Source organism: Triturus cristatus, chromosome 7 (genome assembly GCF_964204655.1).
Source record: "Triturus cristatus chromosome 7, aTriCri1.1, whole genome shotgun sequence".
Taxonomy (NCBI): Eukaryota; Metazoa; Chordata; class Amphibia; order Caudata; family Salamandridae; genus Triturus; species Triturus cristatus.
Window position 1 is genome coordinate 345,315,234 of NC_140590.1, and position 144,179 is coordinate 345,459,412.

Genomic DNA, 144,179 nt, shown 5'->3' on the forward strand with positions numbered 1-144,179 from the left:
GAGTATGGAGTAGTCAGGGGGGATTAAGATGTCAAGAATTGGGGAGGAAGTATAATTGAGCCAGGTTTCAGTGATAAACATAAGGTCCAGGTTATGCGCAGTGATGAGATCAGAGATATCAGCTGCATGTTTTACAGCTAATCTACAGTTGAGTAGCATCGAGTTGATGTGCAGGTTGGAAGTGACCACTTCTTGAGGAGAGGTGGTTATGTGAAGTAGGTTCTCTTTGTTCACCTGTCTGAGCTTAAGGCTCGGTTCCCTGTCAGGGTCCGCAATGATTGAGGGGATGTTGAAAGTAGAGTTGGGGTGGGAAACCGTCCTTGAGTCCGTGTAGGACACAAGAAGGGCAAGAATGTCTTCTTCAGATAGCTGAGGTAAGGGTCTGTGGGGCCGAGAGTGGTGATTAGGTAAAAGCCTCAAGCTCCAGCTGGAACTAAGATTGGAGCAGAAGGCGGGATGGTCATTGGTTCAGTAGGACTGCTTCTGTGATTTGTAGATATCATTCCTCTGAGTGGGGGGTGAGACCCAACGCTTCTCCATCTTCAACGTGAAATGAAGAATGCTTTGCATCATCTCTTTCACTACCGAGATATCATGCTTGAGGTCAGCAATCTTCTCCTCAAGGCCATGATTGTTCATGCACTTAATTGCAGGAATAGCTCATGCAGGCAGGACAGGTTGAGCTGTGAGAGGGGTAATAGAGGGTTGCGCAAGACCGTTGGCACAGTTGTTACAGAGGGAGATAGAGTCATACTCGAGACAGGAATCAGAGCCTGGAGTGGGAATAGGGAGTATAGGAGACATCAACTAGGTTCCGGGCCTTGCAATTGAAAGATCCAGTGCCTAAGGGAAGAGTATCTGATCCTACCTGACTGTTTGAGTTGGTAGGGTGATCATCACTCTCGTTATTGGAGCGAGTAGTGTGTGACACAGGGGACTGAGAATAGGAGGGAAGGCCAGGTAATGGAGGAACAGTGGTGCGGACAGAAACAAGGTGGGTGGTATTCAGATCAGTTAAACATTTACCTACATGAGGCAGACGTGAGTTTTTCAGGTTCAAGGTATGGGGAGTCGGAATTAGCTCTGTTAACATGGGTAGAGCTGTGGGGTGCATGTTAAGAAAAAGGAGCGCGGGAAATGGGGAGGAGGGGCCGTCAATCACCTCGGGATCATAGCAAGTGAGTGGCACATTCTGACTGCATGTGGGAGTGTTGGAGTTAGTTAGTGTGTTCTTGATCCTCAAGAACGCATAGTTAAATCACTTGAGGTTCAGGTCCGAGGCTTGAATAAGGAAATTACCAAGGGAGACAGTCAGCTCAGCCATAAGGGCCAGGATGGAAGCATAGTTAAACGAAAGCCATGCGGAGTTTTGGTCTGTTTGTAACGCAACATAGAGGTAAGGGCCTTTCTCCACTGCGCTCTTCTGTTGGTGTAGAAGATGAGATCAGTCACTATCGTGCCCTTACTGGAGATATATGTTTCCGATATAAGTGTTTCGGGCCACCCTTTGAGGATATTGTGTTTAAAGGTCTTCTTAGCCTTTATCGATAGGTTGGGGGGTAGATAATCTTAAAAGAGTTCACGCCAGATTGGACAAAGGGGGTTAGAGGCATGATACGTATTTTGTGCCATGATGACTGAGGTGAGTTGTAGGAAGCGATTAAGAGAACCAACAGAACAGAGAGAGGAGAGGTAGCCCCAATTAGGAGGGGGACCTGGTAAAAGGAAGGGTAGCAAACGTCCTCTCGCCCATGCGTATTGAGAGCGCCACTGCAGGGGTGAGATATTAAGCGGGGGAGCGGTAGACTGGGGATGGTGATCACGTTAAGCAATATGGGAGTAAAGCTGAGGAAGTAAAGACCCCAAAAGGGAAGGGGGGGAGAGTAGTGGGTAGTGAAGCATGTCACATACCTAGTTTTCAGTGTGGCATCCTAACTAAACTAAAGGACTTCCAGGTGTTTAATAATGTTTTCCCATAAGGTGAGTATATTGCCCTGACTGAGGACTTCCAGGTGATTTAATAGGCTTTGACCATCAATAGGTGAGTATGTAAGTCTGTAAGTCTTGGCATGGCCAGAGCGGTGAGAAGAGGCAAAACCGGAAGTTATGCCTGCGTAATTCGAGAACTAGGCGGACAAGTCCCAGCTTGCTGGTTCAGAAGGGCACAAAACGTGCAAGTACTTATTTCAGCAATTTCGTTTAAAACCTGCTCGAGTGAACATCAATGCCATTTGAGAGGATCCTGAGGGTACCAAGCTCAGATATTAAAAAGTCTAAGGATCAGGCCATCGTTGAGGCCATTTTGAGAAGTGGCCATTTTGAGTATTGGCTTAAGAATGGGTGAATAACTTTGAGAGGCCCCATTTTGAGGATCATTTTTGAAAGTCATTGTAAGATCAGGCCACACAGTCTAAAGGAGGTCGTAACCTCGTAACTCCAAGTGAGCTGCCATTGTTGCAGGGAAGTTTTAGTTAGAAAAACACTTGCCCTGTCCCAGGAGAAGCCGGGTGAAGGCGTCACTTCTTCGCACCTGGGCAAAAGGCAGCTTAAAGGGAGCAAGGCAGAGCAGGCCTCTTTTTCTTAGAGACAGGCATCAGCTGCAGGCAATTCAGGGCAGAATCTCTGCGGTGGTAGCTGCAACAAAGTAACCGGTCAACGCGTCAATCCCGCCAATCACTGACACGCACACTCTCCCGGCAGATTGCGAGTCAGACAGTTAAATACCTCATGAATCCAGAGCGGAGCGCCCGCGAGCCGGAGCAAAGCACGCTCAACAGGCCGCACACATGAGGGTCGTTACTCCAACCCCAACCCCCAACCCCGAACCTCAAACCCACAATCGTGTTGCAGCACATGCGGTGGAGGCAATAGGCTGGCCAGCAGGCAGAAACCTTAAAAAGCGGATGCGTCCCAAATAGCGATGCGATCGGGAATCAGGGCAGCAGAAAGCACCCAGAGGCAGCAGTGAGGTCATCGGCCGGTGCGAGATACGGCATGCCCTGAGGCCGCAAAGAAGACCGAAGACTGGGGCACCGACATCAGATCCCCGAGGCACAAGTGGAACCCAGCCGAAGGTTGGCCCTATCCACTGTGGCGCCTTCAGAACCATCATTGAGCCAGCCAGACGAGGGACCCAGGCGGAAGCACCTACCACCCTTCGCCAGCATAGTCGTCAATCGATACAGGATTCAGACGGTGTCTCTTCCTCTCTGGGGCCGATATAGGTTGCACCCCATCGAAGACTCCTTTGGGCACGCCAGACTGAGGGCCCTGGCGTAGGCTGGCGAAGCATCCACCGCCTCCATCCAACGCCCCCGTCGATGCTGTCGAGGCTGCACCCAGCCGAAGACAAGCCAATTCCCCACTGGTGCCTTAGCGACCAATTTTGGACCAGCTAGACTGAGGGCCCCGGCGGAGGCAGGCGGAAGCACTCACCTCCCTCATCCAACGCAGCCGTCGATGCTGGAGGCAGAGGAGGTCGCTTCCTCTCTGGGGCGCCCTGTAGCCCCTTCGCTGTTTTGGCCCTCCGTGAGCACAAGTGTGACCGGTCAGCAGAGGCGAGATCCGTCGTGATTGTTGAGGCTGAAGAGGTCGACTCCATGCTGTGGCGTTCTGCATCCATCTCGCAGTTGCAGCCATCCTTGGTCGCCGAGACAGAATGGGCGAGCGTGTCGAGTCTGAGATGAGGAGCCTTCCAAGGGATCCCCACTGCAGGTGAGCGGCTCCAAAGTAGAAATTCGGGCGAGCGCGTCGAGTCTGAGACGACAACCCTTCCAAGGGATCCCCACTGCAGGTGAGCGGCTCCAAAGTAGAAATTCGTAGTTGAGGTGAGCTTTGTGATCCTATTGTCTGTTGATGCAGGGTGGATGGCTGGGTGAGCGGGGGATATTTACCGATTTGGTGATCCCCAACCCAGGAACTCCAAGGCTGAGCTCCTCTCAGGCGGCCATCCTGGGATGATTTATGAAGCAGCACACATAGAAGTTGCAAAACAGCATTTTTTTAAAATGATTGTTTATGTGCAGGAAGGAGGACTTTCCATGTGTTCTGCACAAGGCAGCACACATGGAAACAGCAAAATCGAGGAGAAATAAAGAATTTCTCCTCGTTTCGCCTGTTTAAGACCTGGTTTTCCCTGGTCTCAATTTTGGTGCTGCCTCCTATTTACACAGCCCTTGTAAATAGGAGCCAGCATCCAAATCAATGGGTGTTGCGGTGCAACACAAATTGCCCTCCCCTTTCACGCTAAATACAGCATGAAAGGGTGCCTTATTTACAAGGCAGCGTTAAACCACGTTAAGTGGCTTAACACTGCCTTGTCAAAAAGGCGAGGCCCCTATCCTCATCACAACGTCATTGAAAGGGACGTTGTGGTGGCGATAGGCGCTTGTAAATGTGCCCCTAAGTATATTCTCCCCACCAGAAGAAGAGGTGGGCCATCTGTGGAAGGGTGTAACAGGTGAACCGTGACGCTCTAGCATCTAGCCATTCCTGTACACAGCTTTGTGAATCTTCAGAGTGTTTGTTTACTCCAAACATTCCTTATCCACTTGAACAAAGGAGAGGAGTGGTGAGAAGAAACTGCAACTCCAACATATGACTCAAAAACAGTCTATACCCATCCTTTTCTCAAAATGAGGTTACAGACAAGCTCACCATTGATGTGTGATATGCCCTTTACAATAAACTTTCCTAATAAATGTATATAATTATTACAAATTTCCATTAAAAAAAATGAAAACTTTCCTTTATTAAATCCTTCTCTTAAATATTTTAACATCTTTATGGGATTAGTTACCTCTAATGGCCACAACACACAGGTTGGCCTGATTGTTTCTATGTTTCACCGAGAGAAGTCTCACGATTCGTGGGACAGATCTGCACCTGATATCTACCTCTGTGTTGTACCAACTGGAGCAACAGTGTACTGCTACTTCGATAATTTTACTTCATCACAGTCCACTAATCCCTATTAGTTCCTTAATGTCACCTGAACCAAAGGTAAGCTGAAATGTTCTTCCTAGAGATTTCTTTAATGGTGCAACTTACTAAAATAGCCAGTTTAGCAATCTTCTTATCAGGTCATTTTATAGACCAGAATTACCACTGATGTACCCAGGAGGATCAGCCCTAGAAACCAATTTACTACCCAACTCTTCTTGATGCGGACATCTCTGGCCAGCATCCTACAGCTCTCTTTGGTTAATGTTATAGTACCATCCTCATAGGTGGAACTAAAGAATGTCCTAAATTGAGGATCAGTTTCAAGGTGACGAGTAAGCCCAAAAGCCAAAATGACGCACATTGCTCCACCCACCTATCCTTAGAGGTGACCTGGCATATCTCTTTGCATACGTCAATTCACCATTCCCACATTGAGCTCACTCAAAGTATGAAATAGCTCTTACGCTCTCTGGTCTACAAACATAACTTGAAGTGGTTTGACCGAAATATTCACTGCATTATCATTATCCTCTGGGCCATGTAATGCAGGCCGAAACGTTTTGGCGCCCAACTCACCTAGGCTAGTGTGGGGTATGCATTCAAACATACCCAGCCCAGGTGGCAAATAGAAATAACTAAATCACCCCTCGCGAGCAGGAGACCACAGTGGTCCTCATTATTACGAGTCAGATGGAGTGGTATCCTTAGGGTCTGTGGGAGAGGGCGTCAAACTGCTCTGACTGATTCTGAGTGGGCCAGTGTTCCTGCACCTGAAATGACCATGTGTATGAATACAGGCATGGCTTCACTGGGTGTATTTCAGCACCTGACTAAACTACAAATGAGTGCGCTGACATTTTCTGAAAGCAGGTGGAATGTGTCAGCCATAAAATCCCCATAATCAGGAAATGATTCAGTGTTCTGGGGCGCAAACCATTCTCCGTTATGAGGACTTGAACACCTAAAGCCCAGATAGAGTGGTTACGATATCAGCTAGAATCGTTCCCTGTATATCCCCCAGTTAATTACAGCTAACTCATAATAGGGGACGTCTGTGCTCAGGGGGCGCCTCCTATACCGGTAGCGCTTGCTCATGTTTCATTATACACCCTTTGACCAGAGGGTGATACCCCAGGAGCACGCAACAAACTTACAACTGAGCATATTTTTAGTGTGCGCAGTCCTACTTTGACTCATTTATTTATAAAATTTGACTTCTCTTATCTTTAAAGGGAATATTTCTTTCAGTTGAATAACAAATGCCTGAAGAAGGGGTCTGTGTGACCTGGTTATAAAACAAATATAAACTTAGCCCCTAATGTGGGTATATTTTTTTATTTCTTTGATGTCCTTCTCCAGTAAATAAAACAAAGGAAGATCTGGAGAGCTTGTGTTTTTTTACCGAGTTTTATATAGCGCTAACTTGACCCAAAGGTATCAGAGCGCTTTACACAAGCACAAGTTGTGTTACATGACACGTTCATTGACGTAACGTCCTAGCTTAGAAAATTCCCTAGTGCAACAACCATACCCTGTTTTTTTCGTATTTGGGGGCCCATCTTCTGTGAGGACGAACCAGCGGCTCTTTGATCCCGGAAACCCCTCGGACCACAATCTATTTAAACAGCTTGTGGGATTATGTCTCAGACAGATTAAACCTCTTGTGCTGAAGTTCTGCGAGCTGAGAATGTCTTCACTGTCCAAATTTGGGGAGTGGGTCACAGTGTGTGGCATTAGCTTGTAGTGAAATTCTTTTCTAATATTAGGACCCTCTGCTCCTACTGTTCCAAAAGGAGCTTTAAGCCCACCTGTTGCCTCTATTCCAAGGCTTAGATCAGAGGATGATGTCATATGTGTATGTATGGGTGGCTTGCTTCCCCCATACATGCCACACTCATTGTTTAACTTATTTCCAGGTTCAATTGAGAATTTAGGACTGTCTTCTTGTCCTTATGATTACTAATACTGCCTCTGGTTCATTGCAGCTGTAGAAAAAATGCAGTCAGAGGAATGTTCTCACTTAGACACTGAACCACTTTATGCATTGCATTTTAACAGCCTAAACGGCACTTCATTGGAAGGTGCATTGCTGCAGAAGTGGGTGATTGATCGAGTTAAAGAAGAAGTTAGACATGCTGCATGATTTGCATGTGCAAGGATTCTTCGCTGCCTGCGATTGTACCAGTATTCGCGATGCAACCAACACAGGTGCAAGAGCATCAGCGTCTCGAGCTTCCGGAGCTGTCCTCTTGTACAAAAATCATAGGGCCATGGTAAACTTTAGTTACTTTATAACTATATCGATACATAAATAAACAGATATATAAGTTAATAAATTCATAAATCACCCAGATGGGGGGCATTTAAACCTTAAAGCCTACCTCATCGGCAGAACATGTTATTATGCAGAGCAAGTGATGCGTTCCCCAGGTGCAATGCCCTATGGGTAATTTGACCAAAGGAACCCTCTCCCTCATTTCAATATTTTTTTTTAATCTATTTTGGTGAACGTGAGGTTTTATTTTTAAAATTATGATCTTTTAAAATTACTATATAGCTTTTAGGAGGGAAATCCGTGAATTCTAACGAAATATCTTCGGAGGAGAAAAAGTGCACAATAGAGAGGAAGGCAGAGAGAGAGGGGGGTGGGGGGTCTTCATGGTGCAGTTCATGCAGAAGGCGTAGGTGTGAAACCGGCAACATAGATTTTCACAGAATCAGATTAACACAAACTCATACACACAGGTTTCTAAGGAAGTTGCTTCTTCCTGTCAGTTACTAAGCGACTTTGTTTCGCAAAGATCTGTTGTGCCAAAAAAAAAAAAAAAGCAGTTTATCATAAGGCCAGTCTTGGAGTGGGGCCACATTTTGCTCCCAGCTGTGGATAGTTACAACAGTGTTTGTGACTTACAAACAGTGAAGCCAGTTTTGGAATGTTTGACAGTGCAGAAGCAAACTGACAAGGAGGCTTCACCTCACCCTAGTGTGCTCCTCGACCACAGTAACATTCCCAGTCGCAGCAAGGGGTGGGTGTAATGTGCAGGCCATTGGAATAGAGACCATTCACGGTATGGTCAGATTTCTCATCAAAACACCACAGGGCCCGTCGGTGTTCGGAGCGACTTCTGATTAAAGGAACGGAGTAGAATTGGAGGTTCCAAGATCCGAATTGTAACTGGTGCACATATTTCAAATGAGGGCAGGTGTGATCTAATGGTTAAAATCCAGATATTTGAAGACATGATCCTGGGTCAGAGTTCATATTACTAACATGACCAATTTGTGCAATCGGAGGCAAAATAATTTATGTCCGCGTGCTTCAGACCTCTAAAAATGTGCAGACCCTAGCAACAATTTAGTTTGTCATAGGTCTATCTATGCAAGAAAAATGTGTTCAAACAGCCAGAATAGACAAGCATTGAAAATGCAATAGGTCTCGCCTTTGATTAAGTCAAAGCTGTTTGCTTTGCTAATGGTATTGTATAGCAAAGCAAATGGCTTTAACTTAATGAAAGGCCAGACCTATTGCATTTATAATGCTTGTTTGTCATGTGTTTGGTGTTATTTGTATTTATACATGTATTGTGTTTTTTTGGTGTATTAGTACTTTTTATATATGTATTTGTGTATATTTATGTTATGTTATGTGATGTTATAACAATGTATATAGCGCAACAGCTGCCCCAACAAAGGGGCGTCCCGGCACTCCTGACAAGGACTAAGCCCTCAAGACACCTTCCAACACAGATTAGACTTTGGGGAAGAGATGGGTCTTAAGGGCCTTCCTGAAAGGCAGATAATCCCTTAGACCACGAATAAATGCTGGGAGAGAATTCCACAGTCTGGCTGCCTTATACCTAAAAGATCTACCGCCTGCCCTGGTTTTCTTAACCCGTGGCACCTTCTTATGTCCTGTCATGTGTCAATTGTTTCATTCCTGAAGAAGTTCTTTTGTAAAGAACGAAATGCGTTGGCTGATGTTTGACTGCATGTTTTACGATAAAGAATAAAAGAAACTTAAAGGACTTCCTTATTAGCGTATGGTCTTTTTTCCTGGTGCACCTTCCATTTCCTTAAAACTCGGCTATTCTCCGTCTAACCTCTGTCCCTCAGCCGATCTCTTTTTCTGAAACTAGCGCTGGTGACGCCCCGTTACTGGGGCAGCCATGCGCTTTTACAAATACTCTAGCATAACATAACAATAGATGTTCTCTCTTTAAAGCGCCCAGCTTCTCCTTGAAGCCAGAGAAGCGCTTTATCTAATAGATGAAATCATGTGCTTTGCTGACACTTTGACTGGCCCGTAGAAGGGCCGTGCAGGTTCCCATGCTCCTCCACACACGTGGTTGTCTTCAAGGCTTTAAGTGGGTCTCACCGGGTCTGAGCACCGGCGTTTTTAGGTCTTGCCTGAGCCAGCGCTTTAGCGCTGCTCTGGCGAGAGCTTTAGTAAGCAGGATTTGGAAGTACAGACTAGTGGCTTTTCAGGCCTCCAACTACAGTGCATGTGCGCCGGGTGCGCGCACCATTTGTCAGCCTGCTGATCACTTTCGCGGCCGCTTTGATGTTCTCAGTGAGCTGCGCGGCCATTGAGAACATCAAAGCGGCCGCGAAAGTGCACACCATTTGCCAGCCTGCATGTTGCTTCTCACATCCACCCCCTCACCCTTCCCTGTGTTGCTTCAGCACTCACCGCCCCCCCCGCTTCCATGTTACCCCGTGTGGCTCACATTCTCTTTCATGGCCGTCGCCAGAAACCCAGATTGCAGTCTCTCTCTCTCTCTCCTCTCGCTTTCTCTCTCTCTCTTTCTCTCTGTCTCTCCCGCTCTCTCTTTCTCTCGTGCTCTCTCTCCCCCTCACTCGCTCTCTCTCTCTCTCCCCCTCTCTCTCTCTGTCTCTCGGGGCCCCAGACACTACGGAGGCTATTGTTACGTCGATCCCATCTTTGTTTCAGACTCCATTTCTCTCTCTTGTTCCTTTAGCTTTCCACCGTCTTTTTTTTTTCCGTTCCCTCACTCTTTTACCTTCGCTTTATCACTCTCGTCTCCTTTTCTTTCTTCACTCTTGTTTATTTAACGACTTTCAAAATGCAATGCTCCAAACGTCCAAGATCCCCGCAGCCCCCTTATCTCCCTTTTAAGCTCCACTGGCTCTTGAGTTTATTATCCTAACGATTTCCTCATCCATGGCTGTCGGAGGGAGAGGTGGGGGTACGGGGTTGGACGCTGACTGCAGCCATCCCGCCGGGTCGCAAAGCCTGCCATGTTCAGAAAGGTTGAATGAATGCAGCTGCCACATATCTTGGTTCGATTTGCCTGCCTATTTATCAGTCTATGGCTCTACGTAATTTCCAAAGATGGTTTCACAGCACTTTCAAGTTAGCTCAGTTGGTTGAGTAACTGCTGCGCAGATCCATATGTAACTTGGCGATCAAAGGAATGGCTTGTGCAAAACTACCTTTCCTAATAAGCCAGTTTGCAGCTGCACTTTGTAAATGGTCCAATATTAGAGTTACTGAACGTTTACTCTGTATAGCATGCTCCACAGATAATTAATATAATGATCATTTATCAATCAGTTGATAACTGTAATAGCATTTGAAGAAATGCACATTTTTCAATTTTGAAGTTTGAGTGTGTGAATTAAACATTACTGAGTTCTGTGTAAGAGGTAGAGGTCTTCGGAGTCTTAATCACTCCCATTCTTCACTTCACACCTCTTTCCTTTACGGTTTCTCTATTAGAACACTTTATGCCCCTTTTCTCTCCCCATCTTTCTAAAAACCCTCCGCCTGCATATCTCACACAGCAATTTCTTTCCACTGACTCTCTCCTGCACACACTTCCAGGCATCTCCTTCACTTCACCATTGCCCTGCACACACCCACTAACCTGTAAGCAATCCCTTTCACCTTTTCTTTTACTTTCGCAAAATGCAGGACTCTAAAAGCAGTTCACACTGTACAACGGCATTTATTCATAGTGTCTACAGACAGCAACACGCATTTGCAGTGCAATAGGTCTCGCAATTACACGAGTTTAAGCTATTGGCATTGTAAATGACAATGCCTTTTATTTATGTTTTTGTTTGTAAAACATAAATAAAAGGCATTGTCATTTACAATGCCAAATAGCTCAAACTCTCGTAAATGCAAGACCTATTGCATTGTAAATGCTTGTTTTTAAAGGGGCCTCGAAACGGGTCTCTATCGGGCTCTCTTTTGTGCCCTGGCACAAGCGGTTCGTTTTTTTCCGGACTGCAGTGACAGAGGCACATCGATATGCGCTACTCACAAAGCTCACTTCTCACAAGTGGAGAAGTTATGGCATGACATCATGCCAGGTGAGCGTTGTAGGGAAGGGAAATCCTTTATAGAGATTCTTTTTCTCTCTGGATTTCCCCTTCTCTTTTTAAAACACAGGAGCAACAACATTGTCTTGGTGTCACCAGGGCTTTAAGTTGAAGCTTTTTCAATATTATATACAAGCCATAGTTGCTGCTTATTTATCTTATGCAACTAACAACCATTGACAAAGCCAATGGTCCTGACTTGTTGTATCATACCTGGATGCAATGACAGAAACAGCAAAATAAAAGTAGGTGGCACACTATGCTAAGCACAGATTTTTCACTTAAGTGTTTTTAAGCCACGCCCTTACTTACATTGGCCACGCCCCTTAAGATCCCCCAGTTTTTTCATCCCACTTAAAGCCCTGCTTGTCTTCATGGCGCAGCAACAGTGCACGGTGCTCCTGGATGATGATATGTAGGGAAGTGGGAGCAGGGGTCACAGCAATTCTTGAACCCCCCCAGTCGATAAACTGGCAGCAGGCCAGAGTCCCTCTATTACTCGAAATCCGAGGTGGGTGAGCCTACAGAATTACAGGGAGAGCCGAGCCAACGGTCTGGCTCGTATCTGGAGGGAGGCAGACAGTTATGGGCTTGAGCTGAATCACAGCCAGGGTTCAGGCTCGAGTCTGGCTAGAGCTAAGTGGCTCACACTCAAAAAGAGGACCTCCAGGGGGCGGGGGAAGAGACCAGAGCCCCTGAGGGAATTCAACCTCTAGAAGCAGCGTAGAGAGACACTTTCCCCCCACCCCCCACACCCAGAAGGAGGACCGGACCCTCAGTCACGGAGAGAGACCTAAGACCCTCTGTAACACAGGGACAGAGGTAGGAGGCCAGAGCTCCTTTCTGGCAGGGAACAAAATGGGTGCTGTGCTTATGATGGGAGCATTACAACATACGCAATGGTTATTGTTCGCAGGGGGGTCATTATTTTGTGTTAATCACTTTTGCACAGAAATGCCCAGGGTTGTGTAGTAATGCGATTCTGGGGCATGTGGAATGGTCGAGGGACACGGATGTGTGTGTGGGGGGAGAGAGGGAGACAATGGAGGAACCCAGTCCCAGAGGCACAGATGCGGACCGTCCTTTGAACCCTCCAAGGATTGTGCATCACCTCTTACCCCTCTATCGGGCAAGTGGGGTCCATGCCAATGTGGACAGTGGCAGAAGTGTGGCTGGCAGCGCTGTGTAACTGGCCACTATTAAAGCGCCGAGAGGCACGCAGCCGGAAGCACAGAGTTTGGGCCTCCCTCCATTCTACTCTGCTCAGGTGGTGGCGAGGGCGAGTCGGTGTGAATGTGAGGTACTTTCCAAGCCTGTGCACACAGCATGGGTTGGTTACACGCCCCCAGCAGCGCCGCCCCCTCCAGTGCCCGGTCTGATGCCCCCAAAGCACTCTCTCTTCCCCCTATTGAAAGACAGACTCGTAATGCGAGTGCAGTGGGTGCGCTGGAAAGTGATCTGTAAATCGTGCTTCGAGTAGAGTAAACAGAGAGGGCCAGACCTGGCCCAGTGTTCTAGCCTGGCTCTAAGAGCCTGAACAAGAGCCGAGCCCATCCAAGCCATCAACATATTCGGAATGTAAAAAGTGCAATAAATGCGTGTGAAACACAGGATAACGGCTTTAAAAACAAGTTCCACGCCGCGCGTTTTTGTAGGTAACTCCGGCAAGCTGCATGCGCGAAGCGGCAGCTTAGTTGCCATGACAATAGAAAGCTTGGCACAAGATGGCGTCAGACTGTCCACTGTCCTTACGTACGTGTGCATGTTGTTAGGTTTGGATGAATGGCGAGAGCAGACATTTTTGTCCATCCGTACGCATGCATGTAAAGCTTTGGGAGAATCGAGCGCAAAAGGCACTCGCATAGCGAGTGCAGCGCATGCGCTGCTATCGCCAGGCGAGACCTGATATATTTAAACTGCCCGGCTTTCACCCCATGTCAATTTCACATTACTCAACTTTTAGGCATATTTACAAGGCTCCTGCGCCACCGAAGCGTCACTTTTTTTGACAATCTGGTGGCGCACAATGCTGAGCCATATTTGCTAGGCCACTCAAAGCCATTCTGCGTGACATTTCATGGCCTTGTAAATATGGCCCCCTTTCACGCATTACTCTGTGTGAAAGGGGCGTTCCATTGGTGCTGCTGTGGGTGTTCCCACGCAACACCCATGGATTCTGACACATTCACGGATTTACAAGGTTTTGTAAACCTGGAAATGTGTCACATTTTAAGGCCTCCCCAGGGGAGGCTTTACAGTAGCACAACGAGGAGAAATACTTTTATTTCTCCTTGTTTTTTGCTCTTTCTATGAAGGTGTCCCTTCTTGCACAAAAACAATCATCCCTGCAACGTAGGCGCCCATGCACCATGGTGCAGGACATTCAGATGATGTTGAATAGGGTGGAATGTCGCTGGATTTTGAAATGTGATAGCATTAACAAAGGTCTTAACACACTGGAGGAATGTAACTCTGTGACTCTACATTAATGTTGAGGAATGTGATTCTGTGGCTCTGCATTAATGTTCCTTCTATTCTAATCTCTTGACCATAATGTTATATATCACTAATGTATATCACCTTGTAATTATATGTATTATGCTTATGACATATGAAACATCTTTATTATCAGTGCAATTGGCTCCTTAGGTGGTGGCAATCCCCTAGATGTCATTGATGGGCCTAACACAACACCAGAAAAACTAATTTTCCATCTGATACGTTCCTTCACTATGCATGTTCTACCCTCTTAGCAAACTTGTCATGCAGGGTTTTTATTAATCCACACTTCATATAATTGTTGGCGATGTTCCCTGGAGATACACGCTGCATATTGTGTATTAGAGGCTTGGATCCCCATGTTATGGCACCCGCTTCAGTTGTGTGGTTTTGAATGCAGGGAACATGCTGAGGCACAAAGGTGAACCAACTCTCCTACATGCTTACACATGCAGAGTATTTCTACCCTGTCTATGGAGGGCCGTGCTATTGCACATGCTGCATCGTTCGCGTCCCCATCGATTGCTTTGGGAGACGCGTGCGAAAGAAGTTGACTGAATCACCAGGTAACTTATTTCACCACTTCTGTGGCCCACAATTCTTTCAGTTTTGAAGTCGGTATTTGAATTGATTTCACCTTTCCTACTTAAATAGTATTATGCTGGAGGGTGATTGAGACTCGGAGGAGCTTTCCAAAAAATTGTTAGAATCCCCATGCGCCAAGTTAACCTGATTCATTCTTTACTTGGAGAGCACCATCTTATTTATGTACAGTCTTTTTATTTATGTACAGTCCCTTCCTTTTTATTTATGTGCAGTCCTGGTCCCCAAGCTTAGTTTTTGGTCTGCATATTAAATAATTTCTCTGTTGTAGGGACCACGGATAATTGCCCAAGTCGGAGTTCATTTCTTGATTGACTCTAGTTTTCAATTCAATTCAATAATAACTTTATTTCGGCCAGTTTGACCATAGAAGCACATACAAAATGGTATACAGTTTGTTTACTTTAAAATCAAAATCAAAAACCAAGTACATGGAGTTTTGAATTTAAGTAAGAAATAACCAGGTATAGCCTAGAAGAATATAAAATATGGTACAATCTGTGGTAGCAGCTAAATGGGTGGGAATTCTATTAATGTGAACCGCTGTAACAATCAGAGATAGGAAGCAGTATTTGGCAGTTTTAAAGTGCATGTGCAAAATATGCGAACAGTTTTCCAGACAGAATTTAACAGATCAAAACTTTATCTCTCCAGTGAAAACGTTCAATTCTCAGAAACATCAATCCAGTATATCAATAAATCCATATTATAAATAAATAACAACATTAGAATGGTTCTAAATTAGGCAATTAATTCCTTTAAAATACCTTCAATTGACATCTGGTGTACAGGAGTTTTAGTCATCATTTTTTTAAAAATTGATTTTAAAAATACTCTGCGAATACACCGCATGGAAAATAAAAAGCCTGCTACTGAATATACTATGGGGAGGCTAGTATCATTTTTCAAAATCCTGAAGGCCTCAGAACATTGCCTGGTTCCTAGGTTTCTACAGATCTGGACTAGCCACCGTTTTCTCACTTTAAGGTATCCGGGACAGCAAAAGAACACATGGTAATCTGATTCTGAGGGACAGTCGCATGCCGGACACCCCAGGGTTTGCAAGCCCACCCATTTGTTTGTAAAGGAGAGGAGTGGCAGCACCCCATATCTAAACTGAAGATAAAGCTTCCTAGCAGCTGCCGGCTTAATGTCGTTCAGTGCCGGCTCTAGGCTATACCGATCCTTAATTTCTAAAAAAGCTGCAGTTAGCTTGCCTACTAAGGGATTACTCTGGAGTTGAGCCAAAGTATGCTCCCAATAACAGACCATTAGCTCTTTCCTGGACACCATAACACATGCCTCTTCTGCGTTATCCCAAAGATTACGCTGGCTGTGAAAGGAGATTGCCCACCCTGAGATCGTTTGGATCTGGGAAGGCAACAGGTTTAGCTAGAAGGTGAGGGGGCAATCTGCAATTTGTTCTGATATGCTGTATTACAGTCTACCTTTATGTTTGTCATTATGAGACATCAAATGAAGCGATTTACCACAATGCACTGTGTTATCATCATCCTTTTTGTCATTCTGAGATGTTGGTGACCAGTGCTCTGAGAATGTGAGTGGGACCTTCAGGATCTAGTATTGAGGCGTTAGCTAAGCTTTCTGGTACAGTCTATCTGTGCCATCCATTTGCCAGCAAGTTTTCAAAAGTCTTTTCATACATTATGTTATGCAAAGCACACAATGCATGCACACAGCCCACGCCATAACTCAGATCACCCACCGTGTTTACTTCTTGCTTCTTTACTTACTTTCAGTGTCCGTTGGAAATGGGTCTTTTGTGAATGGCGGGTGAACATAGTTATGGGGTGTGTTATGTGCACCTCATATCATAACGTCTCAATTTCAATAAGTAGTACTGTGGTTTTTTCATTCAGTATCCATGTTTTGAAACAATAGACTTTTTTATGATACACTTAATTCCCAACCTTCGCTGCGCACAACCTTCATGCGCCTAAATCCCAAATTGGCAATACAGGACCATATTACATATGCTACTCATACTTTATTTATTCATTGATTTGGAGCATTTGAGTACCACCTGTTTAGTATTCATTGTTTGCCTCAAACTGCAAATATTTATGTTACTGTTTTGAGAAATGTTATTGTTGCTAATAATCTGGTAAACATTTTTATGTATTTCAAATTAATTTTATGCAACAACATGTATTGCTTAAGTCAAATTTTAAATGCAGAGCTCATTCTAAGGAAATTAAAAAACATACATTCTTAAATGTGCTTTTCTGTTATAATACATTGACAATGCAGACCGGGTTTAAAAAGACACGTAAAGTAAGAGATATAGTGCACTGTGGGACAGTGTATCTTTTTACGTTTACAATGCTTATTTCACACACTGGGGGGGGCGTTCATTGGTAGATTCTTGCTTCAAGCATGAGCTTGTCAGGTGTTTCTGACTCAAATGTGCAAAAATAATGATATTTGTTTTATGCAACTAATTCACACCATAACTCACATTGCCTGATATATTTTGCTCTTGGTTGTCAGTCTGTTGTTACCTGAGTCGTTTTGAATTGGGTGTTTTGTGTTCTATGTTTCGCCAATCGTTTTCAACCTCTGTATGGAACCACACTGCATACTTCTGTTTGATGGAAGCATTCATTGGGATCCACCAGTACCCTGAATACATGCAGCTTTAACTGAACGACTCGATTCACTCCATCGCTTGATCAAATGAAAGGATGCCTCTCTACTATTGCTGGAAGCCAAAGGCCCATTTGAAGCTGGACTTATCGAACAAGGAGTTTATCCTCCTTGCCAATGACAACAAGCAAGCCAATGTGCATTTATGACTTTCATCTTTGAACGTCTATAAATGCATCACCTTTAAGATCTATTCCCTTACCTACAGGACAATCAGTTTTCACATGCCAACCTAACTGAAGACCAAATCAAAATCTCAGGTGACCAGTGCAACACATGTACCAGCCTTGATATTGTCAGGCTAAAGAACAAGAATGGTAAGAAAAAGAAGACCAGAAGACAGGCTTTCTCCTGCATTACATCAAGGAACTGGAACAGCACCACAATAACAAGTGACGGGCACCATCGCCGCTGCACTTCAGGAAGGATTTAAAGACACACCTCTTCAAAGTACCCTTAGGGCCTCATTATGATGGCGGTGGGACCGAAACCAACATGGTGTTGGTGTCAGTCCAACTGACATCTCTGTCTGCAGTCCGCCCTCCACACTACGATGCGGCGGGTGGAGGCATCAGGCAGAGGGATAATCTGCTGGTGTTCCGAAGGGCTCCTTGAGCCCCTCGGTGCATTGGAAATGCATATAATCCCTTAATTACGATGGAGCCAGCCTCGGCTCCGCCGTCTGGATTATGATGTCATTTACCACCAGCCTTTCCATGTTGGCCTTTCTGACATGGAATGGGTGGTGGAAAATGACTTTGGGGGCCCTAAGTCGGGCCCCCTTCCTCCCTGGCCCTGCGCTATGGGGCCTTGGGGGCACCTATCGTGCCCCCCTAAACATCCCTGCACCGTGTGGTAGGCACATCATGGTTTCCAAACATCCATTTTACTATGGCTGCTGGCCTTTTCTTCCCACCGCACAAGCTGCCATAGTACAATGAATGTTTCCGACTGCCCTATAGGCGGTCACATCCTAATTCTGCGGTCAGAACCACCGACCTAAGGTTGGGCAGTTCCAGACCGCTACGGTGTTGCCCGACATCGTAATTTGGCCCTTAGGCTGCAAGTAGTAGAAACTCCTACCCTCCTTACACTGGCCATCATTTAAAGCCACTTTGCTCCTTGTACCCCGATGAATGTTTGTATGCCATACTTCTCAGATACAAAAACAACAGTTGATGGAAAGAATGCAAAACAATGTCATACATTCAGCCCGAACTGCCAAGCCAGGTCTTCCCTGGACTGGAAACAAGTATCCTAGGACCTGAAAAGGGCTTGAACTCTAAGAAACAATTGGTTAAACGCCCGAGTCTTGGTGGCTCAATAGCGTCATCTCCTCCCACTACAGATAGTGGTGCTTCAGCTTTTTGGCAGACAAGAGGTAACAGAAGAAGGATGTAGCCAGTACTCAGACCGGCCCAGGGAATGAAGAGTCTGCTTTATATGATCCAACCATGGTAGACTTGAAACTCTATGTTCTCTTTCCAATATGTCCTTCAGACCCTTTCTGTATTGTGACAGCTCAGGGGTAGACTCTGTGGATAATCTATCCTATCCAGGCTGTACAAAATGTTGACATTACAACAACCCATTAAGGGGGGAAGGAGGGAGTGGGGGTAGATGGCCAGTCTGAGTCGCAAAAGCAGGTCTTCATCAGGACAGGGTGAATGAGTAGGGGGGCATCCTAAAAACAAACATCATGGAGCGAGGGAGCTGGAGAATCAATCTTAGAAGCAACAAAGGCCTGACGGTTCCTCATCTAAGGGGGATTAATCTATCCCTTGGATAATAAAGAAAAAAGTCAGCCTCGGAATAAAAATTAAATAAATGTCCACGCTAACAGACAGAACTGATTTGTATAAATTTAAGGCGATGGGACCAGGAAGAAAGTACATTAGTGATTTAATCAGATCACGCTCTCTGTCTGATACAAAGTATCCCTGTAAACATCCCGGCCGCACGTTCACAGGGATACTTTACTCCAGCTCCCTCACTGGGATAGATAGTCCACAGAGAGGCAATGATGATTTAAACCATTACCTATGTTCAGTGGGAATATACTTTTGCTATGTAACACGTGTTATAGAGAGGCTATGTTATAAGAAATATGGTATACGTTATGGGTCTTTTTCCCTTTTCTTTTTTTGTATAATGTTTCTGAGCACTTTTTCACACCCTTCGGAGCAACCACCATATGTAAATAATGTATTTATACTGGTGACTGTCAATAAAATCCGAAATTCATACATTTAAGTGTATTTCTTTGTGTGTGATGAAAAACTTTGTTGTGTTGTCTTCCCTTTCTTTAGAAGTAACACTTACCATTGTCCTCTAGATAGGTGAGTTGGGTTCATTTAAATTGAATCAGGATACTTTAATTGATTTAGCCTATCCCCCTTTCCGTCCAACTGGACCATTGCTTTTTGTATAGCAATTTACCCAGGTCCTTCAAGTTTGTGGGTTACCCCATTGTTTTGTAATGGCCCCAAAGAATTCAATCTTACTATAATATCGTAAAATGGCCCAGGTAACCCTAGATTTTTAAGGGTACACCAGAGTTGGTTTGTAGGGACCATGTCAAATGTCACCTTCAGGTCAACAATGGCAATATATGGTGTACCTCTGTTTAAATCAACCTCTTTCCACCAAATAAGTCAGAAGCTAAAACCCTGCCAACAGTACTGGTTTTGAATCAAGCGTGGAACTGCAATAGAATCTTATTGTTGTCAATCCAGGTGTGAAGTCAATCCAAGACCAGCTTGCAGCATATTTTTTGACTAGATTTAATAAGGCTTATGGGTCGATAATTAATGGGATTGGATTTGAGACCTTTTTTGAAGATGGGAATGATTTCAGCACCTTTTCAGGTACTCGGAATTCCAGCGTCCACCATTAAAGCGCTCGATACATGGGCAAAATAAGGGGCTCAAATAACTGGTTCTGCAGTAAATAAATCAACTGGGATCCTGAGCAGCTCTGGTGTCTTGCCAGACTTCTGGGATCAAATAGCAGAATACGTTTCTGCTACAGTAAAAAAAAAAACACTGCTTCGTTAGTAGAAAGATATCTGGGAGCCGATCCTAATGTTACAGTGGATTCAGCTCCCAGCCTAGACTGGTCCAAATGGTGTTGGTGGCCATAGGATCACTATATAGAGTTTGGAAGTGTTTGACCAATTCTTGGGGAACGATGTTAGATTCGGGCCTCATTTTTAGGTTGAGGCTAGGCAGAACGCATGCACTGTCTGCAAGACCTGTTGTAATCGCTATACAGAGTGAAATCCCATCTGCTGCTTGCAATTTGTTCACTCCTGCATCGCTTTTATTTCCTCATTGGTTGGAGCTCCTGGTACATCACTTCCCTTTTTAGCTCAGGAGCACCGGCCAACTACAGTTTCCTTATGCTGTAGAGGTTTATGTGCTCCTTTGGGGACTACTTGTATTATTTTAGGCTAATGTTACTGTGTGAGTGCCTATTTGCCCGCTTTAGGGGCTGCCGCGCGCATAACTTCTTTGTACACGGGCCCTGTGCTTCATTTTAGCATGGCACCCACTTCCATGTTTCTTTACATGTACATAAAAGGTACATAGGCGCTGCGCTTTATATTTAGCACACTGTCCGCTTTTATGTTTTTTTATTACCATCGCGCTGTGCATACTTCTTATGTACACAGGCCCCGCGCTTTGTTTTTAGCACGGTGCATGCTTGTTGTATTTTGCATTTACTATTTCCGTAGCCAGAGGCTGCCCTTGCCAAGACACCTCCCCTGACCTCTGACCTGGGCAGTGCAAGAGCAGACGTGGCTGGCATTATAAATTGTGCTGAATTACTTCAGCCTGTAAAGACCACTTATAATATAACCTTTTTCTCTTCCCTAGTGCAGGCTGCTCGAGTCCCGCAAAAAGAGAAGACGGGTGTCAGCTAATGTTCACACGCACTTTTGTGCTGCTCAAGACAAACCGAACACATATGTGCTCAGTTTGCTGTTCACCCGCTGGCGCATTGCGTTCATAGCTCACTAGCTGACTGTGCAAAAGTATCAACCAAGCTCAGTTAAGGAATGCTTCTCAGGTGAATGTCACCACCTCCTGGGTGCGGGGCTTCCCTTTCACAGGAAAGGAAGAAAAACATTGAATGCAGAAACCCCAGAATGCCTACAGTTTCATGCGTGCCCTTTTAGTGTGTGTGTAGGAAACCGGTTCCAGTCTCCAAAGCTGAGGTAGATGATCTTACGGTTTGTGATTTCATTCTGCTGCTCCTTTTTAGATCTCGCCTGATCCAGCGCATGCACTGGTCTGGCGAGACTTATTGAGAGGGCTCCAAAAAGTGCTACAAGGCCAGCCTGGAGCTACAGTGCATGTGCGCAGGCGCGCGCCGCGCTTTACCACGATTACTTTCACTTTAGCGGCCGCACGGCCGCTTAGATGTTTGATTGCAATCCGATCACTTTTACTTTCGCGGCCGCTTTGCATAGCCAATAGGTCTCGCTTTTGGGACCTTAGAAGTATTTAGTTATGCAACTGTTGCATGGCTAAACACATAAGGTCCCAAAGGCGAGACCTATTGGCTATGCCAATGCTTGTTTATCCGTGTTTCCTATGGCAAGAATTGCGGATCTTGCACCAAACTTAAAGCTGCTATGCTTTGTCAGATTACCATGTGGATTTGTTTTACTTGGTTTCTGTTTACTGTATTTTCTGGATGCTGAAGGGTTTAGATCCTGGTTACTATATGAGTAAGTTATATGCCTCCAGTAATCGGGTTTTTATAGAAGGCCAGCGTCCTATCTTCTTTTATTTGCCCATGGTATGCACCTACAGGCACTGAGATGATTCACAAATTGTGCTTTTACTGTGAGGTAATAGTTACAGCTGCACACAGATGCTGACGCACATACGCTTACATACCTACCGACATAAACACTTCGGCATTGACACACATGCTTCTCGTCTCCATATAGGCACATCACACGTATTCGGTGGTGTATTTCATGCGGAAATTGGCAAGTTACGACTACCTCAAATTATGGAAACAGTATTAAAACAGTTGTTTGAGTGTATGACTTACACCACAGTTGTCATCATCTTCCATGTTGCCTCTAACTCCATCCTTGCACTCAAAAGCAAGCACTGTGGGGGTTTCATTATGTAATCTACCACTGCACATGAAACACATACTTCTCTTGTGCATCCACAAACCTAGAATCTATTCACCAGGCATACACACAACACAATTATTCCCTTATGCATCCAACAAAGTGCTGCAGCTGCTTCTGTGGTCCCAGTGGTGATTTATTATTCTAAGTCCTCTGTTGCATTGCAAATGCTTTTTGTTGACTTGGCACCATGCGAGATTATATGCCAAAAGGCTGCCTGGTTCCTAGACTGAGAAGCGGCCAAAACGTAATTCCAAGTGGCTGTATCCCATGATATATGGCCATTGTTTAGGGCAAGTTTATAAGATGCTGTAGCAAACTGGATGTCTTGGGGAGCACCAGTCTTAAGGATGTTAATTAAGTACTTCTTTGTCTCCTTGCATTCCTTATTATCCCATGTAGGATCAATAACTGATGGCACTTACCTTTTTGAGGGAGATTTAAAGAAAAGCCGTAATTTTAGTTCTTTGAACCACTTGGCATGGGCATTCATTATCTTGTGGGGAATAATCTTGGTCCCTTCTAGGGAGGCCAAGATCTGGATGAAGTCCCAATATAATAGGGCGTATGCACCCACATTTTTTGCCACACACTCCCACCTAACCTTCCTTTGATTGTTACTAATGGACTAACTCTTTAAAAAATCCCACCTACCCTTCTTGCGATTGTTATTAATAGGCTACCTCTTTGAAAAATTCCAAAACTATAGTACAATTTTCTTTTAATGCAGCTTTGCATGTTTCCTAAAGTTGGGAAGATGCTCATTTTAGCATAGCAAATCGTTCATTGATGCCATTTTTATAATAAAAAGCAGACACTTTTATCCAAAGCACTATTTTACCCCCAAAACTCAAAATTCAGCTATATTTTGCCTATTTTCTCTATCCTCCCCAAGAGAATTCACAAACCCTGGGTACTTTTAGAATCCCTAGGATGATGGAAAAAAGGCAAAAATGTGGTGTGGATACCTTATGTGAAAAAAAAGTTATGGAGCCCTAAGCGCGAACTTCCCCAAATAGCCAAAAAAGGCTCTGCACAGGAGTAGGTGGGTGAGGGGAGTGGGGGGCAGCAGCTAAGGGGTTAACAGAATTTTTTTTGCTCTATCATCAAAACAATAGTGATGGAAGGAAGTGCTTGCTTCAGTGTTTCTTAATCTTGGTAACAAATTTAAATGTCTGCGTTTCTCTCCGCAAAGCTGTCGTAGACCCTATAGCATGTCAGCGTCTTATCATTTAGTGGACTTGCTCCTTCCACAGCGCAGTACCATCCAGTACCTGCTGCTGTCCCCATATTCTGCTGCTGGCCCAGAGGTTAGGAGTTTGAGGCCCTCCTCCAACTGCAGTCTCCTCTCTGCCCCTCATCCCTGCTGGTCCAGTGGTAGAGCATCACCGCTCTGCTGCTTGACTGCTCTTCTGTCTCTCTTTCTGCTTTTTCTGTCTCTCTTTCTGCGTTTCTTTCTCTCGCTCTTTTTATTTTTGCCTCTGCATTTGGCTTGTTTCCTTTCCTTTTCCTATCATCCTGTTTTTTCTACCTCATCGCTCCTGCGATCCCTGCGGCACCGCCCCCCAGCTGCCCAGCCACACCCCTGCAGCACTACTTAAGGGAGGCTGCTGCACGGTGAAAATGCAGTCCACTATCCTTTAGTGGACTTGCTCCTTCCACAGCGTAGCGAGGCTGCGATCCCCTTCTGCTGCTGCTGCTGACCCGGAGGTCAGGAGTTCGAGGCCTTTCTCCACCCGCAGGCTCCTGCCTGCGCCTCATCCCTGGTGGTCCAGTGGTAGAGCATCACCGCTCTGCTGCTTGACTGCCCTTCTTTCTCTCTTTTTGCTTTTTCTGTCTCTCTTTCTGCATTTCTCCCTCTTTTATTATTTCTGCCTCTGACTTTGGCTTGGTTTGTTTCCTTTTCCTTTTCTCCCTGTTTCTTCTCCCTCGTCGACCCTGCTGTGATCCCCCATAGCCCTGCCCCTCCACTGTCCCTTCCTGCGTTTTCCCACCTCCCAGCTGTCCAGTCCCCCTGCAGCACTACTTAATGGTGGCCGTGCACAGTGGGGCACCACTGGCACACTAAAAACATGCCAAAGGCAAGCCCGGCTGCGCCTAGACGGCACCCAGCGTCAAGGACCCTGCTTCTCAGACATTCCATCACTGATGCCGGCACCCTCCTCTCCCTCAACCCTGGATGCCACGCCCCCTGACATATAGCATCTCTGAAGAAAACCCATGGACCCTTCGCTTGCCGCAAATGCAACCGCACCTTTACCCACATCAACACACCAGATCCTCTCGCCGCCCAGCCGACTAACAGCACACCTATCCGGCTCAACTGCATCCTCCTCAGCTTGTGGTACCTTCACAAAAACTCGATAGAAATCTGGGACCTCCTCAATGCCACCTCTCCTGACATAACTTTCTTCATGGAAACCTGGACTAACCCCTGCTCCAGACCGGACATCGACATCCCTGACGGCTACAAAATCACCAGCAAGAACCGCACCAACCGCCCAGGAGGTGGCATCACCATAGTCCACAAGAGCACACTCGACCTGACCACGCAGTTTAACGACGATCATGGAACACCTCCATTTCCAGATCTGGACCAACACCCCCCTAAATGGCACCCTTGTCTACAGGCCCCCGACACCTGACCGTCCTTCACCGATGCCATTGTAGGCCTCATTGCACCCCAGGCTCTTGCATCCACCGACTATATCCTACTCGGAAACCTCAACTTCCATATGGACAACACCAGTGACCAAATCACCGCCTCCCTTCTGGAGAACCCCCCCAACATCAGACTCAAGTCACCGCACCAACCCACACAGCCGGACACACGCTCAACTTCGTCTTCTCCGCCAGCGGGAACATCAGCTACAGCCACACCATCGAACTCTCCTGGACTGACGACCACTGTGTGCATCTTGCCTTCGCCATGCCCACCATACACCACCACCCTCATTCCCCCGTCACAGCTAGATCAAGGCCACCAAAGAACTTCTCGTCAACTTCCTCAGCACAACTACTCGGCCTATGCCAAAGGACGCCAACACCGCAACACGCAACCTCCACCAATGGATCTTCAGCTGCTCCGACACCCTGGTACCCTTCAAGAAAAGACCAGGCAAGCAACACTGCAAGAAAGCCAGCTGGCCCCCTCTTGCCCTCCACGAGTCCAGACCCACCTGCAGACGACTCGAGAAGAGATGGAAGAACAACAATACCCCGGGTACTCATGCAACCTTCAAATGCACTGTCAAAGCACACCACCTCCTCCTCTAAACCACAAAGAAAACGGCCCTCCAAGACAGAATAGACGCCAACGTACACAACAGCAAAGAACTATTGGCCATAGTCAAGGAGTTCGCCAGGCCTAACAGCAAGACCACAAATGTTCCTCCCTCTCAAGACCTCTGCAACAAACTCGGCACCTTCTTCCACCACAAGATTATGAAGATCTACAATAGCTTCAACACCCCAGACCCGGCCACTAAGCCTGCCACCATTGCACACAACCACACCGCTCCCCAACAGACTGTGCTGTGCCGGACCCCACTCACAACAGAGGACACACTGAAGACCATGAAGAGCATCCACTCTGGAACACCGACGGATCCTTGTCCGTACCACATCTTCCACAAAGCCGCCATCGCCCCCCAGCTTCGCCCTACCATCAATTGCTCCATCAAAACTGCCACCTTCCCCGATGACTGGAAACACGCCGAAATCAACCCCCTGCTGAAGAAGCCGTCCTCAGACCTGACGGACCTCAAGAAATTCAGACCCATCTCCCTCCTCCCCTTCCCAGTCAAGGTCATCGAGAAGGCCATTATTGACCAAATCTCTAAGTGCAAAGAAGTGAACCACGTACTGGACTCCTACCAATCCAGCTTTCAAAGCAACCATAGCACAGAGACTGCACTCCTCACCACCGACGACATTCGCTCACTCCTCGACCCGAGCGAGACCGCAGCCCTCATCCTACTAGACCTTTCTCCTGCCTTCAACACCATCTCCCACCACACCCTAATCACGAGACTCCATGACGCCTGCATCCGCGACAAGGCCCTGAACTGGATCCACTCCTTCCTCACCATCTGGACTCAGCGAATGAGACTACCACTGTTCCTTTCTGAACCTACAGTGATCAGGTTTGGAGTGCCCCAGGGTTCCTCCCTGAGCCCCACCCTCTTCAACGTCTACATGGCACCCCTTGTAGCCATTGTCCGAAGAGACGGACTCAACATTGTTTCCTACACCGACGGCACCCAGCTGATCCTCTCCCTCACCAAATAACCCACAACCGCCAGAACGAACTTCCACAGTAGAATGAAGGCCGTTGCTACCTGGATGAAAGGCAGCTACTGTTGGAAGCTGGGTTTCTGTTGCAGTAACCCCTCCTACTTTTTGCCAGACTACTGATGCACTTTTACTTGATGTGCCCTGAGTCCATTCCAATCAGGTTTCCAGGGCCTGTGTTATTTTCCAAAACTGTACCTTGTACCCCCAATTGGCACCTCTCTGGCTACATGTCAGTCCCTTGTGAAATCAAATGTACCATGGGTACCAAGGGCACTGTGGCCAAGGAAGCCCTCTAAGGGCTGCAGCACTTATTGTGCCACCCTTAGAGGCCCTGTACCTTTACACACACACACTGCCATTGCAGACTGCGTGTTTTGGTGCAGAACAAAGTGAAGAGTTGACATGGCACACATCCCTGTGAGACCATTAATAGAGAGGGGGGGAGGGGGCGGTATTGCAGTAGTTGTCAAGGAAGCTTATACCTTTAGCCTGTGTAAGGAGAATATAGTGGACTGCGAAAGGGCTTCGTTTAAAATCAAGTTAAACCACAATTTTACGGTATCTGGCCTTCTAATCTATAGGCCCCCCGGGACCTCGAGTGGTTTTAGGGAAGACCTACTGAGTAAAGTGGGACAATTTGCCAGTAAGGCGGCGAATTTCACCATTCTAGGGGATCTTAATCTCCACCTTGAGAACGGTGGGAAAGCCGAGACTGTCAGCTTCTTGGCCGATTTAGAGGCCTTCCAGCTGATGCAACACGTTCTCGAGGGTACACACGTGGCTGGCCATTTGTTGGACCCTATTTTTTCTAATCTTAACTCTATAAAAATCTACTCGCCGGTCCCGCAGGTTTGGACGGACCACTTTCTGGTTTCATTCTCTCTGCAGTTGCAGGGCAAAGCTGATGTGATCTGCCCAGCCCAAGTTCTCAAACGCCCCTGGCACAAGTTAGACTTGGATCGCTTCTCTGCCTGGCTATCTGGGCATAGACCTCAACTACCACCAGACGTGGATGCGGCAAATTCTTGTTTCCAAGAATGGCTGACGGCCGGCCTGGATAGCTGCATCCCGGCCAAATGGGGAGGAAAGGGGCGAGGGCCATCTAATCCGTGGTTCAATGATTCACTAACCCTAGCAAAGAAGGGCTGCAAGCAGCTAGAGCGTGCTTGGAGACGCTCTTATGATGCGGCAGCAAAGTTAGAATACCAGGCGGCTGTTAAGCAGTACCACAAGTGCATTCGGAGAGCACGAGCGGAGTTTGTGGCCAATAAAATCTTGGTCAGCTCTAATCCCGCTAAGACTATCTTCTCCCTGCTTAAAGGCATGAAGAGCGCAGGCGTCACTAGGGCTTCTCCCATCGCCTCCAACCATCAGTGCAATGAGCTGGCACAGTACTTTGTCAACAAAGTAGAGCAGATCTATCTGGTTCTACCAAAGGCGTCTTTCTCTTTGTAGGGGGAGGCACCAAGAGGGGGGACACTTTGGGGGGCAATAGCTTGTCATCGTTCCCTCCCTTGACGCCCTTGGAATTTGAGGCCCTGTGTTTAATAATTAAATCTGGCTCCCCGGCCGACCCTGTGACACCCGCTCACTTTCACCAGTTTCACTCACTGATCTCTCCTGTGAGCTTAGACATGGCCAATTTATCCTTGATGTCAGCCTCTGTACCACGGGCGTGGAAACACGCTAAAGTCGTCCCATTGCTAAAAAAGCCCTCTATGGATCCGGTCAAACCTAGCAACTATCGGCCCATTTCCCAGCTGCCTTTTCTGGCTAAGCTGGTGGAATCACATGTGAACTCTATTCTGTCTTAATTAATAGAGCAGAACGCCCTTCTTGATCCATCCCAACATGGTTTCCGGCCTCGGCATAGTACCGAGTCCGCGTTATTGGTAGTGTCGGAAGCCATTAGGGGCAGTTTGGATGTAGGGGACTCCGCGGCCTTGGGCCTTTTGGACTTAAGTGCCTCGTTTGATACCGTGTCCCATAAGATACTTCTCAAACGCCTTCAGGAAATTGGGATCAGGGATTCAGCCTTGGACTGGATCCGGTCTTTTTTAGAGGAGAGGTCCTTCCAGGTTTTAGTACCTCCTTTTTACTCTCAGGAGTTTGCTTTGCATCAGGGGGTGCCGCAGGGCTCAATACTAAGCCCACTTTTGTTCAATCTATATGTTAGACCCCTGGCGGAGGTGGCAAAGAGCAGGGGGCTGTCCCTTGTGTCGTATGCTGATGACACCCAATTGGTGATTGCTTTTTCGAAGAAATGCAATTCCAACCTGGATACGTTTATGGACGATCTCCTGGCCATCTCCGTTTGGATGGCGGCAAACTGCTTACAGTTAAATGCCAGAAAATCAGAGATTCTGTTGTTTGGGAAGGACCGGGAGTTATGGTCTGAGCAGTGCTGGCCAGATCGCCTCAAACCCGCCCCACTCCCTAAGGAGGCTGTGAAGAACCTGTGCGTGTGATTTGATAATGGTTTGACTTTTGATAAACAAACGAAAGCCGTCGCTGGGTTTTGTTTCGGGCTCCTGCTCCTCCTTCTTCCTTCCCAAGGTGCGCCAGACCATTGTCCAAGCGTTCTGTCCAGATTGGACTATGGAAATTCCCTCTACTTGGGCACTAATAAGGCTAGCATCAAGCGACTGCAGAGGGTTCAGAAAGTAGCGGTGCGGATTCTTGTTGCACTACCTAGATCCTGCTCAGTGGCGCACGTGCTCCCCAAACTCCACTGGCTGCCTGTCGAAAAGCGTATTCAGTTCAAGGCGCTGTGCATTTCACATAAAATCTTGACACGCCAGGCACCACCTGGGCTATTCCATTTGCTGGAGCCCTATGTGCCCGGGTGTTCGTTGAGATCTGCTGACCTTGCGCTGGTCCGCACTCCTCAAGTCTGGAGAGCGAGGGCCGGGGGGCGCTCTTTCCGCTGTATTGCGGCAAAACTTTGGAACTCGCTCCTTCGCTCATATTAGAGCTACTACAACCCACTGCCCTAGCAAAGGTCAGCCACCCCTCTAGCTGGGTGCACTATACCAGTGGTGAGGGTACATGTGCATGAGCCCTGTACCCCTGCAGTGTCTAAACCAATTCTTAGACATTGTAATTGCCGTAATGCCATTAAGAGTATATGGTGCTGGGAGTTTGTCATTACAAACTCCACAGCACCATAATGGCTTGACTGAAAACTGGGAAGTTTTGTATCAAACTTCTCAGCACATTAAACCCACACTGTTGCTAGTGTGGGATTTAATGAAAAATGCACTCATAGGGCATTTTAGAGATGCCCCCTGAAAAACGACCAGCCTCTGGTGGGTTGCCTGACTGGTACACACCAGCCTGCCACCACGAGACATGTTTCTGGACCCCTGAGGTGGGAGCCTTCACTCCCTGAGCCCAGAAACAAAGCCTTTCCTGGGCGGAGGTGGTCACACCTCCCCCAGACCAGGAATAGCCATCTGTGGCAGGGAAGCTTCAAAGACCTTGCCGCCTTTGTAACGCGATCCCCAGCCCACTTCCCCACGTGTGGTGAGCACACCAAGGGTGTAGACACCCTAAGGTCAGTAGCCCATTGGCTAAAGTCCTCGAGACCCCTATAACGACCCCTAAAGACTGTATTTAGGGGGCAGCCCTGAACTAAGAAGTCAGATTCCCCCAACCTAAGAAAGAGGACGAAAAAAACGCCTAGTACAGGAGACTGCAGAGAAGAACTGACTTGGCCCCAACCCTACCGGCCTGTCTGCAGTTTCCAGAAATCCTGCGCCAAAGGTCGCCTTGTCCTGCAGTCAGCGACCTCCAGAAACCCTGGGAGGACTGGCTGACTTCAACAAAGACTGATTCTCCTGTGAACAGCAGCTCTGTTAAAAACATACAGCAAAGAAAGATCCGAGCCTGCTGAACACAAAAAAAACTATGACAGGAACCACCACTGCACCCGAGGCGTATGGCCCGAGTCCAAGTGGCCCAGCGAGGTCCCTCAGCGCTCCAGAGTCCGAGTCCACCGTGTGTTGACCCCTTCAGGGCTCCCCCATGTCACATGCAGCCTCTGCATGGAGACTCCCACCACCACGAGTGGCCCGGTAAGGTGAAATACGACCTCAAAAGACACTCCTGCATCCAGCCACCCTGCGCCCTGGAGAAGAGAAGCTGAGGTGCACCTACGTCCCTGAGTCCTCCAACGTACCTGCCCAGCTGTTGGTTTCTCTTGGAAGTCTTCCTGGACCAATCCTGCAGCCAAAATCACAAGCATTGGCATAGCCAATAGGTCTCACTTTTGGGACCTTCTAAGTATTTAGTTATGCAGCACAATATCCTTGGTGCAACAACATCAACTGTTGCATGGCTAAACACTTATAAGATCCCAAAGGCGAGACCTATTGGCTATGCCAAGCCTTGTTGCGACTTGTTATAGTGTTGTGTAGTGTGTACTGTATTTTTTACACTAAGGCTTGACAAAGGATGTTTATGCTGTTTAGTAAAACTCATTTTGCAGTAAGTCGGTGTTGTGTTACTTTTTTGAGTTTAATGTATTACCGACAGCTTTGTGGCCAAAAATGTATCACCTAACAATAGTGTCTAAGAGACTATACATAAAAATAGTTGTCTGACCATTAGGCGTTGTGTAAATAATCAAAGAGACACCCGCTTGAACCAATAACTGTGTGCCATCATTGAACTGAATCCATACAGCTCCGCTGCTCAGCTGTAAAAACATTTTGAAAACTAGTCTTTTTCCACTTCTGCAATCTGTGTTTAAGTAGCAGTGTATTATAATAAAAGGAGTGAAATGGAACCATGCATAATAATGATCATGTTTTTTGGTTCTATGCTTTAGCAGAACATGAATCAGAGCTTCAGGAGGCATATCCAGGAAAATAATTATTTACATTTAGCAAAACAGCATCCAAGTAAAGAGCACTCTCGCCGGAATTAGGTTGTGATTTTGTACCCACAACCAGCCTCGACTTGGAAACACTTATATAAAATAAAGTTTTAAAAAACAAAATCAATCTCACCAATGAACATGAAATTAAACTATGTCCCTTAAGATTTTGAGCATCACAGAGAAGCACCACCTACAAAGTTAAACTCCAAACACTGCCCTCTTTGTTTACATTTAGTGACCAACACATATGCAACACACTAGCAGTGCGGGTTGCACATGTACCGAATGATTCCCTTGCAGAATAATTTGTATAACAAGGAAAACATCTTTCCTTCTCATGCAATCACCCCAGACAGTAGATAAAATATCTTAACCATTCCATGCCCGATTTAGAGGAAGTTCGGACGATATTTAAGAAATGTATACAAATCTTGACCGGCAGACAGCGTGGATCTCACCCTATATGCCTTTTTAATACTCAGAAGAAAAAAAATGACAGAGGCAACTGCGAGCAATAAGGGACCATGGGTAATAAAAGACCCAGTACAGTATACAACAGTTCACTGTAATTAATAGCAGATCGAACATGCAAGGTCTCGAATGCAGCGGTTAACATGCAACTCACACAGACAACCACAGGTTGCTGTACATAGCACTTCAGTTAAGGCAGTAATACAACAAATATTGAGATTCCCTTGCCACACTAGTCGTGCCCATGGAGTGCATACAGAAGCGATGTCCTGCATGAGTAAGCAAAAATGTAATAAGCCTCTTGGGAGACGATTAACCCACAAGGTTCTCCAATGCGGGTAGGTAGACCGGAGCTGTGGGAAAGGAACCTTGCAGAGTTTTCACAGCGATAGAAGACACAAATGAAGCTGACCAGGAGGGAGGGGGAAAAGGGAGGGGTAGTGCAAGCAGAGGAGCCTGATTACAGCAATAAAAACACAGATGGCAGCTGTGCACGTGCACGCGCTCGTGAACGCAAGCTGGAGGCCAGCAAAAGCCTCTGGTGGCACTTTTAAAAGCCACTTACTAAATGTCTCAGGCGAGACCTAAAAAACGGCCAATCCCAGTGCAAACAATAGGGCACTTGAACCCAAAACGCACCCTGCACCCAGTCACCCCTGCGCCACTGTGTGTATAATTTGGGTGCTAACTCAGATCCTCCTTTGCCCTGATCCTAACACCAGAAGCTTTGCTCCCACAACTTTGTGGCCTACTCGTGAGCAGCCACCAACCGAAGGCCCCCTTATCCCTCATTGGATAACATTGGGCCTCAGCATTCTGCGCCCTGCCGCCCTTGTACCACTGAGAGTGTTTCAAGAGTGCATACTTGACCCTGGGGGAACCCTGGTTCTAACCTCCAGAATGCCAACTCCCACAAATAACTACTTATCTGTAAACCGATAACTTTATTTCTACCCATATGATTGCATTGACTGCTTTTCTTGAAAATTGTTCTAAGTGCGGAGTTGGTTTGTATGGAATATTGAAAAACCGCATATATACTAAAAGTGAATTAATTACCTTTTGTCTAGGAGATGTCTCAGTGTGATATCTAGGCATATCACACTGATTAGCAAAGGTAATCTAAAAGTAATGTACAAAGTAATCTGTAAAGTAACTGAAAAGTCATTCCTAAATATTGACTTACCTGTAATTCAACCAACGGCATTTGAACCTGCATTCAACTGTAAAACATTGCATGAGATTTTGCAAAGTATTATTTGACTTACCTGCACCAGGCTTGGCTTGGTTCTAGAAATAAAATAACTTAATAATATTTTTGATACAAACAAATTGGTCTGAGTTCAGTTTTTGAGTGTGTGACATAATTTGCTGCCTGAGTGTGTACAACAAATGCTTAACACTACTGTCTGATAAAGCCTTACTGCTCGCCCACACTACCACAAATAGAGAGTAAGGTGCCATCTACTTTTACCTCTGCCTACCTTTTGGTATAGTATATACAAAGACAGCTTCCTACAGCTACCTCAAGCTCAACTTGGACAAGACTGAAGTACTCATCCAGGGACCCACACCTTCAGCCTGGGATGACTTCCGGTGGTCAGCCGCTCTGGGACGGACAAGGCACACAACCTTGGCATCATACTGGACTCATCGTTCACAATGAACTGCCAAATCAACGCAGTTTCCTCAGCCTGCTTCCACACGCTCCACCTGCTTCGAAAGACATTCAGATGTATCCCCACAGAATCCAGAAAGATGGCCACCCAGTCACTCATCACCAGCAGACTCGACTATGGCAATGCACTCTACCCCGGCATCACACAGAACTCAAGAAACTACAGAACACTCAAAACGGTGCCGCCAGACTTGTCCTAGACACCCCCTACGCAGCCACATCACGCAACACCTCCGACAACTCCACTAGCTCCCAGTCAACAACAGAATCACCTTCAAACTCCTCACTCACACCAACAAAGCAGTGGCGGCTCGCATAGGGCGTGCTGCAGGGTGGTGAGAAGGGACGGAGGAGTGGCAGGGTAAGGGGGTAGTAAACTCGGACATACGACGGAACGGAGGAAAGTAATTATTGCTTTCCTCCGTTCCGTCGTATGTCTGAGTTTACTATCCCCTACCCTGCCCCTCCCCCGCCCCACCACCCTGCAGCACGGCCTATGGGAGCCACCACTGCTACAAAGCTCTGCACGACGAAGGACCAGCACACCTGAAGCATGGCCTTGCATTCCACGTAACCGCCAGACAACACCACTCCGTTCAACTTCCCTAGCCTCCGTCCCCAGGATCCACAAGACCAGAACCGGAGGAAGTTTGTTCTCCTACCTCACCGCCAAGACCTGGAACACCCTGCCCCTCCATCTCAGGCAGGGCCGGACTGGGAACCAAAGCCGGCCTGGCAAAGTGCTCGGCCGGCCCCCCGGGGCTTGGGGGTGCCGCCGAGCTCTTTGCCAGGGCCGGTTTTCGGCCGATTTTGTTACAGGGCCGATTTTGCAGCTATGCTGCAAAAACGGCCCTGTAACAAAAACGGCCCCCAGGGGCCCAAAACTAGCCCCCACCCGTGCGGCGCACCGGGGGATTGCCCGGTGCCCGCTACGGCCAGTCCAGGCCTGATCTCAGGCAATCTGAGTCACTGACCCAATTCAAGAAGGACCTCAAGACCGGGCTCTTCGAATTACCCTTCACCCAGTGCGACCACCCCCCCCCCCTGCTCCTTGAGACCCTCAGGGGTGAATAGCCCTGCTATTCAAGCCCCCGATTGATTGATTGATTGATTGAGCTTTTGCTTTCCGTTCAGAGAAAGAACACACCAGAGACAAAACTTTCCAATTCGATGCTCAGACGGAAAATGCGAAAAGAGATTTGTTATACAAAAAATTATTAATTGTAGTTAAAAATGTGTCGAAAATTGCTAATATAAAGAGGTATGTGTGAATTCAGTGAAAAGGTGTGACAAAGTAGGCCAGCTCTTGTACACAATACGCCTACCGTCAGAGGCGCAACTAGAGCCAAATTTCGGGGGGGCTGAGCAAAAATTTCGGGGGGGGCTGAACTTTAAGCAATAGGCAGAGTGGAGCTGCAGGGGCGCTTAGAAGGGGTGACACAACAGCAAGGCCTCATTAACATGCAAATGGTCTTTTAAAGACCTGTGAAGTGCGCGGGTGCGGCTGCTTTTTTGCCCGGGAAGCTGTCTCATCCCGGGCTGCCACACACGACGGGGGGGGGGCTGAAGCCCTGTGAGTCCAATGGGTGTTGCGCGCCTGCCTACCGTTGTGTTTCATTTATTTGGTTGTTTTACCTTGATTTTTAAAACTATGCATTCTGTTTGAAAATGCAGCGAACAATGTAAGTAACGGAACAACGAATCGAGAAGAACCGCAAGGAGTTGTTTTCTGTTCTTGGCTCAACCACAGCAGATGTGGTGGTTTTTGGCAGATGTTCGCGCAGCAGGCTCCCGCCCTGCGAGCAGAGAGAGTTTTACCATGATCCCTTGCATCGGATGCCTGGCTGCCACGCCCTCACCCTCCGCCCTGCTCTGTCTGCCCCGGGGAGTCTGTCTGAGCTCAGTCATACTCGCAGCTCGCTGCAGGCAAGGAGGGATATCTCTGCGTTTCTTCTGCCTTGAGAAAGACAGGGTAAGTTCAGGCCAGCTATTTTTTTTGCAGAACAACGACGGGCGCGTGCTTTTTAAACCCGGAAGCTGTATTGGCGCCGCGGGTTACAAGTGCTAAATGAAACAATGTGTTCTCTCTCTGCAGCTGGTGGCCAGCGCCCGTTAATAGGTGGTAGAAAAGTCGAGCTTTTGTATATTTTAGAAGAAAGAGATTTCTGGTGTGAGAAGAGGGGCGGGACCCTCAACTGTTAAATTCGGAATACTTTGAGTTGGGCTCATTATTAGGGAAGGCTGCAAAGGTAAGTGAATACTATTTGGACAACTAACATTGCGGTTTTCCTTAAAGAGGAGCGGAGGGGTATAGCCATATGTCGATATTTGCCCGGGGTCTGTGCATTTTGCGCACTCAAAATTGAAAACATTTTTGGGATAAGTTCCAATTTCCATCTGCATCGTACCAGGATTAATGGGTATTTGGAGTGAAAATAGTTGTGGAAATTTGGTCTTGGGAGTTGTGGTGTTATTGTAAGACGATTTGGCGAGAGGTGTGTTGTGTGAGGAGTGTGGCTTTCGCCTCTCCCAGGGAATGTCGGCGAACCCTCTCTCTTTTTCAGCAGCGTCAGAGACCATGGAGAGACTTTCCGTAGTTTTGGGGGCTTATAGACAAGGAAATATGCTGTCGGGCGCGAGGACACTGTGAGGAGCTTGTGGCACATGGACAGTGTAGGATGCTGTGGGCCTCGAGACACTGAAACGTTGAAGGCACATGGACCCAGGGAATGAGGAGCTTTGGGGTGGGGACAGTGTGGGGAGCTGGGAGACCAGGGCAGTGTGGGAGCTTTGGATATGAGGACAGTGTGAGCACACTGACCGTGTAGGATGCTTTGGGACATGCGGATAGGTTGAACTGCTCACCTGTTGTTTTCTGGGGAGGTGTTTCAGTGAGTCCTCTTTTCTTGTAGTCAGTGGGACTCCGGGGCCTTGATCACAAGAAATCCCACTCTTGAGTGCGGCTGTGGAGATTAATAGAAATACGTTCTAAGGAAACCTATTTGTAGGGAGACAGTAGGCAAACATTCACAGAAACAGCATTATTGTATCGGTAAGCAGAGGGGTATGGGTTGGTAGTAGAAGCAATGTATAAGGTGATATTGGCTCCTTTATCTATTTTCCAGATTATATGGGTCACACTGGCTTGCTAATGGCTTCTGATAGCACGGTGTGTGGGTGTGGCATCTGTAGCCATAGGCAGTATCAATTAAAAATATGCAGGGGCGGCTCTTCTGCTAGGGTGGAGGGGCGTCGCCCCACTGAGTGGAAGGAAAAATAAAATGATAACGCAACATTAATAACATTACGGTATTGACCTTTTATTTGTCTCTGTGGAGCCCGAAACCAGGTTAGGGCAGGGTGGGGCTGGGCTGTGTCACAGGGAGAGGGAGGAATGGTGGTTGGTGCACTTAAGTGCGCATGACGGTTTGGCCGGCCGGCCAAACCATCATGCTCACTTAGCATGATCTCCACCCTGCTGTTTTGCAGAACCTGGGTGGAGAACATGCACAGGCTCCCAGTCCCTGTCTGAGTGGTGAACCACGGTGCTCAGATCAATCACGATGCTGCGGTCAGCAGCGTCTTGATTGGCTTAGGGTAGTTTGGGAGCCTTTGTGCTTCCTGTTTCCTGTGTCGGACGGAGGAGAGGTGGCGGCCCTTCAGGTAAGTTAACTTTAATTTTTTTTTTAATCCAGCCCTACTCTCCACCTGCCCTACCACTGCTTTGCAAAACGTCGGCCACTTGGAATATGCAGCCACTAGCAGTGTGATAGAGGGCTTGTGTTGCCGTTAGTCCATGAATAGTGTGATAGCGAGCCATTTAGCCATTGACAATGGGATTTTTGGCATTTATATCCATTGGCAATTAAATATTGGGCCTTTGTAGCCATTAGCAGTGTGGCGTGGCCATTCATAACCATTAGCAATGAGATATATGGGATAAAGTCCTTATAAGGACACTGATAGTCATTGAGGGGATTCTGTAATAAAATAGTTCCTTTATAAGGTAATGGAAGACCGAGGTGACTTGCAGTATCCTTCCAGCGTATGGCGGAGGGCATTCTATTTCTTAAAATACATGGTCATACCATCACCCTACAAACAAATCACTTTTTTTTCTTATAGTTTCATATATCGCGAACTCGATCCGAAGGTATCAGCGCTTTACATGAGCACCAGTTATGTTACAGACGGACATATTCATTTTTGGTAGGCACGGGAGATGAAGTCATTTGCCCAGAATCACAGGATGTTGAGCATCCCTGCCGAGACTCGAACCCAGTTCCCCAACTTCGAGGTCTATCGCCACACCCTCTCGCTTAAATCCTTAGTGCCCTGCTCTTTCGTACAAAAGGATAGTATATTTGTAGAGAAAAAATGTGATCTGCAGTGTGAAACTGAACATCCGGAATATCAGCTAATAATTTATTACAACACGATATTCAGAGTCAGTTTAATGTAAGGCGGATTTAAAAACGCTGTCATTCAGAATATTTTGAAACATGGTGCGAGATTGTATTTTCCTGTAATGACCACTAGCATGGATCAAAATAAACGTCGCTAATAATATCTATTTTTTGCTGATCAGTGTTCATTTTAGAAAAGACAGATCCGAAAATCTATTTTTGTTGTTTACGCTGCAGCTTTAAGATCTACCTTTCACTTTGGTTGCTGGTTCTGGCAGTAGGCATTATGACATCACCGCTCAGCTGCAAAAAGCTAATTAGAGAAGTTTTTTATACAGGGATTCCAGGACCTCATGTATCAAATGGAGAATACGTAGCCATAAGCAGTGTGCTGTACACCATTTGTAGCTATTAGCAGCAATATCTGGGGCAGCCGTAGCTACCAGTTGTGTAGTACGGGGTATATGTAGCCAACAACGTAGCTCTACAAGATAGTTTTGGGCATGTGTAGCTATTAAGGGTGTGGTATGGGGCGTTTGTGAACCGTAGCAGTATGCTATGCATCTTTTGTAGATATCAGCAGAGAGGTAGAGGGCATTTGTAGCTCTTAGCGGTGTGGTGTGCAGCATTTGTCGTCTACAGTAGTGGCTATGCAGTAGATGTAGCTATAAGTGTTTCAAGGGGCATTTGCAGCCTTTACAGTGTGCTATGCAGCATTTGAAGCTACAACCGTGTTTTATGAAGCATTCCCATCATATTGGACTGTCACAGCACATTTGTAGTGATTGGCAGTGTGTGATGCAGCTTGTGTAGCTATTAGTAGTGGGTTATGGAGCATTTGTAACTATTAGGAGGCTGGTCTGCGGCATTTGTAGGTATTAGTAATGTGTGTGGAGAATGTGCAGCCTTAAGAAGTGTTATTTGTGTTATTTGCTTCTCTCAGCAATGCAACAGAAAAATAAAAAGGTTTTATGTGGAATTGTATCCATGACCATAGTCATGCAGAGCACTTGAAGACGTGCAGAATGATACGAGGAATTTTAAGCGATTATCAGCAATGTGCCGGGTCATATTAGGCGCACTCTGTGAGGCACACCACACCCAGATGCTAGGGTCATCCAGTGCCCAGGATCAGAAAGTTGAAGGCCCGCGTCGGATTGGTAAGGCGAGCACTCGGGAAATGGCCGAAGTTCCAGCTGTGGGGCGTTTTTTGGGCAGCCTGGGAGCTGTCTGGATGCCGCCAGCGGCCCATTGGGTGCCTGAGTGGCCATTCTGGAGGCAGATGGACGGAGGTGTCCCTCCCTTTCTCTTGCTGAGCCGGCCCATTAATGTATGCTGATTGAGCGGGGGCCTGAGGCCCGAGCAGACATGGTCTCACTTGCAAGCATGTGTGGTTCAGCAGTGTGAACTAATCCACGCATTTTTTTTTTATCTAAGTGAAATTAAGAAAACATCGGTAAACGTAGGCCACTTTTTTTTAGCGTGCCTGGGACTATTTTTGATCCCAATCCAACCCTGTTGAAGACCTCTTCTTGCTCCCCAGCCCACACACGTATGTGACGGCCAAAGTTGTCTAGAGGGGTTGGCCAGGTAGGGCTCAGCCATCTGGCAGCTCCAGTATTCTGCTAGGAGCGGGAGGGGGATGGCGGAGGCGCCGCGGGAACCGGGGCCTCTCTCAAGCTTTGACTGTGGAAGGCTGTGGCACCCTGGATAACTAGACCATTTGGAAACGGGCAGACCGACACCGGACCCCCCTCGAACTGGTCCTTGGAGGTGGGGCCCACTCGCACTGGTCTGTAGGTGCATACGGGTCCCTTGCCAGGTTGGCGCAGCGGTGATTGCGCTCCTCTCATGCTGGCTCCTTTCAGGTCGGGTGACTCTAAAGCAGGCACTGTGGGGACTGGGCCCGTGTCAGGCAGGCGCTCTGGATGCGCGCCTGCTGGCAGGGAGGAGCCCCAGCTCTCTCAGACTGACTCCGTGGAGACTGACTGGTCCTCTCGTGAGACTGAGCTGAGCTCGTCTGTGAAACCTCTGCGTAGCCCAGCCCAGCCCAGCCTGCCCTGCGCTGCTCTTGCAGTATTCTGCTTAAAGTGAATGGCAGAGTGAGTCAAACGCACATGTAATGCGGGGCATTTATATTTGTTTAAAAAGTCATACAAGGCATTTACTGCCATTTTATGACCAGGTAGGGTCCATAGCAGCCTAATGAGCAGTGATTGCCTTCTGGCGAGAGGCAGAGCTCACAGAAGCACACAATGTTTTGCGGGGTTTTCCAGGTCATCGATCCTAAATCCTGCACGGATTCTAGTAGGGCCATCCCTCTTCTTCTGTGGTCCTGGCTAGCAGCCATTGGCTGCACCTTGTGATTATCGAAAATTGTTGTCACAAAATGCTGAGTGCGGTGCACATTTTGGCTAGCAGTCAGGCTACATCTCTGGTCACTTCAGGGTGAAAGGTGATATGAACAAGGCTCCATTCATTTCTGCCATGGCAGCCTCCGTGAACGAGGCAAATGTCCAAAGGCGCAGCCTTTAGGAAGCAAAGACGCTCTGATTTTAAAATGCTTTTAAATCATTTGTCAAATTAATTTGTTTATGTTCCGTGGCTCCGGCATGCTACGCCGATTAATCTACTCTAAACATAGGCCTGGAACTTTTGCCAGTGACACCTCTTCGTTTGAGTGTGTGTTCGGTACAGTGGCGGCTCCTCCACTAGGGTGGAAGGGTGTCGCCTCACTGCTTTTCCCAGTGCAAATAAAGGAAAAATAAAACAACTCCATGTTATTTTCATTTTATTTGTTTCTGCTGCTGCAGCTTTGATAGTGGGGCGGGGCGGGGCTGCTCTGCTGACAGAGGATCTGGGGTAGGAGTGGTGGGCACCCTGTTAGTGGGTCAGCCAAACAGTCATGCTGCCTTTGCATGTTCTCCACCCAGGCTGCATTACAGCCTGGGTGGAGGACATGCCCAGGCCGCCTGTCCCCATCTGACCGTCGAACCATGGTGCTCAGACCAATCACAACGCTGCAGTGCAGCGTTGTGATTGGCTTAGGGGAGCCTGGGTGTGCTTCCTGTTCTGTCCGGAGCGGAGGGACGACAAAGGGTAGGCGGGGTGAGGAGGTACGTTTAATTTTCCTTACTTCCCCCGCCTCCTTACCCCTGATCCGTGACGGCCACCACTGGTTTGGTACCATTGAGTGCAGGGAGGCCTGCCCCTCCCTCCTATCTGTCTGCAAGAGTGGTTGATGCCATGCTCTTCTTGCATGTGCATTTATAAATAAAACACATGTTCAAGCAGACCCAGAGCATGGTCTAGTCGCATAGGCACATTACACGAAGCATTTAAGATCAAGGGTATGTCTGATAATCTTCATGATCAAGATCCATCTAGCCTCTGCTATAATGATAATAACATGGGATTCGACCTTTGAACTCTAGTGCCATGTTTGATTACACCAGGTCAAAATACCATCTTTTATTATGCCACATTTATTTTTACTGGAATAATAAATATGCAGATGTAGTATAATATGCAATTTATTTCCAATAATTAATGTGGGGCGATGCTGTGACTTCCTAGTGGTGATGGTTCAGTCACCTACCCTTCATCGGCAAGATCATCAAAAAAGCAGTATACACACAACTCTGATATCACAGCAACATCGACCGTCGCCGGGTCTGGTGGCTTAGCGGACTAATCAGTCCACTGGAGGGGCCTGTGTTCGAACTCATGGACACAGGTGCAAATCCCAGTGAGGTCGATAAAATGAGTACCATTGAATTTGGTAACAATAAACATCTGTTATTAAGCGCTTAAATACCCTTCTGGGTGAACGTGTGCTTCACAAATACGCATGTTATGTCTTGATAAAACACAAAACTGAGCAGCTGTGGCAACTGAAAGGACTTTAAAGAAGGCCCCTGTGTATTCCTGAGGGTTAATTCATCCTTAGCTGCTCATCTTCTCTGTACGCTGGTGCTATGTGTACCACCACAAGCGTTTGCAGATGCAGTTCTTCAGTCCAATTCAAAGACAGCACAAGCCATAGTTCAATAAGAACTGGGGTTTAAAGGAACGAAACGTGCCGACTGTTTGCATACGTTTTTTGAATGGTGGATGGGCAATAAAGGCAGATCTTGTGGATATTGCAATCTCTGTTGTTATTGAACTCTGAATTGTGCTCTCTTTGAATTGGACTGATCAGTCCTCTCTTGCATGATCCCCAATCTGGCGTCGGATCACACTGCAGCACGGAGACCGCTATCTTGCAAATCCTAGACAATGCCCTCTTGCCCACACTAATGATCACTGCTTCCTGATATTGGCTGGACTTCTCAGCTGCTTTCAACTCCTTCAATCATCCCTCCGCCATCCTCACTCTAAAGTCTCTTATGGGATTCACAAGCAGCATTCTTTACTGGTTCTCTTCCTACCCATCCAAATGACACCATTTCGTTCATGTGTACCTCTAGTTATAAGAAGAGCCCCATTGTCTGTGGAGTCCCTCAGGGTACCATCTTGTTCCCTGTTACCTTGTACCTCTACATTTAGCAATTTGGACTCTACGTACCAAAACTGCATAAAAATTCACAAATTTACTGATGACACTCAACTCTGCTTCAAAGTTTCTACTGCTCCAGAGATCCAACTCCTCAAACACTGCCTGCACTGTATCCCTACATTTATTTCCACATCTATCTAAAACTCAACAACACCAAAACAGAATTCATACTATTTACCCAGAACAACAAGCAATGGGTATTCCAAACCTTACTGTACAACATGAAACTGGATAGATTAAAATGATTACCCAATGCTGGTGTATTCTGTTTTAACCTGGACAACAACCTCCTCCTGAAAGAGCACACATCACCAAAAATGCTGTCTGGTAGCAACTTTCTCTAGAAAGTAACTTCAGAAGTGCTGTTCGGCCCTCAAGCGCATGCATCCTGCTTGTTGCAATCGGCCTCCAAGACTCTACAATTAAATAAGAGTCGGTGTCCACTCGCACAGCTCTGCTGTCCTTATCATCATCTGTTGACTGTAATTTTGCGTTTGACTTTGTACAAAGTGTAGTTGCCTTTCAGCTATGTTTAAACTATAAAAATACCCCATGCATCCATACATGCACCCCTTTCCGTGACAAAATGATGACTTCACCACCCCTTGACCGGTCTGGCCAATTCATATCTAGCTCTCACATCCCACCATTTTCTTTAACTCTGGTTTTTGTAGATCACTAGCATACCAGCACCAAAAAAATTGAATATGTGGTGGGGGAGGTTAACTTGTAATCAGGGTTTCTTAAAAGATGGTTTCCCCCCACTACAAACATTCCCATTTTGCTATAATTGAGTTGAAGGCCTATTCGCATGTGTTTGCTAAAAACTGACAGGACTGTCCACTGTGTTGCCTGTTTCCAACATCGGTGGATGTGCATATGCTTGCATGCACTTCTCTATGGTAAAATATTTTCAAAAAAACATGTTTTTATACATTGGTATAAAATCAGCTATTAGTCACTACTCACCAATATTTGATGTTTAACTTAGAGAAGATTCCACTAAAGAGATACTTTCAGCACTGGAGCCGGCCCAGAACCTTGCAGGTCTCCTAGTGGCTGCATTTAATGAGGGTCCTTCTCTCCTACGTGAGGACTAATACAAGCTAATGCTGCAAACTCCCACCATCTATGGTGAGGTGGTCAGAAGACTGCATCTAATTCCCCAGGTTAAGCAGTATCTTCCAAACATTCATCTACGCAGCTGCAGTCACTCAGTTGGGACTGAAGCCAGACTGGACATCTGAAAAGAATCAGTTCTTCTTAAGATGATTCTGCGGTTGAAACGTTGCTTTCGCTACCATATTTTGCTCAGAAACACAGGGTAGAATTCAGTCTAAAGTTAGCTGCTTTATTAGCGTTCAAACTAAGCTTCTTCACTAGTGGTTGCACAAAAGCTTGTTTCAAACATCTAAAAAAAATTCTGGTATCGGACAGCATGGACGGATATTCTGCCAAATTTTGTCCAGCTCGAAAAATATGTCAGAGTGAGCCAAGGCTCTCATTTGTGAATACTTGGGATGTTGTCTTAGCTACAGACCTTCATACTTTCACAAGACCTTTTGCTTCTCTTTTGGCTTGAGATATTGAATGGCGATACATGAATATCTTCAACTTTTTCAAACAATAGACCGAACTAACCAAGTTTTGCTAGGCAGTGCTATAGTCCTCTTCTGGATGACAGACTACAGACAATTTCAACAGTCTCAGGTAGTGTTCTGTGCCCGGCATGTCCTGTTCAAAATGGTCTTGGTGAAAGAATCACCTTCGGTACTTTTGACAAAGAATTGCGGTTTACTTTGCCTTAATCATCTTGTTTCTCCATCTATTTGTGCTCATCAAGTGGAACCTATCTAGGAAAACTCAAACCATGACCTGCTTTCTGTTGGATCTATTTTATTTTCTAATTTACTGGTGCCAGTACTTTTATCACTGCCACGGATTCATGAGATGATTGATCTCGGTTCTCTGGAGGGGCTTCCCAGTACCTTATGTTCATTAAAGATTACTGAACTCTAGCCAACTCCAAACTTGGCTCTGTTGTAAACAGCATTAGGCTGTGTTGGAGGATTTGTGAGGTTCTGTTGCTGGCGGCTTTAGGCTGTGTTCAAGGTGGCTTGAGACTGCTGGAGGTGATGTAAGGCTGATGGAAGAAGCATGAAACTGATTAAGGGGACACATGCCTTTGTTGGAGACTGCGTGAGGTTCTTTCGGAGGCTATGCAACATTATGGTGGTAGTGTGATCCTCCGTGTGAGGCACTATTAAAGAGTGTGAGACACTAATACAGAGTGTGAGGATCTGTTTGAGGGGAGTGAGGTTGTATTGGAGGATGTAAGAGGTAGAAGTGGTATCCAGTAGTGTTCTCTTGGTTTCTTGTTAGGTTCATAATTTAAATGCAATCATTTCTAGGTATGCCCTTCAGGGGTGGACCATCACTCTGCCGAGTGAGTGTGGAGAAAATCGTGGTAGACAGAATGGCACGTATCAAGAGCGGTAGATATTGTAAGAGGGACAAACCATAATTAATGAAATAGCAACTTTTTGACTAGAGGACTGATTGTCCATTCAAGACAAAATATGAGATAGCATGTTCATGAAAGCACTGTGACGGTCACTGCTGCCTCAATCCCACTCAGTTCCTCACCGGCCCTTCACCCAATGCCCTTCACTTTGTGAACAATCTCATGACTGGGCAACTTGGGCAGAAGAGAATTTGTGTGCAGTCAGATTTAGAGAAGACAGGGAAGTCTTGTAAGCCCTTTGATTGTGAGGTACACATGTCATACTATATCCTGGAGTGTGCAGAGCATGGGCCATACCTCATCTTGAGGTGTGACATATCTACCCATATCTTACTCTATCCTAGAGTGTGTTGGGGAGGGGGCATACCTCTTCTTAAGGTATATGTGACATATCTATCTATACCATACTGTATTCTGGAGTACTCAGTGCAAAGGCCATTCCCGTTCTTGAGATGTGTGTGACATGTCTATCCATACCATAATGTATCCTGGGGATGTGTGGGACATACATATGCCTGTCATGCTACTATCATGTAGAGTGCCGTGCAAATACGTCTTCATGAGAGGTGTGTGACATATCTATCCATATATGCTATCCTAGAGTGTGCTGTGCAGGAACCAGACATCTCATTGAGATGTGTGTGACACTACTATCAATATCACACTCAGAAGTGTGGTGTGCAGTGGCCATACCTCTTCTTGAGATGTATGTGACATATACATCCTCTTAATAGTCTGTTGTGAATGTGTTGTGCAGGGACTTTCAGAACACCTTTCAGAGGGCAACGGCGCAAGCAGGAGCTACTGTGGTGGTTGAAGCCTTTTACACCTTATGTCCCTGGGCCCGATGCATTATGGATCCTGAGCAACTGATCCCTTCAGCACTTGACTCTAAGAGGTCGCACGCGTTCGGCAGCCCAAGGCTTCTCGGGAGCTCTGGAGGAGGCAGGTGCAAGGTGAACACTTGCTCAAGACTCTAAATATATCCAGCAAATACTCAGATACAGATACTCGCTTTTATGAAAAGATAGTATTTACATATGAACACAAAGTGAAATATACACTGCCCTCCTAAGAGTCGGCACTCTAGCACTGTTCAGGCAGAGCTCTGAGTCCCATTTCCCTATCTAATGCTAGTAGTTGTGCCCCATTTACGATAAACAACATTCAGGTTAGGCCCCAGTACAAGTCCCATTATGACTTTTTAGAAGTTAAGGTTTTCCACTGCTATGAGGAAGAGCAAGTTTCCACTGGTCTCTCAGTCGGGCGATCAGTGTTACCCAGTCCAGCTGGTGTTGTGGTACAGAAGACCCCAGAAGCATTGAGCACTCCAGCTTCATGATGGACTGGAGCGGTTGCTGGTGCTGAATGGTAGTCTGGTTGCTGCAGGCCAGGCGGCTGGTCGTTTGCAGCACTCCTTTTGATGATGAGGTAAGTTCCTCTGATCCCGTTTGTAGGTCGGGTACAGTCACTCAGCGTTCAATACTTAGGAGGTCCAGGCGCACAGGTCAGAACCAGCTGCTTCCTCATGGTGACATGATGCACTCTGTCAGGTTTCCCCCACTCGACCTTGGGCCCTCCAGGTGCTCTCCTCCTCCACCTCATAGAGTCCTTTGGTCTCAGCCGGCAAACTTACACTGGTGCTTAGTCACTTACCCAGCTGGGGATCTGGAAAACTGTAATCCCCAGTCCTGGTCACTCAAGGCAGAACTCCTGCTAAGCTTCTCCATGTCTGAGTACAGCCCAGACTGACTGCCTGACATATGACCATTTAGAAGCTTCCACCCCTCTTTTTATAATCCATTTCAGACACAGATGTGATTTAGCATCTCATGCTTCTACATTTGTGTTGCTTGGGGTGACTCCTTTGAAGTGCCCACTCCTCTGTCCTGACCTTTGCCCAGGAAGCAATCTGTCAGCGCAGGAGTGACTCCAACTATATACCTAACAAAAGGTTATAAAGGCCCCTAGCTTTAATCTCTAGGGTTCCTTTTTCAGCCCCATCTCCTTCCTGAGATGTGCCCAGGCCCCAATGACCAATGATCTTTTTAGAATCGAAGAAACCCTTTTTGAAAGTGCACAAAAGAACATGGCTCTCCCTTCCTCCAGAGTGTATCCCACCCAGCTCTCAGGAATGTACCAATCCAGAAATCTGTCTAGAGGGCTCCTCCACATGCCTTGCTCAAGACCCTGGGCTTCCAATATAGATCCTACAGGCCTCAGGCACAGATACATTATAACATATAGCATTCAGCACACACACGTGTTACACAGCGCTACATGATAACACCATGTAGGCCAAGGGTGAGTTAAGCACACAGCAGCTGAACTGTACATGAGTGGGCCGGTACGCTCCACTCCGACATGTTAAAAGCCCTGTTCACACTACTGATCATCATTACTAAAACACGGCTTGTTGCCACCACCATGATGCTGCTTCTTAACTCTTTGGTAAAGGAAGTAGCCCTTTACCACTTATGAGCGTGGCTCTCTTGGCATGATCTGTGTTCGCCCATGACCACAAATCAGCACTAGGGGTCCTGATATCGTTGCAGCTGAGGGCGGGGGTGCATGTCTGTCACCAAGCGATGGACTTTTCCATCCAAACAGGGGCCATACCTCTTCTTATGATTTGTGTAACATATATTGCTGGTAAGGGAGCCTGTGCTTCCATGACAGGTGACATGCATATTCAGAGAGAGAACTATGAGTGTGAGAAGAGATAAATAAAAGAGGCACAGAGGATTGAGGGTGGTTTGGAGGGAAACCGTACTGCGCTTATGGGAGATTTTGCTGCCATCATAGACTCCGAAAAGATCAGAGACTGATGCAAGGGGGGAATCAGAAGATGAATCAATCACTCATTCATCAAGATAGTCTTGCAAGTCCTGTAGGATAAAGTGCAGCAGAGGGCTAATTGTAGCCATTGTGATTTGAGCAGGAGCACATCTTGAATTTTAAGGGGGAAATGGTTAGAGCGGGAGCTTGCAGATGCCCGACAGGCTGGTGATGTATTCTAGAAGCTGCCCTCTGTGGCATTTCTGATGAGGAAATGTTGGCTTTTGCATGAATCGAGTCTGAGTAACAACAGGGTGCGGCTGTTCGCTTCCTCGGTGCAGAGCAGTCCTGCTGCCACACCCTTCTGCCACAGCACAGCAGCAACAGAGCAGAGGGCCCTCCAGGCCTGGATATTTTCAAGTAAGCAGGAGTGAGGGTGTCCTAGAAGCATGGATCTTGACGACTTTTGTTCCAGTTATTCAAATGCTCACAATAGTTTCTGTAATAACTGGAGTAGTCGAAACTCCCTACACAATGGTGTGCCAATATTTGACCTGTGAGAGTCTGTGGATTAGCTCCAATGACTTGGGGTCCACCATGTGGTCCCAGCGCATCCTGGAGCTATCCTGCTGACCCAAGAGGTGCAGCTGTGAGATTACTGGATACCACGGCCATACAAATAGCAGCAGGTGTTTGAGAGCAAGTTCTGCTGCCCAATCTGTCTCTTTCTCAGATAAACTAAGAGACTTTCTCTGTTGTCGGAGGACAAGCTCGGCACCGGCTCTGCCGCCCATTGTCTCTCTCTGTGACGCATAATCCAAGGGGTGAATATGCGGCCCAGAGTCTGTCTCTCTAAGGGTAGCTCAAGGAATGGCTCTGCTTTTTACGGTCTATCTCTGTAACGGGCAAGTGAAGGGATGTCTCTGTCATTCATGGTCTTGCTATATTTATTTGAGAGTTTTATGTAGTGCTAGCTAGACCCGAAGGTATTGGAGCACTTTACAACAGTAAATGTCCACATCAAAGATAACCAGTCTATACAGAGCATCTGAGGCAGAGCGCTTTACAACAGTAAATGTTCACAACATACATAACAAGTATAACAGAGCAGCTAATTCATATGTAACAGCAAAAAACAGCGCTTATTTATGTGAGAGTTTTATATAGCGCTAGCTAGACCCGAAGGTATTTATTTATTTAATGGGTTGCCCAAGCGTTGGTTCTGCTGTTCATGGTCTGTCGCTGTAAATAGTAGATGGCTGTGCAGTCCATGGTTGATATCTGTAATTAGTAACCCAAACGGTGGACATGTTGTAAGCCAAGGGAGGGCTCTGCTGTCCTAGGTAAATAAAGTCTCAAAGAGTATCTCTCTCTCTGGCCCTCATCAACACCTACCTGGTTCACCGCTGCCCTCAAACACCACAACGTTAACGTCTACACTAATGTTGGCGATACACAAAACACCGTGACTCCAAAAGTGCCAGAATCCGAAAATGGAAGGGAAGTGCGCGATTGCCTCCCAACACTTACAAGTACGTGTGATAAAAAATCGACTAGAATATAATGGAAACGGGGCTGTGCTTTAAAAAAAAAAGGGGGGGGGGCGGGTTTTGGAAAACTTGATTTAAGAGTTGGTTGTGTTTCCCTGCACGATTGTCTAGAACCCCAAAAACGTATTATTTTAAATTCACTATTGGTTGGGTTCTCTAGGGTACCACTTACCTTTTGATAATGGGGTTACCACCCTAACATGGAGGTCAATTGATTTAATTTGTTTAGGTCGAGCCTGGGCAGCGCATGCGCTGCTGCGAGGCATGCAGTAGTGGAGTATGACTTTGAAGCCCCGCCCATATTGTTAATTGGCTTGTGTCATTGTCCTTCTTAAACGCTGGCTTCCGAGTGGTTATTAGGCTTGTTAGTCCCTCCTTGGTACCACCTTTTCTGCATTTGTTACCTCCCATAATGACGACTTTTTACTGGTGTTGTTGCATGGTTTGCTTTATAAGCCGGTGAGCACTATTTTCTTTAATTCTTTACCCCTATTCCACCCATGACCTCGCAGCACCCGCCCGTTTTTGTTTTAATAGTAATACTTCAATTCAAATTACAGCGTGGTCCGCTTTAATTAATGCAGCCGCGCTTATTTATTTAATATACGCGTGATCTGCTTTCACTTTAGTGGCCGTGCTTATTTAATTACCAGCGCGACCGCTTTCACTTTAACGGACGTGCTACAGAAGCTTTCGTTTTTTTTGTTTTGTTTTTTTTTATCATTTTGGATGAAAGCACCATACGCCCTTTGTCTAGACGGAGCAGCGTCTAAAAAAAAAAAGGGAGTAGCCAACATTAAAGTGCTCTCGCATTTGCGAGAGTTTGAGCTCTTGGCATATAAAATAACAATGCCTTCTTTATATGTTTTGCTTTTAAAAACACCACTAAAAGACATTGGGCCATATGTAGGTAAAACGTGGTTTGCGATTCTCTAATTGCAATTTTTAGGGAATCGCAATTAGAGAATTGCAAAACGCAATGTAGGTAGGATTAGCAAATATTTTGCGATTCCCACCTATTCCTTATTTGCTAATCCCAAATTGAGATTCGTTAATAAGGAATACCTTGCCATTCATTCCTATGGGCTAGAAGGCCCATAGGAATGAATAGGAAGACTTTCTCAATTTGCGATTTTCAATTAGAGAATCGCAAATTGAGAATGCAATTTCAAGGTTGCAAGGGTGTCAATAGGACACCCTTTTGCACCCCTGAAATAAACGTGTGCACATGTGGAGCACATACATGCGCTAAGGGCATGTATGTGCGCCACAGGGCACTTGAAAAAAGTGCATTTTTCAAAGAAATCGCAAATTACCACCAACCTGAGGTTGGTGGTAATTTGCGATTCCTTAAGCCAAAAATCGCACAACTTGGGTGCTTCCTACATTGCATTTAAGGAATCGCAATTTGGGATTCCTTAAATGCATTAGCAAAATAAGGAATCGCATATTTTGCGATTCCTTATTTTGCATGTGGGTTTTTGTGTGCTACATAGCACACTGCCCAAATTGCGATCGCAAACGCTGAAATTCGTCGAATTTCAGCATTTGCGATCGCAATTTGGCTTCCTACATATGGCCCCTAGTCATTTACAATGCCAAAAGCTTAAACGCTCGCAAATGCGAGACCTATTGCATTGCAAATGCTTGTTATGGATAGCTTACAGTGCAAAACCTGATACAGCTTATATACTGACTTGCAATTCGGAAGCGGTCCCTATCAAATGGAGAATCGGTTTTTATTCGCAGTCCGATTTGACGAGTCAGCAAAAGTTTACTGACTCCTGAAATAGGATTAGTGCATAGAACAGCCGATTTGGAAATCGCATCGTTAGGTTAGTACATCTTGCCCAAACAATTTCAACTGCACATACTTGTTAAAATGGATTTCGAACCCTATTGAAAACTGGATTGCTAAGAAACGTCACTCGCTGTGTAAGGCTAGTAAATGTCACTGTTCTTTTTTTATTAGGGGGTCATGATAAACCCCTCCTTGCACCTCTCTTCGCCCGAGGGTTGTTCCCTGCAAGTAGCAATGCACGTTCAGTCGACAAAAATAAAATTATGAAAATGTATACAAACATTGTAACCCAGTTATACTCGGTACCGTTTTAGTTTCCTCGGGAAGATGAAAGGCGGAGCCAGCATTGCAGGGACTCGCTAAACTATCTTAGCAACACAGATGTGGCAGCTCTTTCCCCCTTGTCCCAGCTGCGAGGCAGGGGGGCGCATGGGCGTGCATTCTGAACATCCCCTTCACAATGAGTTTGGGTCTCAGCTGTGGGGCGTGACAGAGGCAGGCACTAGGCTAAAGTCTGAAAAGCTGGCACTGCTGATCAGATGGCACGGACCGGATGGCACTGTTGTGTACTGTGAGAAGCTGACGCAGGTGGGCAGTTTTACAAGGCGGCACTCGAGGGTCGATAGAAGACTATAACACTCATGTAAAGTGTCAGGAGCTGGCACTGCCAGGTAATGAGAGGAGCTGGCATCACTTGGGAATACTAGCATCCACCAAGTGCCTAAATATGCATCGTTGTGTTGTGGGCGCTGTACAGGAGATTCAGATTGATGCTCACGGGCATGGGAGCAGAGTGGAGGCTTCCAGGGGCCTCTCGATGGTTACTTACTCCCTGCTTAGGGGAGTGGCTGCATCAATGCCAACCTTTCGGATGTTGTCCTTTTTCCCGTTTCGGCCGCTACTTCTTGGCATGTGATATTTTTGGCATAGGTTGGACATAAGTGCAGACTTGGCAAACGCAACGCAGGGAATGCCGCCCTCGGTGCACTGACAAGCACTGTGGACAGGAGACCCCCTTAACCCTGCTTTATTTATAAACGTGGGCGCCTCGGGTGAGATCATAGGGAGTTACACTTAGACAGGCTGGGGCCTGTTGTGTATTAATAGCATTCCTCTGACACTGAATTATTGGTGTTTACAGCAGACCGCGTGTAATGTGGGGACAGGGTCTGCCCGCGCTGGGCAATGAGTGAGTCAGGCTGATCAAACAGAATATTGGCTGCTCTGCTGCAGACTGGTGTTCCATCTCCAGCGGGGTGATGTATGCCATGCATGTCCAGGCCTTTACTCTGGGCATCCGAGAGCAATACACTGTTCGTCTTAGACCGCTCCCTGTTTGGCAGATGCCACGTCGATGACTACATTCCGTGCTGCTTGACTCCCGCAGAATAGTAGTATCAGCTGAGAGGCCACTATTTCAATGGGCACAATAACAAAGCTGTATTTAACTGCCTTGAGGACACGTCTATTTGGAGGGTTGTGTCTTTTTAAAAAAGTACCCCAGCTCCCTGCATCGGGTGTGGATTAATTTAGGAGCCCAAGGATTATTTCTCACCCTACCCCACTCCTTCTAGACTGCTAACTGCCCAACCTCCCGCTAGAAACTGCCCAACCTCCCGCTAGAAACTGCCCAAACTCCCGCTAGATTGCGATCTGCCCTTCCTTTCACAGCGTGGTGGTGAAGATGTGGTGGCTGGAGTATTTGTCATTCTAAGGAAGGATGAAGGCTGTGCCCTTTGGGTGAGCATGGCATCAATTCTTCCTTGCCTCGTCTGCAGTTGGGGTTGCAGGGCAGTTCATTAACTTGGAAGATGTGGTCTCGTGTCGGGACTACCTGAATCTCCCTTATCGTATCTGATTAAAAAATGAGGTATTTCTGTTATCGGTGAAATCTTGACATTATAACCTGCCCGTTTACTTCGATCCCCTAACGTTTTTGGAGAAATAATTCGGAAATGGCAGATAGATGAGCAGGCACATCTGGTTAAAAAAAAAAAGACTCAGCATCGCTCAGAAAATCCCATTAAAACCTTCCACGCACTGTTGCTGCCAAAAAGGGATGTTTCCACACACCCACTATAAATTCTTCCTCTATGACACAGAGCTCCACAGCTATAATCCCTTGTACTGCAGTATTCTTACCACCCCTCGACATGGCTTCATCTGCATCCCATTTCACAGACCCACGAGAGCAGGAGGCAGAAGCAGAGAACCAATGCCAAGGTACCCGGGCGGATGACATCCATGATCTCCACCCAGTACACTACACAGACAGAGCGCGGTCCAAGTGGAAAGCACCGCCTTAGGGCATGCATGACATGAGCTGACTGGAGCCGGTAGTCCTTCATCGATGGAAAGGTAGTATTGCTTTCCTCCCAGCCATTCATCACATCAGTGTTGCTCAGTGCTCCTGCAGACCGACATCAGGAGAATATTCTGGCCCAAATGCCCTTTGGTTTCCCATGTGTGCAGGGGTCTGACAGAACTCTAGGTTAATTTTTTCATAGACTCTCGACCCCAACGGTCCAGTCCCCAGACTTTTTTTTTTTTTGGCCTTGCTCTAACTCGATGTTCCTGAACACATGGCTTTTAACCAGGGAAGTTCTTGCTGCGTTCCATCATTTGGAGATTTTCCAATATTCACATTGGGGTTGCCTCCAAGCCCGTGCTCCCAGTTCAGTAAACGCCCCCGCTCCCTGGGGGGGTTCTCTGTCCCGCTGCACGGAGGGGTGTCGCGTGGGGAATTCCTCCACGTCGCTCGCGCCGCTCTCCCATTGGCCGCGTCTCTTGACATAAACCATCTCGGAGAGGGCGCGCTGTGCTTACCATATAAGGGAACAGCTATTTTCCCTTTTCTCTGGCTCTGCTCCCATTCCTGCATTTTAGGCCTTCCTGCTGGATCTTGTATAAACGATTGCGCCTGTTTACACGTTCCTCTGAAATCTTGGCTTCCTCTCGGCGGAGAGCCTGGACCCAGGCGGTTTTCGGTGCGGCCTGGGTGTTTCCCTGCCCGTCCTGGTCCTCCAGATAACGTGTTACTCACTTCACACATAAGCCTCCACCTTGGACGACGACGTTGTTTCCGCGGGCGTGCGTGCGTAAAGACCTGTCTGTTTTCTCCCATTGGCCTTATGTGCCCTGAATGTTTCTGTTGAAACCACTGACGCATGCGCAGTTCGTGACATAATAGTAATGGTAATTGCAGCTTTTACCCACCAGCCCTGCTTTACAATGGCTGTAAGCATTTGGGCACATAAAGGCAGTGATGTGCTGCCCAAATGTATTTTAAGTGATTGCAGATGCGGGTCCACTTAAGAACACCGTGCCTGACTTGCAAGCATCGCGCGAACACACGACCAGCACATTACTTATTGTGCGTGCGTTCAGAATGACGAAAACATATTTTTAAAAGTGCAGCTGCGATGCAAAAGGTACAAACGTGGCACCTGCGCAGCTTCCGGCAGATAAACGCAGTCTTTGGGTCGAACTTCCACAGCAATATAACGCTCTCCCGTTATTTTGGTGACAAACTGTGACCGAGCTGTTAGGGACGCTCACAGCTGTTGCTGGGGCGACGAAGGTGCAGCGCGTGGTGAAGAATTGTAGCGCATTCAGCCACCTGCGTGTTTTGGCGCCCATTCCATTCACTGTAACATTTAAGGCATAACACATATGCAAAAGGCTGTTGCTCTGCCCCTGCATCAATGGATAGCGCTCTCCTTCTCCTGCGTTAATTTGATGGGGGGGGGGGGGGGGGGGGGGCGGTCGAGTGGAGAGTGGAGGTGACGAAATAAAAAAAAAAATCACTTACGATGGCTGACTCACATTTTGACAGTTGAACAAAGAACCCCCTTCGCAGGATCACAGTGATGTCATGAGGCAAACGCGCAGACATTAAAACATCCCAAGTGTAACCCGCTCAGTTACCAAAAGAATGTACAGAGCCTTGGAACCGCAAATAGCCTGTCATTCCAGAGACCCTATAGAGACCCAGAACAACTGTGGGCAAATCCGTGCCCTCCGGGTTTGATACATTAGAGCAGAGTGGAGCGTGGCCCCTGGTGTCCTTGGATGACTGCTGTGAACCCTAGTGCGGGTGATGGACCTTTGCCACACTATCCACCACATAGGGGGGCACAAGCTGTCCACAGTGTACCGACAATTTCACAAGGCACCCGGAGTGCGAAGAAACCGCAAATGGCACAAAATGGCAGCAGTGCTTAATTTTGTTAAAAAAGAGTGCAGGTTTCCAAAATTTGTCTTTGAAGCCCACACCTGCGCTGCTGAATGCTGGTTGCTTAATACCAAGGCTATCTGTTATTGATTTCACTCCATGCCTCTTTCTTTCACAACCCAAGACTTCCCATTTCTTGGTTTCACTATCTTTCTCAAACTCGTTTCTTCCTTTTCTTCCTTTCTTGGTCTTGTTCTGGGTCAAAGTCTGATGGTGAAGTCCTGGCCCCCAAAAAGGAGGAGCTGGCTTGGCAGTCCGTACTGGACTGTTCCCCTGAGGAACACGGTCAAGACCGATTTGCATATGGCTGGGTCTGAACTGGGGTGGTGAAGTGAGCTAAAGAACGATGATGGACTCAACCCAGATCTGTGACTGGGGTCTAGCGTCTGAAATGTTTCAGCTCTCTGTCAATCATCTCCTTGTGTTTGCTTTGTTGGCCCAAAAATGAGGGCCTGTGCCCAGCACCTACAACCACAGGCACTGAGGAGCAGATGGTTCATAGACTGAGATAGTGAATGGCAGGGCTCTGGTCTCTATTAGTTGCGGGAGCTGCACTGCTAGTTGCCTGCTGCTCTTAAGCCAAAAGGGAACGTGACTAGGTCATCAGTGCAAGGTAGGCTGGAGTAAATGTATTGCATTATCTGCGTGGAGGGTCCTGACCTCGAGATGATTAAGGGTCCTGATGGCAATGGAATGTGTTCTATATGAACCTTTAACCCGGGGAATACCACTTATGTTTCCCGATACAGCCATAAATGGGGCTTTGGTTTCCAGCTATTTCAGTAAAGTTTGTCATATTGACTTTTGTGGTTTACTATCAATAGAAGAGTGTTGATCAGTGCTTGAGCTTCTCCCCCCCCAAATAACACCTCTCCCCTAAAGTGGAAATGCATGAAACTCCAACTGAGCTGCTCCGTCCTAAACTCAAACTCCATATGTACATGAAACTCCATCTGAGGTTACAACTACCCATGCTTCTGATACACATGTGATTCAGCTGAGGCCAAAACTCTCCATCCTTAGGTTATGTACAAGGCTCCACCTTGGGGTACAACATTCCATGCTCTATCTGAGGCAACTAACCCTCTCTTAGTATCTACATGATGTTCCATCCGAGGCTACAAACCCACCCTCGTTATCTACATGACGTTCCATCTGAGGCTACAAACCCACCTTCGGTATCTACATGACGTTCCATCTGAGGCTACACACCCACCCTCGGTATCTACATGATACTCCATGTATACAACGCTTTTATGAGAAAAAGAATTTCATAAGTGATGAGACGCTATTTTTCTGAGGTGTAATATAGTCCCTCACGCATTGCAGTGCAGGCACTTCATTGGAGGGGGAACGTAACATCAATGAGCCAATGGCATCACATGAGAAAGATTTAATCCACTGGGTGAATTCAAAGGCCGTTCTTTGTATAGCATATTGTAGCAATAGGTCTTGTAGAGGAGACGCTGTCAGGCCTGACCGAATAACCCTTTTGTACTTGGCATTTTTTAGAAAGAGCAGAAAGAAGAGGATAGATTGGTCAAGTCTCTCGGATGCCTTGTGGTGATGGCTCAACTCAAAGGAAGCATCCGCTGCAACTGGAGCCCACAGTAAACCAGTCCTTCGCTTGTGGCGGGTGTCCCTAAGAGACGCAGTCAGGCCTCTGCAGCGCTAAGTGCCAGTGGGGTCTAAATTACAGGTTCAAATTCATTTTAAAATCACTTTTTCCACTGGTGGTAAGGTTGCCTTCTTTCTTCTAGGACCTTTCTAAAGACACATTTCCCTCAACCCTTTGAGAACGGCATCGGATTTTTAGAACTTGCCCTGATTGGAATATGCGTTTGTGTACATACTATTGATGTCGATTGTTGTAGATTATGGATGTACTCCTTTTTATAGTGGTTTATCTTCGCAAAGGTGTTTGAAAATCATTTCAGTTTAGTTAAGGCTGAAACATTTTCACTTCTCCAGGTAAATTGTGATTCTCACACGTTTTTCTTCCATTCCTGGCTCTTTCCCTCGACCACATTTTGCAGTTATTTGAAATGTGGACAGGGAAAAAAAATTCAAGAGCTCATTTTTCTCTCAAATTGTAATCCAGATTCGGCCATGAACCTCAGTTGTGATTGCCTCATAATTTAGAATGAGGCCCTTGGGGTTTGTTTCCAGTACAGTGACGTAGTATATCGAAAACTGCCACCAGAGCTAAATGAGTAAAGAAAAAATCCCAAAACATCATCTCTTGTCCACTAAAAAAATTAGCAGCATGTAATATTTTGGGTTGTATGCAATAAACCCGGCTTTTCAAATGTTGACTACATTAATGTCAAGTTGAAAATGCTGTATCCTGCATTATTACCTATGGCAATTCCAAAAATGTTGAATTTTAAAAGTCGTTTCTTTTACATGCATTCTGTAATTTAAGTAACTATATTCCATAAACCATTAGTTCTCTTTAACACTTCCCATCCCCGAATCCTTAAGATCCCAAACCACCACTTCATGGTACCCATCCCAGATTCCTAAAAAGCCTTATTACCTCTGAACGCTACCATTCACAGTATCCTGCAAGCTCCCTGCTACTCCTTAACACCACCTTCCATCAACTTTAAAACCCACTTACAACCCTTTTGCACACCCATTCCTGAATCCTAAAAATCCTTACTACTCCTTAACGCTACCCTTCCCTGCACCGTAAAAGCCACACATTCTCCCTTAACACTATTCCTCCATGATCCTTAAAAACCCTTTTTACCCATCAACGTTACTCTTCCCTGAACCCTAAGAACTACTTGCTATCTCTCGACGCTCCCCTCCCCTGAACTCTAAAAAACCCTCACCTTGCAAATGGCTGTTCTCCCATGAACCCTAAAAAACCCTTACTACCCCTTAACACTACCGTTCCCTGCAGTCTAAAACCACTTTACTACTCTTTTTATGCTACCGATCTCTGCTTAAGGCTACTCTTCCCTGAACCCTTTAAGCTCTACCAATGTTATGTTGTGTTATTTTATGTTAAAATTACTTATAAAGGAGCAACGTATACCTGGGGGTGTCTTGGCGCTGACCCTAACCCCTACCAACTCCTTGCTACCTCTTGATGCTACCCTTCGCGAACCCTAAAAACCCCTTACTCCCCCCTTAATGCTATACTTCCGTGAACCGCAAAAACCTCTTACTGCCCCTCAACGCTACCCTTCCCTGAATCTAAAAACCTCTTAATAGGGGCCAAGCATGTGACCCCAGCACACACAAGACTCAAGGGGCAGATTGGTAAAATAAGGTAATAGATGGCACCAGGGGTTACCCACATATCCCAATATTGCTTTTCACTAGTACTATTTATGAGTACGAACATGGTGTCTAGTTCAAAGTTCATGTGGGAATCTCAATTAGCATTTAACTGTCTGACCTGAGTGGATATGGTTGGTGTAGAATGATAACTTTTCCAGAGACCTTTTAGGCATGGGCAAATGCCCAGGTTCCCCAACTTCTGTGGGTCCCCAAGGGAAGTGAAAATTCTTTTTTATTACACCTCTGTCTATTCTATCAGCCTACATGTACCTCTGACACCATCGGTCTCTCTTCAGTGTCATCGTAAGTATTTATAGTGTCTTGGGCAAGAAATATTTCAACAGTTTTTTTAATCCTATTAAAGTTTAACATATATTTCAGTATTGCTTGGCATCATTCTGGCTTGAATTAGCAGGAAATGGGTAATACAATTCAAATTTGCTCAGTAGAGGGACTCCTAAAATATGTCCTGCACGGGCCCCCCAAAATACTTAACATGACACTGAACTTTTCCCATATATAACTTGATGCCATCCTGTGGTGTAGTAAGGGTGCCTGGTCTCTGAGGCAAGTCATGAAAATGCCCTGTCTACTAGTTGGGTATGAAAATGGATTACTAATTGAAGTTCTGAGGATACCTAACCCCTGGGGCCTGTGGCCGCTGTACCTACTGCACTACCGTAGCCATATTTGAAGTTTATGAGGGATCTCATGAAGTAGCTGTCAGTTTTTTTTTTACAACAAAGATTGTCAAAGCCAATAGTTAGTGCTAATCATGTTGCTCGAGCACATCAAAGGCAACTGTGGCAGTCAGACAGCTAGTAGCATAAGGTTAGAGATAAATGCTCAACTAGGCCGCGCAAAGAAGTGATTGACAAAATCTCAAGCCAATAGCTGATTGCGGCTGCTGGATGAAAGCCAGTGGTTGAAGGTGGTGGCCCCAAAACTCCCACTTTGTATTTGTAAGGGGATGGTCTGTTTGACAGTTGGACTGTCAAAACCTAGACCTAAAAAGGGCTGAATGGACCAGTAACTCTGTATGAGCCTCAAAGGTTTGCAAAGCTAGTTGGAATACCAAAAAGTTCTAGAACATAAGGCACATTACAAGAGTCCCAGAGTTTTGACCGGAACTCATTTAGATGACTTCTGCCTTAGTTCCGGTAAACTTAAACTCACTACTGTACCTCACATGTGCATCATCTCCCAGTCTCCTTGGTGAGACCCAGCAAGCAGCATCAGGACTCTTTATGTACAGATAAGTGCACATTTCATGGAGAGAAGAGTGGAACTGCAAGTCTTTAGCCCCAAAGAGAGAAAACAAAGGTCTGATAGTCAGGAGTGGGGATAGTGGGGGGGCCTTGGTGTGCAGCACAACCCGCCTTTGCTTCAGATGAGAGGTATGGCGGCTTCGCTTGGTGAGTATCGCCTGTCAGAAAACCCTCAAACTTTTTTTGACGATTGTTTCGGCTTCAGTTTCTCAGGATCTTCCTTATTCAGAATCAACTCCCCACTACATACGATCAGTGAAGATCCTCTAGCGAGTGGTCACCTCGTCTAAGGTGGTGACCCACCTGTGTTTCTTTTTTTTGTGTTTTGAAATGTTGTGTTCTCTACAGGTTCTCCAAACCCGACTCTCCCAGAATGGGCCATCCTAGGAAGGCCTGTCTGGGCCAAATATGTCTGTCGTCTGCCTTTCGAATTCTATTTCAATTTTTCCCAAGTTGTTTACTTATCCCCTAGGGCAGTTTTATTTAACCCCTTTACTTCTCTAATGGCGTGCACATACATATGTATATTCCATAGAGGTGTGTTTGAGATACCCCCGTATGCCACAAATGCTAGAGGCCGAGCCCCAGACATGTTTGTACAAAATTAATGTTTGAAAAAATTAGGAGTAGGGCTTGTGACGAAAAATGAAGAGTGAATATTAAGAATCGTAGAAGAGAGGGTGGAGCGAAAATAAGCGTAAAACAGAAGCCGGGTCAGACTCTTGTCAAGAGTCGGTGGAAAAGTAGGTCCTCGCCTCCTGCCTGCGGTTTAGACAGGGGTGTCCCATCTCTCGCCGATATTGTTCGCATTGGCGCTCGAACCCTTGGCGGCATGGGTCAGAGGAGACCCCATTATTTCGGGCATCAACGGGGGCGAGCAGTGGGAGGAAAGTATATCCTTGTCTGCTGACGATGTTCTTCTGTACGTGACGAGGGGCACAAGGTCTGGCACAGGGCTGCACAAACACACCCCGCGGAACAGCGTTGCTGCATCTGATGACACACTCGTTTGGACTTCAAAAGAGGATGTATTGCGCCACCTTAACAAATAGGCCTTGGTTACTGTAATAAAATATATCTAAACCGTGTGGGTTTTAGACCTCTTAAGTATAAACTCGCAAACTAATAGTGTCTATTATTTGTTTAGGCATTTGCAGGCTTCTATTGCTATTATTAATACTGCTAATTAATTGTTTCGGCTCCTTCTACAACAAGCATTTACAATGCAATGGTCTCGGCATTGGTAAAGTTAGAGCTATTGGCATTGCTCATGACATTATTTTTGTTTATGTTTTTGTTTTTAAAACATTTAAAGAAACGGCATTGTTATGCTGCGCAGCCTTCGCAGCCGAGACCTAAAAAGGGAATTGCCCCTTGTTCCTGTCGCCAAGCTTTGTAGTGCTCATTTTATCAGTCTTGGAAGGGTGAACGGCTGAGCCAGCCTTGCGTGAGTTTGAACCTTTGACCTGCAGAGGTGTGGACAGACAGATCTGTGACAGAGACACTCACCCCGCTGACCTCTCTTGCTAGTTTCCGGCGGGGCCCGCCTGTGCAGCTCTGCCTGCGACAGAGCACTGCTGATGCACTTTCAAGCGGGAAGCTGATGGGGCCTGAGGGAGATCTCTGCATGGTTTGAACATTTCTTTCACACTCGCTCATGATCGATGTGTTTCCAAGGAGGCTGGTGGCATGTGTCCTTCCATGCACCCCCTCCCCCTCGCGCAATAAATCCATCTATGGCAGGGTCCTATAAAAGAGCATCTTCCCATAACCCCCGCAAGCCCCGCCCTATGGAAAGAGTTACTAATGCAAGAAGAGCTTTGCCTTTAAAAGAGCATCCTTTCATGCTCCCTGTCCACCCCTCCCTGTGGAAGCCGAGCGCATTTTCCACAGTCCCCTGCCATTTCCACTAAATTTGGGTTTTCTGCTGAGAACATTGTTTTAAGCCTTATCCAGTATATTCCTAGGTATGTAAGTGAGAGTTTGCTTTTCCACGTGAAAGTCATTCTTCTTATAGAAACTACTCTATGGTGGGACATTAGTACATGTGTCCGTGGAGATAAACGTTGTGTGTTTTCGGATGCCCCTTAGAAGCTTCGATCAGTTCTAGTGTATCCATCTCCAACCAGAAAAAGTAAACCGCAGGCAGGAGGCGAGGACCGATTTTTCCACCGACTCTTGACAAGAGTCTTACCGGGCTTCTGTTTTTCGCTTATTTTTGCTTCACCCTCTCTTGTACGATTCTTAATATTCACTCTTAATTTTTCGTCACAACCCCTACTCCTAATTTTTTCAAACTTTAATGTTTCTTTGCATGAAAAATCGTTATGTTACTCTTCAGCCTTCCCTGTTTACGTCTGGCCTGGAGACAGCTTTAGTTTTGTAGCTGCGTCGTAATAAATAAAAACATTAATAAAAATGCATACATATAAACTACAGAGTGGCTTTGGGTCAGCCATCATCTTCCACTGGTCTGCTCAGCTGCCATTCATATTTTGCTGCCTCCCACCACAGCATATGACATGGGGCAATGGTCAGCCCACCTTAGTCTTTGGCAGTCTTGCACTGTGAGTGACAGCATTTTTTTCATATCACATGTGCACATCTGCCTATATAGGAGTGCACGTTAGTGCAAGGACTTCTGACCAAACATCTTTCTTTGCCCATGTTTATTTTCTCTATTCTTCTTTTGATTAATTGTTTTTGCCTTCCTCGGCGTTTAAAGAATGTCTTTAGGTGGCAGTTATTCAAAGCAAATAGTACATTTTGGTGTGTCACTAAACATATTATTTTCCTGTGATGTCCATTAAATAAAAAAAGTATGTACCTGTTTTAAGTCCACCTGCCTTCTAGGAAACATACTATTCTGTTAAAATTATATCAAGTTTCTTTTCATTTTACATTTTTTATTGCAAACAAGTGGCCATTTTCTTTTCCTTCTTTTTTGTGGCATCTGCTTGCTATAAAAATATAACAGTAAATAACCATAACACTAGTTTGCCATGGTCAGACCTATTGGCTTTGCCAATGCTTCTTTTTAATTGGATGTGCATTGTGGTCCAGAGTTCTAGAGGACCCCTAAACCACAACGTTGCTTCTTGGCTGTGTTTATTAGCTTAGTCTATTCCAGTGTCTCCGTTATACTCCATCATCAATCTCCTGCTCACATTTTCAGACTCACGAGTCACTCCTTGTATTACTTGTGGTTCAAATATGGAGCCATTTTAGGTTCTCAACTCTGAATTATCAATACATCTCGCCTATCATTCTTCTGCAGACGTAGACTCCATAACTGGACCCAAAGCTCTGCCTGTTCTCTCCATCATTCTACACTTCAAAAATATGGCATGCAGAATGTGCCTGTCCAGGTTGCCCGTGTGTATTTGTTTCTACAAGGATTAGGGCTTGCTTTCACCCTTTGCTGATATCCCATGACTAGCCACACACCAGCTTTTGATATCTTTCCTAAACCTTGGCCCTGAACTGCTCCTAAAAGCGACTTCTTGTCTCTACGATTTCCCTACAGGCTTTTTAGGACCCGATTCGGAATCCTGGGTACTTTTGTTAGTTAGGAGGTGGATTTGACTTTATATGTTGGTGATAATGTATGTGTCAGCATAATGGTCTAGCTCTTTTTTCAGTTACACTTGTATGATCTCCATCAAGCAGGACTGCAGTGGAATTCTATCAAGAATACCTGGAAATAACAAAGGTTGGGTCCCTGTGCAGGTGAGCAGCAGTAAACGCTAGCACCTCCAGACAGCTCCTGGGACATCACAAGGCTCTGTGTGATGGAGGGAGTTGGAATTCCCACTCTTGTCCCTGAATCCAGATGGACAACTTGGAGCCAGCACCACTTCTTTATAGTGGACATACATTCTCTAAAAGAGATTGATAGGAGGGCTTTAGGACTGTACAAAGGCATTCCTTTGTTACTCCAACTGAAAGCAAAATGACATCTGTGCTGCATAAGCTGAGAAATGTACACAGTGGGACAGTGATTTTTAGGTCTCGCCTACGCAGTGCGCATGCACTGCGTAGAAGACCTTTAGCTGTCGTGCAGCTCTTTTCCACGCACATACTCGAGCTTGTGGCGGCATACGCCTTGCGGGAGTGCGCAGCAGCGTGCCACAAGCACGAGAATGTGCTTTGAAAAAGAGCAGACCGCTCTCTCCAGCGTGCGTACACCACTCGCGGGTGCACCCCTCCGCCTCTCTCTTCCGCTGCAGCGCGAGGCGCGCGCGCTTGTTCTGCATTTCTTTGCTTGCTAAGAAGCAGTTTCCACCAAAGAATCGACCTTCCTTTCCGAGTTATGTCCTCAAGAAAGTATTCCATATGTTTGTTTGTTGTTTAGTCAGCATCATGTGACGGGCTGAAAACGGTCTGATAAGGCGCAGCTGTAGAAAATGTCAGCAGGCAGCCTTTCGTTGACATCCTGAGGTGACACTTGAAAAGTACTGTTGATTCCGAGAGCGTCGCGCGCTCGGGAGAAGAAAGGAGGTGCATGGAGTGCGAGGGGCGTGTGAAGCAGCTTTTTTGTGATTTTTTTTTTTTTTCTGTAGCTTAATTATTTCTTATCACCCAACCTGGTTCTGTGATCGTGTGTTTCAGGTTGCGATGCAACTGGCCAGTATAAACATAGCTCTCTAGTTTTTTTGTGGTATTACGTGCCTTCTTGCTTTCTCAGTAATGGAAATGTGGGAAAAACCGTTTGTATTGTTGCCTTTTTAAGCTATAAGTTAGGTTGTTAATTCAACATGGTTATCAGTTCAGTGCTTTGGATTTGTTAAAATATCCAGTCGTGGTCTGTATGGTCGAAGACTCGTTCAATGTTATTAACTTCAAAGAGTTCATTCAAACCATTCTCCACAGTGCGGAGTTTCAATATCATCTTTGCTTCAAAATGGAGCAATCTTGTCTCAATGTCCTTTCCTCAAGGTATTATAGGGCAGATACACAAGAAACTAACCCAGCGCTCTGTACCGCTCACTGTTTCAGACACCCCTTTCACACACTTACTTCGTCATGGGAGTGTCATTAGCTTTTTGCCACTCGCCACCCTCCGCTGTGTACAGGTGGCTTCTGTGGACGTCATTATATCTCTGCTCTATTCCGTCTCTCTACGTCACATTGTGTTTCCCGTGACTCCATGGGGTCTAGAGTGCTTATGCTGCTATCTCTTAGCTAACCCCTGCCCCCATCTTGGAATTCTCACGTCGTAGTCTTGACACTGTGAACCATTCTTACTGTACGTGTTCCCACTTAGGTGCCAGTTCCCGTCTGTCGTTCTTTCGGATCTCATTTTGAATTTTAAAAGCAATGTTGTTGCTGCCTATTATATATTAGACTGACCTTCTTTTTCCAGTCATACTATAGTCCCATCCAGTACATTTCAATGTTGCAGAGTCCTGCTCCTAGGATCATCAACCAGCCTTCTTTATATGCTTTTGAGCTGATGCCAGGGTATATCATAATTCAACCCTATTCGGTTACTATTATGTCTGTACACCGACCTTTGTTCTCTTTTCAGGAGTGTAGATTTCACATCTGTCCCTACTTCTGTACCCATTTTTGGTCCTCCACTCTGTTGCTTTTCTAAACAAGCATTGGCATAGCCAATAGGTCTCGCCTTTGGGACCTTGTAAGTGTTTAGCCATGCAACAGTTGATGTTGTTGCACCAAGGATATTGTGCTGCATAACTAAATACTTATAAGGTACCAAAAGCGACACCTATTGGCTATGCCAATGCTTGTTTATGCAGCAGACTGCTGGACTCCTCAGTAGCTCCACCCTTAGCTTTGTATGTGCCATTCCTTGCTGTTTCATTGGCTAATGGCTGTAAGTCCGCCTCCAGTAAAGTGCAGCGCTGTGCCGCCACCCTTTCACCCTGCTTTGGTTTAAAGATGAAAACCGCCTTCCTTAGAAAGAAATCTGTCAATTCTGGACCTTTGTTAAACATTTGGAGTTCATTAACGTAGTGCAGAGTGTGTCACTTGTAGGAGCTGTGCTGATAAACGTTTTCATTCGAGCTAGTCACAGGTTTACTGACTTTTCTTCGTGATCATTGCACATTTTGAAAAGAACCCTAATGGCTATGACAATACTTGTTGGCGTTGTGAAGAAGTGTATGTATTTGCAGGCACCAGCATACACTAGTCTGTTTCCAGCCAACCGTACAAGACTATCTTCACAGAGTATAAATCCCGAATTAATTCAATGTTTTTGTACATTTGAAAAAAATAAATTGTGAAACAAAAAATAAATAACCAACTTGTTGCATTGGGTAGATTCTTGCAGCCATGTTCATGACGTTCATCCTTTGGTGTCATGACCAATGTCATAATGTCAGAACGTTCTAACATTCTAATTTGAGGCGTTATGTTTTACTGGTTTGTTCATTATTCATTTAACTTCCACTGTGCAACACCGTTTCTGTGGTGTTTGCTTGTGGGCCCATTTGTACTTTTACAATAAAAGTATCTCTCTGATCAACTTGCTTCCGCCTTGGATTTTTCTCGACACAATAATTTTGGCGACGACCTGAGGAAACCTATCCACGCTTTGGGCCCACCAAGTTTAATCGCCCTAAGGACTTCATCATTGACATCCAACGTGATCCTGAATTGATGTCAGATGTGTTTGTTGGACATCAATAAAACAATATTGTATGCACAACTGACTTCCAGAGTTAGAGCCCAGGCTCTGTGTAATCACAGCAGCCTTTTTAGGTCTCGGCTTGACGTAGGCAGCGCATGCCCTGCCTCGTCATACGATGCTTCTTGGAATCGATACGATTCCAGAAGCCTCGTCCCAGCTCCGCCTTAACTTTTGATTCGTGCGCATTGTTTTGCGTCACAAAGTATGCCAAAGCCAGTGCAATGATTGCACTGAAGGAGTGTCACTCCCTTATTGTTGCCACCCTGTCTCCTTTTATCTACGCCCTGCGGGATTGGATCTTTTACCCACGGTATTACACTAGTGCCTTTATTTACTGGGGAAGCACTATTTGTTTCCCCTTCCGTCTGTCTCTCTGAGACACAGCTGCTTACCACTGTTGTTCTATACCACAGCCTGGACGGTTATCTCTATTATGTTGATTAAAAAAGTGCTGATGTGAGTTTGTTTTTCGAACTATAGCAGAATGCTCTGTTCTGTTCTTTGGAAGTGGGTGCTGAATCGACATTGCATTTTGTTCCTTAAGACCGCACAGAACGCAAACTGCACTATGTTCTGCCACACCAGCGATGTGACGTCACACTATGTGTAAGCAGTAGCAGTGAAGCGACACACCGCGTTCTCTCGGGCTGAGGTAACTGTGACCTCACACTGCGTGTTGTTAAGTAGCAGTGAAGCGATGCTGAGTCCTCTCTGTGTGAGAGAGCGATGACGTCACACTGCCTGTTAACTAGCAGTGAAGTGCATGTTGTTAATGGTCAAGTGACAGTGCATCTTGTTCTATGGCACAACGATTAAATGACAGTGTAGTTTATTTAAAGAACGTTGAGGTCACCTGTGTTTTTTGCGTTGTAGTGGCTGAAGGAAAGCCCTATTTTTATTTTGTATCGTATAAAGTCGAAATTACGTGTACCTTATTAGTTAAAGTAAGCGCGCCCTACAAATGCAAGCGACGCTGTACATTTATTTTAGATCAGACAATGTTGAAGTCACAGTGCTGTTTGCTCGGGAGCACAGAGTGCTGAGGTGACCCCGTATATTTGCCTCATAGAAGCCGTTTTGTGCGGTAGCAGGAGGCACCGGGGTGACCTTGCATATTTGGGTCATACAAAGTCATTTGTTCGACAGCAGAGAGCGCTGAGGTGACCCTGTATATTTGTTTTGAATCAGATAATGCTAAATTGACAATGCTGGTGCTGAGGCGACCCTATATATTAGCCTCATACAAGACATTTTTCCCGGTAGCAGCTCTTTACTACTCTCAACTCACACTCTACTCTCTTCTACTCACTCTCTTCTACTCACTCTCTTCTACTCACTCTCTTCTACTCACTCTCTTCTACTCACTCTCTTCTACTCACTCTCTTCTACTCACTCTGTACTACTCTCTACTACTCACTCTCTGCTACTCTCTCTCTGCTACTCTCTACTACTCCATACTAACTCTCTACTACTCACTCTCTACTACTCTCTCTTTACAACGCTACTCTACTACTCACTCGCTACTACTCTCTACTACTCACTCTACTCACTCTACTACTCAATCTCTATTACTCCCCACTGCTCACTCTCTGCTACTCACTCTCTGCTACTCACTCTCTGCTACTCACTCTCTGCTACTCTCTACTCACTCTCTACTACCCACTTTATACCACTCTCTGCTACTCTACTCTCTACTACTCTACTCTCTACTATTCTACTCTCTACTACTCACTCTCTACTACTCTCTCTGCTACTCACTCTCTGCTACTCTCTACACACTCTCTACTACTCTCGACTACTCACTCTCTACTACTCACTCTACTACTCACTCTACTACTCACTCTACTTCTCTCTACTACTCACTCTCCTTTACTCTATACTACTCACTCTCTACTACTCACTCTACTACTCACTGTCTGCTGCTCACTCTCTGCTACTCACTCTCTACTACTCTCTACTCTTTACTCACTCTCTAGTACTTTCTACTACTCACTTTCTACTACTTACTCTCTGCTACTCACTCTTTGCTACTTTCCACTCACTCTCTACTACTCTCTACTACTCTCTCTCTGCTACTCACTCTCTGCTACTCACTCTTTGCTACTCACTCTTTATTACTCTATACTCCTCACTCTCTACTACTCACTCACTGCTACTCACTCTCTGCTACTCTCTACTCACTCTCTACTACTCACTTTATACTACTCTCTATGACTCACTCTCTACTACTCTCTACTACTCACTCTACTACAATCTACTACTCACTCTACTACTCACTCTCTGCTACTCACTCTCTGCTACTCACTCTCTGCTACTCTCTACTCACTCTCTGCTACTCTCCACTCACTCTCTGCTACTTACTCTCTACTCAATCTCTGCTACTCTCTATGCACTCTCTACTACTCTCTACTACTCACTCTCTACTACCTACTCTCTCTACTGCTCACTCTCTACTGCTCACTCTCTACTGCTCACTCTTTACTACTCACTCTTTACTACTCACTCTACTACTCACTCTACTACTGTCTACTACTCACTCTCTGCTACTCACTCTGCTACTCACTCTGCTACTCACTCTGCTACTCACTCTGCTACTCACACTGCTACTCACTCTCTATTACTCACTCTGCTACTCACTCTGCTACTCACTCTCTATTACTCACTCTGCTACTCACTCTGCTACTCACTCTCTATTACTCACTCTGCTACTCACTCTCTATTACTCACTCTGCTACTCACTCTCTATTACTCACTCTGCTACTTACTCTCTATTACTCACTCTCTATTACTCTGTTCTACTCACTCTCTACTAATCACTCTGCTACTCACTCTACTACTCTCTACTCTCTACTACTCACTTTATACTACTCTCTATGACTCACTCTCTACTACTCTCTACTACTCACTCTACTACAATCTAGTACTCACTCTAGTACTCACTCTCTGCTACTCACTACTACTCACTCTCTGCTACTCTCCACTCACTCTCTACTACTCACTTTAAACTACTCTCTATGACTCACTCTACTACAATCTACTACTCACTCTACTACTCACTCTCTGCTACTCTCCACTCACTCTCTACTGCTCTCTACTACTCTCTACTACTCACTCTCTACTACTCTCTACTACTCACTCTCTACTACTCTCTACTACTCACTCTCTACTACTCTCTACTACTCTCTACTACTCTCTACTACTCACTCTCTACTCACTCACTACTACTCACTCTCTACTCAATCTCTACTACTCACTCTTTACTTCTCTCCTCTACTACTCACTCTCCATTACTCTCTACTACTCACTCTCTACTACTCACTCTGCTTCTCACGCTCTACTACTCCCGCTCTACTACTCACTCTACTACTCACTGTCTGCTGCTCACTCTCCGCTACTCACTCTCTACTACTCTCTACTCTTTACTCACTCTCTACTACTTTCTACTACTAACTTTCTACTACTCACTCTCTACTCCTCACTCTCTGCTACTCACTCTTTATTTCTCTATACTCCTCACTCTCTACTACTCACTCTCTACTACTCACTCTCTACTACTCACTCTCTGCTACTCTCTGCTACTCTCTGCTACTCTCTGCTACTCACTCACTACTCACTACTACTCACTCTACTACTCACTCTTTACTTCTCTCCTCTACTACTCACTCTACTACTCTCTACAACTCACTCTTCATTACTCTATACTACTCACTCTCTACTACTCACTCTGCTACTCACTCTCTACTACTCACTTTCTGCTACTCACTCTCTACTACCCTCTACTCTCTAATCACTCTCCACTATGTTCTACTACTCACTCTCTACTACTCACTCTCTACTACTCACTCTCTACTTCTCACTCTCTACTACTCTCTCTACTACAATCTACTACTCACTCTCTACTACTCACTCTACTACAATCTACAACTCACTCTCTACTACTCACTGCCTACTACTCTCTACTACTCACTCTCTGCTACTCACTCTTTATTACTCTATACTTCTCACTCTCTGCTTCTCACTCTCTGCTTCTCACTCTCTACTACTCCCTCTCTACTACTCACTCTACTAACCACTCTACTACTCTCTAATACTCACACTGTACTACTCACTACTACTCACTCTCTACTGCTCATTCTGTACTACTCACTCTCTACTCTCTACCTCGCTACCTCTCTACTACTCTCTACCTCTACCTCTCATAAGTACAAATATATGCATGCAAACATATACATATATGCATACATATGCATGTTATGTACATGAAAGTTTGAAAAACACTAATTAAAACGAAGCTAAAAAGCCGCCTAATTACAAACAGGACTGCTTTAACTTAAACGAGGGCGAGACCTATTGCATTTTCAATGCTTGTTAAATGTGGGTTGAATTCGAAAGACAACCCTCTGAAAAGCCAGGGTGCCTTATTCAGTGACGAAAATTGTAGGACATTGGTACCCCTGAACCCACCGTCGAACTCTGAGGTATATATGTTCTGTGGCTGGTAGAGCTATTCGCTCATCTCTACGGTACAGTCATCACTTCACATCTGGCTCCAGAGCTTGCTTTCCTCCCACATCTGGTAGCTGGGATTGTCTTTACAGCTTCCCTCCTTCTTACATGGCCTGCCCCCCTCCTCTTTAACGATTATTTTAGGACCACCTCTGCCTCCCGCTTCCCATTTTCGCCCTCTTAACCGGGGCTGCTTCTAACGGCCTCACCTGGCTCATTAGCCTTTCCTGCTCAAGCTTGGACTGGAAGCAGGTATCACATGTACTAAAAGTGCTATACAAATCTACTTAACGTAACATAACATTACACTTCAAGGCGAGGGAGAGGTAGGGTGTGGTCAGAGATTTCATGAGCTAGAGAGGTGCGTAAGAAGAAATGTGCAAGGTATTCCTTACTGGTATTTCCCCTTTTAAAGTAGATCAGCTGGACTAGGTTTCCAGCACTGCTGAAGAGTACATCACCGGGGTTCACTATTGTCCTGAATTGGAGTATACCATATACATGAATGCAACTGGAGGTTTCACCCCACTTCGACATTCCCATATGGTATTGAGTGGGACTTGAATTATTTCTTTTGCGTATGAATGTGTGGTGGCTGCTTTTTAGGTTTTGCCTGGAGAGCGCTTGCGCTGTGTTTGAGAAATCTATTGTTTTTAATATAAACTTAAAAGGGACTTACATCCTGCCTCCTCTCCTTCCTGGCTTCTCATTGGTTCCTGTGCGTGCCACTAACCTTTCCTCCATTTCTATTTGGCTGTAACATATGTTCCTGTATTTACCAATGCTTGTTCCTCTTCTTCTCTTATCAGTTTCCCTCCGACGAAATACTGTTAACATCAGCTTTGGTGGAACTATATTTTCATAAAGTTTTGCCTTTTACTATTGCAACATATTTATATAACAATTTATCACCCGGTTGATTAAGTGATTTGCATAGAATCACAGGATGTTGAGGCGCTGCCAAGACTCAAACCGGGATTTCCAGCTCTCAAGTCAGCAGCTCTGTCCACTGTGCCACATCCTCTCCATTCCTCTGTTATCTATCAAGGAGCTCTTTCCTCCTCCTGGAAGATGATTGACGAAAACAGCACTTTCATTATTACATAGGCGCAACAGATGCATTACCAATGCTTGGTCTGTTTGCCATGGTGATAACAGGGACAATAAATGTCCTGCTACGTAAGAGGGCTTCTGAGCCATGCAGAAGATGGGGAGAGGCTCCTGTGAAGGCCCTCTGTCTCCCCAAACCCCAAGTAGTTTCAGTTCGATCTATAGGATAGCACCTTAAATTGTGGCAAAAATAGACCAAACTCAAGGTGGCTATTGACAGTAGAACAAAACCAAGGGATGCAGTTCCTCTGGGGGAAGGGGGGGTTTAGAAAAGGGGGGGGGAGAGCGATTAGTCTCTATAGAATGCCCTCACACACCTAGCAAGGTGTCATGCTTCATCATAGGGCTGTGCTCCTCGTCGGGCCGGCGCTGCAATGCCCGACGGGCTCCCGCGAAGGGGCTCTTTTTCGGAGATCTTTTATAGAGACAGCCGTATTGGTGCGTGGGGGTAGGTGCAACAAGTGTAGTGAGTGATGGTGTAGTGAGTTAAAATAGGTATGGTATTGCCAGACAATGAACCATTTTATTCTGATGGTATACCAGCCTAGGTAAAAACAAGTGACCCCAAGGGATTATAATGATCCCTAGGGAAATCAGAAGGTCGACATGTTTCTTGCTCTATGCCCTTACGAGTCGGTGGCAATTCATCAGGACCAAGTGAGAAAGTGCTCCAAAAAATATAATAAACTCTACTACATAATTGGTGATTCAAAAATTATAAGTACATCACCAGACAAAGCCATTGGGTCCCTAAGAGGAGTGGACCCGCTGTTGCGGTACCTAGAAGAAAAAGAGAGGACAACACAGACACATAAAACTTTACAGCGTTTAAAAATTAGGTGCTGGTGGGCTCCTGTAGGGAACCGTGCATTCTATTGTGATAGCCAAATCAATGTGCTCACATAGGAGATCTCAGAAGAGGATCGTGCCTAATACTATAAGGGTTACCACAATACGTGATAATGTGCTCACACCATGAATGCCAATTGCTATAATGTGATTCACAAAGTGCTCAACTGGCAAGGATGGATTACCAAAGCGGAACGTGCCTTAACGTATCAGGGTTATCACAATGCGTGAGGCTATGTACATACCAATTGTGCCAATTGCTATAATGTGTTTCACGACATGCTCAATGGTGGGGGGTCGCGATGAATGTTAGAGCGGGGATTGAATTGTCATCCTCAGCCCTCCGAAACCGTAACTAAACAATAAGGAGGGTGTGTTGAGAGGCCAAGGTGGCGGTATTGGTAAAGACGCTGATCCCACAAGTGCTAGTGCTAAGGGCTACGTGACAGTACTCGTATTAATAGTTGTGGGGCCCGTCAGGGTGAGACTCACCCCCTGGGGGACGGACAATGCCGTACGGGTTCGCCTGGAGGCCAAAAAGCACTCGCCCTGAAAAAGTTAAGGGAGAGGTTAAATACCTGGCAAGTTGTTGTACACACTTCGGAACCCTGGAAAACTCGAGTACTTACAGATTTGGGGCGCAGGCACGGCCGTGATCCTACTGAGGCTCAGGCTCCCGTGACACGCCGCCGTGGGTGTGTCCTAGATAAAGGAAGTGATCGGACGTACAGGGGCAGACGACTAGACCGCAACCTTGGCGGCCATATTGGAGATGTCAAAAAAACTTTATTGTGCGGGAAGTACAAGGAAGGACAAAATGTCCCCTCGCAAGTACAGCTTAAGGCATGCACAATATAGATATTGTAAAGAACGTGCTGGAAAGTGACTCAGCGGGACGCGCACGGTGAAGTGTGGGTATTAAACAATATGGATATGTTAATATTTATTTTTAGCTATATATCCACTGGTAAGACCACTTAATTGGCCCCATCAGGACATATATGTATGTAAAATCGATGTCAGCACTACAAGCCTATGAGTCTTTCCCCAGTGTATCTAAAAACTGTTGTCTGTAAACCTTTGAAGTTGTTGACGGTGACCAAGGATAATCACCTAAGCGTAGGCTGTAGAGATCAGGTTACTAGTTGATACCGGCCGTCTCATATATGAGGTGGATCATGTATTGTTAAGAGTGGCCCATGGTATATCATCGTTAAGGCCGTCAGTATGGCTAGAAATTCTGAAAATCCACTGCTGTTCCTTTCGGAAGAGGGCCTCCTTGCTGATCATTGGAAAGGCCTGTAGGATTGTCCATGTAAGATCGTTGGCAGTGTGATTTTTCTCCAAGAAATGGGTGCACATTTTGGTGCTAATCTTTTTGCATCTAATATTGCTACGGTGCTCGGAGATCCTGATCTTCACTGGACGTGTCGTCATGCCAATGTACATAAGCTCACATGGGCACTGAATTAAGTAAATACAATTGCGAGTGTTGCAATGGTGTGGGATCTTTGTTGCCAGTTTAGGGTTTCTGAAAAGGTTATAGATTTACTTGTTTTTGTGAGGGTGCATGCTGTACATTGTCCGCAAGGGTGATGGCCTGTCACAGGTGGGAGGGCCCACAGTCGTTGGTTGGACGGCGGGGCTAGTTTGGGTCTAGTGCGGATAAGCATGCTTTTCAGATTGTCGGTTCTTTTGAATGCAAAACGGGTCTTGGGGACTTCCCAGCCTCCTACCGATAACAGATTCCAATGTTTTTTTTGATTATTTTCTGGAAGGTGTTTGATTCAGAAGTAAAAGTGCTTACACACGTAATTGGGTCAGATTTTATTTTTTCCGTGGAGGCCAGCAAGACATCTCTGTTGGTATTGCGTGCTCTTTTGTAGGCCGTTTGTGTAATTGTCCCCGGATATTCTCTTCGGGCCAGGTGGCCAGTGAGCTCATGTGCTTGAGATTTGAAGTCCTCCAGTGTGCTGCAGTTGCGTCGGAGTCTGAGATATTGCCCATATGGAAGGTTGTTGCGTAAAGCCTTAGGGTGGAAGCTACTAAAGAGTAGTGGGCTATGGCTGTCAGTAGGTTTTTTGTAGGTTTTGGTGTTCAACCCAAAAGGGTTTTTTTGGATGAGCAGATCCAGAAACGGCAGCTCATGAATTGAGGAGTTGGCTGTGAACCGAAGATAGGGGTTCAGGCTGTTAACCCAAGCTACAAAAATGGGGATGGAATTCAGATCCCCTTTCCAGAAAATGAGAATATCCTCTATATACCGCCGCCAGAGGGTGATGTTCTCCTTATAGATATTGGTCTCAGATAGGATGTAGTTGGCTTCAAAGTGTGCCATGTAGAGGCATGCCAGGCTGGGAGCAAATGTGCTCCCCATCGAAGTGCCCTGGACTTGATGGTACATGTGGTCTTCGAATTGGAAGTAGTTTTTTGTTAGGGCAATCTCTGCACACTCCATGATGAACGAGATTGGTGTGGGCGAGTCCCATATTTGTGCTCGCAGTACTTCTTCCACAACATCCAAGGTGGCCCTCTGAGGAATGTTGGTGTAGAGGGCCTCTACATCCAAGGTAACAAGTGCATCCACACTACTGCCAGTCTCATTGACTTGTTTGATGATATTGAGGACATCCCTTGTGTCGAGTAGGAAAGTTGGAGTCTTTTGTACCAGGGGGCGTAGAAAGTGGTCACAGAACCGCGAGAGGGGTTCCAGAACCGAATTGATACCTGACACAATGGGTCTCCCAGGTGGGGGTAGGACACCTTTGTGAATTTTTGGTAATGTGTAGAAGTACGGTATACGGGGATCATTATTCATTAGGAATTCTGACTCGTTTTTTGATATCCAGCCTTGTGTTAAAGCACTGGTCACTAGTGTTCTTATTGTAATGATCAGTTTTTTGGTTGGATCTTCTTTGATTTGCACGTAATACCGTGTATCACTCAGTTGTCTTAGGCATTCCGTTCTGTAATCCGGGGTGGACATGATCACTATAGCTCCCCCCTTATCTGCCTCTTTGATGGTAATCGTCGTGTCTTTGCTGAGATCAGTTATCGCCAAGTTTTCCAGGCGTGAGATGTTATGGAAGGTTTTTTTCTCTGTCATGGTACTAATGTCCTTGATGACTGCTTTTTCGAAAGCCAGGATTTCCGGTGGCACCATTGCGGACGAGGGTGTGAAGGTGGATGGTTTTCGCAGGCCTGAGTCTGACTGGGAAGAGGGATTTTGGCCTGTGAAGAAATTTCTCAGACGAATTTTCCGAAAAAGGTCGTGTACCTCGCAGTGAGTCCTGAATTCATCGTGTCGTGGTGTGGGCACGAATCCCAGCCCCTTGGTAAGGGCAATATCTCAGACTCCGACGCAACTGCAGCACACTGGAGGACTTCAAATCTCAAGCACATGAGCTCACTGGCCACCTGGCCCGAAGAGAATTTCCGGGGACAATTACACAAACGGCCTACAAAAGAGCACGCAATACCAACAGAGATGTCTTGCTTGCCTCCACGGAAAAAATAAAATCTGACCTAATTACGTGTGTAAGCACTTTTACTTCTGAATCAAACACCTTCCAGAAAATAATCAAAAAACATTGGAATCTGTTATCGGTAGGAGGCTGGGAAGTCCCCAAGCCCCGTTTTGCATTCAAAAGAACCGACAATCTGAAAAGCATGCTTATCAGCACTAGACCCAAACTAGCCCCGCCGTCCAACCAACGACTGTGGGGCCTCCCACCTGTGACAGGCCATCACCCTTGCGGACAATGTACAGCATGCACCCTCACAAAAACAAGTAAATCTATAACCTTTTCAGAAACCCTAAACTGGCAACAAAGATCCCACACCAATTGCAACACTCGCAATTGTATTTACTTAATTCAGTGCCCATGTGAGCTTATGTACATTGGCATGACGACACGTCCAGTGAAGATCAGGATCTCCGAGCACCGTAGCAATATTAGATGCAAAAAGATTAGCACCAAAATGTGCACCCATTTCTTGGAGAAAAATCACACTGCCAACGATCTTACATGGACAATCCTACAGGCCTTTCCAATGATCAGCAAGGAGGCCCTCTTCCGAAAGGAACAGCAGTGGATTTTCAGAATTTCTAGCCATACTGACGGCCTTAACGATGATATACCATGGGCCACTCTTAACAATACATGATCCACCTCATATATGAGACGGCCGGTATCAACTAGTAACCTGATCTCTACAGCCTACACTTAGGTGATTATCCTTGGTCACCGTCAACAACTTCAAAGGTTTACAGACAACAGTTTTTAGATACACTGGGGAAAGACTCATAGGCTTGTAGTGCTGACATCGATTTTACATACATATATGTCCTGATGGGGCCAATTAAGTGGTCTTACCAGTGGATATATAGCTAAAAATAAATATTAACATATCCATATTGTTTAATACCCACACTTCACCGTGCGCGTCCCGCTGAGTCACTTTCCAGCACGTTCTTTACAATATCTATATTGTGCATGCCTTAAGCTGTACTTGCGAGGGGACATTTTGTCCTTCCTTGTACTTCCCGCACAATAAAGTTTTTTTGACATCTCCAATATGGCCGCCAAGGTTGCGGTCTAGTCGTCTGCCCCTGTACGTCCGATCACTTCCTTTATCTAGGACACACCCACGGCGGCGTGTCACGGGAGCCTGAGCCTCAGTAGGATCACGGCCGTGCCTGCGCCCCAAATCTGTAAGTACTCGAGTTTTCCAGGGTTCCGAAGTGTGTACAACAACTTGCCAGGTATTTAACCTCTCCCTTAACTTTTTCAGGGCGAGTGCTTTTTGGCCTCCAGGCGAACCCGTACGGCATTGTCCGTCCCCCAGGGGGTGAGTCTCACCCTGACGGGCCCCACAACTATTAATACGAGTACTGTCACGTAGCCCTTAGCACTAGCACTCGTGGGATCAGCGTCTTTACCAATACCGCCACCTTGGCCTCTCAACACACCCTCCTTATTGTTTAGTTACGGTTTCGGAGGGCTGAGGATGACAATTCAATCCCCGCTCTAACATTCATCGCGACCCCCCACCATTGAGCATGTCGTGAAACACATTATAGCAATTGGCACAATTGGTATGTACATAGCCTCACGCATTGTGATAACCCTGATAAGTTAAGGCACGTTCCGCTTTGGTAATCCATCCTTGCCAGTTGAGCACTTTGTGAATCACATTATAGCAATTGGCATTCATGGTGTGAGCACATTATCACGTATTGTGGTAACCCTTATAGTATTAGGCACGATCCTCTTCTGAGATCTCCTATGTGAGCACATTGATTTGGCTATCACAATAGATGCACGGTTCCCTACAGGAGCCCACCAGCACCTAATTTTTAAATGCTGTAAAGTTTTATGTGTCTGTGTTGTCCTCTCTTTTTCTTCTAGGTACCGCAACAGCGGGTCCACTCCTCTTAGGGACCCAATGGCTTTGTCTGGTGATGTACTTATAATTTTTGAATCACCAATTATGTAGTAGAGTTTATTATATTTTTTGGAGCACTTTCTCACTTGGTCCTGATGAATTGCCACCGACTCGTAAGGGCATAGAGCAAGAAACATGTCGACCTTCTGATTTCCCTAGGGATCATTATAATCCCTTGGGGTCACTTGTTTTTACCTAGGCTGGTATACCATCAGAATAAAATGGTTCATTGTCTGGCAATACCATACCTATTTTAACTCACTACACCATCACTCACTACACTTGTTGCACCTACCCCCACGCACCAATACGGCTGTCTCTATAAAAGATCTCCGAAAAAGAGCCCCTTCGCGGGAGCCCGTCGGGCATTGCAGCGCCGGCCCGACGAGGAGCACAGCCCTATGATGAAGCATGACACCTTGCTAGGTGTGTGAGGGCATTCTATAGAGACTAATCGCTCTCCCCCCCCCCCCTTTTCTAAACCCCCCCTTCCCCCAGAGGAACTGCATCCCTTGGTTTTGTTCTCTATTCCTTGGAGCACGGTGCAGGACCTCATTAAAAAGCTCTTGGTTCCTCCCTTTTTTGAAGGCTATTGACAGTAGTCATAATTTGTGTCTTCGTCCTACTCGTCTTTGGGCAGCGTGGCTGGCCATCTTCCATCTGGTGTTGACCGTACCCACCTACTATGTGAGCCATACCATTGACTGTCGTGCCACTTCCTGTAAGACCTGTTCTAGTCACACTTCGTTTACCATCTATACTCTTGCTTTTTCACCACTAAGTGCAGGAGCTGTACAGTTGGCTGTATACCCACTTCATGTAAGAACTGTTCTTTTGGCTTTATCCCCACTTCCTGTTGCAACTCTTCCTTTGACTGCCCCCCTTCCACTTTCCGTTTACGCTCTTAATTTGGCTATTCTCCTCTTTCTCATACGAATACGATTCTGGTTACACTCCTGCGTCCCTTATGATCGCACTTTTACTATTACTGACTTCCTCTAAGGGTGACTGTGCGGGCTCCCTGTAGCCAGACGTCCTTCGTTACCATCCTTTGCTTCGTGCTCCTCTTTACCATCTGGTTGTTGGCAGTACCCTTGTCTGCCTCTGCCAGAGTGCCCGGGCCTACAAATACATTTCTGTGTCTGCCGGAGCCCTGCTTACGCGAATCCTTCCGGACTCACTGCCGTCGCCAACACGATTTATCCTTTCCTAAAGAACTTCCTTATCTCTTTAGAGCATCCTGTCTCCAAGTTTATTCCACAAGCCACGTTCAACGGAGGTTACCTCGAAGGCCACGCTCGCGCTGTTGGGGGCTCTGCCCTGGGCCGCCTTCGTCCTTTCGTTTCAGCCATTCTCCCGAAGAGGCCGTGTTTGAACGACCTCTAGGATTCCTCAATCAATCAATCAATCATTCAATTAGGCGTTTGTTAAGCGCGACTACTCACCCGTAAGGGTCTCAAGGCGCTGAGGGGGAGGGGGCTTAGTAGGCTCTAGTCCATTAAGGGGGAGGGAGTCTGTCGAAGAGCCAGGTTTTGAGGTTTCTTGCGAAGATGGGGAGCGATGTTGTCTGTCTGAGGGGGAGTGGCAGGGCGTTCCAGGCTCGGGCCGCGAGGAAGGAGAAGGAGCGTCCCCCCCGATCTGGTCTATCTGGTGCGGGGGACCACAGCGTAGGAGAGCTGGGCAGATCGTAGGGTCCTTTGGGGTGCGTGGAATTTGAGTCGGCTGTTCAGGTATGCTGGTCCGGTGTCGTGGAGGGCCTTGTGGGCATGGGTGAGCATCTTGAAGGTGACTCTAGCGTTTATGGGGAGCCAGTCGAGTGTGTGAAGGTGCTGGGAGATGTGGCAGTGTCTTGGCAGGTCAAGGACCAGTCTTGCGGCGGCATTCTGGATGTTCTGTAGCTTGCGGGTGGGGTTTTTGTTTATTCCGGCGTATAGTGCATTGCCGTAGTCGAGTCTGCTGGTGACCAGGGCGTGAGTGACGGTCTTTTTGTGTTTGAGGGGGATCCATTTGAAGGTCTTACGCAGGAGGTGGAGGGTGTGGAAGCAGGAGGACAAGACGGAGTTGATCTGGAGGTTCATTTTGAGCTCGGAGTCCAGGATGATTCCCAGGTTGCGTGCGTGGTCCGTAGGGGTGGGCGGGGCTTCCGAGGACGGGGGGCCACCAGGTGTCGTTCCATGCATCGGGGTGTGGGCTCATGATGAGTACTTCTGTTTTGTTGGTGTTTAGTTGTAGGCAGCTGTTTTTCATCCATTTGGCAACGGCTTCCTTGCCTACTCAAAAATTGTGTCTGGTGGTATTGGGTTCGTTGGATAGGGAGAGGATGAGTTCCTTTCTACCCTTCCTCACGGGATCCTACACTTCGTGACCCTGCTTTTAGCAGCCCAGCTATTTATCCATACGTTGGTCTCCGGCTCAGACTTCTTTCGTCCCTTTTGAGCCCTGCCTGATTTGGATGTATTTTCAGCTACTAACTCTATACATCATAGCTGAACGATTTACCCCCATCTGAGAGCTGTCATACAGTGGACCCCTGGACCCTATCGAGTTTCAGTGACAACATAGCTCTGGTGTCCTTTGTCCCCTGTTGTGTTAAAGATTCCTTATTGGACTGTATCCGTTTTGTGCCCTGAAGAATGTTACGGCTAGGTTTCTTGCCTTTCACCGAAACGCGCGTCGGCCATGAGCTTGATGGAAACTTCATAGTGTTATAAATAAAACAACACTTTAAAATCTGTCTCCCGAACTTGAAACCTACGTATGTATATGATCCGTGCAGCTATATAGTGATTTTGCTTTACTATTTATCCTTCAACTCTCCCCAATGTTACACTCAGTTACCTGATCCCTGACCTGGGTTCCAGCCAAATAATTTCGATTCCCTCCCCCCCCCCCGGTGTCTCCCTCTAAGTTTTCTCCAAATTCTGTCTTCCGTCACTCTTGTTCTGCGACCTTCTTAACTGTATGATTGTGATAGAGAGTTAGTAGTATGAATGGACTTATAGTATTCCTGATGGTTTAGATTGTGCTTGGATGAAAGTTGTTTTAAAGTTCCTGTGGTTTATCTTTTCCGACAGGGGAAGGTGTATTTATTTATTCTAATTATATATTTGTATACACTTTTGATCATTGCTTTGGTTTGAATATGTATAAATGTCTCTAGGTACTGTTCATATGTACTCCATATTCAAAAGAGAACAGAGTCCTATCCTTTTGGTATTGGACCCTACATATATAAAAAAGATTTCTTGGCTTTAATAAAGTATTGTTTTCTGCCCATTGTGTACCCACTCTTGCCTGTATGCACTAAAATGTTTAATTGACCATGTAACTTGTCGTGTTATTTTGTTTTCCCCAGCTGAGCAGCTGAGAGACCCATCTAAGACTATATAGAGACGCTGTGCACTCACATTTCTTAGAGTCAAGTGAGCACAGAGTCACCTTCCTACCCGGAAGGTTGTTGCTGTTTAGTGCCCGGCTAGTGGTGCCAGGAGTGGAACCTCCACTGGTACTACATTCTACACAATTCGACAGAGCACTTCTCTCCAGTCCCTCTCTGAACGTATCTGAACCGCCCATCCATCAAAACCCACTTCTGCCCAAAAGGAGTTAACTGAAACCCTTCACCCCCTCCACTTCTACTGATCCCAAAAACCACGTACGCAGCCGGCTTCTCCGCCCTCCCCCATCACGACCATCATCCCTTCGAGATCTTGCATCTCTGCGACTACATCCACCCTATTCCCAGCCTGCCCATTTGATTGTTCTGTAAGAATCCTCCTTCCACCATAACTACTTCCAGCACATCTGGCAGCTCCAGAAGCCTTTCCCTTCCCCCTATCCCCATTCTACACATCTGGCTGCCCTGAAAGAACCTCCACATCTGGATATACTGCTAGAAGCCCACCCCACATAGCGTCTACAGTCTCAACCTATCTGAATCCTAGGTGTTTCTTGCTCTGCCTTCTCACTCTTTTCCCCAAATCTCATCTCTTCTCTTTTCTCCTGTCATCATTTATTCCCTTTCTACTCCATTCCGCCCGCTTTGCCTCTTCCTTCATTTCATCCTCTAAACATCCGACTCTGCTTCTTCTCTTCATTAATTACTTCCACCTTTACTCCTCCATTCCTTCCTCTCCTTGCCTATTCCTTCATTCCATCTCATCCTCTCTGCCTCAGCTCCTTCATTCCCTCTTCTCTTCATTAATTCCTTCCACCTATATTCCTTTCTTTACTCCTCCATTCCCTCCTCTCCTTGCCTCACCTGGATCCCCTCCTTAATTTCTCCATCTTTTCCTTCATTAACTCCTGTCCGCCTTGGTTCCCTTCTTTACGCCTTCATTCAATTCGCACCGTGCTTTTTCTGGTTCTTCTCCGTTACTCTATCCTCTCCTGCTCTGTCTGGCTCCACTCCTTCATTCCCTCCTCTCTAAGTTCATTCTCTTTGATTTCTCAGATCCTCCTCCTCTTCCCCACTTTTATGTCTTCCTCTCCTTGCCCCCCCTGGTTCCTCTCCTTAATTCCCTTCTCTAGTCTACTAGCCCCACTCCTTCATTTCACCCTTTCCTTGAATTTCATTTCTTTCTTTCTTTTTTCGCCCGTCCCTTCCTCTCATTGACTCCTGTTTTACCTTCTCCATTTTCTTCTTTCCTCCCTCTTACCCCCTCTCCTTGACTCCCGTTTCAGCTCCTTCATTCTCTTTTTGCCTCCTTCCTTCCTCAACTCCCTTGTATCTTCATTCTCTTTTCTTCCTCCACCCCTCCTCTCCTCCCATGCTCCTTCCTTCCCTCTTCTCCCTGTGTATCCGGCTCTGCTCCTTCATTCCCTCTTCTCTCCGCCCCTTAGTTCTTTCACTCCCAGCCCTCCCCGCCTTCTCTGCACCTCCACATCTGCCGCTGCTCATATTTTCCAGTGGACATTAATGACCCAAGTCTGTCTTCTCACGTTTCCTTCTTATTATACACAGACTGTTTCCTGATGGATAATTTATATATTGACTTAAAGGAAATGCCTGTTATATGTTTTCCCCGGAGAAAGGCGTAGTGGAAAAATGAGTGTTGCGTCTTCTGAATGGTAGAGCACATTTTGATTTGATAGAGAGTTAGTGGAAATGGAGTTTCTAATATTGTACAGTCTCAATTTTCGTGAAACTTATTCACGTGTGCTGCTGCTTACCCCCTTGTACAGAAGCCACAACATTGTGGTGACTTTCCGTGCCCAGAGGCGGCCACGTTAGAAGGTTTCTTCGGCACGGGCCCCTCTATTAGGGAATCTGCTACCAGCCCCGCAAAAGGTGTAAAATGAAATGGTAATAAAATGAAGTTATTACAATTTTATTCAGTGCTTGAAATGGAAAAATGAAAGTGCAGGTACTCTGTGACCAGAGTACCTGCTTGTTTCTGAAATGTGCCGGTACTCGGTACCAGGCAGTACCGGCCCATTTGAAGCACTGGTTTTATTTTTTCCTCTCCCCAGCCGAGTCGTGTTATGGGGCGGGGCCACAGCCGCTGACTGACAGCAGGAAAGTGAGGCTCACTCCACCAGTTTACACTGCGCGGGTCACCTTGGCCAGCCATCTTGCGCCATGAGTGTGCCAAAGTTTATAAAGTCCTCTTTTTATTTTTTTATTTTAGAGACAGGTGCTGTCGAATATTTTAATTACCACCTGCTATTTGATGTATGTACTTCGCACTTACTCCTCAAATGAGCCTCGTTACAATTAAGCTCAAAAACCTATGAGTCTGACTCTGACGTGCTTGGAACTCCAAGGAAAGGTTTCCCACTCATTGGCTCAAGCAAGGATCTCTACGACGCAGCTCTTCCCACCAACTAAACAGCAGAATCTCTGATTCGGGCAGGTGTCCCAACACATTAATATAAATATGTATACATATATATAATTTCTTTTTTTTACAGAGTTTCATGTAGCACGAACTTGACCCAAAGGTATCCAGTATCAGAGCGCATTACACGAGCACCAGTTGCATACATGAGGACACATTCATTTTTGGGGAGATTTAGTGAATTGCCCAGGATCACATTATGTTGCGCGTCCTTGCCGAGACTCTATCCCGGTTCAACCGCCCTAGCTGTTAGGCCAACTCCTCTCCCCTATTAAATACTTATGACAGTTCATGCTGCACTTAGAGTAACTCCAGCCATCTGTGGACTAGAGCTCAGCCCCTGATAACTTCTCTGATGCATATTCCTCTATTCTGTGTTGGGCCCTGCGATGCAAGGCGGTACAGGGATGCGAAACAGAAAATGACAATCATCACAGGCTGTTGCTGGCTTGGGTTGTTAAGGAAGGCTGGGAGCCGAGTTGCATGAGAGAGGCATGTTGGGCTTGTGGATGACTAGTAGCTGTTTGCGAGTGATTTGCAGCTTGAGTTCATTACTCCACTGGTGGTCCTCGTGGCGTAGCAAGGAAAGCCATTACATTGTCGGCCTAAAATGATAACTGACACCATGAAGTTATCGTTATGTAGTTGACAATGCTCTTTGAAGCCTCCTAAAATGCTTTACAGCTAGTATGCAAAGACAAACTGAAGGCAGAAATGCATTCGTTTTCTGTAGTATCTGAGAGAAAACTGGGTAATGGAGTAAAAACGGACTGAGACCAAACTCCGTGCCTAAGGGGTTCAGGGGCAAAACCGAAGAGTTTGTAGGCTCATGGGTAAGCATTCCAGTGGTTGCCAGCTGGTTGAACCACACACGCCGTCCTATAACTGCAGAGATCCCTGGCATCTCTCCGAAAGCAAGTCGCAGATTTCAGCCAGTGCAAGAGCTATAGCACAGCCAATGGCAGAAGACATCTCACTGGAGCCTCCTCCTATCCTAGTTACAGCCACACAGTGGGATTTTCTTTGCCAAATGGGTACGGGTAGGCAGGGCCCACCCTCCGAGACAAAACTAGAACGATAAGAGCTCAATGGAGGGGAGTATTTGCAATTTCAAAGCTATACAGGGCCTTACTTATGAAACTCCAAAGAGGCATCCTAAAAGAAGTTCCGAACTGCAGCTGTGCAACACAGCACAGTGGGCATTCAGATCTGCAATCCTCTTGAAGCTCTCCAAATTAAGTTGATTTTCAATCCTGTGGGGAACCAGTTCTCTTGAGATACAGAATCTGTCTGCTTTTCTGAACTCGATCCCAATTATGCAGCTAATGGGGAGTACTTAACAAATATGCTGGAAATATAAATGTTTGTCTACCATCATACATGAATATTTCAGAACTATCTTCCTTGCTCCAACAAGTGTTCCTTGAGGTCCTAAGCGAGTCCAAGAGCTGCTGGGCTGAGCTAGCTGCTTCACATGCACACGAACCAACTTGCAATATTACACGTTCTTGACATATTTGATGCTTTTTTCATAAAAAGCATATAGAATGAGCTTCCTGCCGGCTTGCGGAAATGTAAAAAAATTACTGTTTGCCTGTGTGCAAAACACGGCACCTCACATCATCACATCCCCGAAAAGTTTGCTCCTTTGCATCATGGTACATATAGTCCACAATTTGCGCTCCCCTCAATGTTACATCAAAGTTTGGTGTAACATTACAGTCAACACTGAGGGGAGCGATAATTGTTGACTGCATGTACCATGATGCAAAAGAGCAAACGTTTCTGGGATGTGATCCAGTGTCTGGCCACACTCTTTTCCCTGAGCAAACTGATTTTCATGACCTCCTCTACCATTTAGCTCTCCTTCCTAATGGTCCCTTTTGTAAAAATGGTGTTCCGGCCTATTGATTACACTTCATCTGGCCCAAGCAAGAGGTTCTGTCCCGGGTTTGGAGATTACGGCTCGAGCCGGAGAGTACGGCTTCAGCCGGAGATTCCGGTCGGACTGCGGACATAAAGCTATGACTCGTAAATGACCTCTGTGAATACCAGAAGTTGTAAAGTTAGCATTTTGTCTCAGATTGCCTTTGTGAATCAACTCTATGGCAGGAGACCAGGCTTATCTTTGGAGCACATTGAAGCTTTGTTCGGGTATAGCTACATAGACACAATTGGCAGTAGAATTATCAGTGTCTTGATGCTTTTATAAGCCAAGTCTCATCGAAAATCATTGTGTCAAATTAACAAAAATAGTCAGATTGATGTGACTTGATGTTCGTTTCGACATCAGTCATCTTTCTTTCTTTCTTTATTTGTATTTATATATTTTGCAGCAAAAGTGCTTGAACATAATTCTTTCCAAGCAAAAGAGTTTGGTACATAGCACAAGAGTTAGATGGAATGGTTAAGGTCGACCAAAGGGAAGTATAGAGGTATGGGTCCGACATCGTTGTATAAACGCAAAACAGCAAAGACAACTTAATTTTTAGATTTCTTAATAAAACGCTTACCTAAATATACATATTTACAAGTTTTAAGGGCTACGTGAACCAAATGGTCCGCACATTTAGAACAACTTAGTGTTACTTATGTTGACATTTTGTCTAATGGCATGTGATGGGGGCACAAAGTGAAGAGAGATACCTTTCACCCCTGAGCTATATGTGATATTCGGGTAAAGGCTGTGTTATTTATACCTAGCAATTGCTGTGGACACCCAGGTACAGGCAAGGCACTTTCTATCAAAAGATATGGGAACTGAGATGCCGCAGGTGCTATTCTTTGTGACCTTGAACCTCCAACCTTCACTGGGTATATTGTGCACTCTTGGGGCAATGCTCTACTGGCCGGATATCATTGTACGTTTGCAGATGTGTTTGGGGGAGCAGACACAGGGTAATTCTGGTCTGTTGAAACTGGGTTTAAAGCTATGCTGCCTTAGTGTATTAATTGCTCAGAAATGGGGTCCTTGTGGGCATGGATCAGCATTAATTTGCATACCTCAGAGGTCGTGCTGGACTGGGAGGCCTCAAGTTGCTTGGCGGAATGCCCTCAAAGGAGTTCTACACACTATGGGTCATGGTCGGCTCCAGAAGGGGGCGACAAAGGATGGACTCCTTCCTCCTTCAAGGGAAGAGAGTTGTACCATGCACTAGCACAAGTTTTCATATTTAAAATAGAAACCTGTGCTTCCACCTCAGGAGTCAACTTCCATTCTTTTGGGGGACGCTGGAGCCTGCACTTACGCGAACAAGAGATGTGCAAAAGGGTCTGTGAATGGTCAGCACTTGTATGATGAAAGGAGAGAGGAGCCTCAGCACAGAAGGTGTCCTGTATCATCACAGATTTAGGACAAGCATTGGCAAATCCGACAGGTGTTGCCTGTAAGAACCATTGGCTTTGCTGATGTTTTTAGCCATAGTGTCGAGTATCATAACTCGTGTACAGCATGGCCGAAAAAGATGTGATGGTATGACCACTGCGTCATTGTGTATGCACATGGTGGCATACAAGAGGACACTTTTTTTATTTACCACTCTGAGATGGATCGATTAAAAGTAAAAAAAATAGAGTAGCTTGAAAGTACGTTTTTAAAGCGTAGTATGAAAGCCGTTTTTAAATAAATGGATGAGCGTGTTGCACCACCGGTTTGGGGAGGGGTGGTGGGAGAAGTAACATGTCATGTGAGGGAGAAGCAACATGGCAGGCCAGAGGAAGCAACATGGCAGGCATGGAAGAAGCAACCAGAAGGAGAGACCACAGGCGAAAGAGAGGAACATAAGCATGGGGGTTGCAGAAATACATGCCCGGGTGAGAGCACCACAAGTTCGGGTGGGGGAGAGAAGCACATGGGCAGAGCGAGCTGGTGGGGGGGAGAAAAGCACACAAGGGAGACAGCTGGAAAACACAAATACATGAAGTGCTTAAACAGAAAGAAAGAAGTAGTTCTCTAAAAGCGAGCAGTGGAAGCACAGAAGTCAGTCAATCAAAGAGATGGTTAAAGGGGCAATTCTCCATAGGAGGGACAAACACAAGATTAACTTGACAAAACATCATCAAAAAAGAAACAGCCAAATGAGTGACAGAACAGCCAACCAATGTGCGGGCTCAATGCGCGTGTATTTTATTGTGAGCCCACAATATATATTTGCAATCAGACAGCTTGTGCTGTATGCTAAGCTTGGCCTAAAAATGTGCCTACCTATACAGATAGTAATAAAAGAAATGTAAGCACTTACAGTACAGTGGCCCTAAACGAGCAATGGAGCAGCCTTTAACACTGAGTCCTTAATGCAGTCTGCCCACGTGCCATTAGCCAGATTGGGTTAAAGGTCTTTCTGCCACTGCTCAGCATACAAATTGAGCACTCTTTTTTTCAGTTGAATCCCCTATGTTGCAGGGTGTAATGAATATTGTGATTTTTGATATGCGCAAAACACATTGTTAATGTGTGATATTTGGTGAGTGGGGGTAGTATAGTGTGTATTATGTGAGTAGTGTTCATATAGTGTGTGAATTTCTGTCAGTTATTGCCATGTATATATTTGATGTTTGATGTTAAAGAGTGTGTTGTGCATATATCCTTGGCATGTTTGTTTTGATGTGTGATATTCGTGTGGCATGTTCATTGTTTGTGTCTGTCATGCATCATATTTGTGTTATCAGAATGTGAGGCGCCACAGGGAATGTAAACAATGTAATACATGTAATGATTGGTCTCGTTTCTCTCTCCATTGCAGAATCACCCCAGCAATGCCAGTCCATCGCACCACCACCACCACCACCACCACCACCGTAGTGGGGAACCGCCATGTCTTGACATCACCAGTTGGCATTCTTCGCCTCTTAGAAGCCCTTTTTGCCTGTGTAACATTCAGCCTTGTGGTCCACAAAAGGGCCTGGTATGGCCATCCAGGTGACTGGTGCATGTTCTCCTGGTGCTTCTGCTTTGCTGTCACCATTATCATCCTTATAGTGGAGTTTGCAGGGTTGCAGAACCGCATGCCCGTGTCTTGGAAGAACTTCCCAATCACATTTGCCATGTATGCCGTCCTCATGTGCTTGTCTTCCTCTGTAATCTACCCAGTGTACCACCTGCCTGAGAATCGTGGTGGGCGCAATGAGACCCGTGACTACATTATTGCTGCCACAGTGTTCTCCTGCCTTACTACCTTGGCATACATCATTGAGGTTTCCATGACTCGGGCCAAGCCCGGAGAAATTACAGGCTACATGGCTACTGTCCCAGGGCTCCTGAAGGTAGTGGAGACCTTCATTGCCTGCATCATCTTCGTCTTCATCAGTGACCCCATCTCCTATGACTACAATGATGCTCTGAAGTGGTGCCTGGCTGTCTACTGCATCTGCTTCATCCTCTCCGTGGTGGTGATCATCCTGTGCGTGGGCGAGTGCACTGGCTGGCTACCCATTGCCTTCAACAAGTTTCTGAGTGCCTACACCCTGCTGGCTGTGTTGCTGTATGCCACGGCCACTGTCATCTGGCCCCTTTACAAGTTCGATAGGGACCATGGAGGTGTGCCGAAACGACCAACCAGTTGCCGGAGTTCTTCGCTTGCACCCTGCCCCTGGGACAAGCTGGTGGCCATTGCAGTGCTGACTGCCCTCAACCTTCTCATCTATCTGATAGATCTGGTTTACTCAGCTAGGCTGATATTCATCAAGGTTTGAAAGCTTCACCTTTGGAAGACTTGAGGATCAAAAACAAACCTCCTCTATGTTCAATCCCATTATGTAGTGGTCATTTCCTCACTCATCTCCAGTTTTCTCTCAAGCCATCTGTTAAACTCCTTCTCCATGACCCCTTCCATCAGTGTGGACATGGGCTTAGGTGCCAAAGATGCTATAACACCTGTTTGCAGAAGTCGCAGTGCAATGTAGAGCTGACCTCAAAGCCAAAGATTCAAAATAACTTTAGATGCTACAGCTGTTCCAATCCAAGGGATTTTGCTTTATGAAGTCAATCCTCGAGTCCCTTCTCCCTGAAAAACACAAGCAAACTATGATTCTCTAGAACAGCACAGTTAAAACAGAGCAATCTATGCTGTTGGTTAAAATATGTTGCAGTCCAAGACACCAAGCTCCTTGTTCTCACACTTACAGCTATTGATGTTGGCAGTGGTTGAAGTGCATAAAAAAGTATGGGAACTGTGATGTGGCATGCAAGGGGGCGGGGTAAGTGAGCATTTGTGTGTGGCTAAAAAGCTAAATATTCAGTAACTTCTTTTCATCGTTAACCTTCCAGTAACTACTTATAAAATACCACGCAGCTTAAATGACAATTAAATACAAGTTATGTTAATCAGCAGGAAATGCACTATTGTACATTATAAAGCCGCTATTAGTTGATGCACTGCACCAAATCCTGGTTGGTGCAGTGGAGAATAGGGACTTGTGTTTGTTTAGTGCTACAAGGACCCAGTGTGTGACAGACCAATTTTTTCTACAAAGATATTGTTGGTAAAACCACTCAGCCCATCTAGTCTCTCCTTTATCTCTGTCTACTACATCACTGTAAAACTAAGGGTGGGCAAAATATTGCATTCTGCCCGTTGAATTGGCGGAACTTTGGTCACCTCACGTTACTGTTTAACCCCTTCGATGCGCATGACTGAGCGGTTCCGTCATGTGCATCGTTTGCGCTATGCGGATGACGGAACCGCTCCGTCATGGCCCCGCCCGCCTGCGCACGAACCCTTCAGCACAGCGCGGTAATCCGCGCCGCGCTGAAGGGGTTAACTCGGAGTTCTTTACAAATTCAGCCAATTGCCATGCAGTTCAATTTTTCTCCCTTTAGACTTCAAAACTGCGAGCGAGATGTGGCATCCCCTTGCGTGATTTTCCAATGCAGACGGTCACGGTCAGAGGGCTTCCGCTTGAGTAGATTTGCTGCCGCTCCAATAGATTTTCTACTCATGCAGCAGCAAAATCAACCCGATTGGATGTGCACAGTTGCGCAACTCTTGGTGCCATTCATGCAGATTTTTCAACGCTGCTCGTGCTACAGATGCTGAATTGCAGAGTGAGCGGCATATTTCCCGTCCGTTGGCGGAACTTTGTGGAATCACTTAGAGTTGTTATGTATCTCCGTGGAATTCCACAGAGTGAAACTCCATGAATTCCGCCCACCCCCATGTATAACCTGCTTAGTCTCCTAATTTCTTGCTTTTTTTAATGTATAGACCGCATCACCCAGGCTACCTTCTTTGGACCCACACCCTCTAATCCCTAATCTCACACACTCCATATCTAAAAAATCCATGTTTTTATTGCCTTACAATGATCATTGCCTGATGATTTTAGAATTGCAATTTTGTTTAATGTGGGCATGCCTGGCCCCACACACCTATTGACTTTACTCCACGTGATGGTTAGAGCGGGGATGAAATTGTTACATTTTGGATTAAGGGCAACTGAAGCTGCTCAGGCACCTTCCAGCATTGGAACTATGCACCTGCACAATACTACAAGCCACATCTTCCACCCCTCAAGATCCTTTCTCAACACAAGGGCAAGAAAAGTTGGTCAAAGAAATCACGTTATAATTTCAGTATTTTGCATATTTTGTAGACCAGCTTTTGTTACATTAGGCTTGGAGGTCGTAGTGCCATTGAATTACATGCCTGGTTCTCTCAGCCAGTTCAAGCTGTCGATTTACCCGATATTCATGAAGACAAAGCTTTTTTTTGGTGATGGTGGTATTGTCTTATTATGTGCTGAATCCATATCTTATTACTGTATCTATTGGTCTTTCTGTTGCTGTGTTTCATTCTTACTTTTTCTTTCTCTGTTTCCTTAGCTGTGTCTTCCTTTTCTCTTTGAGGAAGGCACAAAAGAAAGAGACAAATAGCACTCTCAGAAAACTAATCATAGTAGCTGTACAAAATGTAGACCATAATGTTAATTGGGACAGGAGAGATCTTGCTGATATTAAAGCAGCAAATCGTTCAACAAAATTCTGGCCTGTGTTAAAGTAGTCAACTCCATACCTTTCAACATTAGACAGCTGAAGTAGGGGGCTTTCTTTGAGGCTGAAAGAAGAAAAAGAAGCTGTTCCATCTTTATTTTAAGGCGTGTTTGGCATAATTATTATTTAGACGAGCTTTTAGAAATGGATGATTTCAAATTTTGTACTGTTCTTTTAAAAAGGGACAGTAATGGACTACGCAGGGCTGCTCCACTGTTATCTTCAGAATAACTTATTTTTGAAATAGGGCATGAGATATTGTTCGTACTAATGACAAGTTAAGAAGGTTCAAGGTAGTGCCTTGGTTCGTCTTTGCGCTGCTTATGTTAATCGATAAGTTAAATTGACTTAAATTGAGGGACACTGGAATTGGTATTCTGAGTATAGCTCACCTGGCTGAGATATTTCTAAGATACATCATCTGACAGTTGGTATCAGGGTACACCAAGAACAAAGACATGTGACAAGGAGGTGAGTGGTTCCTGGTCAATGTTTAGGATATTAAGGTACATGAATGAATGATAGTAAGGTGCTAAAATAGACGATCTACTCAACGTTGCCCATAGATGAATCGTTGCCATTCAAGGTAATGATTTGACAACCATGCAACGTGTTGGCGATTGATTAGTGCAGGGGAGTAGCTAAAAATGGTACAGTAGGTGCAGTTGCACTGGGGTCCAAAGTCTTGAAAGAGACCACGGAACCCTGATTACTATGGTATTTTACTACCCATTTTCCTGGCTTGCATAAGGGTACATGGCATCCTTGCTACTCAACTGGCCTGGTTCTTGAGATTGCTCCCTCCTGCAGAAAGTTATCCTGTGCCTGACCAGCTATCATACATGTGTGACTTCCTCTTAAAAGAATGCCAAATCATGACCATGTTGAACAATATCACAAAACCTTATATTCAGTGACCCATTGGCTCTTGTGGGGGCTGCTTTGCCGTTTTTTTTTTATCTTAGCAGAAGTTTTTCTTTAGAAATCTGTTGATGTTGGTGTGTGTAGTCTTTTTCAATGTATAGTTTTTAAAGACATTTATTCATGCCATCAGCTCATATCTGTTCATGTTCCTTCCGTCCGGACTTCTGAATTGATTTCCCTCTCCTTAATCTTAAAGATGATTGTGAGATTTGGACACATGTACCAATGAGGAATGTTTGTCCGAGCTTAAATATTCCTAGCTTTCTGAAGCCAATAGGTCAATGTATTTTCATTTTCAAAATCCAGTCAGTGAGTTACAACTGCCAAAATAGGTTACATAAGATGGTATTAGATGGTTGACGTTTCAGCATTTTATCTGTCAACCACGTTTTACTTTTTTATTTTTTTATTTAAAGATTATACTTGCACTGTTATATTTTGGGCTTGCAGCTGTAGCTATCATAGTTGTTATACCTGCAGCTTATTTTGTAATGCATACATTTCACTTCTGACATTCAACCAGTCATCATGATGATGACTTTATGGAGAACTGTTAAAATATTTCCATATATATATTTTTAAATATATATACATATATATAATATGAAAAGTGTCTTTGTGTATTGTTGAATTGTTTTATTGCACTCTATTCTATTGTTCTTCTAAACACGATAATATATATGTGTATAAATATATTCAACCACAATAGAACATCCATGTACATTTACAATATTGTCTTTTGCCTCTTCAGTAATTGTAAATTGTTTACTTTCCAGATACAATAAAGTCTATACATATTAATGTACACAATCACACTCCTTGTTTTTTTTTTTAATTGTGAGGATAAATTAGTAAAGGTACTGCGCAATGTTGCCACAAAATTTTATATGTGTGTGTGTATATGTATATATATATACACATTAGAGAAAACATTATAAACATGCTGGAAATGCTTAATCCTATATGCCCATCCAGGGCGGAAGAAGGGGCAAATTTATTTTGGCGAAACAGGGCATGTAACCTTTTGAAAATACGGGCACGCGATATGCTATGAAATAGAATGCTTGAAGTGATCTCCCATCAAATGGCAATGATTGTGGTGCGAAGTAGAGACTCAATACGATTGTCTCTTTTGATGTATACGCAGAATGATCATGTTGATTTGTTAATTTAATATTACTATGAATTCGAATTGTAATCAAGTTAAATGACGAGTCGGTGAATTGATTAGTAGATAGATTATATACGTACTTTTCGTAAATGAATTGTCCTTCTTTAGTTTTGTGATTTAAACTATATGTATGTCTGTTTTCATGGCACCCATTGACACTGATGTAGGCTTATGCTGTAACGCGTCTGTTTCTGATTTAAGTGCATGTAATAAATCCTGATCCGGATTTCGTACCAACGTGAGTGCTGGACCTTACTGTTTTGAGTGATAGTGGAGCATGATATACATACATATATGTATGTATGTGTATGTGTGTATATATATTTTTTTTTCACTGAAAAAAAACCAGGTTTCAGGGACATTATAGTTAGGAATTAGCATTTAAAAAACCTTGGAAATTCACAGAAAAAAACAAAGGTTACAGAGACGTTATAGTTAGGCTGACATTTAAAAACTAAAACATCTCTGTAACCTTTGCTTTTTTTCTGTGAATTTCTAATCTGTTTTTAAATGCGAATTCCTAACTATAACGTCCCTCAAACCTGTGTTTTTTTTTTTTTTTTAGTGAATTTCTATGGTTTGAGTTGTGGAAAAAGGGTCTGGGCCTCCGACCATCTCTCAGGAATTCCGATGCGTAGGACTCACAGGAGGTACCAGGAGGGCTTCTTGGTCCCCAAGGTCCCTCTGGAGTAAAGTGGACTTCATCCCCCAACCAGTAGTGCACCAGGAGGCGCGATTGCAGAGTGGTGGACAAATGGGGCGTGGCCTCCGAATGACCTCTTGGCAATCCTGCTGTGTGGGACTTACTAGAGGTAACGGAGGGGTAGCTCGCCCCCAAGGACGTCCTTGGGGGCCAAATAGCCCTCTAATTATCTTCTGTAAGTCCCACACAGCAGGATTGTTGAGTTCTGATAGCAGACCACGCCCCCTTTCTCCACCACTCTGCAAACACACCTCCTTGCACGCTCTTGGTGGGGGGGTGCCGTCCATACAAAAATAACGGTTATAAAGAACACATCGTAGTCTGTGGAAAATTTGTTTGTTAATCTAGTCATGCCCACCTATAAGTGTTCCTTATTTAAAATTATCAACCATGCACAGCTATTCTCACATCCACCGAAGAAAAAATGTGAAAGAAGTCAGAAAGTGCCTCACGTAAGCACCCTCCATGGAGATACTGGTTGGTACTCACCAGTTTGCTCGTTCTGTCATCATCGGCAACTTTCTTGACAGAAAAGAAAGACGTGTGACCTAACTCTTAAGCTCATGTGAAGTGGTGAAGAAATGATGATAACGTGTAAATGATGGTGTCATCTATCAAACATCTAAGCCCAGTAATGTGAAAAGAGGTTACTAAATCTCCTGATTAAAATGAGTTGTGAACAACTATCCCACACATTCTTTATGTTTATAGTGTCCACACTCTGTTAAAAGAAACGGCATGTTTTAGACCATTTTAACTAGAACGGGCCTCTGACCACCTCTCAGCAATCCCACTGTGTGGGATTTACTGGAGGGAACAGGTGGGCTAGTTGGCCCCTAAGGACCCTCAGCATCGAAGGGGACTTCATCCACCAACCAAGAGCGCATCAGGGTTGCGTTAGCAGAGTAGTGAACAGAGGGGGCAGGGCCTCCGGCAAGTTGCTGGCTTCCTCTTTTTTAAAATTTAAGTTAGAGGGCTGTGTGTCCCCCCTTCCTTTGACCATTTTAGGCCCCAGGGACCCCATCCCCTAGGGCCAGCTCCATTTTTAAAAATAAAATAAAATGAGAGGGGGGCGTGCGGCACCCCTCCCGAGGCCTATTTCGGCCCCCGGGACCCCATCCCCCAGCGCTAGGCCTTTCTTTATTTTTTCTTCTTTAAAGGGGAGATGCGGCCCCCAGGCCGAAGTCAGCCCCATCCCCCATGGCCCGGCCAGTTTCTTTCTTTCTTTTTTTTTTTTTAAAGGAAGGGGCCCCACTTCCCAGAGGCAGTTTTGCCCCGGGACCCCATCGCTGGGGCCAGGCCTTATGTTTTAAAAAATTAAAATAAAATAGGTAGAGTGGCCCGCACGGCCCTCTACTTGGGCTGATATCGCCCCAGGGACCCCATCCCCTGGGGCATGGCCACAACGTTGGGGACCGCGGGGGCAGCCTCAAGGCCCCCGTGGTCCCTGCCAGCTCCCGCTGCCTGCGGGGAGCCAGAATTGTTTTTGGGCAGAGGGAGCTGCAGTCATGCAGCTCCCTCTGCCCAAAAGCAATTTTGCTTCGCTTCATGTAAGCAAGAGTATTTTTATGCTCTCGCTTCCATGAAGCGAAGCAAAGTTTGCTATGGCATGGCGGGAGCAGCGCCTGGGACCTGGTCCACCCGGGGGCTTCAAAGAAACAAAACGCGGGAGACCGCGTTTCGATTTATGTAAACATTTTCAGCAAGATTCGCGGACCCTATGCGACTCTTGTCAAAATTCTTTTTTTTTTTAAAACTGTTTTATTTCGCCCCTCTCAGCAGGCCTAGGGGGTCAGGGTGTTTCTACCCTGCCCCCTTTTCTTAATGTTTTATGTTTTTCAACATTACTCCTTATGGCTGTCAGCACTTCCTGGTTGGACGTGTTGGCAGCCAATCAGATCACAGGCTCGAGATTGGGAGGGTTCGCGGATCTTCCACGGCTATATTTGTAAATCTGAGAAATGTTTACATTTTTCAGGAACTACTGAACGGATTTACACCATTTAACACAAAGAGTGCTTTCTGAACCAAGAGCTACCTTTTCCCCAAATTTGGTGTAATTCAATTCAGCAGTTCGGGCTGTAGCTGTGTCTAAAGTTTCATAGAGAAAACATGTTTCGGACCCCCCCTTTTTCTTGGTCCCGCTTGACCAATCACCCCGAAACTTTCAACACAACAGCTGAAGAGAGTGGGGCATCAATTTTGAAAATTTCACGAAGATTCGTCTAACGGCGCCAAAGACATTGGCAAAAGAAAAAACACTTTTTGAATAGAAACAAGGTCCTAATGATAAGTAGGTAATGCATATAAATAACCTTGCTGGGAATGGGTCTAATTCTGCATTCACTTAGCGAGATTTCTTCTATTCAAATGAAGGATCGTCAGCTGTTCTACAGTCCTCCATCGTCAGGTCCCCGTTCTCCATCCTTGAACTACCCCCTGACAAAGATAAAAGTTTTCCTCTGTTTGAGCGAGATGAAGGGACCCATGCAACTGAGGACAGCAATCGAGTTTCCGACAGCAGACATAGCTGTTAACATTGATAGATGCATCCGTCAACACACACATGCTTAAATCAGCTCATGGACAAAACCTGTAGCTCTTTTATAGCTCCTGCTATAAAAGAGACTGCTCAAACGATTTACCACTCACAACACACAGCAGCATCCGAGCTACTGTGCAGCAATATTCAAACATGGCTAGTTGAAGACAACCGAGATTCTCAGAGAATGAGCTAACTGCAATGGTGGATGAGGTGACTAGAGATGAGAAAGAGTTTATTTGGATCACAGGTCCAGAGAACATGAGCCTGAGGAGGGAATTATGGGCCAGAATTCAGTGGCGGCTGGCAGGGAACTGGCTGGTAGGGCAGTGGGGGGGGTGGGGCATTATAAATTTTTTTTATAAAACACACTTACCTTTTCACGGCCGCTCTCTCTCTCCATTGTTGCCTCTCTTGGACGAGACCATAAAGCACCCAAGCTCCCCTAAGCCGATCACAATGCTGCAGTGCACTGTTGTGATGGGTCTGAACGCCGTGGTTCGGCACTTCGAGAGGGAGTGGAAGCCTGAGCATGTTCTCTACCAGGCTGTGCATTACAGCCTGGTGGGGAACATACAAAATGCGCTTGACTGTTTGGCCGGCCCAAGACGGCCAGCCAAACCATCATGTGTACTTAAGTGCATGAACTCCTCCTCCCCCCTGTGACACAAACCCTGCCCCACCCATAACTACGAAAAACAAAATGATAATAACAATGTTATTATCATTTTATTTTTAAATTTTCCACTGCTGAGAACAGTGGTGCGCTGCTCCTCCATAAGGATAAGGTGAGTGTTATCTCCGTTATCAGATCCTCATAGAAACTCATTACCAAGAGGTGGAATGGCTTGTAAAGGAGAGTCCTTTCCCTCACTTTCAGGGCACACCAAGAGGCCCTGGCAACTGGCGCTGCATTTCCGAGGCCTCCAGACCACATGCCTTGGGAGGAGAAGATGCTGTCCATAAACTATACTGAAATCATCATGGGAATTTCCGGTAGAGAGGAGACTAAGTACAAAAATTTGCTGCTCTCACTAACAAATGAAAATGAAATGAGGTATTTATAAAGCGCACGGATACTGACAAGGAGTGTTCCGGCACTAATCTCAAAAAGCTGAAGCGGAAACGAGTGTCCCTCCCCACAACCAGGAGTTATTGTTGGAACAGCCACATTTTAAGCTGTTTCCTAAACGACAGCAGGTCCTGAGCCAGTCTAAGATATAGGGGTAGTTCATTACACAGACGAGCAGCAAGTACCTGAAAAGACCTCCCTCCTATCCGAGATCTTGTAATTTTGGGAATCACCATGAGGGATTGATTAGAGGATCTAATGACCCGTTGAGTTTGGTAACATTGGATCCTCTTCCTCTGATAGACTGCACCTGTATCATGAAAGGCACGATAAGCGAGCACAAGGGCCTTGAACTAAATCCTCTTTCTCACCGGGAGCCAGTGCAGCGCCTTCAGGTGAGGTGACATACGTGTTCTGGAATTTGTCATAAGAATAGCTCTGGCTGCCGCATTCTGTACAACTTGCAGCCGATTCAGCAAATATTCCGGCAGCCCCAGATACAGGATGTTTACCTAATCCAACCTGGATGTGATTAAGGCCTGTGCTCCGATCTTACAAGATTCCATCGGAAGGAGGGGAAGAAAGTTTTTAACCATCCTCATCAAGCCGAAGCAGGAACCAGCGACCCCGTGGATTTGGGCCTTCTTCGCTAGGCTCGATTCAAGCTTGACTCCCAGGTTTTTGACCATATTGACTGGGGCCGAGGGAGGGGACATGTCGCCGGGCCACCATGAGTTCCAATCCGCACAAGGGTCACATCCGAAAAAAATAATTTCTGATTTTTCTGGGTTGCACTTAAGCTGGTTAAGTCGTAGCCAGGAAAAAACCTCTGTTAAACACTTATTTATTACCCCTCCATGAAAACTGTCACCTTTGTCACAAGTGAGCGGGAGTTGAGTATCGTCTGCGTGAGATATAATTTTTGCTCCATGTATTTCTGCCAGATGTGCAAGGGGGGCCATATAAATATTAGAGAGTGGGGCTCAGGATAGAGCCCTGTGGGACTCCCACTTGCATTGGAGGGATGGCAGCTGTAAAAGGTGGAGACCAAATTTCCTGCTGTCGTTCCATAAGGAAGGAGGCAAACCAATTGTACACTGTGCCCCCAAGCCCACACTCTGCTAGCCTGCGCAAAAGCCGGTCATGGGGCATGGTGTCAAAGGCTGTGGCTAAATCCAGCAATATTAAGACAGCACTGCCCCCTTTATCCATTTGAGCTTTAATGGTTTCTGAAACCTCCAATAGGGCTGTTTCAGTACTAAGAGTGGTTCTAAAGCCCGACTGGCTGTCATGATGCTCATGATTTCCTTCTATGTAATCTGTTAGGACAGAGTTAATGTACTTCTCCAGGACTTTGGAAAAAAAAGGCAGTAGGGAAATGGGCCTTTAGTTGGCTGTGACCGTAGGGTCCGCTGTAGATTTTTTTCAGAAGGTGGATGATTTTGGCCCTTTTCCAACATCTGGGTACCGTTCCTTGTCCAAGTGACAAGTTAAGAACTAAATTGACTGCAGAGTTTAAAGGTTCCGCAATCTTTCTCAGTATACTTGCAGGACAAGGGTCAGTGGGGGAACCCGAGTTCAAAGTAGCCATGATGTCTAAGGATCTTTCTAAGGGAATGGGGAGAAATTGGGATAGTACGCAACGTGCCCCAGGAGGCAGGGCACTCTCTAGCTCAACTTTTCCAGCTAAACTCTGGCATCCCTATTCCCTAACTCAGTCTCTGCTCTAATAACAACCTAATAACACAAGTATGCTACCATTTCCTCACTCTGTCACACCATCTCCTTTACACAACTCATATTGGAAACCCATTCAAACGAGTGTGACATCAGATTTGGACCAAACCTCACACCTTCCCCTATGTAACAGAAACATCAATTAAGTTACTTGTCCCAATGTAAAGTGCACCGCTCTTATATATTCAGATATTAGCACATCCTAACTCTCTGGAGCCACTACAATCAAATATAGCCAGTATTACTGGGATGACCAGATAAGTCCATGTCAGCAGGACTGGACACGACTGTTCCAGTTCTTGGTTTTGTTTTGCCACATCACTGTCTTTGTTTTTTTTCACCATGGTGTCACGCCGCTGTGTATTTATCTAGTCTAGTAGCACACTACTGTGGTATACATGATCCTCTCTGATAACCGTAAGTAGAATGGGGCTTAAAAACTGCAAGGACTAAAAAAAAAAGCCACATTCATTGCCCTACTCTGGAGTTGGAATAGAGTGATACATATATAAATCCAACCAGGATACTGCAAAGTGAACTGTGCCTGCTGGCCAAAGTGGTACAAATATGTCACTCAATTTTGGCACACCATACCTATGGTAATAGCAGATGCAAGTGGGAGAACTACCATGGCCTTCTGATGCCCAAAGAATGGGTGAGATTATTTAGCAAAATACAGTTAAAGATATTTGTAAGAACTGGTGGATAGTGCTGCACCTGCACTCTGTATCTTGCCAAATAGACCTTACACTCTGAAGGCGGGTGGGTTGAGTGACGGGTAATGCACATCCCTAGATGTCTTTGCCTCGCACTTGCATACTGGCTAGCTGATATTAGTTTCTTGTTTGTGTTTAAAAGTGTTTTATATTGACATAAAGTGCTTGCTTTTACTGAAACAGAAGCACTGGGTGAACATTTGCTAATGCACTCTTGGGTGTAGGGACCCTTCTTCCTAGTTGGGATAAGGGGGATACACTATTGAAATAACCCCTGTTCGCCTGCTTGGTAGCTTGGCATGAGCAGGCAGGCTTATCAGTGTGTAAAGCATTTGCACATAGCCAACAGTAATAAAGTGAAAACACTACAAAAGGACTCCACACCTTTTTTTAGCAAAATATCCAAATATTTTATCTTTGCAAACGAGATCAAAATTGATAAAATCCATCATGCAGTTCTCAGGAATCTCAATAATCAAAAATAGGCTCAAAATACAGTTCCTTGAAGTCGATAGCTCTGTCCCGGGCTATCACGGCATCGTGAACAACAAATCCAAACATATCTGGCTGACCGCTGAAGTCCCCCAGCCAACACCCAGTTGACCAATCTCTGAAAGGTTGCAAGGGCATTCTTAAATCCAAAGTGCATTAACCAGAATTGCTAGTGCCCCTCTGGTAATGAGAATGCTGACCTCTCCTTGGCCCCATCAGTTAAGGCAGTCTGCCAATACCCAGACGTTAGATCAAACACGCTGAGGAACTTGGCAGCTCCCAACCGATATACAATTCAGCTCTGGGATGAGGTCCGCATCAGTCCTGGTGATTGCATTGAGCCCACGGTAGTCCACACAGAACTGCAGCTTAGGAGTGGCACCGACTGAAGCAGCCTTTGGGACCAAAAACACTGGGCTGGCACAAGGAATGTTGGAGGGCTCTTTTACCCTCAAAACCAGCATCTAAGAGTCCTTCTCTTTGATGCTAGCTCTGACCCTATCAGTCCACCTGTAAATCTTGTGCTTCACAGGAGGACGGTCCCCAGTGTCCACATCATGGGTACACCAGTGGGTGACTCTTGGGGTCAGGGAGAACAGGGTGGTAAACTGTCCCAACAACTGGTTACAGTCGCACTACTGTTCTGTGGTCAGTGTAGGGGAGAGGATGACACCTTCCACTGACCCATCATGCTCCTTGGTGGACAGAAGGCCAGGAAGAGGCACACTCTCTTCGTCGACCCCATCAGCTGTCCCCAAGAGCATGCTTACTTCGGACCTCTGGAAGTGCAGTTTGAGGCGAATCACATGGAAGATCCTCAAAGGGTTCCTAGGAGTCCTCAAATTCACCAGGTAGGTGACGTTACTTTTGCGCTCCACCACTCCCAACAGGCCCAGTCCACTTGTCCTGCAGAGCACAAGGCTCTACTGGGGCCATAACCAACACTTTCTGGCCAGGCTGAATCTCTACTAGAGTGGCATTCTGGTCATACCAGCATTTCTTCTCCTTCTGGCTTGCTTCCAGGTTCGCCTGAGAGAGTTCTGGGGAGTTTTTCTGGGAGCTGTCTCCAAGCCTTCCTTGACCAAACTGAGAGGTCCTCCCACATGGTGCCCATACAGAAGCTCAAAGAGACTGTAACCCTAAAGACTTAGGTGGTACCTCCCTGTATACAAAGAGAAGGCATGGTAAGAGGACATCCCACTTACACCTCATGGGTTCTTTTAGACCCTTGATCACGCCTTTTATGATTTGGTTTAACCTTTCTACCAACCCAGTGCCTTGGGGGAGGTAAGGAGTGGTGAACTTGTAGGTAACACCACACTCCTCCCACAGGGATGTCAAAAACGTCAATCTGACATTGGTACCCCAGTCAGATACCACCGCTCTGGGGAACCCCATGTGGGAAAAGATCTCCATTCATGCCCAGTCCACCACTGGTGCTATTGTTGTCCTGAGAGGGATAGCCTTCGGATACCGGGTGGCATGGTCCACCAAGATCAGGATATACCTGTTGTCCATAGCTGTCTTGGGGTCCAGTGGCCCCACAATGCCCATACCTACCCTTTCAAAAGGGGTGCCAAAAACTGGAAAAGGTTGGAGAGGAGCCTTACACTTCCTCCCACTCTTACCACTTGCCCGGCAAGTCTGGCAAGACCTACAATATGCATCTGACTGCCTTTACATTTGGGGACAAAAGAAGTGGATGACAATCCTGTCAAAGGTCTTGTCCTGCCCCAAATTTCCTGCCTAAGGTACATCATGACCCAGACCCAGTAGGAAGGTCCTGAAGCTCTGGGGTACCACCAGCACATGGTCTGACCCAGGCTCACTGACCTTAGGCTCGCTGTACAGAAGACCATTCTCCATTTAGATCCAGACTGAACACCAGCAGCCTGGTTTGCAGCCTGCTGCCGCAATCCCTCTAAAGAATGCCATTCCTTCTGCTCTCTGCAGAATTCTTCCCTCATGGGACCACCTTCTTGCTGCCAATGAGTCGGATAAGTCCCCCAGTTCAGCCACTTGCTCCCCTGTAGGTACCGGGGCATCCCCCTCAAGGTCAGTCGCCTCCTGGGCCATGGACACTACATGTGTGGGTCTCCTGTGCCCCCTGCCATTTCTCTTGGCAGGCACCTGGGCCACTGTTTCACGCTTCGGGTCCTTCTCATAACCTGTATTGTTGGCCATAGGCCGAGTGGTCATGCATGCCCACTCTGGCACCCCCAAACATCTCCAAGTGAGACCTCCGCTCCACATCGTTCCGCAAGGACTGCTCCCGGTCGTTACCTAGCAGACAATCTACAGGCATGGTAGGGCTCACAACCACCCTCAAGGGATCTGAGACCCCCCTCATTCAAAGGGAACTCGCATCACAATACACTGGTGCTTTGAGTTGTCCACAGCAACTACTTGGTAAAATGCCCCGGGGACTACTTGCTCCTCCGAGACCAGGTAACACCGGACCGAACTCACAGTGGCTCCAGTATTTCTGAGAGCCTCAACCCTCCTCCCATTGATGGTCACCCTGCTGCTGTACTTCTTAGTGTTTGCAGGCACCTGGTTTCCTGGGACCATCTCACTGTCCCCTAGTGAGTCAAAGCTCATTTCTGCGGGATCCCCACCCTCCTCTGGGTACCCCGCCTCTGCAACTGCTACACTAGCCAACACCTTGGATTGTGTCCTCTTGGGACACTTGGGGTCACCCGTCAAGTGACCCACCGGCTCACAGGCATAGCACTTGCGGGGACCGGTTTCCGCAGGCTTCCCTGAAGAGACCCCTTGTTTCTTATCTCCTGGGGCATGGGAACCTTTACCCTGGGTATTAGTTTGGAGCCCTTTAAAGAACTCCTGTGCTTTACCCTTGTCCTGCCCACTCTTCTGTTGGGGAATTTCACCTTTGGCAGAGTCTCCCCCATACACCTTCTTGTGGACCCTAGTACTCACCCAGCGGTCCGCCTCCATAGCAAGCTTCCTGGGGTCAGTCAACTTACTATCAGTCAAGTGCTGGTGCAGCTCTGCAAAACATAGACTAGACAAGTGCTCCCATGCAATCATATTGTAGGGACCCTGAAAATAAAATCAGTCTCATCACTGCCCTTTACCCAACCATCGAGTGACCAGCAAAAAGAATCTACACATTCCAACCAAGTGTTTGCATCAGTTTTCCTACTTTTTTTTTTTTGCAGAGTTTTATATAGCGCGAACTTGACCTCAATCCAATCGGGTATCAGAGTACTTTCCATAGCACCAGTCACATTACATGAGGACACACATTCATTTTTTTTATTAGGCACGGGGAGATTAAGTGATTTGCCCAGAATCACAAGATGTTCAGCGTCTTTACCGAGACTCTAACTCAGTTCCCCAGGTCCAAGGTCGAGTGCCCTAGCCGTTAGGCCAACTCCTCTCCTCCTCTTGACCTAAACTGAGCCCTGTACTTGCCAGGAGTGAGACCATACCTGGTGAGAAGGGCTTCCTTCATGTTAGCGTAGGTGAGGCTCTTCCCCTTACCCAAACCCACTAAAGTGTCCCTCCACTCTTCTGGGAAAAGAGGCCACAATCCTGCTTAGCAAATTCTTTTTAGGGACCCCATTCATGTGGATAGATGTCTCCTAAAACCCTGGAACCACCCTCGTTTGTCATGCCCCTTCTTGAATTCCTTGTCTACATTATTGGGGATATGTACAATCTATCTGAGTGCACTGAGGAATTGCTGCCAGCATCTGTGTTGGACCTACTTCTTAGCTCCAGCTCCTTAATATCACACTTATGATCCCAGATCATCTTCCTTTCTGCCATGGCTATCCTTTTGTCTGCTCTCTCATTCTTCAGCAGGAGGTTTTCTAGTTCAAACTTCCTTGCGTCCCACCTGTGCTCCAGCTCCTCTTGGGACAAGCCATTGCTGCCTGGAGGGTTCTTCTCCTCCCAAAAGCACCTGTGTCCTAGGAATAGGCTCCTCCACCTCCACACACAGATCTCCAGACTGCCCACTGGCTTGTCTGGATGCTACTCAGGCCCTCCGACCTCTTTCCTGGTGATGCCCCTGATTTGGACTTTAAGGTTCTTGTAAATTGCCTTCAACTCCATCACGTTGTAGGTTTCTAACCTTTCCTCCTCAAAGGTCACTTCCAACAATGCAACAGATGATGCTCTTGACTCAGGCATGATCCAATAGAAAGTTCAAGTTCTCAACAAATGGCAAGATCAAAAATAGACCAACAAGAAACAGTATGTGGTACGTAATGGTCTGCGATGTGGTAGTAGTGTACACCAATCACTGTAGGTCAAGGGCAAACACAAGTCCTTTCCTCACCGCTGAGAACCAATGTTCGAAATGGGGGTCTCTAGTTGGCAGGTTGTTACTCTGTCCAAGTAGGGACCCTTCTTCCTAGTCAGGATAACGGGGATACACTATTGAAATAACCCCTGCTCACCCCCTTTGGTAGCTTGGTATGAGCAGTTAGGCTTATCTCAGAGACAGTGTGCAAAACATTTGGATGTAACCAAAAGTAATACAGGGAAAACACTACAAAAGGACACCACACCAGTTTAAAAAAAATCCAATATTTTATTTGTGCAAACATGACCAAAAGAGATTAAATCCACCATGCAGTTCTTAGGAATCTCAATAATAGGCTCAAAACATAGTTCCTTGAAGTAGATAGCTCCGTCTGAAGCTATCACGGTGCCGTGAACAACAAATCTAAACAGTTCTAGCTAACCGTGGCATTGTGGGCCAGCTACGGCATCGGGGAGACCTGCAAAACAGTACCTTTAGAAATGCAGAGCGCAGCGACCTCTTGGCGTCCCCCAGTCCTGGAGGCCGGTGCAGGAGTCGTCGGGCCCTTGAAGTCACATGCATTGCAGATCAAATCCTTGTGGTTGAAGTCGGGAGCGCTGGCGTCGGCAGACTTCTGGGCTGCTATACAAAGTGCAGCGGTGTAGCATGTGGTGCCTTCAGGTCTCGTGCAGGTAGCGGCTCAGTGACGGTCATCCAACGGCATTGGAGAGAACAGGGCTGCGGTGCAAAGTGATGCAGGACTTGTCGTGTAGCTGGCAGGTCACAGGGCAAGCAGAGTCGTCGTCGTTGCGAGTGTGCTGTTGGCTGACGAACTTGAGTCGATGGCGCCGGCAGACCAAGGCTGTAGTGCAAGAGGAGGGTGGTGCGTCGTGTAACTTGAGCGGTGCCCTCGAACCACTGTACAAGCAGCAGCATCGATGTCGCCGTGGAGCATCATCGTTGGGGATATCAGGACGGTATCGTGAAGCGAGGTAGTGCGGCGTGAGGTGCCCACAGGTCGCGGTACAAGCAGCGGTGTTGAAGGTGTCATCGGTGAGACAAAGTTGTGGTGCAAAGTCCGGCAGCGCCCTCTGTGGTGCTTTCAGGACACTGAGCTAGCAGCGGCCTTGGTGAGGAGATCAGATTGTTCTGTTGCTACACAAACACAGTTCACAGTGCTGATAGCAGTTGAACTTGAAGTCTTTGCTGTTCCTGAGACTTCTTGAACAGGGGAAAACTCTACCTCAAACTCTTGGAGAAACTCAAACAAAGATGTTGCTGAAAGTTCAGTCCAGTCCTTTCTCTGCCCAAGAGAGAAGCAGCTACTGCAGGCCAACATAGCAAAGTACACAGCAAAGTGGAAGTTCCTCCTCACAGCTTTTACAGCTCTTCTTCTTGGCAGGTTTCTGAGTACAAAAGAGTTCTAAAGATCTGGGGTCCGGGCTCCAGTATTTATTCAGCCTTTTTCTTTGTTCCTTTGTGGCAGAGAGTCTCTGTGCTTTGTCCAAACCATTTCTGGCCTCTCTGGTCCATCTTCCTGGCAGGAGGTGAAGACAGCATTGTGTAAGGCAGACCAGGCCTATTCAGGTACAAGGAAATCTCCTCCCACTACTCTAAATCACTACTCTAAATGCAGCCCAGGTCTATTCAGCCCAGCCCTGACTCATCAATGAAAGGCAGGACACACCTCAACCTCCCCAGTGGCTGTCTATGGCGAATGCACATCCCCAGTCCCTGTCGCTCCAAAGCCAGACAGTTAATTTACAACCCAGCAAAGACACACAAGATGGTTAAGCAAGAAAATGCCTACTTTCTAAAAGTGGCATTTTCAACCACACAATATAAAAATCATCTTTACTAAAAGATGCATTTTTACATTCTGAGTTCAGGCATACAAAACTCAATTTCTCTATCCTGTCCCAATTGGAAGTTATACTTGTAAGCTGTTACAAAGCATCTCCCATTCTATCCTATGGGACAGATAGCCTTTCAATAGCGAAAAACGAAATACACTGTAGTTCACTATCAGGACATGTCACACACACACCAGTACCTGTTCTACCTTTCACCTACACTGCACCTTGCCCATAGGGGTACCTTGGGCCTACTTTAGGGGTGACTTGTATGCAGTGCTTAATTTGTAAAAAATAAAATAAGTGCCAGGGCTCTAGTCAAGAGGCACCTGCAGCTTGCATCACCCATTGACCCTGCCAGCGTTGCCAATGACTGAACCTACACAACTACTAACCAGCACACTGCTGTGACAATTCAGCCTATTCCAGACCCCCAAAGCTATAAAATTATCTAGGACGGCAGGTATTGGGTGTTTTTAATGCATACTGAACTAATAAACAATTGCTGTTTTACTCATCTCTAAATTATACAAATAGTGCCGCCATGTGGCAGCTGTCATAAGTGCTGGCGCCAACAATTAAGTACCAGTGCTGAAAATGAAGTGCTGGTACCGAGCACCAGAAACCACTGGCTCAAATCAAGCACTGCTTATATGTGATAAAAGGGAAGGTCAGGGCTTGGCAAGTGGGTGCACTTGCCAATTCGACATGGCTGTAAACTGCGCACAGATACTGCAGTGGTAGTTCTGAGATACCTTTACAGGGCTTCTTCTGTGGTGGCACAACCAGTGCTGCCAGCCCACTAGTAGAATTTAATTTACAGGCACTAACAATATCAGTGCACTTTACTAGTGACTTGCCAGTAAATCAAACATGCCAATCATGGAAACATCAATCCATAACATAATTTACAGTAGCAGCACTTGCACTTTAACACTAAACAGCTGTGAGAAAGTGCATAGAGACACTAAAGCAGCAAACACAGAGTCAAAACCAGAATGTCAGAAAGCAAACAAGACGGGGGAAACATGCCAAAAGATGCCAGGTCTAATATATGGTAAATATGCGTTGTTGGTGGACCCATATGTTGAGTTCATTCCTTATCAGAGGATATGTCGACATTGTCAGGTGCACACGCAACATACGTGTGATCTTTACGAAAACCATACAGAGTGTGTTCATAGTTGACAATTGGTTGCGCATCTGAGGCACTCAATGGTAATTGCGGCTCCTCTCCAGAGGGCTCCAAGAATAAAAATGAGTCAAGCCACTCATCAAGAGCTGCATCGAAAAGCGCCACTGGTGATATTGCTCTGTGATAGGTAGTTTCTTATAGAAGGTACAGATGAATTGCTCAGCGTTATTTCAGGTGTTCATGTAGAGGTTGAATGATTGTTTCAATAGCAAGATAATCCACGAGGGCTGTTCCAGCTGTAAATCAAAGATATTGTCAGTTGTATAGTTTATGCAGCAGCCATTTTCTGAAATGTGAGCATGCAGTTCAGATAACCTAGCATGCCCCATAGAGCAAGTTTGAGTCTCTCTGCATCTTTGTTCAGCTGGATACTTGTGCTCCATGTTTTCGATTCCCTTGTTGGAACAGGATAACGATGATCATATCACTGCTGATAAGCAATATGATGGTTGGAAATCCTCAAAAAAGGCTGGAGAACATATAATGATAAAACGATGGACTCTTTCCAATTACTAAATCCAGTCACACGACCAAATCCACTGATATTAAAAATATGCACAACACCAGTTGTCCAAGACAAATTAAATATCCTTTGATTGAAATCTGCAAAGTGTGTCAGGTATTGTGTGTATAACAGCCTCTGGATTTCTGAAGCAGTTCTGGCTGTCTGCAGGTTATAGGTTTCAACCATGTTTAGTCCAGCAGACCATGCCGTGTTTAGATTGGAAAAATGCGTAGATTTCATGGTTATACTAGACCAAGGGATGTTGCTAATGCGATGTTGAGGTGGCGGTTACGAGGTCCTTCACAACACTGTATTGTTTCTGAAACTGTTATCATCCCACAGCAAGTAACATTTATTAGAAATAAATGAGAACCATTATTTACGAGTTCATGATGAGTGGGAATGGTTGTAATGAAGGAAATGGATAAAACGCAACTTAACCTTGCCATCAAATCACTACACACTCCATGCAATAATATGGTGTCTCACAAAAGGAAGTATCCAAGGAGGGCTTCTGCAATTTGATGTGCTGATATACATAGGTTCATCTTCATTTTCATTTAAACAGATGCAGGTGAAGGGAAATTCCCATGAATGGAACAATTGTGAATTGTGCATGGTTTCACACCAGTCAGTGTATTTATGCTATGTCCTCTGTGAAAAGGTTGTAATGGGCAATTAAATAATACAGTGTATTCACTAGGTAATATGTGGAATGTCACTGATTGTAAATGGTTGATCCTCAACTTGTTCTATATTAAATAGTCTTTATTTAGATTCTTTCTTGGCCATTTTGAGTGAGTGTCAAATTATGTGGGTCAAACCTGGCTGTTTCATTGAGAATTTGCCAAGGCATGAAACCTAATCTGAGTGTTTGTAGTGCCCAATTTAGTTGTATAATGTATCCTAACTGAGCCCGCCCATGTTGTAATAAACCTAGGTCTCCTTTTATGAGCTCTAAGGCTGTGGAAAGAATATAATTTGATGAGTACACTCTCTTAGAAAGTGTGCATGCCATTGTCGATAACATTGCAAAAACGTTTGCAAGTTTCCTTGATCTATTGCCTAATTCTTTCTGCAGCTTTTTTTTCTGAATGTTTGTTCAATTCATTATACATGGCGTACTTTCCTGTGGCAAGGAATCTTTTACTTTTATTAGGATGCAGTCCCAGACAAAAGTCAGAAAATCACATGTTTTCATTAATTACGGAAGAATGTTCCTTCACCCCTGAAAGACTAGAATGTTCCACTCATCGTTGGCGTAGCTTAGCTACACTATAAGTGGTGACTACTGCAGGTGTTTGCGTATTATACAGTGGATTGTGATGATGATTAATTTTAGGTTCAGGAGTTTTGAAAAGACACGCTGGATACAGGTATCAGAACCATAAAGCTAAACTGTCAGTAGGAAACGGGGTTGAATTATATGTTTCATTTTGTATCATATCATTAATGTCTGATTCAGACAAATTAATAGAAGGTTTCTTTAAGTCCTTCATTGTTCTGAATCACTGACAGGTAGTCTCGTGGAAAGTTTTGTTTAGAAACATAATTTCTTTCGGTATTACGCCAGAATGAAATAGGACCTTTATGCCCTAGATCTGCCAAAATTTGGATCCCCAAATGCCTTCTTCATCAACATTATCTTTCCAATACTCATATCCTTGAATAGCCAAGTTTTGACTAGACTCGGTAAAGCAAATCAGCTTGTTGGTAGTGATTAGATTTTTTGGAAGGTGATGCAGCTTTTGTATGAAATAGAAGGCTGAAGCTTTTGATCTATTAGCACTCTGAAAGTAAGGCAATTTCTTCAAGAAATTAGAATGACTATCTGGAGGCAGAGTCTCTTAATATTCCCACTGTGTGTGATAATGAATATCTATAGGATAGCTAGTCCTATGTGTAAAGTAATGTTCAATTACATTTCTTTGAAATTAGCTGAATTCAATTAAGGATCTTCATTTTTCAAAGTAGACTATGCCTGTAAATCAGACCTCATTCTTTTAACAATATAGATGTCTCAATCATCTGAAATAGAACCGGGTATTACAATATCCTTCATTTAAACTTTTATCACATATGACAATTGCAATGTCTTAGTTGCTCCCATAATCTGATATGGAAGCTTTACGCATGCTATGCCCTTAGGCACAGGATAAGCTGTAATGTTTGTAGGGTAGCGACCTCTTTTTAGGCTCTGTGGGATGAGAAGTGTGGCTGTAGTTCATGAATAACAGGTGAGACAATTGTTCTTGCAGGCTGAAATAGCCACTGAGTAGCAGTAGAAAGACAAGTATCATTGACAACCACAAGATGAAAAGAAAAGTTCCCAAAAAGATCCGGGCATAGGACCATGAAAGAATCAAATACTTGTAGTGAAACTATTGATAAGCATGAAGCATTCTCGGTGGGGAGTGGTTTTAGAAGGGGTTGAAAAATCTCTTGTGAAATATCCAGAGTAATTTTTAGTGTTGATGGTCTCTCAATGCTCTCAAAAGGGCACCAGTTTAAATGATGTAGCATCATCGAAATTTCATAGTAAAAACTGGAATGGTGTTGGACAGTAGCCACTGTCATATTGCCAGCATCAGCTGTGTTTGTTGCACTCAACGTTCTGCGTAGAGTGCTAGGCTCAAATATCTTCGGCTGGGAACTCGATGGCACATATGTTACAGCTTTGTTCAGAGGGTAACATATTCAGAGTAGGGGGAAGTCTGAAAAGCACTACTCTAAATCCTTCTTGGTGTATTCAGTGGTCGGCTTTAGAGGACTGTCTAATTAATGCATTTTAACATAGTCAATAGACCACCTGCCTGTTTCTTCTTGAGCTAGGCAGAGGAGGCAGAATAACAGTTCTGTTGTCTTTTACCCCAAGGACCCTGACCGGTGGTCTGTAAGAGGATTTTTTCTCGAACTAGATCCCCAACTTTGGAAACCCACCCGTCAGCTTAGTGATAACCTTCTCTTCACAGGTGGCAGCGTTGGAGTGATTTGTGTTAGACAACTTGTCTCTGATTTATTGGATACTCTGCAAAACATTCAAACATATCTCCAAGTCACATTTATCTTCATCCACCACCTTCCCAGAACTATCTAAACAAGGCACATACATAGAAACAACCAAAAGAGAACCTTGTATGGAGTGTGCCCTCCCAGTACTCATCCTGGCAAGTTATTTAATGCTCTCTGAACTCCATACAGATTATAGTACCAACTAAGACCTGAATTTAGCACATTAGCACTCAAAGCTTGTTTAATCATGCCGTTAGCACATTCTGCAATGCCATTCGATTTAGCTTTGAACTGAATGCTGAATTACAGACAAACTCCCAGAATAGACATTGAATCTTTGTAGGCCTTGGAGGCAAACCTAGAACTGTTAAATGAATTAACTGCCCCAATCGCTACAAAGCGCTGCAAATCTTTTAATACTGCTGTAGCGTGACCAAATCTAAAGGGATTGAGAACATGAATAGATCACCACCAATATGTACTTAAATCGGTTAGCTGAGCGGAGGGGTCCGATTCAATCCAATAAATCACCCGGAAGTGGATATTTGACATGAGGGGAGTTAGCAAGGGTCTTTGGACAGTGGAGAGTTTAATCTGCTGATAAATGTCATGATGCCTAACATAATCCAAAGCCTGTTTATTTAATCCAGACCACTATCAGTGTTGCTGTAGTATTGCTACAATTGCGTTTGCTCCTGCATGAACTGATGCCAACCCCCCATGGGCTTCATTGATTACATCTAACCTAGACAGATGATTAGGTATTATTCTGTCTCCGACTCCTGGTATTGTGACTTCAGGAATGTTATCTGAATTAAGGGTGTAGGAGTATTTGGCAGGAAATTCTGCAGGAGGTCTCCCCACCTTGCTTAGTTGCATTTATGGCTGTTAAGATATCTATGTAGAGGTTCGCTTGAGATCTAGTTAGGACTCCTACTCTGAGGGTCCGAACGGCAGCCTTTGCCACTAAGCTAAATCACGCTGATGGCCCAAAGTGTACCTCACATGGACCAATGAAAGCTTATCTTGTAAGACAACTAACTTTCCCCAAAGCTGGTCATTCTTTATAGGTTCTCCCTTTGAATCCTTAAATGCAGTTAATCATCAATACTGCAAGTCAACATTGTAACCTTGCACACAAAAGGATGAGTTGGACACAATAAGTGTGGGAATTAATGAGTCAGCCTTTGTCAATGCAAGTAGAAGGGCATGTAATTCTGCATGTTTTGCAATACTATTACATAAGATTATAGTGTGGGTGAGCAGTGGGATGAATTCACCATCCTTCACTACACCTTGTACTGCCATGCAGGCTGTGGAGTATTTGTATTTTGTTCACACCACAGGTTGATCAGAGCCATCCGTTTGAACATGCTCTGGTAAGACTCAATGGGTAAAGTGGCTGAAGTTAGAGCAACATTCTGTTCGTATTGAAGAAAAGCTTGTGTACGAAGAGAGGGATCCTACTGAAACTTCACATCTACTGCACTTAAAGGAGAAGCCAACTGTACTCATCTCAGGCATAGGGCGCGAGCATTAGAAATGCTTGCCGTGGTGGCTGCTTCTATTGCTTGTACAGGAGAAATTAGGATGATATGTTTTCCCTGCACCAAATGACACTCTTTTAAAATAGCTATTTGCACAGCCATCAGGATTTATTCGATGGAAGCAAAATGTGCTTCAGCTAAGGAATACAAGTGAGGCTTGTATGCAATCTGGACAGTTTGTGTTTCATTGTCGTTCAGATAGGTATAACCATAGTGACTGGGTATGACTGATAACTAGGTCTTTTAGTCTCAAGCATATTTGCTTGTAGAGCACAAAAGATATAAGTGTGCATGTTCAGCCATTGTTTAGATGAAAATTTGGGAGAAATGAGCTCATATAAGGGCTTCACCCTCTCAACGTAGTGAGACAAATTAATACATCCAAAGCTAAGAAATCCCAGTGGCGATTGCAACTTTTTCAGTGTATTGAGAGGCTGCAAGGTAGCGCACTATTGAATGAAGTCGGCATCTAAACCCTTGCCCTCACTGTATAACTCATATTCTAAGAAGGTAACTGTCAGGTAGGCAGTGTTTGATTTCTTAAAATTAATTTTGTACACATTTGATGGTAATATGGGCACTGCACTGTCTACCTTGGATAGGTGTAGATTCAAATCATCAGCACTAAGACATATATCATCAATGTTTGACAATACTTCAGGATCTATTTGTAAGATCTCCATGATTCACACTGAAAATAAGCCAGGACTGTTCTTGTAGCCCATGGCCAAGCGTCGGAAGGATAACTGCACTCCATCAAATCTAAAAGCGGTTGGATGCTCACTTTCAGGCACTATGTTTTGACTAAAAAACCCATTGGAAATATCCAGGATTGTCTGGTATATTTTCTGCACCACGTTGGTCATCAAACCTGTGCGATGTGTGTTTTCTACAGCGTAAGTTCTTCTGTGCACTATTCTATAGGAGCCATCTTGTTTGGAGATGGGAAAAAGGAACAAGTTCATTGGTGAGAGGCAAGGCACTAATATTACCCGGTAATGCAACTGACCTGATTATATCTTTATAACACATTTTGCTTCTGGCTTTAAAGGGTATTGTGTTTGTGGTGGTTCACTGCCTAAAGGAAAGACATGTGTACTAGAGTGTTCATCCCTACCCACTTGGTTTCTGTATAGGGCTGGTGCTTGTTTCACAGCCCATTCACTGACGTACATTTCACTGATATCCTCAGGTTCTATGGTAGAGAAGGCTACACTTATGAATTCCTCCTCCTGGGGTGCTTGCCTAATAAAGACCAGAGGCCAGTCTTCTCCCGCTAGTATAATGTTATGATCGTCAGATAATTGTGACCAAAAGACTGCTTTAAGAATACGTGGTATGTCTCCTTTAATTTGTATGTTTAGACTGTAAACCCTACCAGGAGGATTTAAACATTTATCTGGATTCTTCATCTGTATGAAGTCATCAGTTGTATTTGCATCCAGAAAACTCTGAAGCGTCTGCTGCTCTATTGTGACTTCTACTGCACTGTCTAGAAACACTCGTACGCAAGTCTTGTTTTGCAGGAGGACCCATATATGTATCAGCATGTTTCTTAGAAAGTCCTGCTACTTGCTTCTTCCTTACTCGGGTTTTAGAGTCTAATCCTTTCTCCTCCCACTTTGCGCTGACGTCAGTCTTGTGTCCTGCTTCACTTTTCCTACTGTACTCCTCTTTTCATCGGTACTAGGATCGGCTCCCCTCTTGGTTCTTTTATCATCAGCGTACTGAAAATAACACAAAGAGCAGCTATCAGAATACTGATGCAGCTCAGGTTTTTTTGATTTTTTTCATGATCTCTTAAGTTCTATCCACTCCTGCCGGATTCCCAAGAAGCAGGTGATCGAGGCTGGCTCTTTTCTTTGTCTTTCTGTTTCTTCTTCCCACTTGCTGCTGATTTCTCTTTAATGGAACCCTCCGTGTGATTTTTGGGTTTTTAAATCTGGCTTTGAGGGGTCGAGTATCCAAGGTATCTCTACCCACAGAGGTGTATTTTTGGTGGTTCCTTTTCACGATCATGAAACGAAACTGCTTCCAGGCCTGACATATAGCCAGAACTGAAGCCTCTTCCTGAATATTGCTTAAGATGATACTGTAAATAAGTTCCCCATAAACTTAATTCCTAATTCCAGTGCCGGTGCAGCTCCGTGCTCATTCTGTACTTGTCTCAGTACATCAGGGAGGACTGCCAAAGAAGGCGTGAATGCATGCGACAATGCTTCACCAAGTGTTACATTCCCCTACTGGAGGCACCATTACAAGAGAGGGACACATAATCAGTATTCTGTGTTTGTTTTGGGTTGTAGTGTATAGATACAATGCTTCCATTTGATTGGTCTTCCAAGCAACCACAAACCCCTATACACACGCTTTGTGAGTGCTTTTCACACAAAAGTTTGTGGACTAATAGTCTGTACATGTGTGAGAGTGGCAGGTCCTGCTGTGACAGCAGGTCTGGAGTTCAATGTACGTTGTACAAACTGTACAAGCCTCCTGCATAATGCAACAGTGTAATTTAATACCCCTACCACCTCGACAAGTGTTAGGTTGTTTGGGTGTGGAATGGGAGCCAGCCAAAACTGGTCATGTAGCCCCTTCGTTGCTCAGGGGCCCCAAACAGATATTTCTGTGCATATGTGGCAAATGACCAGCAAACCAATTCTGATGTTCCTGGCAAGTTAAAGGGTTTTCCATACCTTGGTGAACCCTATAGTGTGCCGGCGGATCTACTGCTGTATTAGCACAAAACTGCCTTGAGACAGCATCAATAGGCTCAAACTCCACCCATGAGTAAAACATCTCAAAGGCATATAGTGCATTTACAACTAGTACAAGAGTAATTGCCCCGCACTCATCCGGGGCACCTCGAGCTGTGACATGCTAAATGACTGCTTCCCTGTAATTGGTCCCAGGGACAATTTTCCTAAATGTCAGTGTATCCACTGGAAGTCCCGGGGGACACAAATATTGTGCCCCATTCCATTCGCCCAGAAATGCCGTACAATGCCCAAGCTCATCCATCCATATCTGTTTCACGTGAAAGGCCACTAATCTCTTAATTATAATTGCTATGCCCCTCACGCTGGATGAGTGGCCTGCCTGGCTAAGAATTGTGTATTTTTCCAGGGCCAGTAGTATCCCCATATTACCTTTCATATGCGTTCTTGCAAGAAGACCATATTAGTGCCATTTCTCACCAATGCTTTTTCCACCAATACTCTTTTTATCTTCTTCCTTAGGCCATTTACATTCCTTTAAGCGTATGATGAGTCACCTGGCAAGCATTTATGTCCACTCCCTTGTGTCTCTGTGATACGTCATGGTGTACGTAACCTTGCCAAAAGGGTGGGAAGCCCACATCGCTGCAATTAAACAATTAACAATGTCCCAACTAACCCCTCTCCCTACTTTACTGTGGTGCGGTCCCTACAGACACAGTCCACCATGGGAGTGACATTTTCTTCCACACTAAGCTTGTTCCGGCTTGGCAGACCTAGAGCTGATACTATTTAGGGACAGGACGCCCCATCTTCACCATGGTAATATTGGAAAGTGGGCATCCAGATTCAGAAAAGATCACAGCCAGCTTTCTTATTATCCTAAAACTATATAAATTACCTGATTTCAGCTCGAATTCCCCTCCAAGCATCCACAGATTCCACATGTCAATCATTCCTCAAGAGCACACCCTCAGTATATCCATCCCACCCATTCACCAAAAACACTCTGAAGTACCATACCAATAGACTTCTAGGACACACCAAATAAAGAATGTATTGATGAAGTCAACAGAAAGGTTACTCTCTCCTCCTGTGCTGGAGACAAAGGTTAGGGATCCATTACAACAAGCTATTAAATAGGATCACCTAAGGCCACGTGTACTCGGTTTGCTCCTAGCAGTGCAGAAGTGCACTTACCTTGTCAGTGTTTAGGTAGACTGATGGCCACCACTGAGTAGCACAGCGTTCCTGAAACATGAGGTGGGTCTCAGGTTGGTCATCCCTGCTGAATACATGGAAGCTGGGAGGCTTGGCAGAGGTAGCCTAGCTCCCAGCAAAGAGTGCAAGCAAGATGAGTGGAGGCCAAGGGATGTGGCTGATGGCAGGCCAGGCAAGCAACACAACACTGAAGGAGTGAGGAGAATAGTTGATGACGTGCAAGCCGGAAAGTGAGAGATGAGGTAGAAGTAATGTGGACCCTTCCACTACAGGGAGGGGCTTATGACTTCCTAATCCTGTACTCACGGTCGGCATTTTCTTTTCTTTTCTTTCTTCTTTTTCGTTGCTGTAAGCTCTAGACACTTGGTTGGCTAAAAGCTTCTTTTTCCATCTCAGTCCAAGCGCCAGGATACCCGTAGGGTGACAGCTGCGCTATATAAGAACGCGATACGATACGAACGCGATACGATACATGTACAAGACCAAACTGAGGGGCATAAATGGTTATAGCTCAGAATAATAAGTACCTTTGTGCTACAAAATATTGGAGCCGTATGTCATCTTCCAAATTATTGTGAAGGGAAGTAAATAAGGGTTGGTAAAGATTCACTATACTTAGCACCACATATATATACCTTAACGATATGTACAAATCTTTAAAGTACATAGAAGTAGAGTTAACTTCTTATCACAATATTCTGTTAGTTGTTATTCTGGCTAGGATATTTTTGTACCACAGTTATTAAAACTCGATATTCTGACAATATACTGCATTAACAATATGAGGGCCACAGCAGACGATATCGACAGCTGTTGTCCTTCAGTAATAATTACCAGATACTACAGAGCAGAAGTGAAAGGAACTGGCCAACAATCAGGAACATCTTTCAGACAGACTCTAAGGCCCAGATTTACAAAACTTCCACACACTGCAGCGCCTCATCCAAATTTTCTACACTAATTTGCACAAAGTGGAAAACACAGTGCAGAGCTATGCCTGCTAAGATTGGCCTGCTGTTGCTTTCATCCCCTGCACTTGTGCTCAGAGGAGGCTGCCTGGCAAGGACCAGCCTAGCACCCTTGTGGTACCCATTCCTATGCATAGACAAACCCAGACTGTTACCACGCAATAGATATGTGCTGGGAGTTTTTTGAAAAATGAACACATTTCCCTCATTTGATTCTACTTTAAGTAAGTGGTAGTTTTTAACACAAAGACGTCATAGTAGATTTGGGGTTTGTGCTGAAACATATTAGTGTTTAAGATGAACCACCCCAGAAACATGTATTTGACACTTTGGTGCCGATTAGGATCCTGGAAAAAATTTCCCATACGACTCGTATCCGGTCTTTTTACTGTACGAATCGTACAAGTGCCGTACAAACTGCCAAGTACGATTCGCATGGGAAAAAGTCCGTACGAATCGCATTGGGAATAATTCCCCACACGTCCTCGGGTCGGAAATTGTGTCCGACACGTCCCCGGACGATTTACCATACAAATGTGAAAAGTGAAGTCCGACCGCGCAAGTACGATCCATCCCGTGCGTCCGATGTTACAACCGTATGGAAAAAACACCGTCCGCAACGAACTCCCATAGCAACCATGGAGACATGTGGCCGCATACGTGCCGAACACCCCCCCCAGCCCCCGTATGTACGCGCCCAACCACCCCCCCAGCCCTCGTATGTACGCGCCGAACCCCCACCCGTGCATGTACACCCCCGTACGTACGGACCGTACACCCACCCGTGTATATACACCCGTGTACGTACGGCCCGTACCCCCACCCGTGTATGTACGGAGCGTACCCCCACCCCAACAGTGGATGTACAGACCGTACCCCCACCTGCGTATGTATGGAGCGTACCCCCACCCCAACAGTGTATGTACGGACCGTACCCCCACCCGCGTATGTATGGAGCGTACCCCCACCCCAACCGTGTATGTACGGACCGTACACTCACCCGCGTATGTACGAACCATACCCCCACCCGCGTATGTATGGAGCGTACCCCCACCCCAACAGTGGATGTACGGACCGTACCCTCACCCGCGTATGTATGGAGCGTACCCCCACCCCACCAGTGTATGTACGGACCGTACCCTCACCCGCGTATGTACACCAGTGTATGTACGAACCATACCCCCACCCGCGTATGTATGGAGCGTACCCCCACCCCAACAGTGTATGTACGGACCGTACCCTCACCCGCGTATGTACACCAGTGTATGTATGAACCATACCCCCACCCGCGTATGTATGGAGCGTACCCCCACCCCAACAGTGTATGTACGGACCGTACCCTCACCCGCGTATGTATGGAGCGTACCCCCACCCCAACAGTGAATGTACGGACCGTACCCTCACCCGTGTATGTATGGAGCGTACCCCCACCCCAACAGTGTATGTGCGGACCGTACCCTCACCCGCGTATGTATGGAGCGCACCCCCACCCCAACAGCGTATGTACGGACCGTACCCTCACCCGCGTATGTACACCAGTGTATGTCCGAACCATACCCCCACCCACGTATGTATGGAGCGTACCCCCACCCCAACAGTGTATGTACGGACCGTACCCTCACCCGCGTATGTATGGAGCGTACCCCCACCCCAACAGTGAATGTACGGACCGTACCCCCACCCGCGTATGTATGGAGCGTACCCCCACCCCAACAGTGTATGTACGGACCGTACCCTCACCCGCGTATGTATGGAGCATACCCCCACCCCAACAGTGTATGTACGGACCGTACCCTCACCCGCGTATGTACGGAGCGTACCCCCACCCCAACAGTGTATGTACGGACCGTACCCTTACCCGCGTATGTATGGAGCGCACCCCCACCCCAACAGCGTATGTACGGACCGTACCCTCACCCGCGTATGTACACCAGTGTATGTCCGAACCATACCCCCACCCACGTATGTATGGAGCGTACCCCCACCCCAACAGTGTATGTACGGACCGTACCCTCACCCGCGTATGTATGGAGCGTACCCCCACCCCAACAGTGAATGTACGGACCGTACCCCCACCCGCGTATGTATGGAGCGTACCCCCACCCCAACAGTGTATGTACGGACCGTACCCTCACCCGCGTATGTATGGAGCATACCCCCACCCCAACAGTGTATGTACGGACCGTACCCTCACCCGCGTATGTACGGAGCGTACCCCCACCCCAACAGTGTATGTACGGACCGTACCCTTACCCGCGTATGTACACCAGTGTATGTACGAACCATACCCCCACCCGCGTATGTATGGAGCATACCCCCACCCCAACAGTGTATGTACGGACCGTACCCCCACCCGTGTATGTACGGAGCGAACACACACCCCACCAGTCTAAGTACGGAGCGCACCCCAGGCCCCAACACCAGCACCCTCACCCAACATCGCGCATGTACGAGTCGTACCAAGCCAGAGACAAGGACAGCACTGTACAACAAAATGGGCGATGTACGCACCGTGCAGACGCTAAAAACACACGTACACAACCAGGACAAAGCAAAACAACACAAGACTCCATTCGAATCGCACAAAGCCACAAAACATGTCCAACAAGCACAAATACAACCTATTCACTGACCTGCAACTGCCAAACTCCCAAACAGAGGCCCAAAACACAACCACTCCTTATAACACACCCACCCAAAGTTCAAACACAGCCACACCCACCAATGGACCAATAAAAAGGCCCAACACACACAAACCATGATCCTTTGCAACAGACCCACTGCTGCCAGACCACACAGAGAAACAACTGCACCATACTACAACCTCCACTACACCTTACACCTGCACACCTTCACACAACCACCTTCACAAACACCCCCTCATCACATTCACACACACACCTGCACAACCACACCCACACACCCACAACCATCCACACCCACACCCCCCACAACCATCCACACCCACACCCCCCACAACCATCCACACCCACACCCCTCACCATCCCCACTAACAAGAATCCAAAGTTCACTAGCCAAGAGTTGGAGGTCCTTGTCGACGAAATCATCAGAGTCGAGCCACACCTCTTTGGAACATTGGTCAGACAGACCAGCATTTCCGAAAAAACAGCCATGTGGCAGACGATTGTCGATGCTGTGAATGCTGTTGCGTCCACCAGAAGGACCAGGCATGAATGCCAAGCCAGGTGGTACGATCTGCGGAGGACGGTCCGCCGCAAAATGACCGACGATCACAACCAGGCCAACATCACTGGAGGAGGGCCGCCCCGCAGATGCGTGCAATACCATCCCTGGGAGGAGAAGGTGATGGCCATACTGCCGCTGGTGGGAGTGGAGGGAGTAGAAGGACTCCAAGAGCCTGGTGAGTACACAAACAACTCACCTCACATGGGGGGAACGTCATCCACAACCAAACTCACAATCATGCACGCAACCACTCCAAAGCTATCGCATGACTCAACCACACTCCATAAACACGCACATGCCACTAGCGCCACCATGCCCCATGCACCCAGCTAGACAATGCCAAGTCACAGGCCACAGAAAACACCAACACAAGACACGGTAACCCAGATGGCGGGAGTGTGGGCCTCAAAAACCACATAGTGCAACTCAGAAGCAGACAACAATGCCCTCTGCCCATATGGCCTAGGTCACAGCCAGACAAACAGTGTGTCCCCACACAGGAAAGACTTGCCTGCAAATGGCGGACGCCTTGCATGAAGACATGGGGGTGAAGGCACTTTTTGCACATGACAGCAGCTAATGAACAGCCAACACTGTGAAAGAGTGGCAGCACACACCACCACAGCAGCAGCGCAGACACTACACCCAATGGGTGCCTAGAGATCAGAAACAAACTCACATGAACAAGCCAAGGGCCCTTCAAAGATCTGCAAAAAGTGTGTGCCTAGGAAGCTGGGCTGAGGTGACAGAGGGTGACACACAGAAGGAGGGAGAGGGGGAGAGAGAGGGAGGGAGACACTGGGAGACGGACAGAGGGAGGAGGCTGACACAGGGATGGAGGGAGAGGGGGACAGAGAGGGAGTGAGAAAGGGATACACAGGGAGACCAATTCAGCCTTGGGTGGTGTGGGAATGTCTGCTCGTCAGCAGGTGGACTGCGTGCATGTAGACAAGGGTGGCCAGTGCCTGAATCCCCCTCTCTTCTCCATGGCAAAACACTGGGCCATGTCTCAACCTGTGCACGAGCAAAACGCCAGCTACCTGCATTATATAAGTGTGTGGAACAACTCCATGTGCCCACGTACAGTGCAACACGGAAGGCGCCAATGCATGGCTCGCCACACCTGCTCACTCCACTGCTGACTGCAGTCACAATTGACGCAGCAAGTAAGACTGTGTCACACATAGGTAAAGTCTCAAAAGCTGTGGCCAAGGGACATACCCATGCACAAGTGCACTGTGAGTGGAATGCAAGACATATCCAAATACCCAGAGGAAATGTGCCAACTTTGAAACGAATGAAACATGGATGTTGCATGGAACAAAAATAACATTGTCTCTCTCACACACAGGTCAACGTCGTGGATCACCCCCCAACACTGGGGGGGAAGACTAGCAGGACCTGGCTCTGCGGGATGACGATCCCACCGGCAGCGACGACTCTCACCACTCTGTGGACGACCCCGACCAACCTGGCCCCTCTGGTGTCCAACCACCTGCAGCACCTGCGTCAGGTAAAACTGGGCCAACCACCACCCCCACTCCTGCCACATCCCAGGAGACACCCAGGATCCCTGCCCCACCACCACAACGCAGCCAGGCTGACCAGGGGGAACACGGTGTACCGGGCACCCAGGAGGAGGCAGGCGACAACGCAAATGCCACCCCTCAGGGGTCCTGGAGACCCGATGTGCCCACAAGGGCAGGCCAGGTGCAAGTGGGCAGGGGTGGTGGGAGTGGAGGACGGCGGAGGCGCGAGCCTGACCAGTTGGCTGCGGAACCGGTATATTCCCATGTAAGAAACATCCTGGACACATACCGGCAGGACACCACGGGCATGAGCCAGGTTGTGTCCACCCTCAACGAGATGAAGGGGACCCTCGAGGAGATAAAGACCCAGCAGGCCCAGCAACATGCAGAGCAACATGCCTGTCAACAGCGACACCAAGGACGGATGGAGGACAGACAGGCTGAGCTCGTGACGGTGCTCACGGGAATTAACCGTTCACTCCGTTGGATAGCCGACAACATGGGCAACCCTCCCTGTGCCACCAGGCGAAGAACATCACCACCCACAGGGAGGGATCAGGAGGAGGAGGATACGTCCGACGGAGCATCCAAAACATCGTCACGGCCTGCTTCTGAGGGTTCCCGCAGGAGGGCGGGTCGTCCACAGAAAAGACCGTGAGGGTCGGCGCAACAGCACCATCTCCCAGGACACCTGGCCTGGCACCTGGCCCACTGGCCCAACAGCAGCACATCAGCAAATGACATTCTCTGCCACATGGACTTGCTGGTCACTGTCTGACCAATGTTGACAAAGACTGTGGCATGGACTCTGATGATTTCCAATGGCAAGGATACCAACTCCCCCAGTGAACTTTGGATTCCACACACCCGGAAAGCCCCTCTTGTCATACCCCCCCCCCCCCAACACGTACCCCAACACAAATAAAAACTTACACGATCAAGAGATGATGCCTACATTTTGCATTATTACATTACATGTGTCTTGTAAAGTCTAACCATGACTGAGTTCTCATATGACTTCAACCATCCATACCCTGGGGCCTGAGTCTAGCACAGGACACACATGGGTCACAATGTATTAGGCAAGACAGACATGGAGCACCATACACACCCGTGATGGGCCCAACCAGCTGAGGGGGTGGCCGCACAACCGTGCCGACAGACATATTGAGTACAGCAACAGTCATGCGCAGAGGTCAGGGATCATGTGGAGTGTCCTGGGGGGCACCCAGGTATGTGTAGACAGGTGGCAGAACCATGTCCTGCAAGCTTGAGTCAGGTGGATGCAGAGAATGGTGGCCTGGCCAACGTTGGATGCATGGGGATGGCACATGTCACAATACCCACACAGTCATGGACATCATGCACAATACAGAGTCTAATCCCAGACAAACAGCTTGCATCTTGCTACTCTACACATAGACACATAGCCACTATCACTGAAAACCATGCCAGACATGCCGTATGCACCGTGGCAACACACCAGCATTGACTGAGAAGAGGCATCTTGGAGGCATAGGGACACATTTATTAGTCATGTATTCCGGAATGCAGAGGCAACTCGGAGTACACATACACAGGTCATGTGGAGTAACATGTGGGTCCAACACTGGCACCCCCCTTCTGCACCACAAATGCTTGATATCCATGGAACTGGCACACAAGTGTCGGGTAACAGCTAAACACCCCCTGCTGCTCACGGAGAGGCTGCCATACACCATTGATCCTCTGATGTGGAAGTCCCACACCATGTCAAGTCAATGCAAACCGTATGTGTCCGAGGGCAGTGTTACACACATTGATGCCATCATCACAATCCACTATCCCATTACAGATGACTGTCAACAAGTCTGACCATCTATTCAGGTGTATCCAGCTACATGTCATGTATCCCATGGTGATGCGACATGTCTGCAGAGGAACCAAACATCGACAGGGGCAGTGTGCACACATCGTAAACAACTGCCACACCCAATACACCCCTGATGCACCCCTTACCCTAAGGAGACTTCCAAACTTGTCTGTGCGTGTAACGCTGAGTCAGCACACGATGACGTGTCCATGACGAATAGCAGTGCCACAACAATGCAACCAGCAGACGGCATGCGCAAGTACCTGGGGATGAGAGACACACAAGAAGTCAGCCACAAAAAGCACATCCACTTGCATGTGCATGTACTCGACACATGTAAGGATGACAACATGCTAGGTCACAATTATGACTGTGGAAATACACTCATCACTGGCACCATCACTCGAGTGACACATCCACACACACCTCTGACTCACGTGGCATACATGCAGATGGACACACACATTGCAACACATGCCACACAAGGACCAATGCGTGCACACTCAGACACTGGTACTCACCACTAAGCAAAGAAGTCGCGTATGAGCCGACTCCGGATGTCCTCTTGCGGAACCACATCCTCCACATCACTAGCCCCATTGCCAAGCCCTTCGTCCTCCATGGGTGGATGGTCCTGATCATCTTGATCCAGGATGAGTGGCACAGCTTTCTCAACTGCCATGTTGTGCAGCATGCAGCAGACCATGAAGATTTTGCAGACCTTCGCCGGGGCATATGGGAGGGTGCCGCCGGTCTTGTGTAGGCACCCTGAATCGGCTCTTCAGGAGGCCAAATGTCCTCTCTATCACTCGCCTTGTCCGGCCATGGGCGGTGTTGTAGCGGAGCTGGGCCGGCGTGCTGGGGTTGCGGAGAGGTGTGATCAGCCATGGCATGTTGGGATAGCCAGCGTCCCCTACATGGAAACCACATGGACATAAGTAGGACAGGAGAAGCAGTCGGGCTGGAAGTCTACGCAAAATACAGGACAGACAGAGTGTACCCACCAACAACACATGCTCGTTCGTTGCGCAGCTGCGTCATCATTTCAGGCACCCTGCTACGCCTCATGATTTAGGCATCGTGTGCTGATCCTGGAAAACGAGCACAGACATGTGAAATCACCATGTTGGACAGACACACCACAAGGGCATTGATGGAGTGGTAGTGCTTGCGATTCCTGTACGCTACCTCCTGTGCCTGTGGTGGTACCAAAGCCACATGTGTCCCATCTATGGACCCAATGACATGGGGCATCCCTCCCAGGGCATAGAATCCATGCTTGACACCTGCCAACTGTTCAGAAGTTGGGAAATGGATTAACTCATCCAGGTGAAGCAACATGGCCTCTAAAAAATCATGCAGCACACGGCTGAACATGCTCTGGGACATGCCACCAACATGAGCTATGGTATATTGAAAGGTACCCGTGGCAAAAAAATGTAGGGCTGCCATTACCTTCAGCTTGGGTGTCAGTGCCGTAGGATACCTGTGCAGCGGTTGCAGGTGTGGTGCCAGCCTTGCCGTCAACTCCTCAATCAACGGTTGGGGGAAGCGGTAGCAGCGTATACAGTCATTCTCCCGCATGTCAGCCAAGTCCAGAATTGGTCGGGGAAGAGGCGGCGCTCTGCAGTAATTTGGAAGTGACAAGGAAGAGTGAGTGCACTACAACAACAATTTATATGTACTGAGCACATGTTAATCTGTCAATACACATATGCTACATACGGAGTCAGGTATGTGCTACATGCCCTGGACACGTATGGCTGCCAGGTGACACTCCTACCAAGACCCAGCTACACACGGGGATTGTGAACCTCCACATCCCATGGCATGGGACTAGCTGTGTCCCAGTGTAAGTGAACAGCCAGATGCAATACAGGAGTGACATACATCAACATATCAGCAGAAGTAGGATGTTGATTGCAGAGACAGGTAGCGGAACACTAGAGCCACAGGTCACATGACATTACACTAGGACAGCCCACACACCTTGCCATGAAGGTGTACATGTCATTACTGACCACACATACATTGAGAGGATGCAGACAGGTCCTTGTTACGCTACTCCATGTCCCATGCATACGTACACACCTTTCATCCGATACCACATGTGGCCTGGTGTGCGTAACAGTGTGCCATGGCCATCTACACACAGACACATGTTGGTTGCAGCAACTGCAGATGCATTTGAGGGAACACCAACATCAAGCTAATGGGAACACACCACACATACATGACATAGTCACATCGTGCAACGTGGGTAGTCACATGTCCGGTGTGGTAACCCCTGTAGCGGGCATCAGGGGACACTTGCGTGTGTTGTTGACTGTGCCATGCCAGTGACGCTCATCTCAAGTGTTCTGTACGACATGCACACATGTCAAAGGAGAGAAGGGCATGTCTGGCACAGAGTGCACCATCACACATAACATCTGTACACATCTCATCATACATCTATTGCCTTCACAACTCAGGAGTAATGTGCCACATCACAGCCTTTCACACCTGTGCCGCACACATGTAGTACTGCCCAGACAATGCCTTGATGTCCATCCATGGACAAGTATGTCAGCTCTATTCCTTTCTGTGTGCTGCCTGTCACCACTGTTATGTGTAAAAGGCACCGTACATTCGCTCTGAGGGCGTGTGTACGTTCTCTATCACTATGGGAGTGCTGCCGTAGGCCTACCTATAGTGATAGTGAGCGTACAGGCGTGTGTACGGTCCGTATCACTATGGGTACGCATACGCGAGCACACCCATAGTGATAGTGAGCGTACACGCGTGTGTACGGTCAGTATCACAATGGGTACGCATACGCGAGCACACCCATAGTGATAGTGAGCGTACACGCGTGTGTACGGTCCGTATCACTATGGGTACGCATACGCGAGCACACCCATAGTGATAGTGAGCATACATGCGTGTGTACGGTCCGTATCACAATGGGTACGCATACGCGAGCACACCCATAGTGATAGTGAGCGTACACGCGTGTGTACGGTCCGTATCACTATGGGTTTGCTCGCGTATGCGTACCCATAGTGATACGGACCGTACACACGCCTGTACGGCCCGTTGCTATGCATTTGGGGTGCCCTAGGGCCCCGGAACGCACCGTACCTGTGTGTGAATCTACAAATTACATAGGGGACACATGAGGGACAAGTATAAAGCCCTACATGCATGCTGGTTGTCATGGAGACCAAGTTTAAAGTTTGAATTTTTTTCATCAGGTGCCCAGCAAAATCGGTTTGAAAGAATCTACTTTGTTGCAAAGTGGTAGTGGAGTTGACATCATGCTCAAGAAAAAAAAAAGCAAAGCCACTGACTGTGCTAGGTTTAAAGGGATTGGAGGAAACATAGGATGCAAATGTGAGTGACCAATCACTCTGTACTCCTGTGCATGAAACAGGCCAGCAAGGCAGATATAAGGCAGCCAGGTCCCATGAGAGAGCACTTGCCTGCACATCGTTTGATTCTACAACACTGCTGCTGGTCGTGATTCCCTGGCACCATGTCAAGGTCTGTGAAGAGGGCCCAGCCTTTCACCCTGAAGGAGAATCTGGCATTGCTGGATGTGATCCTCCCACAGTACCCCATGCTGTATGGGCGACCAGGGTTTCAGGTGAGTGCAGAGTCCACTAGCACAGACTGTGTCCCTTTTTTGTGACTGGGACTTCTGGCTTTGTGTCCAGGTGTGACACACATGCATTGTACTGTAGAGTGGGTCCCGGGGGGGGGAATGCCTGATGTCTCCCAGCCAGAGCATGCTGTGGTGCTTGTCTGCCGTCCTCACTTGCATTGTGTTTACTGTGACAATCACTGCATGGTGCATGCCACATTCTGCCTGTCTAATCCTCCTGGGAATGTTGCTTCTACAGTCCTCATGTGATTCTGTGGTCACCCCAGTGTGACAGGTGACTGTACCCTGTGCTGAGAGTGTCCACATGATGTGGGCGTACCCTGGACATCGGTGTGTGTGTAAGTCCCCTGTCATGTGGGTGGGTGCATATGTGGAGTGTAGCACCCCAGCTGCATGAGGGATGGATATACCCTGCCCATCTGATGCGAGCAGGGAGCAGTGCTGTGTGTCTGACGTGCAGAGCCAGCCCCACACCTGTGAGCCCCCCCAGTCTAGTGGCACATGTGCAGAGTGAGGTTTGTAGCTGCATTTGGCAATGGCAGGTGTATGTCCTGTGCCTGTGTGTGTCTGTGTACTCTGCTGAGGTAGAGTCAGTGGCCTGTGGCATGTGACTGCTTTGAGGTGCTGCACATGATCCTGGTGTACCTTCTGATGCACAGTGTGAGTCTGGATCATTTATTGTGTCGTACCCCTCATGCCACCTGTGTACATTCAATGGCACGTGGTGCATTTGCCCTTACACAGAGAAAAAAGTTCCTATGACAAAGGTGCAATGCTTTGGCTGCACACTATGCCTTGTTGAAACCAGAAAAATAGTTCTAACGTGTGTCTCTGTGACATGTGGCAGGTGTATTGATGTAGTCTCACTTTTTCAACCCCACAGGTAGGCGCCTCTGCCAAGGAGCAGATCTGGAGGGACGCCGTCAGTGCCGTGAGGAGGACGGAGGGTCGCAAGCGGCGCCTGGCCCAGGTGAGAAAACGCTGGCAGGATATCCGGTGCTGGACGCGGAGGATCGCACGGGTCCTGCTGGGGGACTCACCTGTGGGCCCTAAGAACCATGGGCGTCGCCGTCTGACCCACATCCACAAGCGTGTGCTGGCGGTGGTCTTTCCTGACATGGACAGGCGCTTACGGGAGAAGCAGCAGCAGGAAGGGGGTAGGTACATGTGTGTTTGTTGTGTGTCACCAGCATTTGTAAGTGCGCAGTTGCATGGATACACTGCCAGTGTTTAAATGTGCGGTGCAGGTCCTGTCACCCACAGTATAGCGGTGCTGTCCTTCCTCCCTTCCCCTCCTTGCCATGTGTTCCCTGGTCTGTGTGTAGTCACTCTTTCACAAGGTCATCTGGGCTGGCAGTTTATCCACGTGACCAATGCTTGCAGCATCATGTGTGGGGGTGGTGTGTAACAGGTTTTGGGACCTTGCCTGTGCCCTGTCCAGTTCAGTACTTGTGGGGTCCATGTCAATTGGCACTGATGCTGAGTCCAGACATAGGAGTATGTCTCTGAAGTGTAATGCCTTACAGCAAGCATGTCCTATGTTGTGGCCTGTGACATGATGTGCACGAGTGTGCGATACGCAGGGTGCAGGGATGGTGGCCTGTGTTGCAGTCATTACCATTCAGGACCATGGAATATTGTGGCCACTACTGTCCCCTGGGGCATATTTTGCTAGGTATCATGTGTGTCATCACAATATGTGGACACTCTCAGTGTCTACAGTATAGGATGTGCTCTGTGCCATTGTCCCCTGGGACCATGTATATTTATGTAACGTGTTCTACAAGTGTCCACTGTACAGCCTGACCTAATTTTCCTCGTTCATACTCACGGTGGCCAGTGCCTGTGTGTCTTGTTACAATTATCTGATGATGGCCATTTGTAAATGAGATCGTTGTACAGGCGCACATGGGGTATTTTGGGTCCAATATGGGTTTCTGGCAGCCCATGTGTATTTCTCACAGACTAAGAGATGCAAGTGCTTCCTGTGTCTCATCAAATTGTCGCATGTAGGGGGTGGTTGGTGCGGGCAAGGCCTACATGTCGACACCTGAAATCTCATTGCTCGGTCTGGCCAGTGTGTGATGTTTGTCTGGACATACACTCAAGGTGCAGTGTCCCATTCATGTTGGGCATGTTTTTAAGTATTACCTTTGCAGCGGTGCCTCAAGTTCATGGAGATGGTCCCTGCTCATCCCTAGTTACGGCAACGCTGTGTGGTGCAGATGCAGTGCTGGATTGTCCCCAGAGCCTGGCTCCTCTGTCCAAATCCATATCATGTCATTTACAAATGTGTCATGCTCTCCATAGTTTCTCAGTGGCATGGTGGGTGAACCAACTGTGTGTTGCAGGGCCTATATATGTACCTTGTATTGTAGATGTTACTCATCTTTCATTGCAGGCTATGCACTGTAACCTATGTAGATTTGACTCATGTGACATATGTATACAGGTGTCTGATTAATTCCTGTTTATTCACCTTGCCCACAGCATCGTCGGGGGACACGGATGGAGACACCGGCACGGACCGTGCGGAGGGACCGGGCACCAGTGCCAGCAGTGACATCTTAGCTGGCACATCGAGTGGAACTGAGGCCGAGGGGAGTGAGCCGGAGGACCTGTCCACTGCCACCACAGAATATGAAGCTGACGGGTCCGAGGCTGAGCTCTCCGAGGGGGCGGAGGCTGCTCCAACAGCTGACAGCAGCACAACATCTCTTCCCGCCCCCTCCATTGCCATCACTGGCCTCCCACTTGCTCGTGTCCCTTCCTGGCGTGCTAGGTCACCACGTGTCTCCTTCCTGCCAGGCACCGCACCCCCTGCCCCTGTCTCCACTGCTGCCGCCAATGCCGAGTCTGTGGACATCCTGCGGCAGTTGCAGGTTGGTCAGGCTGCGATGCTTAATGTCCTCCATGGCCACAGCCGAGTGCTCAACAACATGGAGGCATACTTGGAGGGCATTTCAGCATCGCAGGCTGACCAACGCAACTTGCTGCGGTCTATTGACTCGACACTGACTGCAGCAGCAGTGGATCTCCTGCAGCACTTCGTTACACCCCCTACCCATGCCCCATCCACACTTCCCACTCCCATGCCTGTCCCACGTACACCCAGACGTCAGCATGCACACACCAGACACAGGCACCACACCAGCAGGGAAGGCAAAGTGCACACCTCCTGGCACGCACACACAGGGTGAAGTAGGCACACCCACTGGGTCGGGGGGGGAAACGGAAGACACGCAGCCAGAGTGGGAGTCCACATTCCTCACGACCACCGCCCTCCAAATCCACTCCCCTCAGCTCTCCTGGCCAAGAGTCGGACACAGGGTCAGTCCTGCCCAGTCTGTCCATCAGCCCCAGTTTGGCACCACCCCGCAAGCAGTGGAGGCAGGACACCAGCAGGGGAGTTGAGTCCCCCCCTTGTCCACACCCCCCCCAGTAGCTCTGCGACCCATCCCTCCAACCCCCCCCTCCTTGGGGCCTGTGGTTCCTTCGGGTGCAGGGGAGACGCTGGGCGACCTGGCAGTAGTGTGCAGCGCCGTGCTCGAATCCACCTTTGGCGCTGCCCCACCCCCTGTGTTGGAGTCGTCTGTCCCTGCACCCACAACACCTCCCCTTGCCCCTCCTGTCCCTGCGGTGCCTGGTCCTTCCCCCCAACATGATGCCCCCCCCCTGTGGAAGACAAAGGAGTCTGACTGTGCAGGCAAGCTAGGGGACACACGTACCACTGTGTCCCCCAACCGGATTTGAGCCATGGACTGCCCTATGGGCCTGTTATATATTGACATTTATGATGATTATTACTTACATCCTGCTGAATAAAACAATTTGTTTTTTCCTTGGAACACTACTGTTTCTCTGGTATTGCTGTTGGTGGACCAGCTCCATGATTTTGGGTGGTGATAATGTGTTGGGTGTGTGGGAAATGTAGTCTTGTGCTGGTCATAGGGTGGACCCTGGTATCTGTGTGCCATCACAAGCTGTTGGTTAAATTACTTTGTTCATGTAAGCAGTTACTGCATGGTGACATCGTCCCAAGGTGTGTTCCTTCCTCTGTGTAACCTGACATCTTCCCTGCAGGGTGTTTCCACTATGTGGTGCTGAGCTGTGTCTACATCAGCTGGGTGTGTGACGGACTCCTTCAACTTTGCACATGCATGCTGAGCGATTTCTCCACCTGCATCATTCGTGGCATCCTTGGTGGTCACTGTACTTGTGTATGTAGACTGTTGACATGACTTCATGTGGACATGTTCTCTTTTAGGCGCTATGCATGTGTGTACTCCCAGCCTCGCACACATGTGGTACATGTACTGCAGGGTCTTTGTGCACCTGACTGACATTTGTGGGCATTGTATCTGTGGCTACTCCACCCTTTGCGTTCCATGGGCACTGCTGGGAGGACTCTGCACCCACCTCTCCTGTGTCTGGGCACTGCTGGGAGGACTCTACACCCACCCCTCCTGCGTCTGGGCACTGCTGGGAGGACTCTGCACCCACCCCTCCTGTGTCTGGGCACTGCTGGGAGTGATAGGCACCCACCCCTCCTGTGTCTGGGCACTGCTGGGAGGACTCTGCAGCCACCCCTCCTGTGTCTGGGCACTGCTGGGAGTGATAGGCACCCACCCCTCCTGTGTCTGGGCACTGCTGGGAGGACTCTACACCCACCCCTCCTGCGTCTGGGCACTGCTGGGTGGACTCTACACCCACCCCTCCAGCGTCTGGGCACTGCTGGGAGGACTCTGCACCCACCCCTCCTGCGTCTGGGCACTGCTGGGAGGACTCTGCACCCACCCCTCCTGTGTCTGGGCACTGCTGGGAGGCCTCTACACCCACCCCTCCTGTGTCTGGGCACTGCTGGAAGGACTCTACACCCACCCCTCCTGCGTCTGGGCACTGCTGGGAGGACTCTGCACCCACCCCTCCTGTGTCTGGGCACTGCTGGGAGTGATAGGCACCCACCCCTCCTGTGTCTGGGCACTGCTGGGAGGACTCTACACCCACCCCTCCTGCGTCTGGGCACTGCTGGGAGGACTCTACACCCACCCCTCCTGCGTCTGGGCACCGCTGGGAGGACTCTGCACCCACCCCTCCTGTGTCTGGGCACTGCTGGGAGGACTCTACACCCACCCCTCCTGCGTCTGGGCACTGCTGGGAGTGATAGGCACCCACCCCTCCTGTGTCTGGGCACTGCTGGGAGGACTCTGCACCCACCCCTCCTGTGTCTGGGCACTGCTGGGAGTGATAGGCACCCACCCCTCCTGTGTCTGGGCACTGCTGGGAGGACTCTGCAGCCACCCCTCCTGTGTCTGGGCACTGCTGGGAGTGATAGGCACCCACCCCTCCTGTGTCTGGACAGTGCTGGGAGGACTCTACACCCACCCCTCCTGCGTCTGGGCACTGCTGGGAGGACTCTACACCCACCCCTACTGCATCTGGGCACTGCTGGGAGGACTCTGCACCCACCCCTCCTGCGTCTGGGCACTGCTGGGAGGACTCTGCACCCACCCCTCCTGTGTCTGGGCACTGCTGGGAGGACTCTACACCCACCCCTCCTGCGTCTGGGCACTGCTGGGAGGACTCTACACCCACCCCTCCTGCGTCTGGGCACTGCTGGGAGGACTCTGCACCCACCCCTCCTGTGTCTGGGCACTGCTGGGAGGACTCTACACCCACCCCTCCTGCGTCTGGGCACTGCTGGGAGGACTCTACACCCACCCCTCCTGCGTCTGGGCACCGCTGGGAGGACTCTGCACCCACCCCTCCTGTGTCTGGGCGCTGCTGGGAGGACTCTACACCCACCCCTCCTGTGTCTGGGCGCTGCTGGGAGGACTCTACACCCACCCCTCCTGCGTCTGGGCACTGCTGGGAGTGATAGGCACCCACCCCTCCTGTGTCTGGGCACTGCTGGGAGGACTCTGCACCCACCCCTCCTGTGTCTGGGCACTGCTGGGAGTGATAGGCACCCACCCCTCCTGTGTCTGGGCACTGCTGGGAGGACTCTGCAGCCACCCCTCCTGTGTCTGGGCACTGCTGGGAGTGATAGGCACCCACCCCTCCTGTGTCTGGGCAGTGCTGGGAGGACTCTACACCCACCCCTCCTGCGTCTGGGCACTGCTGGGAGGACTCTACACCCACCCCTCCTGCGTCTGGGCACTGCTGGGAGGACTCTGCACCCACCCCTCCTGCGTCTGGGCACTACTGGGAGGACTCTGCACCCACCCCTCCTGTGTCTGGGCACTGCTGGGAGGCTTCTATACCCACCCCTCCTGTGTCTGGGCACTGCTGGGAGGACTCTACACCCACCCCTCCTGCGTCTGGGCACTGCTGGGAGGACTCTGCACCCACCCCTCCTGTGTCTGGGCACTGCTGGGAGTGATAGGCACCCACCCCTCCTTGTCTGGGCACTGCTGGGAGGACTCTACACCCACCCCTCCTGCGTCTGGGCACTGCTGGGAGGACTCTACACCCACCCCTCCTGCGTCTGGGCACCGCTGGGAGGACTCTGCACCCACCCCTCCTGTGTCTGGGCGCTGCTGGGAGGACTCTACACCCACCCCTCCTGCGTCTGGGCACTGCTGGGAGTGATAGGCACCCACCCCTCCTGTGTCTGGGCCCTGCTGGGAGGACTCTACACCCACCCCTCCTGTGTCTGGGCACTGCTGGGAGTGATAGGCACCCACCCCTCCTGTGTCTGGGCACTGCTGGGAGGACACTACACCCACCCCTCCTGCGTCTGGGCACTGCTGGGAGGACTCTGCACCTACCCCTCCTGTGTCTGGGCACTGCTGGGAGTGATAGGCACCCACCCCTCCTGTGTCTGGGCACTGCTGGGAGGACTCTACACCCACCCCTCCTGTGTCTGGGCACTGCTGGGAGGACTCTACACCCACCCCTCCTGCGTCTGGGCACTGCTGGGAGGACTCTGCACCCACCCCTCCTGTGTCTGGGCACTGCTGGGAGGACTCTACACCCACCCCTCCTGCGTCTGGGCACTGCTGGGAGTGATATGCACCCACCCCTCCTGTTTCTGGGCACTGCTGGGAGGACTCTACAACCATCCCTCCTGCGTCTGGGCACTGCTGGGAGTGATAGGCACCCACCCCTCCTGTGTCTGGGCACTGCTGGGAGGACTCTACACCCACCCCTCCTGTGTCTGGGCACTGCTGGGAGTGATAGACACCCACCCCTCCTGTGTCTGGGCACTGCTGGGAGGACTCTACACCCACCCCTCCTGGTTCTGGGCACTGCTGGGAGTGATAGGCACCCACCCCTCCTGTGTCTGGGCACTGCTGGGAGGACTCTACACCCACCCCTCCTGCGTCTGGGCACTGCTGGGAGGACTCTGCACCCACCCCTCCTGTGTCTGGGCACTGCTGGGAGGACTCTACACCCACCCCTCCTGCGTCTGGGCACTGCTGGGAGTGATAGGCACCCACCCCTCCTGTGTCTGGGCACTGCTGGGAGGACTCTACACCCACCCCTCCTGCGTCTGGGCATGTACGCTCCATACATACACTGTTGGGGTGGGGGTACGCTCCATACATACGCGGGTGTGGGTATGGTCTGTACATATACTGTTGGGGTGGGGGTACGCTCCATACATACGCGGGTGTGGGTACAGTCCATACATACACTGTTGGGGTGGGGGTACGCTCCATACATACGCGGGTGTGGGTACGGTCCGTACATACACTGTTGGGGTGGGGGTACGCTCCATACATACGCGGGTGTGGGTACGGTCCGTACATACACTGTTGGGGTGGGGGTACGCTCCATACATACGCGGGTGTGGGTACGGTCCGTACATACACTGTTGGGGTGGGGGTACGCTCCATACATACGCGGGTGGGGGTACGGTCTGTACATACACTGGTGTACATACACGGGTGGGGGTACGGTCCGTACATACACTGTTGGGGTGGGGGTACGCTCCATACATACGCGGGTGAGGGTACGGTCCGTACATACACTGGTGTACATACACGGGTGGGGGTACGGTTCGTACATACGCGGGTGTGGGTACGGTCCGTACATACACTGTTGGGGTGGGGGTGTGCTCCATACATACGTGGGTACGGTCCGTACATACACTGTTGGGGTGGGGGTACGCTCCATACATACACGGGTGGGGGTACGGTCCGTACATACACTGTTGGGGTGGGGGTACGCTCCATACATACACGGGTGAGGGTACGGTCCGTACGTACCCGTGCCCACGCTGTGGAATGCTTGTGCGGCCCGTACCCAGGCCTTTGGTACATGGGTACGGGCCGTACCGCCATTGGTGGGGTGACATGGGTGTGGGCGTGGTACGACTTGTACCCACGCTCTTAAGGCGTGGGTACGGTACGTACCTGTATTGTTGTGTTGCCGGTTCGCGTCGTCGCCCACTTCCGTTGTGGCGGACGCTGGCGTTGCTGGACACGCCCCCACCCCCTCGAAGTGACCAGGGCCTGGAGGTCAGGTATGTCCCGGGCATGTGTGCTGTGTGACTTAGGTGGGGGTTTTGTGTCCTGCCCCTGCCCCCCCCCCTTTGCCCCTGGGTGGTGTTCTGATCTTCTGCGGCGTCTGCGTCGGTACCTGTAGAGGAGGTCGACTGCTATGAGGGCCGGGATGACACGTAGGTTCGGGTCCATGTCTGTCCGTCGCGTACAGGTGCTCCTTGTGCGCGTCGTCCTGATTTCCCGGCAGTTTTTGGCTGCCGGAAAATATTCTCCGTGCGGGATGACGTCGGTGCGAATCGTACTTCCTGGTTCGTGGAACGCAGGCAGCATACGTCCCAACGTCACGTCGGCGCTTTTCCGGATGTCATTTGTATGTTTATTTTTCTCGGTTGGTGTTTTGTACGAATCGTACGGAAATAGTGTTTACGTGCGAATCGTACTTGCATGTTTGTACAGTTTTACAACCGGGTATGAGTCGGATGGAGAAAAGCCTCCGTCTGACGGTTCGTACCCGGTTTCTCCAGGATCCTAATCGGCACCTTTGTTGGGGAGCGTCAGCTTGCTGGATGGCTAGTGAGCATTGGCTGAATTACGACAATGTAGGATCTGCCAGGAATGTCAGACCAGTCTCTTATCCATTACATTGCTGCAGCAAGTCACAGCTGCGATGGTGCAGATTCGGAAAGTGTAGTTAGCACACTATGCTGTGGGAAATTTGTGATCACTGGGTTCCAAGCACAAACATTGGGTTTGGGTGCAAGGAGCAATAGGTTGCTTGGAAAATTCCCTCCTCCAGGACAATTCCTCTCAGTAGATCTTGGCAGCTGTACATCAATGTCTTAGGGAAGTGTTTAGGCACAACAACAACAGCTTCCTTTAGGCCTCATTCCAGGTTCACCAGCAGGAGAAGAGAGGGGAATCTTTGGAGCAACAGCCGTATATACCCTCCCCTCCACAGGAAAAGAGAGTACCTGGGAAAGGCAAGCTTTACAATCAGTGGTCGAAGTGGGGGGAAAAAAGTAGGGGAACTGTGGGCGGAGATCAGGGGACGGGAACAATCCGAGGATTGGGTCAGTGGGCGGAGTCAGAGGTGTGGCCAGAAAGAGCAAATCATTCAAATTTTTTGTGTTTGGCATTTTACTACCCAGCTGCAGCTTGTTACGTTATTTAATTCAGCCAATGGATACAAGTTTATTTAAGGTTTAATATGAGTTATTGACATTAAAATACATTCACAAATTGGGATTTGTTTCCAATCACAGAATGTCCCAAATACGCTTAAAAGTGGAATCACAAGCCATTTGTCTCCGAGCCATGCAGTTTCTGTCATCAGCACTTCTCCCTTTTTCCACAAGAGCTGTTCAAACATGAATGGCAAAATATCCTAGTTTGCAAATGTTTTCCATACAATTATGGCTCTGCAATATTTGCCACATAATGCATCCCCTGCTGCATAATTTAACGATTTTAACTAATAAATTGTTTGTAGCTCAAACCGATCAAAAGTTACAAACAAACGTGACTTGTGTTTCTGCGAAGTGGACAACCCTTTGCAAAGGTTGACTGATCACGCTTCTCACTGCTGCATTTGTATGATGCACTGCTACTAATAAAGCAAAATCTTTGCCGACTGTTAGCATGTGTAAAAATTTAAAAATAATTAAGTATCAGAAAATATACAGCATTACGCTGCAGCTTTTTTTTGCTGCATAATTTAGTCAACAGTGCAGAAAAATTTTGTCCTCCATTGCTACATAATTACACTGGTCCCAAAGCAGGCAGCACATGTTTAAAGTGCTTGTGCATAAAGCAGAGAGACCGTGAAGTTTGTGAACTAAGTCTGGAGTGCGTGCAAATCTGCATCACCGACCCCTAGTGAGTTGCACCTACTACTGCTGCTGAAACAAGGCCAATGGAGGTACCAATGGCTGCAGCGGACTGGTCTCAAGGGCAAGGCCGGCTTTAACGCTGGTGGATCCCTGTGCGACAATGTTTGTTGGTGCCCCCCAATGACTCCCTCCGCCATGGATTTCCTCACTACCACCATTCAACAGTGCCCCTCGAGTCTCCATAACCACTGTCTCGCTCAGATGCATTTGATATACAGCGCCACTAATACCAGTGGAGGGTGAATTAGGCGTGTTTAGTGCAAGAGTGATGTGAAACTGCCCAGAAAGGGGTCGTCATGTTTTTGAAAATGTGTTTATCTGCCCACTTTCCTATCTCGTGCTCTCGAGATCCGGTTGATGCAGAGATTACTAGCGCCACGCTAAAAAACATAAAAGTGCTGAAGATAAAGTTTACAGTCTCCCCCTTCCTCAAGCAGACCGTTAAGTCTGCCTTAGAAAGAATGTCATTGGTGCGTGTGGTCTGTGGAAGGGTCCGCACTGACTTACCTACCGCTCACACTGTAGTGTAACCTCATCTCTCGCTGGGCTGGTGCGTAAAGTGCTTCCACTCCAACGCGCCTCTTCCTGAAACGTTACACGCCCAGTGGTGTTGTCGAAGCGCTTCCGAGCCACAGTACGGAACAGCTGTCTTCCAGCTCGAGAGTGGCGCCCATTTGCCAAAATCTAGGTGAAGCGGTGTGGAGGTTGGGGTGGGTGCTGATAGGCAGAGCAAGGGTTAATTGTCTTTGTTTTACAGTTTGCATCTGTGCTCAGAGCCCTTTAAAGCGACAGCATCTTCTGTCAAGACCAGGGTTAGGGTCTGAAGCCCAAGCGGCTATCAATTACCCCCACCCCTCCCCCCGGCCCACGCTCCACACACCTAGGTACACAGAGACACGCTGTCGTGAGCATGGCACTTAGGAAGCAACACTTAACATGGCACTGTGAGCAAAAGTGTGCCTGGGAAAATATTAGCAGATTAGTAGCCATAATTCAGATGGGGCAGTTTTTTGGTGCGTTTCTTCTGTGCCTTGCAGGCTGGGGGTGAATGAGTAAATCCCTCTGTAAACATCACAAGTGGGTAGGGGAAGTCAAGGATCCTTGAAATTCCACTTTCATTTTATTGTTAAATGTGTTCTTTTTCGAAGCACATACTCGTGCTTGTGGCGCACCCCTTAGCACTACCGCAAGGTGTGTGCCGCCACAAGCACGAGTATGTGCTTCGAAAAAGAGCAGAACGACAGCTAAAGGTCCTCCTATGCAGCGCATGCACGCTGCGTAGGCGAGACCTAAAAATAGTGTAGGGATAGAAGAGGGAAAAAGGTTTGCATTTATATAGCGCTTGCTACCCCTGAATAGGGTGTTGAAGTGCTTTGTCGGGGACTAGCACACTACTCCGGAACCGATTAAAGATTAGTGGTGAATTAGTATAGTGATATATGAAATTGAGTGGTGGATATGTTAGTCTGTTACACAAACGGGAGTGAGCGGGCATTCAGTGATCTGACTGAAAGGAGCAGACATGTTTCTGAGGCTAGCTGGTGACCCCATACTGCACAGCCCTGGGAAGGGTGTAAAACCAACTTACTCCCTCTCACCACCATAGGCAGATCTACCCCTTCTCCTTCTCGACCAAAGCTTGCCCAGCCCACAAGGGAGTAGTGCAGAGAGCTGGCCCAGCCCTCTCTGTAGCCACTGACCCGAGGACACACAGTGCCAGTTTTATCTTATGCACTTAAGTATCCTGGAAGTTGGGGTGGGAGGTCGGGGGGCTTCAGCACAAGAGCAGACATCAGCTAGGGCCCAACAGAGCTATGTCTCCGTGCTCCAGCCCACTGAAGAGGCAAACATAGTATTTCTGTGGATTGACATACAAAAATAAAATGTGCTGCAGTTCACCTTTAGAGCGGGTACGGAAAACAGGTCTCCTGAGTGGACAATATATTTCATATATTTGAAGTGTATGTGAACATTCAGCCAATAATGTCCACGTATACGGCTTAGAACATATAAGTAATTGTTAACTACCCTTTAATTAGTGTTAAATACTGCGTTAATTACTTCCCAAAGGTACTCGTTTGATCGCCCTCAGAAGAATGAAAACACGAGATGGCCCTGCAGGGATTCAAATGTATGCTACGGACACGACATGCAGATGATTGCAGCATGTGCATAACACACTTCGCTTTCTTATCGGTAACAGAACCTATGCCCTACAGGTGGTCACTAAATCTCTAACAAATGCGTGAGCCCACGGAGCACCCTGCTAGGATTCAACCATGTGACATACAGATCACGCACAGCGCATTGCATCAAACACACTGACCAACTGAGCTATTCCATTCGTTTGAAACAAAGCAGTGACTTTGATTACACATGGATCGCTGCAGCAAGTTCCTTAACCCACTGAGATATCTTACTACCTGATGCATCTGGCCCGCATTCAAACATTACAATAGCCGAGTGAGGTAATGATTCTATTGAGGAAATCTGTAAAGCAGTTGAAACCCATGGACTCCAGTGCCCCTGTGGCCAGCACAGCCTTTCATCCCTCTAAGGTTGATTAATTAAAACCACTTAGATTGGGAATAAAGACACGGATTAATTAGTGTTACATAACAAAAAGTCTGGTATAGCCAAATACGCTATGGGCTTATTTAAAGTTTGACGTCGGGATCATACGTCAAACAAGCATTTGTAATGCAATAGTTTCAATAAGTGAGGAGGAGCAAGACATAAAGAGAGTGAGACAGAGCAAGAAAGTGGGTGGGGCAGCAGCTGGGGGTGGTGGAAGTGGACACTGCATCTCTCTTTTCGAAGAAAATTAATCACCGGAGTTATCATTACATCTTTATTGTTGCCTTCTCTGGGCAGCAAAGGCGCAAGTAGAGGCAAATTCGGGGAGGGGGGGGGATACGAAAAATTTTGTGTGGGGGGGGGGGGGGCTGACTCCTCCAGCATTTTGCAGAGTGGAACTGCATGGGCTCTAAGAAGGGATGAAAAGCAACAAAGGCTCGTTAACACGTAATTGGACTTTCAAAGACCTGTGAAGTACTCGGGTGCGGCCGTGTGTGCCGGGGAAGGTGTCTCAGCCCAGGCTGACACTCACACTCGAGGGGTGTTTTTGGGGGGTGGGGGGGAAGGAAGAAACCGAGTCCTTTTCCTTCTCTGCCAGTCCTGCCTCCCTGACTTACCACGAACGGCAAGCCTCCTGTGTAGGCCTTCCTTGGCTATTTCTGGCCCTGGAACGCGCGTTTAACTAAAAAGAAGTAGGGGAACGGAATCGGTTAAATGAAAGAAGTAGGGTCATGCCGTGCCCTGCCGATCCCCCCCACTTCGACCACTGTTTACAATCCATTAAGACTCCTCTTCTTTACCAGAAGATTACAATGTGGTTAGCAGACCAACTGGACATGGGTTTAGGTGATCCTACTCTTTTGTGGAAAAATTAGTGAGGCCACTGTACCCCCTGACTTCAGGTTGATCTTGATCAAGCAGCTAATCCTAATTTGATTATACTGGTGACACTTGGCGCCCCTAGGACCAAGGCCTTTCTAGAACTGTAGCCCATCCAGTGACCACTCTTGCAGATGAGTGTGCTCCGATCTCAGCAGATTGGTCTCAAGACCTGAGCAGTTCTGGAGTGTTTGACCCCCTGTTCCTCACAGGTGGTCGCTCCCCTTCCACTGCTGCTACCCTACGCCTGCTACCTGACGCCTGCCTACCTGACGCCTGCCTGCCTGCCCGCTGTCACCACTGACCCCCCTGACGCCACTTACCTCTTCCGCCGCCGCTGACCTCTGCCCCGCCACTACCTGACGCCTGCCTGCTCGCCTGCTGTCACCGCTGACCCCCCTGACGCCACTTACCTCATCCGCCGCCGCCGACCTCTGCCCTGCTACTTCCAGGTACTGCCCTCCGCTCGCTGCCTGCTCTGCTGCCCTTCTTCTTCGTGCTGCTCACCGCCGCCGCTGCCCCGGTCACTCGCCTTCCTTTCCCGCCTCCCAGTTCCGGTTTCCCGCCACTGACCCCGCAGTCCCGCCTCCCCTTCCTTCCCATTGGCCACCCAGCCTCCCGCCTCCCAGCTGACCCTCCCTCCCGGCTCACTACTTATGACGCCCCCTCAGCGACCGCGCAGCGGAAGCGCGCAGCGGGAGCACCGATTGAGTGCCGAAGGTGCGCCAAAGGTAAGCCCGTCTGCGCCCGTCCGCGCCTGGACCGCGCCCAGCGCCAGACCCCCTGGTCCCCGCGCCCGCCAGCCCCCCCGCAGGACCTACGATGCCGCCACACTCTTCGCACTCAACACTGCCCGAACCCCCGGGTGCCACCTAGCATCCCCGCGACACACCCACGGACCCTTCGCCTGCAGATCCTGCAAATTCTCCTGCCTACGCACCGGCACCGCACCCACCAAGACGGACAACAGCAACCACCTGAAGTGCATCCTGCTCAACACCCGCTCCGTCCACAGACACGCCGTGGAACTCTGGGACCTCCTCGACACCGCATCTCCTGACGTTGCCTTCCTCACGGAAACCTGGATGAATGCCTCCTCAGCCCCCGACATCGCCATCGCCATCCCGGACGGCTACAAGATCATC

General features: G+C 47.2%; 1 protein-coding gene across 3 annotated transcripts; it reads left to right on the top strand.

The window, feature by feature from the left end:
• Positions 1-35,382: 35,382 nt before the first annotated feature.
• Positions 35,383-93,314, top strand: MYADM (myeloid associated differentiation marker). Of its 3 annotated transcripts, none has more exons than XM_085616476.1 (2): positions 35,383-35,515; positions 89,110-93,314. In XM_085616476.1, the coding sequence occupies exon 2, from the start codon at positions 89,123-89,125 to the stop codon at positions 90,056-90,058; it is 936 nt and encodes a 311-aa protein (XP_085472602.1). In that variant the 5' UTR covers positions 35,383-35,515; positions 89,110-89,122; the 3' UTR covers positions 90,059-93,314. The 3 variants fall into 3 exon arrangements, with proteins under 3 accessions (XP_085472602.1, XP_085472604.1, XP_085472603.1); XM_085616478.1 differs by lacking the exon at positions 35,383-35,515 and adding an exon at positions 35,615-35,792; XM_085616477.1 differs by lacking the exon at positions 35,383-35,515 and adding an exon at positions 56,944-57,093.
• The last annotated feature ends 50,865 nt before the right edge of the window (positions 93,315-144,179 follow it).

Coding starts and splice junctions, on each gene's coding strand:
- MYADM (XM_085616476.1), top strand. CDS start 89,123: ATGCCAGTCCATCGCACCACCACCACCACCACCACCACCACCGTAGTG.